We start from the raw sequence: 144,179 nt of genomic DNA, 5'->3' as shown, positions 1-144,179 counted from the left end.
CATTCAACAGAACATACAGATGCATAATTAAACAGTAATGTACAAGACCCATACTGTAGAAGCCCACACCATTAGAAAATATTCTTCTGTACCACACACTGGTTATCCAGTACGTTTTTGCATATTCCAGAGACAGAAACACCATCAGACCCCAATCATACAGTATAGAATCTATAGATGCTACTATCACTTCCATTTCAAGTCATACTTTTCCATCTTATCATAGTGGGACCAGCCTTAAAACACGCACGCACGCACGCACACACACACACACACACACACACACACACACACACACACACACACACACACACACACACACACACACACACACACACACACACACACACACACACTTCACACAAATGCACAGCGCAATCATAGAAATTGTTACGCAACTGTTAATAGCAAGTCTGCTGAAAGAGCTGGAACTTTACACAAATGTTAGACACACAGACAAGATTGAAAGTGATGTGAATTCATTGCAATTGCAGTGGCTTGCTCAGTGTCCAAGGAGTTAATGTCTCCGTCAGCCTCAAGCTACGCGGTCTTCTCTCTAAACAGACTGTAAAATGTTTTCACTAGTCCTTTAACAGTTGACTCACATTATGAATTATTTGAAGCCCTGGTGATGTAATTAGCGAAGGCATCGACTTCGTCATTGATCTGTCGTTCGTGATTATTTATGAGACGGTGATACATATGTGGCCAAACAAACATCCTAGTGTTCTAATTCCATCATGTTGCTGCATAATATGAGACCGGTCTAATGCAACATAACGTAAATTATGATGACACATACGCACGCACGCACGCACACACACACAGGCACGCACGCACACACGCACGCACGCACACACGCACACACACAGCTGTGTTTATGACAATGTCAATAGTTAATGATATCTGGGGAAATAAGAACCTCCTTCCTCTTTGCTGAGCTGTGATGCCGCCGGTCTGGAGATGAGATGACAATAAGGGTGACTGTGCCACAACACTCATGACTTTTTAATACAGTTTTCACATGGGGGCCCTAATCGGAATGATAAAGAGATGCCTTCTGCTTGTATAGATGTGACTCTGCCGCCAAGCACCCCACCCACCCTGCACCTCATCTCTATTACACTCTCTCCATCTTTTTATTTAGTTTTTATTCCTTGTTCCACAACATTCGACCCAAATAGATAGTAGATCTACTATTTTCACTATAGTTTTCTTTACATTTATGGACTCCTTTTTTAATTCAGTAAAATGTAGATTTTTGAAAAACAAAAAATTCGTAAGACAAAGTTTTGAAATCTTATATATAATATTTTTCAATTTACTTACGACCCATAAAAATCGCTCCACAACCCAAAACTGGGTCCTGACCCATGAAACGCTACTTTATTTAACCCTCTCTCTCTCTCTCTCTCTCTCCCTCTCTCAGGTACTGTGTATGATCACTGCTCCAGTGACTATGATCCTTACATCTCAGCAGGATGCCTCATTTGCCTTTGCCTCTCTGGCAATTGTCTTTTCTGCCTACATCACGCTCGTGGTCCTCTTTGTGCCCAAGGTACGCCTCGCTCTTTGTCTCTTTGTGAATGAACAGCTGCCTGCACTGAAAATAAACGCTAACCCCAACATCCATATTCTGGGGGAACATTCACCCACATTCTTTTGGCATAGACATTTGGTGTAGATAAAAAAACACTGTTCATTTTCAATACAGCAGATGCATAAGGCCGAGTATACAAAATAAATGTTGATGGTTATAATGCTTACAGCACACGAAACAATATGAAACCAAATGACATATTTAAAGGGATATTTCCTATATTAGGGAAATATCTCTTTTGGTTAATCATTCATTGACGAGACATTGTCCACAATGCAGCAGTGTTATGAATGTGAGTGAGCAGCACCTGAAGCTTGCACGTGCGTGTGCGTGCGTGTGTGTGTGCACGTGCGTGTATGTGCACGTGCGTGTATGAGAATGTATTTCAGTCCCACATTTCTGGACCCCCCCCCCCCCCCCCAATGTTCTGTTCGGTCTCGGAAAATGCTGAGTGGACTGCACCCCTGCCCTGTTCTTCAGTAATAAAAATAAAATAGTCGTCTAGACAAAGGCAGCCTCGACGACACAATGGTCACCCTCCCTTCGTATATTTTTGGACTTCCTCCTTTCACTGCTCTGTCTGATGCTTAAATTATACTTAGTTACATGTCGGTGACTTTGGCCAAAAATAAGCTATATCTACATTGAACGTTGGAGTCGGACGTTGTGAGCTTTAAATTCTACAAGCTTGCGACGCATCACGATCCAATGCATTGGGAGCTTATAGGTCACCTATTTTTGTCACGTTGACAGCGGTGCACAACTATTAGGCTTGAGTCCAGTTTATTGACTTCCTGTTACTGTGTTGGATCAGATGCGCCGACTGATCACCCGCGGAGAGTGGCAGTCAGAGCAACAGGACACCCTGAAGACTGGATCCTCCACCAACAACAACGACGAGGAGAAGTCCAGGCAGCTGGAGAGAGAGAACAGGGAACTGCAGAAGATCATTCAGGAGGTAAGTGCATACAGTGTTCACACATACACATACACGTGCACGTGCACTAAAACAAGTGCATGGACCTCATCCAAATGGAACTTTGCGTTTTCCCAGAAAGAGGAGAGGGTCTCGGCACTCCGCAACCAGCTGGCCGAGAGGCAAGCCCTGCGCAACCGCAGACGACCCTCGACGGGCCAGAATCAGAACCACAACACACCTCCGCCCTCATCCCAACCGGACCCCAAATCCATGCTTCCGCCGCCCGGATACCCCAATCCCAACACAGACAATCACACGCTCCCGCCCTCCTTCTCCAACTCGTCCAACGTCTACCAGGCAGACACCAAGATGACCCGCAACCACTGTCACAACAGTCAGATCCCCCTGCTGTATAAATAAAGCCAACCCCTGAGGGATGGAGGGGTGGGGTAGTGGGCGCAGCACATCACGCAGAAGGAACACAAACACAGGGGGACACTGTGACTAACTTATTTTTATTTTGTTTTTCGGTGATGAGCACAATGGCAATGTTTTCGTAAACGGCACGGAAGCACAAATACAATAGGCTAATAGGAGTGCTTTACACTTTGCAGCTATTGGGAGAATCACGCAGATAACACCCGCACTCACAGTTACTCACTGTGGTACAACCTACTTGTAAGGCACTGGTGACAGATGAAACAAGAGACGGGCACATCCCCAGCAGCCTTTTCAGAAGCCTATTAAATGGACAGATCTCTCGAGCAATCCTCTCCTTTGTTGTTATTCTGTTCTGTTGTAGAACCTTTATGTCCAGGCTTTTTAATAGGAGAACTTTATGTATGTGTTTGCTATCTATTACCGCCTTTTTCCTCTTTCAAGTTTGTCAACTAGAAAAGTACTATATTGTAATAGCAGTAATCTGTTTTGTAATGGATTTGTCGTTCACTTTGTTTGTTAACTTTTGGAGGGATTCAGTCGTGGAATCTGTTGAATTTACCAAGGGACATAGCAATGTACAATTCCTTGTTCCTCCCCCTGATGTTTCTATTCAAGTTAACTATTCTTTGAAGAGACACTAAATACGCAAAAAAAAGAATTCTGAATTCACTGAAGAGCGATAATGTGCATTATTCTATAGCCATAAAGAAAAGAGGTTAAGGAAGTGAGCAGGTGTGGATATCTGTTGTATGGACTGTATGTTTAAGTGCAACTTTGTATCTTATAAAATCCTTATACTGATACTGATGTACCAACTTTCAAGAATGAGACTCATTTGGTAGGATAAATGTATCATAACTTTATGTATTATACATTTTTGATAGTGTTTGCCAATGGAAAAATATTTTCCAAAACTGTTGATTTTCTTTTTCTTTTTTACACGGCTGTATATATAAAAGATAATACACAATTAATAATTACACATAATGATGGTCATTTCTTTTTTATGGATGATCTGCATTTTCTTTCCCACAAGACAATCTGGATATGTGTGTTCTGAAACACAGCCACAAGCAGTCACAACCACTGCAGTATATTTTTGGGTGTTTTGCCATTTTGTTTTTCATTTTGTATGATACTGTACAACTACAAAACAATATATCAAACAATGATATGTAAAGGAATCTGATGCTCCATATTTATTCAGCAGTTAATCTGAATGTACTATTTCATTCATTAGCCATTTTCGGATTTTAACAATGCTTAACAGCTTTATTGGCAGGTTAGACCTGACACCTTGGCAAATAAATTTAAAATACTATATTCTTCATGGTGCACTTTAACTGGACAAAATTATGTTTGACTTACTTGTTTTGTTGCTGTTGTGATGAATACACTTAAGCTCAGGGTATGGAGAAGTAAGACATAATGTAGTCTCAAGATATAGATGAATGAAATAGCTCATATTTATTAACTGTATAGTTCCTGGGACAGTGTAATATATGAATGCCAAGATCATTTAAGAAATGTTCTATAATCTTGCACATGTATGACAAATATAGCTGGATTTGAAAATATTTGTATTCACTCTTATCTAAAATTTTAAATGTTACTATGTTACAGATTATATGTCTGCAAATTATATGGATACTATGGTCAAATAAAACAATTGTTTTTCACTGGGTTACAGTATGTGTGTTTCATTATCATCTCATGGTAGCTGAAATGAGCATGGCTTATTGTCTCCACCAGGCTGAAGGCATGTTTTGCACTCCATCCGTCCGTGTGTGTGTGTGTGTGTGTGTGTGTGTGTGTGTGTGTGTGTGTGTGTCTGTGCATGCGTGCGTGCGTGCATGCGTGCGTGCATGTGTGAGTGATGACATGAACCTCTGCCCCAAATTTTCTGGAATGGCCTGTTATAGCGCCACCATCATTTTTTTTATATTACTCCTCCAGATTATTTTCCAAACATCCCGCAAATCGTTACACAGTATATCTATAGTTATGTGTTCAAGACAGATCTGTCCGATATTTCATATTCCATCCTAATTGGCTAACATTGGCTTTCAAAGTTTGCAGGATTGGCCCGTTTTGAACAAAAAGCCTCAAATCATGAATGCAGCGTGCAATTTAGGTGAAATCTTTCACAGACTTTCCTACTAGGCTGAGAAATATATCCCACCCTTTTCACATTGGCCTGTTATAGCGCCACCAACAGCTGAATTTTTGCAAAACACATTTTTGGAACAAAAAAATTGTAATTGCGGAAATTGCGGAAATGGCGGAAATGGAAATTGCGGAAATGCGGAAATGGAAATTGCGGAAATGGTGGAAATGGTGGAAATGGAAATTGCGGAAATTGCGGAAATGGAAATTGCGGAAATTGCGGAAATGGAATTTGCGGAAATTGCGGAAATTGCCCCGAGGGGTACTTTATCTAGTTTCATTTTTGGAAAAGTATGTCATTGATATAATTTTATATCATCATTGTTGTTGTTTTTTCTACATATCTTCCAAATATTTGTAACTTTAATACAGTATAATTTGGTACTATGCACCATTTTATGGGTTCACTACTTTTCCTATGTTGACATTTAAATATTTATACAATATTATAGCCCCAAAGCACTTGGATGTCAACCACTAGATGTCATCAATTGTTTATGTATTTTCTATTCCTAAAATATGCTCAGTCTCTCTATTCGTGAAACATAATTCCTCTGCAGTGTGATTTGCCAGAGCTCACTAACCTCCTAAATGAGATCATTAAAGGAATGTGTGAAATAGATTTGAACACAATAAAGCACCTGCATACAGAGCCATGGGAACATAATAACCGCATTAGCACGACAATAAGTGGATGTTTATCGGACAGACAAACCCATACAGTACAGTTTGCCTGATATCTCCTGTACTGTCGGTCAGAAACCTTGTATCTATATTTTTCAACTTTTGAGTTTTGTTTTGTACATGTATTACATGTATGTAAATATATGCTCTAAATCGTAGTACGTGTCACACAAAAAAAATGCTATAGTGAAAATAGCAACACGTCACTATCAGAGCTGTTTTTTACAAATTATATATATACAGTACTGTAGGCCTATAAAAAAGGAACGGTTTTGGACATGCAAGGTTTCCACGCGACAGTGACCGTTTGTATGATTTAGCATGTGACAATGTAAAAAAGCGCAGCTGCATGTAAGCACCTCATCCTCCCATCCACTTCCTTCCCTCCCCGTCATCTGCAGCACCTCCTCCTCCTCCTCTGCAGCTGACTGAAGATGAGGTATGCTGAACTGGAGGGAGGGGAAGGGCGAGGGTGAGGGAGGAGGGCGAAGGGAAGGATGGATGGAGGGAGGGGGCGTCATTGGGGAAAACCCGCTCTGGGTTGAGGCTTATGTGGGCCTCCACCTGACACAGCACTCACAAAGACACAAAAAGAAGGAAATTCCCCTCGTCCCGTCTGATCTCACAGAGGAAGTATTTGCTGGCTGCGGAGGCATTTCGTTGTGGCTTTGTCAAATAATAGGACAAACTTGCTTGCTGTAAAGTGCAGGCTGCTGTCTAGGCTTAGACAAAGTTGTTTGCCTATTCGACCGCAGATGTTTGTTTGGTGTCTTGGTGTTTGGCGCCTTGATGATTCAACTGTTTGTGTTGTAACATAACACTTAACAGACAATAAACCTAACCCAATAAACTTGAGCACATTTCTGCATTTTAATGAAAAATCAAGTTCATGTAGGCCTACACATAAAAATATATATAAATATCACTGTTTTTACCAAATTCTGATGACATAAATAAAGACAATAAATATAATACATGATGTTAAGTGGCAATACTATTGAGTAATACACAATAAATTACAAAAATCCATGAATCTGCACTCTCCAGTGAAGAGCTGTGTCAACACTTGGCTCAGAATGTTTACCCTACAATCTCTGGTCTATATAAAAATGTACAAAAGTGCATAAAATAGTCATAATATTCCAAACTGTTGCAGTTTAAAAAATATTTACATGAAAATAATCTCCATGGAGATCTTAAGACAACATGTCATCATGAAGATGACTAACGAGTTTTAACATAAAACATAGGGTAATGTAAATACCACAATATAGTTAGTAACAGCTGTTACTATTATAATCATTCCCTTAAGTTCCTACTCTCATGTGTTAAAGTGCAAACACACCAAAGAATGTTTTGCCTCCTTCAGACTCCAACTCTGCCAGCTGATTGGTCTCACTCCACAGTCTGTCTCCCTTGCGCAGCTGGAACACGGCACCGAGGTATATGGCATTGTACCAGCGCTCTCCAACTCTGTAGTTGTCCTCCTGAGAAGCACGCTGGCACGCTGACCTCACTGCGCTCATCAGAGAAACCTTGCTGCCCAAGGAGTCTGAGTAACGCCAGATTCTGTGGCTGAGTGGTGCGTTGTGCTTGCTCGCGCTCTCCTCGTCACTGCAGGAGACCCGGAAAGATGCCTGGGTGTAGACAAAGTAGAGACCGGATTGCGGGATAATGATTTTGTTGTCCTCCAGTCCGAATCCACCCTGAGCAAAACCCTGACCTTGATCCTTCCTCCACTCCACCTGTTTTTTTAATACATTGCTCTCATCATAGCTGCCTAGAAAGAAACAACAAAACAAGAACATGTTTAGACTTTGAAACATCTTGAGCTAGAACATCTTGAGCTAGCAGATAGTGTAATACAGAAGTGAGTAATCCACAGGTAGGCCATGCGGAAGTCAGGTATGTTTTAAAATGTCAGGCAGGCAATAAATAACTTGTGCGGTCACTTCCTCATGGCCAACCCACTTCTAAATGAGAAGCTGTGCTCAAAAAAGAGAGAGAAAGAGTTTGAGAGGCCGTGGAAAAACTAGACCATGGACTCATTGTTTGCAGAAAGATAAGTCAAGGTTGACTATGACTCACCCTCTAAATGGATGGCTGCTTTGGATCTGCTGCCAATTCTCCTCAAAGTGTGGTGGGGTTCTAAGGAAAGGGAAAAAAGATCAAATGATCCGTAAGGGCTCAAAATATCCCATGATGAATTCAATACTCGGCATTTGGGAAAGAGCAACAAGGCAAATCATTTACCTGTTGCAAAAGTTTCGTTCTGCTTTTGCTCCTGCCGTGCTTCTGATTGGCCAGGCCGCATCTGTGACAAAAGACAAATCAAAGGTACAAAAGTAAATTAGTATCAGTATAGCACCTCTCATTTTTACCCTGCCAGCTAGGTTACATCATTCTGAATTATGACAGAGAAAGAGAGACAGACAGACAGACAGACAGACAGACAGACAGACAGACAGACAGACAGACAGACAGACAGACAGACAGACAAGACAAGACAGACAGGTAAGTATTCCTTACCATTGTCTCTGGCCTTCCATTCCAGTACCAAGCAAACAACAGGGCTCCAGCTACACAAAGGGCTACAATGAGGATGGCCCAGCACACCTTACATTGCCACCCCAGGGATGACTTCTTCTCAACCACAACAACTGTTCTCTCACCAAGCCCAGTCTCCAAGTCTCCTGATGTCATTGTGTATGCCACCATGTTGCCTCTAGCTGCCACTGAGCTGTTACTGTCTGCTCTGTATAGAAACCCTCTGGCAGCTAAATATCTGGTGCAAACAGCCAGTATCTCCAAGTGCTTCCAGTGTGCAGTGACGATATGCCTATTGTGTTAAGTGAACTTCTGCCAGGGAGGCTGTAGTATTTATGCTGCGGCAGCTGCTTCTACAAAAGGGGAAACTCCAGTGATGTCACACTGTAAGTGGAGACAGTGCAGCAGGCAGTAGAGCGACCCATGGGCCACGGAGACACCGCTATGCTTTTGGGAGGGAAAGAGAGCGAACAGAAATCTGTTTTAGCAGGCTGCGGTATTAAATGGGAAGCGCAACATTTGAGGATGGGAAAGTGGTTAGTAGTTCCTAGTTTCAGCTTTTGAAAACAATAAATAAAAATGACATGGTGTAATTGGTACACGGGCACTCACATACACACACACACACACACACACACACACACACACGCGCAAACGCGCACACGCACACGCAAACGCACACACACGCACACACACACACACACACACACACACACACACACACACACTCATGAGTCATGACAAGTGAGTTTTTTCACCAGGGGAATGTTGTTTGTCACTGCTGTGGTTTACACCTTAATTGCTCTTTCCTTCACCAAACAATGTGTACCCAGGCAGTCCAGATGGTTAAGTCAACAAAGACTACTATACTGCAGTGCTGCTGTGACACCTGAATATCTTACAGCGGGATTCATATAAATGTCTAAAGAATACACGTCCTGAAGGGATTATTAAAGTGAGCAGTGCGATTCCATTTTGTCCCTTTTTCCAGAAATTGTCAAATATCCTTAAATAGCCAAGAGCTGTTCTGTCATATTGGTGTAGCTTAATTTGTTCTTATACAATTATTGATTACGTACCATTACTGTAATACCTTTTTGTTTTTTGTTAATGTTATGCTTGAATTTCATGAGATTGTAACGTTACAGGAAACCTAGAAAACACAAGTTTCATATGTTCAGTGCACAAACTGGCTAAGGTGCCAGGCACCCATTCATATTTTTAATATGCTTAAAGCGTAATAAGCAACTTGAGGCTGAACAGAGCACTTGTGAGTATAGCCTATAGTGAGTGGATCATCTATATTCCAGACATATTGAATGATTAATTACTATTATTAATTTTAATTTTTGGAGATTTTATTTTCAAAACTACTAGGCCTACTGTACATTTATATATTTGTTTACACTTACACACTTTTCAGAATGTCTAAAAATAGTGTGTCAGCGTTCCTTTCTGACTCAGTAATGGTCGGTGATGCAACCAAGTAAAAACCAAGCAGTTAAACTGGTCTCAATATCTTTTCCTTTGTGATGCTAGTCTCTGCTGTATCTTCCACTTTCTCATCTGACTGCTTGTGAATGTTTGGAAGAGGAAATGATATGCAGTCAGAAAATCACGTCAGAAAATGTCCACAACAGCAAGTTTTGTTTTCCTCATCGCTTTTAATTTCTCATTCAGTATCACTTTCTACTTTCTTTAGCCCCCACACAATCTTCACTCAGTTCACGCCTTCTAAATCATAACAGTTGCCTAAAAAAACATATTTATAAACAAACAAACTAAAATGCCACATATTCTGTGCCGGATTGAAAGGTATAATGACGTGGTGGTTTGACGTGACAAGTTTACTCCCAGCCAGGGAGCAAGCTTGTCTCGTCAAACCACGTGCGACTGCGAGCCGTGCGACAGCTGTCTCTCATGTGAATGGTGCCAAAGAAGACATCACTGATGTTACATCAGTGCAGCAACGCAACGGTGACTGTTACCATTGGGAGTTGTTTTTGTTGAGACATCTGTCTCACCTCTTGCTATTTCAGCTTTCTGAGCAACTGCTGTAAAACCTTGTTAACACTTGTTCAAACAATTATTCAGGATTACAGTTCAGCGAATTCCTTCCTGCATGCAAGTGCAATTTTGCAAACCACATGATGTTGCATTTTAGGAGTCATTGCCCACACCGGGCGTGCATGCAACGCAACAACACAACACACAGGCCAGGGATGAGGGCTTGTAGGCTACAGTACAGCAAGTACAGTACAGCAACACTCCAGACGGGTCTGATTTGTTGTTTGTTTTTAAGATCTTTTTTTTGCCATTATTGATAGGTTTAGCTTGACAGGACAGGGGGAGAGAGAAGGGGGGGGACTAGTTTTTAGTTTTCTGAATTTTGACAGATCAATGGACTAGCAAGTACTGTTGAGATATACCAATATATTGATCACCGAACTATATATGGCCATTTTTTTTCTGTGTTAACCCATTTAGACCGGGAATCCATTTTCGTAGTTCGTAGGCCTACCTTTCAATCCGAGAACCCTTTTTTGTAATAGCTGTTGCTACTTGCTATACGTATAAGCAACTGTACAACATCCACTCACTCCTTAGCTGAGAGTGGGTGGAGTGGAGAGGGGGATTCAGCACAACTAATCACTTCATTTAGTCGTGGGTGGGGCACGTGGGCCCGATCTGAGCCTAATTTGGCACACCTGTGGGTGGTAGCCCAGCATAGAGCGTTGCAGTCCCGCCCCTGATGAGGGCCCAGGAAATAATTCCCTGTTCATTTTCCCCATAGACTTGTTTTAATGCAGACTCGTAAAAATAACATAACACAAACTCATAATAATTGAATACCGTAAGTGTTGAAATAATCATTGGTTTGTGATCAGATTGACTGCTTAATGAACAGTAAAGACTTCAGGATTAGGTTAAACTTGGCTGTTAGCTTTGTCCGGAGCAGGCTAAATCCACAGCATTAGTTTCCATGGTAACTAGTGTGGCATGCTTTCATGAAACCAAATCAAGCCTCAACATACCAGGTTAACTGGTCAAATTAATCTGGCAAGATTAACCAGTTTTCATGAAACCGGTTAATCGCTGATCCAGGATATATTAAACCATGATATCTGTTAAATCCTGGTTTAATCTCTAATCCAAGTTTCTTGAAACAGGCCCCTGGATGGGCCTCCAGGGATCTAAAAAAAACAGTATCTTATCTTTTATTTTATTATCTATTATTAATTAAAATATGTTATGTGGGACGAAAGTGTTGGACAGATGCACAGACACTCACGGATACAGAAAATATCAGAGTATCTATTTACAGGGTCTAATCTCACCTAACACGTAATAATCATGTTAATGACGTTGGCTATGCATTATGTTTTAATATCACTTACCAATTACCTGCCATTTGATTTGATACTAAAGGTTTTGGAAATGTTTGACTATAGTGTGTTTGATTGTATCATTCTGACAAAAGCTGTATTTCCCCCTCTGTGACGAAAGCAGAGGTCATCTGTAATATGTAACTCAGCAACCTCCCACTGGATTCCACAGGGAGACAAATGGCCCTTTTCATTGTGCTGGGCAGCATTAAACTAATAAGATCGAAGTTGGGAAACTCAACCTCCGGGTTTTGAGACTTCATATCTAGGTGGCCTTTCCCACCCTGCATGTCCTGCTCACAATGCATTACCTTTAACACTCCATTTGCTGTAGAATATTAGTCCCTTCTCAAAGGATAGTTTGAGTGCTTTAAGAAACCCTTTTGTTCATTCCTGAATTTTCTCACGGATTAAATTGGTTCCATTTCAGGTACGGGGTCTGTGGTCTATCCATACCAAACCTCGGGTCCTTGACATTAAAAGGATTGAGAACCACTGATACAGGTGTGTAAAGGCTTATTTAAAACGTATGTTTTGTTTTCTCCAGAATGTGGTCATGGCACAGCAATTTCTTGTTGCCAATGATGAAAGATGAAGCTTGCTCTCTAGTATTTACATCATTATGCGTTATGATTTGTGTTATAGTTGATGTCATATCTCAGTTCCAGGAGAGGCCTGGGAAGGCTCTGGGGCACAAAATCAGGGGAGCATACTTTGGTCCGACATATCATTGGTTCGAAGGGGCATTGGTCCGACTCAGGTTAGGGTTGGGGGTTAGGTTTAGGTGTGCTGCCCCGTGCTCGTGGTTATGGTTAGGGTGAGGGTTTGGGGTAGGTAGTAGATCGGACCAATGGTATGTCGGACCATAGTAACCACAAAATCAGTGATTGTTGAGTGAGAGGGGAGTGTTTTTCATTAATTTGGCAATACATTTTACTACTTTTCCCACTAAGATTATATCAACATTTTCATACAACTCCACTTCTGCGCTCCCTCCACTGCATGGCTGTTGGTTGTTCCATTCTGATTCAAAACACTGGTGATGATGACCTACAAGGCGACCACATGCATGGCACCCTATCTGCACAGGGTCAGGCTGACCTGCTTACATCATCAAGAAATGGACATCGACTTAATCATTTGGCTACTGCAAGTCAATACTAATGGCACGCTACCCTCAGGATATGATGCAGCCCTATATACCCCTTCCCACTTAGATCAGCAAACACAATGTCTGTCCCTCCCTTCTCTACGACACCCTGGCCAACGCTTCAAACATCCTAGACTCTTCTCCCTCCTGGCTCCCAAGCTGTGGAATAAGACTTACTCCCCAAGTCTGAAAAGTCACCTAGGCATCCTAGTCTATACGATAGCACTCTTGTCTTTGCATCTGAACCTTATGCTAGTTATTTTATTTAGATACTGTAGATGTATTGTATGGTGTTTGCTTGTTCACATAGGCCTACTGCAGTGGAAATGAAGTGAGCAGCTTCCACTGAGTTCACATTGAGAGGACCTGTGCTGGTCAATTCATGTATGTGGGCTTCATTGTTAACCCATTCTGACCGGGCACCCATTTTGGTGTTGGCATCATGTTATGCTTTAGCTATTGAAAAATAGCAGATCTACAAGCTCATATCGCGCCACCGAGTGGCGCGATACGAGCTTATAGGTCTGCTATTTTTGAAAAATTCGAAGAACGACTGACATTTTTAGAATCTGATCTCAGGTCAGAATGGGTTAATCAGACCAGTGTGTGTCCCGTGGAAACCTCGTATGAATCTGATCTCAGGTCAGAATGGGTTAAGATGGTGAGACAATATGGCTCACTGCTAGTTGGTATGGAAGATGCTCTACACACCACCACAAGACACGGTGGTTAAAACAAAACAGCACATTGGAAGTCAGAACTGAGCTGCCAGTCTGGGACTTTTACACCCAGATGGTAGCAGAGTGAGTGCTGGCTTTTCAATCAGCATCAGTTACAAAGGTCAGGGGCAAGAGAATGAAAGAGTTGGCATGTACAGTATCTGCCTCCCGGGAGAGGTGGCCAGCTTATACACTAGCTAAGCTTCTTCAGGGGAATGAGAACCAGCGTGAATGTTTTTACAGCAATGTTAGGGACACTAAGACGGAACAAGCTGGTGAAGAAAGTTCTCTTGTCGCCTATGCTAAACTGGACGGTGGAATTGTTGGCAGAGATGAGAACTAGGAAGAAGCTGGCTTCCTCTCACCCCCTCCAGAATAAGATGGAGTGGTGGCCGGCTTAGCTCCATGGATAGTGGAAGTTTTATCTTCCCACACTTGGTCAGTGTTTCGTGCCAGTATAGCCCTGAGGCTTTTCAATAATGCTATGACTGCCAATGGTCGCTTTCCTCAGTCCAGCTAGGGACTAATTTCATTGTGTTTTGTGTTGCGCTGTTATTGTTATTTTTACTCTATTTTATGTCAATATTGTACATACACTTACATATAGGTACTGTATATGCGGTGGGCAAAGCCAGTTGTTGTTTTGTTTATGCAGTATAGGCTACAAGCTGGTGTTTGTAGCTTTTTTTACTTTCATTTTAGGACGTTTGTTTTTTGTTTTTTTATTAACCCGCCAATATAAAACATGTTGACAGCCCAACACAGGGCTTGTTCACGCTTCATTTAACACTTTATTCTTACCAGTCCTCCTCAGTTCTTTGGATGGGACAATCACATGATAAAATGGTAAACAATAACATCATGTCATACATCACATGTGGATAATGTATCCACATCAACCACAGCATACAAAGTGCAACAGGAGTTCAAATGAGTGGAATATTACTGTACTTCATTTGAAAATGACATTGTAATACTGGAAATACATCTCAACATGACTTGAAGTCAAGTGATTCACAGTTGAGGAACTGCTACCAGTGGCAATGATATGCCAAGCTCTTGGATCTTTTTCTCTATGTAACATCAGAGACATTCTAGGGCTACTTTCTCCCATGTTGGTATAAATTGGGGTCCTTTGATGTTTATGGATAGTTATCTGACTCTTTTCTTTATATTATCAATAGCCTGTTGTCCTTCTCTAGTGTTTCTGTTGCTATGGATGAAGGTATAGGTGGTAAATAGTTTTGGTAAACAAACATCACTTCCAATTTGTAGGCTGGAACTCAAGGATCCAGCCTTTAGATCTGAGTATGTCCCGGTGAGTAACTGGGTGAGTAAGGTACAAACAAGCAACATGAAGAGCAATTCCAATTGTCCCTCCAGGCCATGGGACATTGACATTTCACAAGTACATTGTCCATACTGGGCTTTAATTGATCCTCTATGGCTTTCTTTGACCCAGTCTTGTTTGTAAATAAACCATGCACATCTTCTATTTCTGTCCTATTTTCATGTTCTTCAGTCTAGTCCAGTGGGGTCAGACCTTCGAGTATCTAAGGGTCAGACTCATTAGTGACGGTAGAGCAAGCTCTTACACATGTGCGATGAAGATATGTCTAAAAAACACTTTGAACTTGAAACAAATAGTGCCATTGTTAGTATCCGATTATTTGTATGTAGTTATTCCCACCGTCTTATGTCATCGTTTCCAGTGACAGAGGGTCTGAATCACAAGTCAGACCCTTGGGATAGGAATTGTGAATATTTCATCATAATACAAGCACTTGACAGAAGGCAGGCGTAATGGCCTTGAGCCCTTTGAGATGCGCCTTATCAATTCATGCTTTGCGTGGCAAGTGTCAAATGATGTGCCGCATAGGTGTCAAAATGACAAAAATATGTCACAGAGGACCTTCGCAGAGGGTCGTTGCTCCTATGGAACAAATATAAATATGAATGGACACAGAGTGACGCTTCATAAAATGCTGCATACTCTGATTGGCTGGGAAGACAATATAGCTTAGTTACCACAGAGATGCACAAAACTACGTTCACTTCCTTGTTTACATCATGGAAAGCTGTCTGTGAGTAAAAAATCGTTGACATTGTGAGACAAGTAGTGTTAATGTCATCAGCTCAATTTTTTATTTGAGTACTTGTTGCTCAAATCATAAATTGACCTTTAGCGAGACAATAGCAGAGCGAGTGCCTGCAGCAAGCGGTGCTCCTACTGCACTGTCGACTCAGCGCCTTCCCAGTTGCATACTGATAGGGTGGAAATCCATTGTTCAAGTAGAAATTGCAAATAGTACTTGACAACAAGTCCATACATGTATTGGTCCAGAAACGTCGACATTCAAGATGGTTTGCAGAAATGCCAACATTGTTGTCCACCATTAAAACCACTAAAATAAATCCTGGAACATGATTGGATGACTCCAAATACTTTATTGTCACTTAGGTGCACTGTTACGCTATGTGAAAAACTTAACCTCGGAAGCTCCAATACAATTATAAAACAGGAACTAAACACTCATGTGACTGGATGACTCTGAACACTGCAATGAGTGCTATCCGTCACTCTTCTTTGTGTCAGCTGGTGGTCCAAAGTTGTGCCTGAGAAGTTACATAACTGCCAGATTAATTCATTAATTTGACTCATTATCTTGGATTGCACAATTAACACGATTAGGAGGTAAAAATGTATGGAACAATACAAAAAACTGCAGTTGTGCTGCAGGGTGATGATCTGAGGGTTGAAAACTATCTTAATGGCAACTGAGATGACATCCAATATACAGACATGGGGTGTATTTTCTAACAAAGCCCGATGACGAAAAGGCTCTCCCTGTGGGATGAGTGAGCATAAAGAGGAATTTATGATGTGTGTGAACAAGGTTGGCAGAAATCACTAGAAGCACCTGACTCGTAAATTTCTCAAAACATGAAATTGAAGCTTGTGGATTTAATGGTCTTGATGGTGTCCTTAAAGTGAACTGGATGTGTGAATAATGACAATCATGATGAATCTCATTCTTATTTGAAGTCAAATTTAATTGATTTATGGGACAATTTAATAGTTCTTGTTTTGAGTTGAACAACTTACCCATGGGACAAAACAATAAATAATACACAATGTTATGTTAACTTATTTACAGAGGGTGTTTTAAGCTTAAGCAGTCACCATCTGCTGGAGCTATGAGAGCAAAGTACAGATGTTTTGGTCCCACAGTTACTAATATTGTACCAAATGTGGTTTCCTGTCTTGTACTTGTTGGTGTTGCTAGTGCCTGCAAGATGTATAGCCTAATTAAATATAACTTGCAGTAAACTGCGGTTGTAGTTTTACACAGATTGGATGCATTGACCTTAGGCAATTGCATTCAGAAATTGCATTTTTATGTTAGCACTGTCAAGGTCTTGAAAATCATTGCAGATATTATTGTCACCAAACTCAAGGTCACAAGGTGCCAAACCAGGGCAATTTATCACAGTTTTATTTATTTATTTTATTTATTACAGTTTTACAATTTATTACAATTTATTAAATCACTTTTCTTCTCTTTTCTTTTTGCAGGAGAAAACCGTTTTGTACTATTTTGAACTGCAATGAACTGCAGTTCATTGTATATTTTATTTACTTTTGGAAATTAATTTACATAGTTACAAAATTCAGCATATAAAATATTCCATTTCCTAGCCAACCCCCCCCCCCCCCCCAGACCCTGATACAAAGGACTAAAAATGCATGATTTTCTTCTGACTATTAATATCTGTGCAACAATGACAAACGATGTTCATAATAACAACAATCTCCATTATACTTCAATTAGCACTCTCCAGAAAGTATACTCATTTGTATACTCGCATGAATCACAACTCATAAATTACCCATCAAATAACAGTGATAGGAATTCATAACCACCAGAAAAATAAGATTAATTTTTCACAATGCCTGCAAAACTCACACTTTTCCAGGAGGATATTCAGTTGGCATATATAACTGCAAATGCGGTTTCTTGTTCAACGTAGAAGAACAGTGCCTCTGCCTTTGTGGATTTAGATTTGATAGGCACCCCAATATGTATTTCCCGCATCAGATCGATACTTATTTGTGATACTTAACCTGACACTATCGCCATCTTCGAGCCTCACCATCTTGGCCATTGACACTGAGCCCTCTCCCTGACTAGAATAGACACCCTCGAACAGCTTCTTCTCGCTCTTGTGAATGCCATTTCCATAAAGAGTCACCGTTTTTTTCTGCTTGTTTTGATGTTCTTCCCGAGGCTCTGCATCAGTAAGAATCTTGAAGAAGGTGACATAAGCATAGAAGAAGTAAACGCCATCCTTTCTGCAATGGATGGAGTTGTTCTGGAGGATGAGGGAGTAGGGCTCGAAGGTGCCGACAACATCGGTCTGCCATGAGTGTCCATCGCCACCTGAGACAGGAGAAAAGCAGGTGATAAAGCAAACCTATAATTCAAAGTATATGACATTCATAAGTGATGTGACATTTATCATGAAAGCCTACTTAAGTTTACCACAGAAAGTAATAGTGAAAACGATTTAGGAATATATCTATCACTGACAAGCAATGGTCTACATACCTAAACCTAAAACAGGCTAAAGTAAATAATTCACTATTGGCTATATCTGCTAAATGTCTAAAGTGTTGGCAACAGAGGAAGGGATATCAAACCACTTGAAATGAACAGAACTGTAGAGAGAACTGTAAAGTATACTTACTCAAAGTTAGCTGGATGTAGGAGACTGGAGGACCTGGAACACAAACTCTGTTTTTATTCCTGCACTGATATCGTGTACAGTGGTTTCTCACGCTATCTTGCACTGACCAATGGACCCTTTCTTTTGTTTGGCTTTGCACTGTTGACTTTATTTGTCTCGTTTTTCCTATGAGGAGATGCAGTAATACACTTTATTATGACGCACTGATCGACTGTATCCTTGTTTGCACTGTTTATTATTTTTTATTATTATTATTTTATTGTTTCTTGATGCACCTTGCTATTTCCTTCTGCCTTGTTTCTTCTGTCTCTCTTCTGTATCTCTCATTCTTACTTGTATGTTGTAACCTTAACTGCTGTGCCGCCTCTGGGCGACTGAGTTCCCCCTGTGGGATAATGAAGGTATCTATCTCTCTAGCTACCTAATTTTGTAATAAGGTGGCCTAAGCTGCGGAATGCATTTGGTCACTCTCACTCTGCACACTGCTATGCCGCTGCTCCACTGTTCAGATTGCAAACATTGTTATACAATTACTGCTGCTCATTACCTTTCCAGCATTTCATCACCTCCACCTCTGATTCTAGATTTCCCCTGAGGGAAGTTCACTATTGTCCTGCCAAATTCAAACCCACATTAACCCTCACATTTGCTCAGTTGAGTTGTCTGACTGACATCTGTGTTGAGGTCTGGTGCTCGTAGACATGATAGTTATAGCTCACTCATTCATTAACTTTTTTATAGACTCAAGGGATTGTAAAGGGTTTTAAGAATAGAAATGTTGTACTTACCATCTGATTTAAAGTGTGCAACTGTGGCTGCAAACATGACAGCTTCAAGTTAGATTCTATAGTTAGTTCTTATCACGTTTCATTTAATATATTATTGGCAATACCATTCAAAAGCCTTTATTTAACCAATTTAATACAGGCAAAAAACAGATAACAGATTGTTTTCAACAATGGCATGATAAATGTAAACACTGGTATTTACGTACAGTGATTGGCTACATACCCAAAGTTGTGTCGTTTTCTGGTATATGTGTAGAGGAGCCATCCTTGAAAAATCAGTCAAAGCATCACTTTGGGATCATGATGGCCATTATCACCTTCTCTTTTCCCTCTAGTCTAGTCATCAGTGATGAGAGATCACTGTAAGCTAATTAGAAGACCTCAGCACCAGGAGGATGCTGCCACCTAGAGGCATTCAAATTAGATGAAATGTTCCCTGTCAGTGAGCAGCTTCTATCCATCCATTATAGTGAATTATAATTGCATATACCATTATATTTACCAGGGGTGAAGCATGTTGTAAATCAAATGTCAGACTATGCCATTTATCTTCATTATTATCATTTATTTTCTTTTTTTTTGTTGAATCATGTAAATGATTATGACAATATATTTGTTTGTGTATGCTTCGTGTGTAAGTAGGCTATGTCTGTCATGTGGCATTCAAGTCAATGTATGTCTGCCCCCCCTCCCTGTGATGTCATGTGACATGCATCATCATCATCATGATGAAGGGCACCGCTCACTTCACACTATTGTGTTTTTTTCTTCATGTATCAAGACTTAAACAGATAGGCCTAATTAAAATGATGTTACATAGAATAAGTAAAAATCACACTCGTGTGAAGTGAGGGGCGCTCTTATCGTCATACATCACATTCCATGCTCAGCCAATCAAATGATCACTATGGGGGGTACACAGACAAAGCTGGGGAAATGTAGTGAGCATGATAAATCTAGTGGACATCACTTCACTGGTTACAAACAGGTGAAAACATTAGACCATTAGATCACATTTTGACCATTAAGGATTTATACTTTGTCATATGATCGTCACTTTTCTTGATGAAAATGGCATGTCTGGCTTTCAGACATGATGTCATGTGGCATCATGTTGCAGTCAAGTCTATGGACTTTTTAGGTTTGCTTTAAGCATGCCCCCCGTGACATAAAAGCAAACAAAGGTGTCCCTCACTTCACAAGAGTGTGATTCTTTTCCAGTTCAGAACAATCACATGCCATAAATAGTTGTTTGTTGAAGTATAAATCTTCATAATAATAATAATAATAATGGATTTCATTTTTATAGCACTTTTCTACTCAAAACCTTACCTGCACCGATCTGAATAAACACATGCTAGATGTGCATATAGTTACCTTGTTGGTTGAGCTTAATTTACTTGAAGTGAGAACTGCAGCCATAGCCACCACAGCCACGGTGAGCATGCCACACCACAACCACAGCCACCGGTATCTAGAGGACCGTGACTTTCCCCCCATCCTGCAAACATAAACACACATATACTGCAGTCTGCAGACGTCTACTTCTGTACAATATTCACCTCTTCAGACCCTAGACTACCTCAGCCTCACATATTTCCACTACCATATTTTCACAGATATTTTCACTCTGATTTAGCAATTTATAAGTTGCTCTGGATATGACCATATTGAACAGTATAGTATATACTGTTCAAAAAGAGTATATTGATGTTCCAATAATAAGTGTATATACTATACAGTAGGTACAAAGGAAAGGGTGAGTTATAAATAAATAATATTATGTAATAAGACAACTTTGTCAATTGACTAATAAGGTATGACAAAGTCATTTCAGGATTGTTTAGGACATGTACTGTTGAATAACCGTATTCAATCAAGACAAACTGCAATATTGCATCCTTAGTGATATTATGCTCTTGAAAGTTTATTGTAAACGGCAAAGAACTATACTATACTATATGCATACTAATAACACCAATGAATTAATGTAGCGATTTTTCACACATTCTATACTACTACAACCAGTAAGTATGAACCTTAGACAAAATCATTATATTATATTATTGTTGTACATTTTGTTTTGTACATTTAATGTATAAAACAATGTACAACTATATATATTTATATATATATATAATATATTGTATTAACTAAATGTTAATACGGTAAACTTTAATGTGAATGAAAATCAAGTGAATCTAGTCTCAAGACTCAACTCACCTGGGTGTGTACTGTGTGGTGTTGTCACTGTCTAAATACATCTGGCTGCTGTGTGTTTTTGTGGGTCATAATGTACTTTGACAGGGTTTCCCTTTAACACAGGCTTATAATATTGATGAGATGGTTTTGATTGAGTCCTGGTTGGAAAGGGAAGAGGGAGGGAGGGGACAATGTAGGTTACTCCAAATATGATCTTCATAATAGCCAATAGTCATCCCACTGTGGTCACATAGAAACCACCTTGAGAATGTCAGCGAAACCTTTATTGGACTGATGAAACCAAAATGATGCAGTTTCGTAAACTAGGTACAGCATATGTTTTGTGTGAGCTACTGAGCTAGCAGGAGTGAAAGTCAATTTCTATTCCACTTTCACAGTCCATGGGACATCCCCATTCAACCAGCCTGTGCTTTCCTAGGCATCTTAAATGTCTCTCTCTCTCTCTCTCTCTCTCTCTCTCTCCTTAATGTTTTTATCTTTTGAGTGCTTGGATCGCCGCCTTTTCTTTAGTATTCCAGTCCCACTGATCTTTGTAGCACCAGCCGACTAGCATTTAAACTTTTATTCCATCTTCATCGAGCACCTGGTTGATTTTCTTTTTGTCGATGTACAAATAAATATTGAATATAAATAGGAATAAAATAAAGGTGTAAACAGAGCTGTGTTACATTAACACTTTGGGTAATAGGCCTACTATCTTGTGAAACTATAAAAAGATTGTGTATTTTCTGATAGATGGTTTTGGCTTGGTATAGACTTTTGAAAGCAGCAAGTAGCAGCTCTCTCTCTCTCTCTCTCTCTCTCTCTCTCTCTTCCCCACACACAGGCACACAAACGCATGCAACATGGAAGTGGGGACAAAAAGACATTGCAGATTAGGTGCTGTCCCCACTCAAAGCAACAAGAAACAAACAAGGCATTTTAGGGTACTTTTTCTTTTTCCTGCACCTTCCATATAGTTCAACTTCCCTAAAAGTACAAGTTGAACTATATGAAACTTATGAAAGGAGAAGTAGGCCTAGGCTTTCTGACATCTCTCATAATATCTCTTCAATAGTGCTGGTCTGCAGTGACAATCCCCCCCCCCGCACACACACACACACACACACACACACACACACACACACACACACACACACACACACACACACGCAGACACACACTTTTTACCTTTATACTTCCTTTATTGTGATCAGGACATTTAGCAGTGGCATCATGGGGATTCACCCTGTCTACCACTGAAATTATGTGGGGGATTCTGCCCCCCACAGAGCTCCCCCTCCCCTCTATATATGAAGACGACAGAAACTGCATATCATGACGTGGTTTCTGAGGTGGGAAAATTCACGTTTCAAAAGATTTTACAGTGGGTTACAGTGGGCCCGGACTACCCACACAAGATACACACACTTGTGCATTTCCCCTGTAAACTTGTGCACTTGCATTTTGCTATGTTCTGATAAAGTCAACCAAAGAACAAGATTCCTACACAGGATCTCCTCACTGGTCAATGATGAATTCTGTTCTGTTCTTTGGCTAAATAGAAATGTATATTTGTACATCTCTAAATGTTTTGATGAATTGAATAAGGTGGACCCTCTTGTAAACAAGTGTAATGCTTTTTATTGGGTCGTCCACTCACAGTTAACAGTTTTTGTATTGAGTTGTGCTTGAAATGTACTGTAATTCTGCAAACTATTAATAAATACTCCAATCAATCAACTATCTATGACAAGCAGTTTGTACATGAGACTCTTTGGTTTTTATGTTGCTCATACTGTAATCACCTACTCTAAGTCACTGGTGGCGGCTTCCCTGTTGTAAATGTTACATTTTGTCAAAGGATTGTAGCGTGAACCGCCATTGCTGTGTGCTTGCTGGAAGCAGTCTATACGGTTGACTTACCGGTAAGTCAATATTTGGGCAGTTAGTGAAACATGATGAAACTTACAGGTTGTACCTTTAACATCCTGAGTCAGCACATGACTGAATAATCACCTATAGTCCATAATAGTGTCATGTTGCGCTATGGTGTGCTAATAAACATCTCTAAATTAGCACCCAATACTCAGGGCTGACAAGTGTAGTGCTAGGGATATATAGGCAACCACCTACAGTAGGTTAGAAACACCACTGTCACTGTGCAAAGTGAAGATTGCCCAATCCATTTATTGACATACTGCAAATCTTCATTGGTTGGAGGCCAAACCAATCAAATTAAGCTTTCTGACAGAATTCCCTCTGGGTTAATGTCATGAACTGGAGTACTTCATGTACTGAAAGATTATCCATAACGTTCCTCAGTTTACACTGCCACTCAGTAACCGGTGTATGACATTTGAGAGTATTATAGGTTGTGACTGGCTGTGGCGACTGTGGCTCAAGAGGTAGAGCAGGTCGTCCAATGATCCATGGGTCGGCAGTTCGATTCCCGGCTCCTCCTGTCTACATGTCGAAGTGTCCTTGGCAAGACACTGAACCCCAAATCGCTCGCGATGTGCTGGTTGGTACGTTGGTACCTTCATACCTTGCATGGCTTCTGCTGCAATCGGTGTATGAATGTGTGTGTGAATGGGTGAATGTAATGCACAATCTATGTAAAGCGCCTTGGATAAAGGCGCTATATAAATGCACCATTTACCATTTGTATAGCCAAAGGCATAATATTGTGATCCTCCTCTGGGCTGGCTGCATGTCGGCTCGGACCATCAGCCATGTGCCATCAACAACCTGTCCTTACTGTAGGTCCAGAGGCCTTGAACCTACCCTGGCAGAACATCCTATCGGGTGCTTCTGACGATCTTGAATGAGCTCTTGCGGGCTCCTAGTTGCCTACTTTGCCCGTTCATACAATTTGGTCTTTTTGGACTAAAGGGTTCTGGAACAATGGGTTTCAGTTGGCCCTGATGTTTGGGCCACAGTGTCTTGGTTCAGCAAAGTACCCTTGAATGATATCATAAACACCGGCCTTTCCATCTGCTGTATATCGGCCTCTTTGAAACTGGCAACAGTATTGCTTCCCCACATAATGAAAAACTGTCTGGATAATGTAGGGGAGAGGAAGTAAACATGATGCAACAATTACCTCACAAGTTGCAATACCTACCCAACCAGGAACTTTCATCAGTTTAGGGACAAGGCCACTTGGCTATTGGCATTCTCGTTTTTATAAAACAATGATTCTAAGTCCACGGAAATAACGATTTATTTTATTTTAAAATGTCAGAATCTAAACAGAATATACTGGTGTATTGAAAGCATATAGAAAGTAAAGAGACAGGATAATAGGTAGTGTAGCATCAGAGCATATTATTTTTTGAGGAAAAAGGCCAAACTGAGGAGCCACTGCGGCCATGGTCTTCATGGCCTCCATGAAATTCCTGACAGATTTATGCCTTCTATTCACAGCACATAAAAATATGATGTTGATTTGACAGGAGACAACTGGAGTGGAAAATAATAAATGTTGAGATAATAAAGTAAACCAAACACTAGATAAACACTGTAGGCCTATATGACAATATGACATAGTTGAAGCTTAGCCTAATCATGAATAGAATACACCTGTTAGAGCCTGTTCATACTCCTATTTTACAGCTGTTTCGGCGCTGTAGGGCCGAAATGATTTCGGCTCGTCAGACATTTTTAGTAGCACTGAAGAGTCGACTTTAGGACGGTCCCCCCCCCGAAACTCAAATGACATCACATTGTAGGCTCTACAGAGCCGAACCGACTTTTATTCGGCTCTAAAATAGGAGTATGAATCCGCCCTTATAGGGCCGATTCATACTCGTATTTTAGAGCTGAAAAAAAGTTGGTTCGGGGCATGCACTGATGCACATGTGGAGCTTCCAAAAGACTGTGCATCCGTGTCAGGGACAGTCAACACAGACCTATTTCTCATTGCATTCGTACAGTTGAATTTATATTTACTTTGTGATCTAGTGTTGTTACCTGTTGACAGAGTACAGAGTGAATTGGAACACGAGTGAGGTCAATTGTGATGTTATAACTAAATTGACCCCAAGGTGTCAGCCAAGGCACATTAACACATTAATGTTAGATAAGCACAATACCACCTGACTGAAGATGAAAATATTTAATGCCACAGAATACTTTTTCATACATAGGCTACAGTCAATGAGGATGATGAATGTACAGTAGCTGATTTTCTTTATATCCAACAAAGCATGAACCAAGTGAACCATACTGTGTAAAAGAAAAGGGGGTAAAGAAGGGGGGGGAAAAAAGAAACATTTATGTTGGATGGTCATTGTGAAGAAGATATCATTAACTGTCGTTTAATTGAAAATGTTACACAGGATGTGTTTTAGGCTACCTGCCAAAATTGAGCTGTACAAATAACTCCTACACAAAAATATTCAAGTCGGCCAACAATCATTTACCACTTGTTCAAACACATTCACCACCATCCCACTGACTGGTGTATATTTGTCTACTGCAGTTTGGTGGAACATGCCTGCAGCAGAACAGCCGTTGTACACGTCACCCACCCACACATTAGCGTCCAAGTTGCATTATGTAGGCTATTGTAAGTAAAGTCTCACAGTAAGAGTCCATGTCAAGCCACAAATCTGCAGCTTTGGTTGCTCATCATCCCACACAGTGCATAACCCCTCTTACAGTAGGTGACAGAAACGTTAATGCATGAATCGCATAATAAACAACAATCCATGGATTCAGACAATTCAAAATGCATAAACAACAATTCATGGATTCAGACAATTCATCATTCAAAATATTATACCTCAGGTCTTCACATTTTTGGACACTATAATACAGTAGTTTGCTCAAGAACGTACTGTATAATGGTTTACATTGTGATAAGTACAAGTAATTACAAATATAGGACCAGCTTTGGAATATAATATTTCAGTATTTTAGAATATGTTTGACAGAATGTACTACCTGAATTTCTTTCACTGTTACAGAGAAGGAAGCTGCAGTAAACATTAGTGAAGAACTCCTTGTGGTGCGTTCCAGTGACCAGAAGGTGAAAAAGTGAAGTTCAAGGTAATGTACCACAAAACAGCAAAATCCTGCAATGCATTGTGGAGATGAGTGAGACTACATTGCAATTACCTTTAAGATGTCAATACAAATAATGACAAAGCAAAATATAGGATTAAAAAGAAGCATCAAAGTGAAAGAAACAAATTGTTACAAATACCTAAGTGGGTATAGATGTGAGTGTTGACGACACAACTACCTGCAAAACTCTGTAAATACAAATGTACAGTATAGCTTTCAACAAGACTGTTTTACAATCACAGATACACGGGCGCGCATGTACACACACACACACACACACACACACACACACACACACACACACACAAACCTTTTTGTTGAGGTAGCCTGAGGAACGCATCCATTCCAAGACAAGCTGATTCTCTTTGAAATGTTTTCACCACCTCAGGATCCACATCACTCTGACGAGCTACAGGGTCCACATTGTTCAATTCATCAAAACATTTAGAGACATACAAATAGACACTTCTATGTAGTTAAAGAACAGAACAGGAATTCATCAAATAGGAGAAATAGAGTCAAAGTATAATGAAGATGAATGACCAACCATATAGTAAAAATCTGCTGAGGGCATCTTCAGACTCCTTCTCAGTCCTTGGGGGCTCTATTTCCTGGAGAATGATGCACTGGGAGCAATTCAACCATTCCCCACTCCACACCAGGGTCCGCCGCAAAGGACTCCCTGGATCAACACCAACAAAGTGGAAATTGTGTGTGTGTTAGGTTACTATTATTCTCTCGACAGGAAAAGAGGGCGCTGTTTTTCCTTTGTTTTGCCAATGCGTTCCCAGATTGGGTTACTGATAATGCAGCTATTTTAGCTATTGTTAATTACCTTCCAGTTCCATGTCATCTCTCCCAGGATGAATATGATAAGTCCATGTGGCATTGTGACACTTATCTCCACTAAAAAAAAGGGGCAATGAAAAGGGGAACATTGAATATCAAAGTAGTTTAATAAACCAATATAAATTTACCAAAAAACTAGTTGGCTTCCACAAAATATGATTGCAAAATTAAATTTCTGAAAAGCAGCTTTCAAACATGGAGATTATAAAGTAAATCACATTGTAATTTATAAGAAGTCATGATGTACTTCTTTGGTCAAGGGTTGCACAGACATCCACAAATTTCAACGGGTGCAGGATCCAAAAGAATAACTAAGAAAGGAAAGACTACCTAACGAAGGCCCCTGAGGCCGAAACGTATTGTTTTCCGCTCTGTTGCTAATAAATTGTTTTGGGGGCTTTTAAAACGGTGTGTGGATCTCCTCTTTCCTTTCTTTATTATGTACTTGTACACACATAAAAACAGACAGCCCTACAATCTTAAATATTCACAATTTACTGTAGTTATAAGATTACCTGTTCAGACAATAGTTTACACAGATCTGCACACAAGCATAATATTGCTTTGGTTGTAAGAGGATCCTTCTGATCATCTTGTGAACTTCTCTGAAATTCTCTTTTCAAACATACTGGCATGCTGCATAATTGGTTCATTTCTATAGGAACAGTACAGGTCATAATTATCTCACATATGTATGGCTCCAGTTAGCAGCAGAGTGCGTTTGACTGACATCTCTTCTGCCATAAACACAGTACTGTCCATCGGCTTGAACATCTGGACATCAGCCTCTCTGTGACTGACCGCTGCTATAAAGTACCATTTCCCTGTATACTGAAGAGAAAAAGAAGAAAGAATAGAGGATATTGTAACTACTACTAATGAACTGCATTAAGGCCAGATAATCTAAATAGAAATGTGATTTTGCATCTTACCTTTTGAGTGGTTAAATTGCTGGCAGACAAACTGACTGGAGTGGAGCAGGACAGAGATTGTGATAATAAACCAATCGCATGGAAAATTAATGACAATGTTTCATTCAACATTATTGCAGTCAGAACCTATTGTCAATTATCCTTAATAGAATGTATCTGTTGTATCTGTCCTGACACTGTGACACATTCAATTAGTTTTGAGTAATATCCCAGGATGTCACTTTTAAAGAGGTTAGAGAGCTGACATACAGTAGGTAATCATTAACACAATTTCAAATGAACCCCATGTCCTTGAGGTTTGTTTATATGCAAGGACATAAAGTTCTCTTCATTATTGATTTCACTTCTTGAATAAAAACACGTTACAAACGTAATGTTTCTTCAATACAAAATACTGTTTGTTTGTTTGTTTGTTTGTACTGTTTCATTCTTTGTTTAATGTACAGTCTATGCTGCAACCCAATTTGCCCTTCAGGGACACTAAATAAACTTGAACCTTGATACTGAATAATTCAATATCAATAATAATTTACTAGTAGACATGGGTGACAATAATGAACAGTAGCAGTGTACAGGCACTAAGCTCTTTGAAACACGGCAACGTTAATCGATTGACATGGGTTTACTCTGTTTACATACTCAAGTTAGTCTGGCAATCATTAAAGGCAGTGTTAAAAAATGGCTAATATAAAGAAATATAATAAATAGCTCTATATTCCAATAGCAACCATTGCTATAATGTTTGTTCGGTATAATAAGTGGTCTCTTGGTCTTTAGTAAAGATACAATACAGTAATACACTCTCCAGTGAGGAGAAAACTGGTAAATGGAAGTGAAGAAACTGAAATATTATTGTATAAGTATAGTATTGAAGTATATATATTAAGTAATGAACCCTCTATAGTAATTACAATCAGAATATTTTTTAATTTGTACTTTGTGCCCACAGATCTCTATATTTGCCATTGACAATGAAAGGAGAAATTGGGTCAAACCACTCATATCATATTTGCCATTGATAATGAAAGGAGAAATTAGGTGAAATGTCTGCCAAATATGACATACATTTGTACGATGACAAGAGCGCCCCTCACTTCACACATTTTTTAAACAAATGATCTTGGATTTCTTCTGAAAATATACTTTTGTTTGCAAGAATGAACTTAAATATCCTATGTTGAAATTATACTACATTTTATACCATCATAAAATTCAGGGGCTTTAGGCCCCTTGTGATGTGTAGGAAAAAGGATGTTTTCTGCAAGGGTAGCAGAAAACATTCTGAGGGCTGTGCCAGGCTCTATGCTAAACAGCTACCAATGTTAGGGGTTAATTTCAGTATCACTGAATGCTGAAACATCCATAACGAGTAGTAAAGTTATGATAATAATCACCATGCAATGGATGCATCTCTTATTTCATTTAGGTAGACAGAATAAAGAGACAAAGTCTACATAGTGAATTAGATGTTTTTTTATTTTATATCTTCTAGGTGAGCAACAGGAAAGACTTGTATTGATGCTAAGTATTTAACCAGAACAGGCCTGAACAATTTAACTGCATATATATAAATATGCATGTTTAGACTTTAGACCATTCTACAGTGTGTTAGAACTGTAAACCAATTGCACAGGAGCTAGAAAGAGTGGGCACTGGGCCATCTAACAGCTGGTAGGGTGGCACAGGGTGGCACACAAGAGCGGCAAGCCAGACCATTTGGTCTATGGATCATCCTGAATACTTCATCAGAAGAGATGCAATAAAATAAAGTCAAATTATTCTTCTGTTATATCTATCCTACTGAACGTTTTGCCAGAGAAAGAAAGGCAGGGTAGGCTTAATTTGGCAAATATCATTCAGCAGGCTTGAAGGGGGATGAATTTACATGCGCCTCTGAAAAGTAATACCAAAAGTTCAGTGCACACTAATATAAGCCGATTAAGTGAATAGAATTCGATGTTGACCAGGTAATCTTCCTATGGTGGTGGTTCTGTTTCTTTAGCAGTCATTTATTAGAAGAGGCTTCTCTGGACATGTGTTGTAGGTTGTTCATTCCCCCTTCAGCACGGACACTAGATCTCCACTCTCCTTCAGTTCCTTCATTATGTCCAGTCCTCCAATCAGGTCTCCCTTCACATAGAGCTGAGGGAAGGTCGGCCAGTTGGAATATGTCTTGAGACCCTGACGCACCTCTTCATCTTGCAGAATATCAAACGTGTCGTATGGGACCCCTGTATTATTCAAAATCTCCAATGTCTGCCTGCTGAACCCACATTTCGCTTCTTCCTTGTTGCCTTTCATAAACAGCATAACTGACCCCTGGTTGATTAAGCTCTTCAAACGGTGTTCCAGGGTGACACTCTTGGGACATGTGTTCTCCAGTTCCCCGGACTCGGCCAGCTCTTTCACTATGTCAAGCCCGCCGACCAGCTCTCCATTGGCATAGAGCTGAGGGTAGGTGGGCCAGTTGGAGTAGGTCTTCAATGCCTGGCGAACCTCCTCGTCGGACAAGATGTCAAAGCTGCTGAACTGAATGTTGTGCTCTTTCAACAGCCCCACTATCTGCCGACTAAATCCGCAGCGAGGCTCCTGCGCGGAGCCCTTCATGAAGAGCATGCAAGGCGCCGCGTTGATCAGCTTCTTCAGGCGCTGGTCCATGTCGTCTGCGGGGGGGCCCTGGCCGCCGTCTTGCGGGCCCGACGACACGGCCAGCCGTTGGATCTTTTTGGTCAGCTCCGGAGCGTGTGCGCCGTCGAGGCGGTCGACCTTCTCTCCTGACTTGAACAGGAGGAACGTCGGGACCGACGCGATCTCATACTTCTCGGAGACCTCCGGCACGGCCTCGGCCTCCAGCTTGATGAAGGTGGTGTACGTGTGTTCCTTGGCCAGTTCCGCCATCACCTCGTTCATCTGCGCGCACTGAGGGGCCCATTCTGCCTGGAAATGAACCACGGTCAGACATTTTCCAGCTTTGGTTAGAAAGTCTTCAAACTGCTGCTGGGACTTCGCCTCCACGAGATTCGCCATTTTCCTCGAGCTCTTCGACCGCTTCCAGTGTTCTTCAAACGTCACGTCCGGGCTGTTACACAAATACATGTAGTTACAGGGAAATGGGCGACCCGTTGAAATATTTCACGACAGGGATCACTTAGTGCTTTTAAGCAACGGCAGAAAAAGACTAAAAATTTTAGAAATTAACTTAATTCTGATAAACATTACTGTTATAAATGTATTGTGAATATAAATATGACGTCAGTAGTCTATGACGTTTCTACGACGTATTACTCCAAATGTGGGCCAGATCCCAGCCCAGAGCATAAACAAATAAACAAACAAACAAAAAAAGTGAGTTTGTGCCATTGATCCGTCCAGTGGTTTGTGAGATTACGGACACCGAAGGCCACTACGGGCGCGTTCGGAAATAGCGCACTGACTGAGCCCACTGCGCAATGCAAACTAATATGCGAGTGCGCTCCGGTGTGGTATTTCCGAACGCGCCCTTACAGTCCAAACTAACAGCGATCTCTGGAGTCACACAATTCGATAGGTAACTAATTACGGAGTTGTAGCGCCAGAAAAAAACAACAACAGCACAAGCTCACAGACAGCGAGCTAAGTCTTTTCTAGCAAGTACTAGAGAACTCAGTACCAGAGACTTAATTTACATGCATGGCACTGGAGATAAATAGCCGCATACGTTAAATAAGTTGAAGAAAGATTGCTTGACTTTCAAGGTAACTTTAACAAACACACTGTAAACCACATGGACATAATGTCTTTCCAACTACTTTCATAATGTAGGGCAGCCTTCTTTACACTTCCGTTGTTACAAACCTCAGTGAGTGCACTGCTACTGCTAGCCGGGTGCTAACGGTAGCTGCCCGTTGTGAAATGTCCATATATTACACGTTGTGTTGTGGAGTGTCAATGGAAACTGACACTGTATCCCACACTGGAAGGTGTCGTGTATGCAGCTGTCGATATTTACTCAACGCATTATCATAGCTAGCTGCCAACTGTCTATACTTTTCATTACCTGACGCTAACGAACTGATTAGCTTCGATTTAGCAACTCCCTTGTTCGCATTATAGTAGGTAATTTCTTATCGTTTTATGCTCCCCTGCTGTGAAATGCACTCCGGTATATTTTGGTTTATTAATAAAGTTTGTGAAATTGCGTCGTAATACTCATTGACGTGTACGTTATAAGCCAACATATGGGCATGATGTGACTATTCTACATGGCAAACTATGCTGGCCAATGGCCATTTCATAAAATCCTGATTTCACCCTCATTTTATTACATTTTTGTTTTAGAATAGCATTCTACTTCGGGTTTTGGTTGGACTCTTTACTTTTTCCAAGTTATATGAGAGGCATAAGTAACTGGATATCACAATCTCCTGGTAAGGCCATAATTACTACTACCAGTGCAGGGGACAGTCACGGGTGTGATGTGGAGCTACATGTATTTCACCTTTTAATGCTTCCCTGATGACACAGATTTACCATGGAAGAACAAACTGGTGACATAGAAGTGACAGTCAAAACATTAGACTCTCAAAGCAGAAGCTACACCGTAGGTGGTCAGGTAAATATTCAATTCTCCTTGCCCTTATTATTGACATTTAGTTAGTTGTATGTTTTGTTTTCAATTAATTCAGTGTACTAGCAGTGAATGATTATGAAATAGCCTATCTACAAGCTCACAACGCCTGCCATTGTGACCTTGTAGATCAGCTATTTTCACTATTTTCTTTCCTCCACCATTGTACAACGAAGTATAATACAGGGTTAAGTGGTTAATCACAACCATACTAATCAAATTAGTCGATTATAAAAAAATCTATTCCTATTTATTTGTGTCAATCCAATCCGTTGATGTAAGACATTTTTTGTAAATTATTTATAAAATAACAATTTTTTATTTGAATCTACAAAAGCTAGCCTAAGTCTGTTATTGTTTCTAAATACCCGTTTTGATATATTTTCGATCAATTGCCCAGGCCTAATCCTAAAGTGAATTTTTGTTTTATCTGGCCTGCCTCAGTTGACAGTGAAAGAATTCAAGGAACACATCGCACCTTCAGTGGGGATTCCTGTGGATAAACAGAGGTTGATCTATCAGGGCAGAGTCTTACAAGATGAAAGGACCCTGACAGACTATAGTAAGTAATGCATTGAAAACAAAGCAGAACATGGTATTAGTATGCAGCACTGCCTGTTGGCAAATCTCTCTTACAATCATTCGTCTTTGATACTACTAGATAGTACTTGTCTTGGCATTAGGACTGTGCTTTCTGTTATAGACATGTTGAGCTGAATTATGTTATTAAAGCATCACAGAACCTGTGATGTATCGAGTGATAGTAGGACTTTTGACGTAAAGTGAGGGTAACGGATGCAGTGTGTCGTCGGGACTGGACTGTGTGTGTGTGTGTCAGCCACTGTTCTTTTGGGCACATGAACGAGGCACAGCGGAGACGGGAGCGCAAAATGATCCGAAGTTTACAATAGTAGCTACTCCCAGAGTCCCATTGTTCCCACAGTGGAGAATCATTTGGAGCCTTTCACAGCTTTTTTTTATTGCCAAACTCTGAAAGTTACAAGTTGGTTTATGGTACAGGATTGTCCCTACTAGTGCATCCATTGGCTTAGTTATTTCTCTGCTGTTCTTCCAGATGTGGCTGGAAAGGTGATTCACCTTGTGGAGCGGGCGCCGCCTCCACCTTCCCAGCCCGGGTCAGGGTCAGGAGGCAGCTCAGCTGACAGTGGAGCCTCCTCATCCAGCCAGGGGACCTCCCAAGTACATCCACATGACCGCAATGCCAACAGCTATGTCATGCTGGGCACCTTCAACCTCCCTGTTAATATCATGGATCCTCAGCAAATGCAGGTAGGGCTGTTGGGTTCATTGTATTTTTTTATGTGTTTCTAGAAAGTAGAAAATGCATTTCCAAACAGGTAAACTGGTGCAGGATCTTTTTATTTTATTTTTATTTTTTTTGGCTTTTCTGCCTTTATTGATAGTTTCAAGTGAAGAGTGACAAGAAAGAGGGAGGGAGAGACATGCAGCAAATGTCGTCATGAGCGGGACTCGGAACATGCAACACACTGTCAGGCCTATGCGCCTGGACCACTAGGCCGCGCCCCAGGACGGAGAATTAAGATTAAATTGAGATTGTTAGCATTGAGATTTTGATAAACAGCCGAAGCCTTGTGATGCACTGAAATGAAAATTCTTGTCTGAAACTGAAACCGAAAATAAGGAAACACTTGGCTGAATACCGAAATACAGAGAATGCATGTTGTTTTTTGCTGTTCTAGCTGAGAGCAGGTGATGAAAGATAGGCATATACTGTATAGTACTGTCTGGACAGTTATAATATATTTTTAAAGATCAGTAGAATATATTTTTAATATGTATATAGGTAGGTAACAGGTACTGTATGTCGGACAGTCCTAATATACACAATACACTACTCTGAACACACAAGGGACAAAGATATAAAGTTCGCGTGACAGAAGCAGAGATGAATAGGAACTAATGAACGAAGTTACCAGGTAGACAAACCTAACGGAAGGAGGAAGATAAATGGAGACGGAGAGATTTGGAAAGAAAGACAAGAAGTTTAGACATTTGCACCAGTAGCTTACTTATTGATCTGGTGTTTTTTACTGAGAGAGATTCCCTTTAGATAAACCTGAGTCGCAACCTCTTGTTTGTAGATCAGCTATATTCAGTGCACGACACAACATGTCGTATGACTAAATATAAATTCACATTGTCTATACAGCACCAGCCAGTCCCACATTCATATTGGGTGATTATATTATTGGCATTGCTATTGTTTATTTTCAGCCAAATTATTTTGGCTGTTCAATGTTCGGTCCATCTCTACTTACAATGATTGTTCAACATTAAGCACAGTGGGAACAAGCAGCTTAACAGTGTGTGGACTCCACCTTTTTCTTATATGTTCATGTACAGTATGTTACCTTGTGTCAGGAGACAGCCACAATTATAGAAGGAGCATGAAATATATGCTGTTATCTCCTCCATTCAGATGTCTGTTCAGCAGATGGTTTCAGGCATGGGAGACAATGCCAGGAACGCCAGAGTCACAACCAGCACTGGGGTAAGTGGCTGGGCCAGCTGCATATACAGAAACACCCACGTCCCATTAGCCACTTTGTTGTTGAGTATTATTTATTTTCATGTATTTCTCAGACTAACGGATCCATGAATGTACACATCGATGTGGACCAGTCAGTGCAGAGTGAGCCCAGACTGAGGCTGCTATTGGCAGAGAACCTGCTTAGAGACACAACTACCCTCATCCAGAGAATGGAGGTAAGAGCTCAAATGTTTCAAGAGTCAAGACTTACAACTGGTTCAAAAGCACATCAAGCCAACCTCTTAATACCTGTCAGGGAGCGGGCACGCGTATGTGTTAAAATGACCTTATTATGTGACATTTTCAGGGCCAGCCGAGTGATGCACCTGCCCAACCAGATTCAACTCCTGCTGCTCCTCCCCCGGGTCCCTCCTCCTCATCCACCAACTCCACTCCCTCTCCCTCTGCTCAGCCTATGGACACCTCCCCGCCTCCTTCCACTCCTCCTCCTCTCCCCACAGCTTCTGCCCAGCCCGAGGGACCAACCCCCCATGCTGGACCCAAGTAAGACACCCGTTTTCTCTCTCTTTTTTTTTTACGACTCAATGTTTATTCCTTTTTTTTCCTTCAAATTGTACACAGAAAAAAAGGAGATGCATGAACAATGTAAATACAAGAATCAGACATGCCAATAGACAACAAATGAAACAAAAACAAGACAAAAAGTAAATTCTATACAGTACAATTGTGACTGATTCTCCTTTAAATTAACTCCTTTCTTCATCCTATAGTCATCCCAGCCCAGCTGAGCTAGTTGAGATGCTGTCTGAGCTGAGGCGAGTGGAGGGGAGGCTACAGCCCTTTATCCAGAGAGCCCACACCATCATGGAGACAGCTACCACTGCTGAATACAATAATACAGTAAGCTTTATTCTACCATAGACTCATTCAACCAGTGAAAATTCCTGTTGCTAGTATATACCGTACATAGCAACATCTAAAATAAATGACACAGATGGTTTCCAAGGTATAACTACGTATAAGCTTTCCTGGTCTTAATGGCTTAAAAGGCAACTGCCCACATGTTTCGACCTCGGAAGGTCTTCGTTAGGGCGAAATTACTCATATACGGTATATGTATTATATAGAATATGTTTTAATTGCGATACAGTTAAATGGAAACTTAAAGTGTACTACGTCAGTTCCATTGATCCAAGCCGGAACACGATCAATTGATCGATCATTAAAATAAAAATGCTCTGAAAATGCATCCCAGGGGTCACGGTGGCACAGTTGGTAGTGCTGTCGCCTCACAGCTAGAAGGTCCTGGTTTTGATTCCCGCTCGGGACGCTGTGGGCGCTGGCGGCGTGTTTCCTCCTCCGCGTCATCAGTGCCCATACCCAAAGGCGGGGTTGGCGAAAGGGCCTTTCTGTGTGGAGTTTGCATGTTCTCCCCGTGTCCCCTAGGGTAGGTACCCTCACAAAAAACATGCAGTAATCCTGGTCACTAAACTGCCTCCCCCTGGCCAGCCGGGGCGCCTGATGGAGGGGAAAGGAACTGGTTGGAATAACGTGTTCCTTCCATGCGCTACGTCCAACCAGGGAAACTCCCCCCTGTCAGGTGTAAAGGATCAACTTGGACACTCAGGCATGAAGGAAGCATGAGTTCAAGTCCGTTGCTCTCCCCTTGACCCCTATATATGGGGACTAGGTTGGTGGAGGGTGTGTAGAGCCCAGGATCACATTAGATGATTGACACAGGGGTGAAAAATGGGTTACAAAATCGTGGGATAAAAAATATATTAACAAAAAAAACATGGATTTTAATGGGTTAAGCTGATAGGTGCTGTGTTAAGCCATCAGATGAGTGGGCTGCGAACACCTTCAAGATTTTCAAGTTGACCCTAATCCAAAGTTTAGAGGATTTTGAATTGAATTAATTTCACCATCAGTTGATGCTTCAAAACCATAATGAGTAAAGTCGCTGGACTAATTTGTATTCTTCAAACAGTTCTTATATTACATGATTTAAAAAAATATAGTCTATGGGATTTTGAATGGAAACATATCTTGTGGTATTTAACATCAGACTTCAGCACTATATTTTGCCCTTGCACTCCCTCAGGTCTGGTAATGCCAACATCCTGGACAGAGGCCTCTATCTGTATATCCATATATTTATAGTTGGGCATGAATGGGGTTTTCATCTTTGATATACTGTATCTTAGAAAGTCAATGAACCAGATTTCATATCCTAAACAGGAGAGAGAGGAGGACCAGCGCATTCTTAACCTGGTGGGGGAGTCACTCCGTCTTCTTGGAAATGCTCTGGTAGCCCTGAGTGACCTGCGCTGCAACCTACTGAGCCCAACCCCCCGCCATTTGCATGTGGTCCGGCCCATGTCCCACTATACTAACCCAGTCACTATGCCTGGATCTGTGCACCACCACCACATCCCACTGCATGTAAGTGAAATTCTTATGTAGGTATGGAAAACAATATTGTTGTACATCCACATGAGCACTAGAGCAGTGTTAATTTTGTTGACTAGTAAGACCAAAGGACTAAGATGTAGTTGACTAAAACTAGACTAAGACTAAACAATTTCAGATGACTAAATGGGACTAAAACTAAATGGCATATTCAAAAGACTAAGACTAAAGCAGAATTTTCTTTCAAAATGAATACTACATATGAGCTATATTTGCTGAGTGACATTCTCTGAACAATACCAACAGGTCAACCTGGGTGCCACAGTGACTATGGCACCCAATGGCAATGAGGGACAGGCACCGCCCGCTCAGCCAGCCAGCCAGTCGGAGCAGGCAGGTCAGGGACAGACCACTCCCCCACAGACTCCTTTGTCCAATCAGCAGGCTGGACAGGGACATGCTGGCCCCCGGGTCATCAGGATCAGCCACCAGACAGTACCGGTGGTCATGATGCAGATGAACGCGGACGGTGTGTTGTCCCATACCCGCCACTGATGGAATGCTCTACTACTTGCCCTGTGGTCTTTGCTATACCATATTACCATCACACTCACTCTGTGTTCTTTAATATATTGCTGCAAAATCTTGTTGAATTTGCAGTGATCCAAAGTGTGAAAATGGCTTAGAATTATTTTAAATCTTTTTGTTGTTGTTGAATGGTGGCTCTGTAATTCTGCATGTGGTACATTGCAGAGATTATTCATTACTGCTGAGAGGAGCTTACATTACACTTTTGTGTTTGTTGGCTTGCAGGCCCTGGTGCTAACCCTCCAACAGCGGGACAACAGGCCCCTCCCCCACCTCCTCTTGAGCCAACCCCAGAGTTCATGCGAAACGTCATGCAGCAGATCAACCAATATGCTGCTGCCATGGCGGTCACCTATGCCAATGCACCCGTTGGGGTGGGCCAACCTGGCCCACCCCAGCCCACCCCTCCTGGGTCCACCTCTACGGCCACCTCCTCCACTACCACCACTGGGCCCAACACTCCCACCACAACCCCTACCGCCCCACCACCACCTCCCTATACCAGCCCCCACACCGCCCCACCACCACCCCCCTATACCGGCCCGCAGCCTCAGGCCAGGGTGGTGTTCACTCGCCCGGCCTTTGCACCTGGCATGCCCCCTCCGGCCTTTGGAACCCGGGGAGCCACAATCAATTTGAGGGCTGCCATGCCAGGCCAGCAGCCAGGACAGGTGGGAATTATACTGTAATTATTTGTCATCTCCGCCAGGCTGGAGCGGCTGGGAATTGTGGCTCAGAAGAGCTTGCTTTTCTAGTTTTATGGCATGCACTCACTTCTGGTGGATGAAACTCAATATCAGTGTTTCAAATGCAAACAAACAATTCCCGTAAAACCATGCCCACTGCAGGGGTGTATTAAACAACTCAAAGAGCAGTTCATTACATAACATTATTACTTACAGAGTCGGTAGTCTTTTTGCTGGAATAACTTAATCCACTGTCTTTTTTCCACAGGCCTTCAACCCTGCTGCCCTCAACCAAATGATTAGTGGACTGGTTGGACAGCTTCTGGTGCCAGGTCAGATGGGTAAGCAAGTGCAATTGCAAGATTAGTGATCAGAGCAGCAATAACTCCGAAGAGATCATCACAAGTCATAATGAATATACCACTACTTTATAATTCTCCTTTATCTTCACAGCTGGACAAACAGTCACCTCCTCTCACACAACATCTTCATCGTCATCTTACTCATCATCTTACTCATCATCATCATCCTCGTCTTCCCCATCCTCCTTTTCTTTCTCGTCTTCCACCGGAGGTCCTCCACCCTCCTCAGATTCCACTGCTCCACCAGGCCAAGCTGAGGCTACACCCAACCAGCCTCAGCCCAACTCCCAGGGGTTGCCCCCAGAGCTCAGCCAGCTGCTCGGCTCACTGCTTGGAGGCACTGCTGCAGGAGGCATGGCGGGTATGGGGCCTGGCGGGGCTCCATCTATCACAGTCACCACATCTGGTGTTCCGGCCTTCATCCAGGGAGTGTCTGACTTTATGCAACAGGTCAGTGGTACATTGATAGGTGTGTAATCTGTACGACCCGCAGTGTTATTTTACACAGCTTGCATGTGGTGACCTTGTCAACAGGACACAGATGGGTCAGGAAAAATAAATGATCTTTCAACATGCAATTGCTTATGCGCTCAATACCAGCTCATACTAACTTTGGCATAAACTATTTCCATAACCACCTGTATACTTGTATGACAAACAAATAATGGCTGATCTACAAGCTCACAAAGCGTCACGATGTGACATGTTAACGCATATTTTTGACGTTTAGTTTTATATGTATGACATAGAGATGGCAGGTTGAAAGTGTTTAATGAAGAATTCTTCATATCCTTTTCACTTCCAGGCATCCGGGCCTGTCTTCTCCACTCCCCCTTCTGCCCCAGGCTCCACACCTGTACCCCCCACAGGAACCACCCCTGGTCCTAATGTCCCCACAGAGGCAGAGGCCCTCAACCCAGAGCTGTTTACAGGCATTGTTCGGGGCGTCCTCACTACCATGATGGGCTCACTGGGACAGGCCCAGAATGATACAGAGAGTATTGCCCAGTTCATGCAGAGGCTCTCACAAAACGCCAACATCTTTGTCAGCCCTGAGGATCCTGCTGGAGGACCTGGAGGTCAGAATGAATCAAATCTAATGTCCTTCATTTTGTTGCTCATCGGTCACTAGTTGTTTTCCTGTTCATTTTCTTTGTCTTTTAGTCTATCATGTTCATTGTTTAGAACCCTTTCCTTCCCACTCTGCTAATTTGCAACTGAAGACTTCCCCATTCTTGGTTTTCCCCTTTCCCAAATGTTAACCATGTGAAAATATTATGTAATCATCTGGTGGAGCATATCATGTCAATATGCATACAGTAATTATCTGCTTTTGCTAAAGTGACACTTTATTTCCACTTTACTCATATTGGGGGTATTATTGATATCTACGGTTCCCGTGCCTCTTCCCTCCCTCCTCAGGTTTCTTCAGTGAGCTGCTGACATTGGTGTGTCAGACGTTCACCATGTCAGACCTGGTGATGCTGCTCCATGGCCAGCACCAGCCCCTGGGCCGCATTCAGCCCCAGCTGGCCCAGTTCTTCACCCAGAACTACCTCGATGGCAGGGAGCCCACTGACCAGAACATAGCTGTCAGTACCACTGACTCTCCACCTAGTAGTGCTGTTCAATTGACTGAAAATATATCCAAAAGCAATATTTAGAAACAATATCCGACTTATAACCATATAATAGAAGCAAGTCTTTTTTTAATACTTTTTTCTTTTTGTTGACAAAAACAAATGTCTAATAGATCTACAAATAATGTGATTAACCACTTATGCCCTGTATTATACTTTGTTGTACAATGGTGGCATGCAAAAATAGTGTAAATGGCAATCTAGCTCACAATGCATCTGGATGCAACACGTGATTTTGCAGATCTGCTTTTTTATTGTCGTTTCTTAATAGTAATCGAGACAAACTTGGAAATATAGGACGTGATGTTGATTTGAAGTCATAAAGCCCAGCCCTGCCACCTATTGTACAAAACCCAGTTGAAACAACCCAGACCTGAGTTTTCTGAGAAAAATATTTAACTATGTTAGTGGTTCTCGAACCTATTCTGCCGAGACACCCAAAAAATGTATTTGGCCCCCATCTCAAATTATTTTGTTCCCAGAAGAAAGGATTTAAGTTCAAATTGTTTGCTTTAAAATATTATTAATTATTTTGCACACATTTTCATGTTTCAAAAATAGATCTACAAACGCGATATGACCTTGTATTTGTATATCTGCAATTGTTGAATGGCCATTAAAGTATAAAATCCTGCTTTTTAGCGCAAATCTAAAATGACACTGAGGCTTTCCCGGTCTTGGGTTAATATCAGACCTGACTCTGAGTTACTTTTTTCCTCCGTTGGATCTGTCCACCCAAACCTCATAAACCCCATCTCTATTTTTACACTTAGGATGCTGCTGACACACTGGTCAACGAACTGGAGGAGGACATCACTGAAAGCTTTGTAAGTCTCCTGCAATACCAAATCTGGATTTTGACTTCATCGTATGATGGAGTATGCATAAAAACCTGTGAAGGTGTGACATTTCACCGTACGTTCATCTTCTCTTATATCCATCAGAGAGAGTCTTCAGTCAGTGTTTTGGAGGGCGTTGATGTCACGCAGACCAACATGGCCTTTTTCAGACAGCAGCTGACACGCATCGCTACGCATATTTTACGCTGTACCGGTAAGCACTGGGCCCCTGTAGAAAACACTGGGTTGTCTCAATATGTACCAGTGAGTACTGGGCCCCTGTAGAAAACACTGGGTTGTCTCAATATGTACCAGTAAGCACTGGGCCCTTGTAGAAAACACTGGGTTGTCTCAATATGTAGGTATTGGATGGAGCCCGCACACCACAGGTATAAGAAAGACGTTCTTTATAGAAATACTGACAACAATCAGGTCATGTGAACATACACAAAAGTTTGTACTTTTATACTAAGGGAGTGCCCCCATTAACCAATCAAAACACCACATTTTGGTGCCCCTCCCATCACTGCAGGTGTGACACGTCAATCCTGAGTGAGTAGGACCCAGACATATTGATGTAAATATAGTCTGTTCTAGTGCACTAATTAAAAACATTTTAAAACAACATATATATCTATACTCATTTCACTGGTACATCAAATAAAGATCTCACACGTCCTATCTACTAGGTCTCTGGGCTTAATTTACATTTCCAATGTTATTCCTTTTGTTGTATTGTTTTCCTTTTGTAAGGTAAAACTCTAGCAACTAAACTGAAAAACAGGAAAATACTGATGTAAGAATAGATAAAGAACAATCAAGATAACAACCAAAGGAACTACATAAATAAACCAAAACTATATATAATACACACCAAAAGATATACATAAAACAACAACATATGCACCAGGTTGGATTTATTCAACGCAGGAGGCCACTTTTTAAAGCTTAGGACAGTATTTTTTTAACCATATTTTTTACTTTTTTCTTTAATTGGAGAAGCAGAGCTTCACTCCAAACAAACCAAAAAAGGTTTCTACAGAAAGTGTCTACCGGTAATTTCATCTTCCTGGTTTAGGCCCTTCGGCATCATGGTTTGATGAGTATGAATATGGTAACTTTCTCTTCTTAATAAAAGGTTATCAATGTTACCTCCCCTTCTTGGGGTTTTAACGTGTTCTATACCAATGTATCTCAGGGAGGAGACACTATGTTGTGCTTCAGCAAAGTGTAAGGCCACTGGACTGCGTTGATCCTTGGTGCGTATGTTGCTCCGGTGTTCAGCAATCCTGGTTTTGAGAGCCATGGTGGTCTATCCTACATAGGTCGAGACCACAGGGACATGATATTAGGTTGTGAACATTGTTTTGATTACAGGTAATGAACCCTCTAATTTTTATTTTCTTCCCTGTGTGAGGATGGTTATAGGTGGTGCACTTCGTAGTGAAATTGCACTGTGTGGAGGCTCCACATCTATAGTTCCCATCTGGGTCATCTAGAAAAGTACCTTTTCTTAGGGGAGGTAGATCTGATTTTACCAATACATTTCTCAAATTGGGAGGACGTTTGTATACCACCCTTGGGGGATCTTTGAATACCTAATAACATATGTACCAGTAAGTACTGGGCCCCTGTAGAAAACATTTTGTTGTCTCAATCTGTACCGGTAAACTCTGGACCCCAGTTTGGGCTTTGAAAAGAGTTCAGTTGGCAGTAGGGCTGGGCAATTAACTGAAAACATATTGAAAACGATTTCCGACTTATAACCGAATAATCGAGAAGCAAGGTTATTGTTTCAATATTCTTTTTTGTATATATTAATGATTTGACATGAAGAAATTCTTATTTTTTAAAGTATATTTTTATTGGATAGTAGAGTATGGTGACAGGAAATGGAGGGGGGGGGTGACACGCAGCGAAGGTTTATCGGGATCGGATGACCATATAAGGCAGCTTTAGGGAGTGATATTTGGTTCATCTTATTATCATTATTGCAGATATACTGTACATAAGGAACAACAAAACAAAAAAGTATACCGTAATGTGTTGTGAATGAGAACTAGACGAGGAACCATTATTATGGTAAGTTAATAATGGTTCATTTGTGTTTGTTTCACACAGATCAGTCGTTTGGGCTCCGGCTGCTGCAGATGTGCAACCAAGCTCTGTTTGAGTGTCTGGCCCTCAACCTGTACTGCCTGAGAGGAGACCAGGCTGCCCTCACTGCAGTCATCAACCACCGCATAGTCCGTACACTCTCAAACATACCCATTCTCACTCGTCTCTCACTTTATATATATATTATATATATATATACACAATTTATATTTCCATGTTGGGGGGGCGTCCGCTAGGTCGGGAGGTGACGGGGTGCATGGCCAAAAATGTTTGGGAACCGCTGCCCTAGTGTGTAAGGACCTTTCAGAATTGATAGTAGATTGATATCTTTTAAGTTCTCTTCTGTCAGTCAGCCTTTATTTGATGTCATCAATCAGGACCATATGTCACGTTCAGCAAATCAATTGGTTTATGCACCAACTTGTTGATAGATGTTTTGTGTTAGAGCTTGATGTCCTACTGCTGCCCTCTTGTCATTCCAGCGAAGGATGTCGAGTGACATGAGCCCCAGTCTGATTAACTGGATGACCAGCATGATGACCATGCGGCTGCAGGTCATCTTGGAGCACATCCCGATCACACAGGAGCAGATCCAGACATACATAGTCCCCACTCAGGTAACACACGCACACATTCAAAAGACACAGATTTGTTTCCCTATCTGTCTGTCTGTTGTATTCCTTTTATCTTAGATAATACTGTTCTGCTAAATGCAACAGAAACACCCACATAACATGCCACACTGTGAGAGGAAAAGCATACCGTTTACATTGTCCCATGGCAGCCACAGATCCTGTTACATTAGACAACTGGTCTGAAATGGCAAATAAATATTGCATGATCTCCTTTCACAGAGAGACCAGTCTTCTGCGAGTGATACACCAGAGCCTGAACGGGCACAAAGTGTAAAGGTAAGCACTGCGTTGTCGTCTACTGCCCTCGAACCTGTATTCAGTCGGTTAAATAAGTAGATAAGTAGCAACTTTAGATTATTCTTGGTGTCTTCATTTTGTTTTGGTTTCTTTGCCCCAGATGGAGGACAGCCGCTCTCCGGCTCCAGCCGCCACAGCCGAGGAGGCCATGTCATCACGGGAGTCATCGCGGGAAACGGCGTTGCCAGGAGACGTTGGGGCCTCGGGAGGAGCTGCGCCATTGGGCGGAGCCATGGCTGCAGCAGGGGCTGAGGGAGGGAGGGAGGAGTCTGTCAGAGACTCAGAGGCATGGACAGCTACTGTACCGCCTGTAAGAACCCGTAACTGCTCTTTGTTCATAATGTGTTTTTTTTCCAGATGTGACCATGCATGGACTGTCAGTCCAAAATGTACTTTCTGGTCTGATATGACCTGCCTCTGCTCTGAGCAACTGTAATAGAAGATGCTCAATCCATCTCAGTTGGGAGGGGCGTGCGTGCGCTGGCTTGCGTAGATGCACATAACACTTTGATTATTATTGCATCTAGTGGAGTTGTGTTTCACTGCTGATTGCTGAAAGTAAATGTACTAAAATGATCCCTGCTGAGCCCAGTGTTTATCATTTGCCTATGATTGTAGGAGTGGGTGCCCATTATCAGATGTGACCTGATCACCCAGAGGAAGATGAAGGCCCAGCCTCCGTTGTCTGATGCCTATTTGCAAGGCATGCCTGCCAAGCGAAGGAAGGTAACGTGTTGCATTGTTATGATTTGTGATGCTTTATGATCTGCTATATTTAAAGAATCAGGCATGATCGATGCCTGATGACGGTCTGAACGAACGAAACGTTGCTCAATATAATTCTGTAAGTGAAGACAGTGTGCAGGATTAATTTTTTTTCCTACTCCTCCCGAAACCTTTTTAACAACACAAGGCTTCACTTATTTTTCACTTACTTTTCAGATGGACGTCTGCTGCCAAATGCATATCAATTCAGTGGTCCTTGACATGAACATGTTTGAGAACCACTGCCCGTGTGTGTGTGTTTCAGACAGGACAGGGAAGTGGAGCCCTCCTCTCCCTCTCTGACGCAGTGAGTCAGGCAGCCAGGACAGCAGGAGTGAAACCCATTACTGAGCCTGACAGGCTGCAGGAGGAGCTAGAGGACCATGAGATCCAGGAGGCCTATGCAGAACAGGTATTATCATTCATCATTTGAATCAAGCTACTTTAAAACTGTAACTAGTTAAGCTACAGGTTACTTTTCATAATATCATCGCTGTTTTTTTTTCCTAATGTTTTTTTTTTTCACACACACACACACACACACACACACACCCACACACACACACTTGAAAAAATAAAATAAAATAAGAAGCGCTACGTGGGTCCTTTATATGTAGAGAAAACTGTAGCAAAGCACAAGAGTTCTTAAAAAGTTCTATACCTTGAGTCAATGTCACTGTGGAGATATAAGGTGGCGAACTTAAAAGAGGGTCCAAGGCGGCTCTGTCCAGTAAAATCCTTTATTTCATATTCAAAACAATGCTTAATGTAAGTCGCTCTGGATTAAGAGCGTCTGCTAAATACCTAAATTGTAAATTGTAAGGGTTAAAAACACGACCAACGCGTTTCGGCCAGGCCTGCATGGGCCTTCATCAGGGTCAACTGACAACACACACACTTGACTTTTAAGGTTATCAACTCAAATGATCGACATCTGCCATTTTGGAATGCCTCGATGATGTGCTGTCCGACGTAATCAGAGGACCAGACAGAGAGCCGTGATTCTTGTCTCGGTGAAATGCTAACTCGACGCGCCCATTTCCTTGTCTGGTCGTCTCGAATCGCTTAATAGTTTTTTTCAAAAATGGCAGATCTACACGCTCACAATATGTTGCATTGCCACGTATTGTGAGCTTGTGGGTCTGTTTGGCACTTTTGTGTAAGATGACAAAGTAGGCTATTCATTTACAAGAAACAGCAACGATATGTACTGTAACTTACTAAACTCTTTTTACTTACTTTTAGTAAGTAGCTAGCTACTTAATAAAAGTAGCTAGCTAAATGTGGTTTTGTACCTAATATTTTGCTAGCTAAATTGGGTTTTGTACATAATATTTTGCTAATGTGGATGATCTCGGGTCAATTCTGTCGGTAATAATAATGATTGCTTTGTCCCCTTAGGTTAAAGCAGATCTCAAGAAGCGAGTGAGGGACGATCCCAATTTCAGCTCTCAGCAGTTCCCCAATGCACACAAAGCCTTCTCATCAGACTCATAATGTTTTTATTGCACACTTGATAACTTAACAAATCTGACACTCATAATTAACCTGCAAGCACTCTACTTGACCCTGCTCTTTGTATTTCTGTTAATTACCATTTAATGCAGCTTCACTACCAAAATGTAATAATTGTGTTCAAAGTCTTTTGATCAATTTTCACCTTGAGATTAATTGCCTCTGGCTAATATGTGACTACTCTCCTAGTGCCTATTTATTGGTTTGTGTTCATTTCTTTATTTTAGTCCATCTCATAGCTGAGAATGAAATCATGCTCCTTAAATCATTTTCAAATACGTTTTCACTGAACCTGGTCATTTTTATTTCCTTCGGGATACATTTGTATTTGTAAAGTACATTGTATTTTCACGAACCATACTTATTTTGCTTCCTGTTCCTTGTCTTGCCCAGTTGCCCTGTTAATTAGCCTGGATGATCATTATTTGGCTCTTATTTTAGCCTTCATCTCTTGATACCTTTCATGTCGAGAGTATACTTACATGTAATAAAATGCTGTTTGGTACATTAATGTACAGTGGGCTTAATAAAAAATGTTGATATACACAGCATTATTCTACTTAATCATACAATCATAGTACATACAGCGGCAGTGGCTCAAGGGTAGAGTGGCCGGTAGAACAGCTGGATGGGAAATGTGAGGTTCCCAGTTCGATTCCGTGCTCCCCCAGAGTTGGTGTCGAAGTGTCCTTGAGCAAGACGCTGAACCCATAATTGCTCCCAATGTGCAGGTTGGTGGCGCCTTGCATGGTTTCCGCCGCCATCGGTGTAACAAAGTGTGTGCGAATGGGTGAATGTGTGCACAATCGCTTTGGATAAAAGCGCTATACCATATTATATTGGTTCAATGTACATTACTTTAACAAGGCTATATTAGAGGAGGAGAACAGTGTCGAACATCTTTCAGCAACAATCCAAAGCTTCTCAAGAAGGGTCATCAAGAGAAAAGCAGACGAATGGCCTTGCTTGAAGGCAAGACTGAGCATTGAAGCTATCAGTTGTGAAAACATTAGAAGTGAACAAACCGAATGTAAAAGGCTCAAGCAAGATGCAACATTTTCTGCTACCATAGCTAAACATGATTCGTCAGATGGAACAGCTCATAGATTGGCAGGAGCAGACAGAATATGGAGGTAATCAAAAAATAAATACATTTTAGCTTGTGTATGTTTGTTGTTTGCACAAATTGTAACATGTACGTACCGATGTACAAGATGAAATACAACTTGTTTCTATCAGATTTAAATATGTTTTTGCCTTAAACACTGATTGTGCTTTCCCAATACCTGTACTGTAGGTTCAACCTTAATGAATGAAGGGGTTCCCCTTGCACCACAGCAAAGTAAGAAGACAGACCTTCTGAAGTTCTTGGATAATCTGCACAACAGAGGGAAATGTGAGTATATAGATACCATTCTAAATGCCATTTTAGGTGAGGGAATTTCAAAGAAAGACATTCTGACAGTCATCCTGTCACTTTGTGATTCAGATGAACCACACCCAGATGGATTGCCTGTCAAATTTTACCAATATTTCTCACACCAACTCCTTGACTATCTTCAAATATTTTTCAACGAGCTCCTCAATACCAAAGCAGTCACTTTTAATTTCAGTGACTCATTATTGATTCTTCTGCATCTGTTGACCACAGTTACTGCAAAGGTCTGTTACAGCAAGTACAGGTGTTCAACTGTGACTATGAGATTTTGACATGGATTCTTGCTGAGAGATTGCACAGTGTTATAGATCTTCAAAACCCAGGCCAACATATCCCACATCATCATATTCAAGCTTGCATTGAAACTCTTGAGAAAGCTAAAGTCCACAGAAGTCCTATCCTAGCAGTTAGACTGAAATTAAATCCACAGACACCGAATGTGGCTTATTTGTTACAGAGGCTGCAGTATCACAAGATACCAGAAGGATTTCAAACTGTTCTGAAGCTATTATTAAATGGTCGTAGTAATGACTTTAATTAAAGTCATTAAGTAATGACTAGGAAAAGAGGTTTAAGAACTGGGTGTCGTCTTACTCTAATTTTAGTACAGATCTGCCTGCATTCCCTTACCCAAACCATTAATAGAGAGGAGACAGTTCAAAGTGGTGATAAGGTTAGGGACAGTGATAGGATGAGTCGAGAGCATTGATGGACTCTGATAAGGCTGTGTTTTTCATTCCAAATCAATGCCAAACTGTTGAGGCATTTGAGGAAGCACTCATGAGCTTTTTGGCCAATTCTGGCCTTGTGGTTGATCACAGATGTTCTGAAATCCTCTCTGTTGGGTTTTCAGAATCCTTAGTATATTCAAAGGTGTTTAAGCAGTTCAAAAATGTCTCTGATGGATTTTGGTGCCATGGTAACTTTATAGGCTAGAATCTAGAGCAGGGGTTCTCAACCGTTCAGGACCCTACCTCACACTTGATTTATAGTGCAATTTCAAAGTTTAAATAAAGCATACATTGGTTGCCTTTAATGGGTACCGGTATAATTATTAGGATGCTGATTCTGTGTCAATGTAGTTTAAAGGTTACAGAAAGATGTTTCTGAAATATTACAGCTGCCAGAGATGCTGCTTTCATGTTCATGACTGGATCAAATATGTTGGCTAAAGTAGAATAAATTCTGTTCAATAACGAAACATTATGCCAACATGACCAAATGCTTGGAATCTGACTGCGACACACACACACACACACACACACACACACACACACACACACACACACACACACACACACACACACACACACACACACACACACACACACACCAATTATAAAAGGACTACACCTAAATACACCATAATTGATGATCAAAAAATATATATTTCCATGCTCTAGGCCAGTCACATTTTTGCATATATGTTGGTGTCATCGATTGGCTAGTAAAGAAAGATTTCAAAACTTCTGCAGTGCTTTATTTGACAGAACAATTGAACATTGACCATACAATGCCATGCCTCCATGGCACTATTTTAACTAATCAAACGTGAGCAAAACAGAACACCGACTACATAACCTGAACGATTCATTACTCTGAGAGTAATACTCTTGTACACAGACCAGACAGACCAGATTAGCACTGTGTACATGTCATGACTCTAGGGTCTCAACCATCAGTCTCAACTTTGGTCTAGTTACTCTAGTACAGTACATCACAACAAAAAAGGAAAGCACCACCTTGTGGCACTATTTAGAATTGCAGTAATACCATTATTTATGACTGTTTTAAAGTACTAAAAACTAAAGGTCAGTGCCTTAAGGTTGTTTGATATCTAATGTTGATAGCTACTATGATGAAACCATTCATTTGTATATACATCTTTAAATGTAAAATTGAATAATCAAGATACTAAATAATAATCTCAAGTTATCGTTTTCAATGAATTGAGGACACCAATGGAAACAGGCCGAAAGGTTTTTCTGGTTTCATCCTTTTAGCAGACCTTGTATTGTACTGTACTTAGAACAACAAAACCATGAAATAAAGAAACTCAAACTTTATACAAGAGAGTGCAGATATTCCCTTTTTCTATTGTACTGTACTTCCCCGGAAACACAACCGGATTAGGCACTGCAAGGAACACTTGGCATAGATTTAAATGTTTAAATTAGGGATATTTACAAAAAGAAAAAAAAGTGCCACATGACATTTTATGGACAGTTAAATAAAAAATAAGCATAATAAGCAATGTAAAGAATTTAAACACATTTAACCAATTAAACTTGTTTAAACAGTGTTCCAGACTCAATGTCTTGAATATGCCTTGGTAAACAGGTCAGACCATCAGAGTCATTAGCTATTCAGGAATTTAAACAAAGTGTATTTCCTGGTTGCCATCCTGCTTGGGTAAAAAGGAATGTATCTTTGGCACCGACTGACTGGGTCCTGTGTCAAAACACTAGCTACTCTAATGGTTCAGAATCTTCTGATCCATAAAGCTACAGCTGATAATTCGAGATGTCAGGTGTCTCTAAAACTAGTACGCTCTTGAAAGTCCATGGTTGAGAGAAAGTTATCAGATTTAAGCAGTCTTAACCACTTCCTATTGTTATCCATTAGTCAATAAAAAATATGCAAGATGCTGTATGATTAGAAACCAATCATTCCAAATAAATCAACTACTGCTTGCATTTCTAAGTGATTGAGTCTATTACTGCATTACTGTAAAACCCTGAGTTAATTTAACTCTCGTTTACAAGATATTATGGTGTAGTTCAATGTTGTGGAAGCTGGGTTTGCATTTCTGACTTTAGACAACAGACAAAATGCAAGCACAGCTTTGAACGAGTCTCAGTCCAGAGCTGATCCTGAAACATGATCTTCTCTGCACTCTATTTGCATAAGGTGTGTGCGGGTAAGCATACAGCAATTCTCAACGTCAAGGCCATTCTGTGTCAATCCCAAACTATTTAACTGATAAAACAATTAACAGCACTTAAGACTTATATTAAAATGTGTATGAGTTAGATTTTAGAGAGTACAAAAATATCAATTACACAGAAATGCAAGATTTGGTTTATTAAGACCTTAGATGTCACAGAAAGGCCTCAGGATTCGAACGAGGATCCTTCATATTTCTGTATCTGTGAGTTAGCCAAACTCCCAGGATCTGAAACAATGTGTAGAGAATCCTTATGTTAGGAGGTTATGGAAATATCTCTGTATAACTACTAGCCCAAAAAAAAGATAAACTGATCATTCTAATTGACACCTTTTTGATCAACAGCTTACATGAGCACTAAAACCCAGTTTGCTTTGTCAACATGGCAGTTTACTCACCTCGGTAAAACTAAAGAAGAGCCCAACTCCGCCCACAAACTGTAAAACCGCCCCAGCATACTTCTCGATGGTTACTGAACAGGTGGCACAAGAGACAGCACTCTTGAGGAAACAAGTCTACAGAAGGAAATGAGGTTACAAATTCAGCCATTGTAAGCTTCTATGTGTTACTTGAGATTAAGTTGCTGATGACGACGACACAAAGAAATTATCAATTGGAAACTTACAGCAGCACATGTGCCATTATAGTCCACATGAGTAAAGCCACAGCAGTTAAGTGTCTTCTCCACATCTCCCTGGGTGCTCAATGATCTGTTCCATCCTGTCTCCAGGAGGAGGTCCTATCGGGTGTACAAAAATCAAAGAGGAAAGACCAAATAATTAAAAACACAAGGACTCATTTAAAAAGGGCTACTTCACAAATTTCTTTAACCTGAATCCTATCATTCTAATTGTGAGAGAGTTAGGAGTTAGGCTCAGTTTAGCGTACGCAACAAATGTCTGCTTTTGATTTTGTTCTGATTTTCACAACAGTTCAGGATGAAGAAGAATCTGCCAAGTAGCAAATGCAAAACAAATCATGGAAAGAAAACATTAGATTAGATTTTTTCTTTTTTCAATATCCCAAACTTTTCTTCAATTTATGTTGTAGATGGGTGTGTATACTATACACATCTGGGTTTAACCAAATAACTTACTGTATGTCATAAACAAAATGTATTTAAAGGGTTAGTTCAGATTTTTGGACTTAAAGGACAACTTTAGTTTTTTTCAACCACGGTTCATGTTTTAGGTTGTTATTAGAGAAAGTATAAGATGAGTGTTATTTTTTTTCATTTGCTGCTTTCTTTCGTTTTAGCGATTTTAGATATTTTTGACAGGGGGGCAGGGGCATTCGAACATGGGGCTAAATATGTATTTTTTATTTTTTTACAAAATGTTATAGCAATTTATTTTCTATTATTTACTATAGTCCTACTAGACCCAAGGAAATTACATCTGGCTGCAAAAGATCACTGAATGTGAAGGGGTGACAAACTGACCTGTTGAGCCATACAACAAATTATGCTAGTTTTGTGGATTTATTAATTTTTCATGCGTGGCCCCTAGATCCCCACCAAATGACCGGAACTACTTAATATTCACCAAAACCAGACCAGCACTTCCACCACGGGACTCAGGGAATCAATTAATACCTTTGCAACCACTATATTATGGGCAAATATTTTCTCCAAAGTCCAAAAATCTGAACTAACAGCCGAATATTCACAGCCCACCTGTGAACAAATATCTAAATCAGTCTATCCAAACACCCCCTGGAACTTGGAGTGTACCAATACATTAGTGGAAATTCACTTGAAATTCATACATTAATTGAGAATACATACATACCTGTTGTTCTTTATTGAGAGTCAGACAAGCGCAGGACACAGAAAACTGCACTACAAACACCATGAACAGGATAACCATGTACTAGGCTCATTTAAGGACAATAAAACAATAGGGTCAGAAGGTGAGAGTCATTATAGTACCCTATCAACTATCAAAATTCCTGTTGTACTGTGTTAGATACATCCTATATGAACACAGAATAACAAATAGGTGCATACCAAACAAGCTAAGGGGAGAAGTAGAGGTTTATTTTTGTATTCCAAGGACAAGGCAATTAAGCCCTATAATACAACAACTGCAATTCAAACTTCCTAAAACCTGACCTATTTCCTACTTACATTAGTTACATGTGAATAACTTAAGCAAATAATTTTGGTTATCAGACCTAAGTGAACTGTGCTGGCACAAAGTGTTCTTTAAAACTACTATACAAGGAGTAGTCTCTTGCTAAATAATAATAATAAAAAATACATATTATATTGCATTGTGCTTATTTAATGTGCTCCTACACAAACAACCTGGACAAACATGATGAAGGATACAAAAAAGAGCAGGACTTGGTGGTGATTCAGAGCACCACAGAGGCCCACAAAGGCGACCAAAAACAGGAAGGTGCCCACTCCAAGAATCCCTGCCACCACCCTAATGCTGGAGACCATACCGAACCATTTCCCCCACGCTGCCACTCCAATCAGCATCAGGCTCACCATCTGAGACAAAACAATGTGGGCGATGAAAGAAAGCCGATTAAAAATACTTTTAAATTGTTAAGAAAACACTCACGCGACAATTTATGTCAATACACCATATGGCTTACAGGCGCCGCTTAAGCAGTCTCACGCAGTCTCTATAAACATTTACCTTGCACTTTGCAGCAGGTAATATTTGATCAACTTAAAACTACAAAATCCGCATATGCTACGTCTGCGTCATACGATACCACACTATGTTCCAAACTGATCGAACAGAAGAACATCCGTTATTTTGTTCGTTTTCTCACCATTTCTACCCGCTTACATTTCAGATGATAGAACAATCAACAATGCCACACAATGGATAGTTTACTTACAACATATAATATGTTGAGAGCACACAGAGAAGTCCTGGTGCAAGTGTATCCACCACAAACCATAGTCGCTCGTTGGGATTGGGAACTAGTGGGAAGCCTCTTTTCCTCCAGCTGCTAGATGCTAGATGCACAGCCACACACACATCAGACAGAGTGCACATTGTGCGCAACAGGTGTAATCCATGGGGCATTGCCCGGAGGCGATGTTGCACGCTGATTGGACAGTTACCTCGAAGTGTCGCTTACGTCTCAGTACACTGTTTCTCAACGTTTGGTCCGGGGCCCAGCAGGGATCCAAATGGAAATCTTAATAATAATAATAATCATTATTATTATTATTATTATTATTATTATTATTGTTTTATTTTTTGGGAACCCCAATCTACTCTAGATCTCGGCCAGCCTAATATAAATACAACTTAACAACTATTTAATTATATAAACTGCAGTCTGCATCATACTGCACATTAAGTGCACATGCAGTGGGGGCTGTGGAAAAGCCCATAGCATTAGAGCCTGGTTTATGGGTTTAAACCATAGAGGTTTAAACTACTCGGTGCTCTGATCCGGTCAAGACTAAGAGCCCGCCTTTACCGTATCCGGTCATTTGCAGACACACGCACACGCACACATACGTTCAAGCATCGTTTTCGTATCCGCCCCAAGTCCAAGAAGCTGCCCAAGTCCAGGCCGGATCAGCAAACTTCAACGAGAATTGATCCCCGGTCGAATCAACTGAACTTTCTAGACTTCCGTGGAACGAACTAAACTTAAAATGAGAGGGGGGAGGGCTATTATGTGCACTGAAGTTTGAAATAGTGCTTAACTGTATTATTTAAGAATGTATCATATCTATATAACCAGCATTTTAATTCTTAACGTTGCAAGATGAGTCATATGGTTGATGACCGACATGTTTGAAGTCACTGGAATAAATATGTTACCCTCACCCCTTAAATGATGGTACAGACCGAACGAGTGCCTGCCTGCTGTGAGTGTGCTTGCTTCGAACATGAGCTTCTCTCTATCACAGTACACAACAAAACACATTTAACACTTAATTTGGAGTGCTTATTTTCTTTCGCGCTGTCATAGTCTCCTAGGCTGCACGTAGAGTTATATCCACAATGTCTGCTCCAAAGAAGGGAGACTTATCCGTCTCCGAAAAGGAATTGTTTCAGGTCATTACTGCAGGTAAGCCTCTTTTGCTAATGCTAGTAGCTGCTAAGATCTAATAAGAAACTAGCTAGCCCCATCTGTGAGTCAGTGCCCCCACCCCCTAGCCTTGGATCAAGACTATAGACGTATTTTGTGGTTCCATATGGGGCTAGTACTAGTAGACATGTCAAAATCAAACACATCTATGATAGTCTTGATCCATGGCTAGCTAAAAGCCAATGTTGAACAACCCATCTGTGTATATTTCAATATAGTTCATTAACTTCACTCCTTTGGTAAGCATGTACCACTGTCAGATTGCTGTCAATCATGAATGTATGCATGATGCTAGCCGCAATTTGCAACTCTTTTTTATAATGGGATGAATCTAGAGTTGCAATATCCTCTATTGACTCCCTACTCATCCAAATTGCTTTTGCCATCTGCTTGTGTTAAACTCGCCAACATTGCAGCTGTAGAGAAAGCTTGAATTATCCTCTTTAAATCTGCCAAGCGTTTGTTTAATAAAAACCCACCGTAGACATGTTTAATATGAGCTACTTTATGTCAAGAAATTGACAGGTGAAGTGCTACTGCCTCATGCATTATGTGCAAATCCGTTCGACAAGTGCTTCCAAACTCCAACAAAAAGAATCACCTGCACAGACTTTCTTGACAGAAAGTAGCTCATAACATGTCTACGGTGGATTTTTATGAAACAAAACAGATTGAAAGAGGATAATTCAAGCTTGGCCCAGAGCTGCAATGTTGGTGAGTTTAACGTCGTTTAATACAATCAGATCGCAAAAGCTAATTGGATGAATGGAGGGTATTGCAACTCTAGATTCATATCCCATTTAAAAAAATATATAGTTGCAAATTGCGGTTAGCATGATGCAACAATATATATTGTTTTTCTCAGGGAATGTTCAAGAGGCCTCAAGACTCCTGGGCTGTAAAGATGTCAGAGTCAACTGCTTGGATGAGGTAAAAGGTTCTAGATTTATAGACATTAGGCTACAGCAAGTTTGTCACCTCTTACATAGTATTGCCCACACTTTGGTAGCCCGCCTGTCTGATTCTTATTTTTGTGTGCATTTAATGCAGTCTGGTGGTGATGTTGCAATGTTTTTATAATGATGATAACAAGCAGCAGCAGCTTTGTGTGACAAAAAGAGTAAGTAGCCAAGAGACTGAAGGGCTTTAGAGGAGGGCCTTTTGTGTTGGGTCTTTGTTAGCCTGTCAAAATCAGGTGTTAACTGAACCATGTAAATGTGTTTATTCTTTCACTAGTCTGACATTTGAACATTTCTCAGCATTTTGTTTGCATGTTCCAATTTTCCATAAGTTCCATGTAAGCATAATACATTCTGTGAGCCTGTGCATTTAACGTACACAGTTTAATGACAGCTATTTGGTCTCCTCCGCAGTATGGAATGACGCCTCTCATGCATGCTGCCTATAAGGGAAAGGCAGACATGTGTAAACTGCTCCTGCAACATGGAGCTGATGTGAACTGTAATGAACACGAGCATGGATACACAGCGCTGATGTTCGCTGGCCTATCAGGTACTGGTTCAGATGCCGTCCCTCAAATAAGAAAGTGTATAGATTGGGGGTGTGTGTGTGTTGTAACTTCCCTGCCTTTCTGTGCCTTCAGGGAAAACTGACATCACGTGGATGATGTTGGATGCGGGGGCAGAGACTGACGTGGTGAACTCGGTTGGGAGGACTGCTGCTCAGATGGCTGCTTTTGTAGGTATGATTGATTGATTGATTATTTTATTTACAGGTCCTGCACACAAAGTGCCCAACCCTCATTATATTAAACTATAAGACTGTTAAGACACCATTTTAAGCTTACCGGTATTCATATAATACATTCAATCACAGCCCAGAATTATACAGTGTTATGTCTTCTAACCCAAGCTTGACAAATCAAATCTGCCACAACAAAAGCTCCTTTAACAAAATAAACATATCTCAAATTTCGCATAATCCTTCTAACTCAAGGAATTACTACAAATGACAAACTCTTATGCTTTCTTTAAACAAAAAGTGAACCTCATTTTCAAGTTCAGAGTCAAACGGTATTCCTCTGGAGTGGCATTACATTTTCCAGTCTCCAGTGCTAATGGTAATGTTCCTGACCGTATTGGTGCTCAGAGTTGTTTTTTGTTTAATTATGAACATGAACATCTCCGTTTTGATCAAAAACCTTAATCTGGGAAAATAATCTGAGATATAAGGGTTTTAAGAATTGAAGAGAATATGCCCTTTCTCATTCTTTCTCACCTAGTTTTATGCATGTCTTTATGCGTGTCTTAACTCTGTTCTCTCTCTTCAGGGCAGCACGACTGTGTTACAGTGATCAACAACTTCTTCTCTCGGGCAAGACTAGACTATTACACCAAGCCCCAAGGGCTGGAGAAAGAGCCCAAGCTGCCTCCCAAGCTGGCTGGGCCCCTCCACAAGATCATCATGAACACCAACCTCAACCCTGTGAAGGTAAGACAAATGTCCCATCTAAAGCTGCATGCAGCTGTCGCACACTTCTACGGAGTGGTTTGCGCACAAGAAATATCCGCAGCGCAATAAATAACAGAGTTGTGTATTGTGTCACTCGCTCACTGGCACACAAACACGTCCTGCACAATTCCCGCCAGCTTAATTTATGAATTAAGATCCAAAACACCACGACCGGAACAGGATGTTGATATAATTGTGTGTGTGTGTGTGTGTGTGTGTGTGTGTGTGTGTGTGTGTGTGTGTGTGTGTGTGTGTGTGTGTGTGTGTGTGTGTGTGTGTGTGTGTGTGTGTGTGTGTGTGTGTGTGTGTGTGTGTGTGTGTGTGTGTGTGTGTGTGTGTGTGTGTGTGTGTGTGTGTGTTTTGTCGGATTAGGTGTGGAATTAATAGCTAATAAAAAGGTCATGATTGTTAAGGGCTTGATTTCATTCTTATCTGTGCGGTACCACTTGCAACAAATTATATCAAGCCTAGGCATTATTTGGTGGTCCAGAGACAATTTCTTCTTCTTTTTTTTTAAGAACCACTAATTATTCCTATCCCACATTGTCTTAAGGCTCATACATAGTCTGGATTTTCGGTGGTTAGGTGACCAACGAACTACAACATGACGTCACGAGCCGCGGTGAAGAGCAAACCACCGCCACCGCTCCAGCCCTTCTCTCTGTTTTTACCCACCACCGCTCAACGTTATTTCAGTGGTCACCTCACCACCGAAAATCCAGACTATGAATGTGCACTGTTCCGTTTAAGAAAATACAAAATCTTCACTTTGCTACATTACGAAATGCATGGTCAGGGACCACATGTCAAGGTGGTTGCATTGTACAAGTGAGATTTGTTTATTTTTGGAACACGGTTCATAATCTTCATATTATGTGACACGTCACACGATGCTAGGCTTAAGATGACCCTATGGTATTTTCCCCTGGCTCACAGGGAAAACTGAGTGACGCCAGGACTTTGATACTCTATAATAGGGCCTGCCCCGTGACGATGTTTCTCCTTTTCTTCCTCATACCTTTTGATACTTAATCGCTTCCTTCTATTGCTCTGCATCCAACCGCTAAAAAATAGCATGGCATCTTCATCAGGTTATCTGACAGTAATCTGGCATTGATATAGGTATTTATTTTATTCATATTTATATTTTTCAGCAATACAAGTTTTTACAATAAAGAAATATAGGCCTGTAAACTACTACAAATATGTAGTTGTATCATGATTCATGATAGTAATTAACTGAAACTACTTGTAAAACAAAATTAAGAATTTGTCATAATCTAACGCTAAGGGGTTGTACAGGTGGTGCCAAGGTGGTTACATTGTACTGATCAGATTTGTTTATTTTTGGAACACAGTTCATAATCTTCATATATGACACGTCACATGAGGACCCTATGGTATTTTAACAGAGAAAAATACATCTGTGAGACTGTGACCCAGGGGAAAACGGAGTGACGCTAGGTCTTTGCAGTCTCCGGATCTGCAAGAATCCCCTACTCACAATAGTCACCAAACACGTTTATCTGCATTTATTAGAGAACCTGATATAACCTCCAGCTAATAAACAGTATATCATAGTGTAGAGCGCCGAAGTGCTGACGTCACTCACTCGTCCCCTTGATTCCCCTGGTTCACGGAAGTAATTTCTCTATTATGGAGAATAACGTGGGATCATCTTAAAATCGTTTCATATAAGTGTTGTGGTCCAAAAATAAACAAGCTGTCTCTGTGTTATTGTCAGGGAGGTGTCTCTGTATCGTTTGCGACCGTCTGTCTGTTTCTAGCGGAAATGTAACTAATTCAGTAGCAGTAACAAGTCAGTTGATTCTTCATATCCATGAGAGTGCATCGGCCTGGATGATTTGTTTATTTTTTAACACAGCTTATATGAAGCAATGCAAATAAAAAGTACATGAACCTGTGGATTTGTGCCCTCTACCGTTATTGACGTCAGACTTCGGTGCTCTATATGTTTTTACATTATGGCACTGTAGGAGGCTAGCCTTCTAGAAGGAGGTCTGTGTGTGTCTGTCTGGAGCTATTCTCGTGTTTTTTAAAATATTCAATATATATCGGTATAGCATTTACTGTTATTTGGCTCTGATCTCTCCTTCTCCAATCTAGATGGTGTTGCTAGTGAAGGAGAACCCAGTGCTGGCAGAGATTGAGGCTCTGGAGAAGTGTCGGCGAGTGATGGAGCTCATCTGTGAGAAGTGTGTCAAACAGCAGGACATGAATGAGGTGCTGGCCTTGAAGATGCACGTCATCAGCTGCGTGCTGGGAAAATGCTCCTCCTTCCTCAAGGACCGTGAAGACAAGCTGGATGGCCTCATTAAGAGGTAGAACATGTGTGTGTGTGTGTGTGTTTGACACGGAACACTGTTGTATTATTGTGTATTCGTTATCACATTAACTTCGACTAGTGCATTTATATAGCGCCTTTTATCCTAAGCGCTTTGCATTGCATTTATCCATTCGCACACACATTCACACACCGATGGTGGAGGAAACCATGCAAGGCAATGAAGGCACCTGCCTGCTCATCGGGAGCAGTTGGGGCTTCAGCGTCTTGCTCATGGATACTTTGAGACTCAGGAGATCGAACAGGGAACCTTCCACTCTGAGCCACTGAGCTGACTTCTACACGGTTAATTGTAATTATTATTTTGTTCTAACAACACAACACAAGATCATTCTAAAATGCAGCCTTCTTATTTCTTACGTCACAGTTTGTTGAAGGGCCGAGAGATTGACGGCTTTCCAGTGTTCCAGGAGAAGTTTGTCAGAGAGTGCATCCGCAAATTCCCCTACTCTGATGCCACTCTACTACAGCAGCTGGTGCGGAGTATTGCCCCTGTGGAGATTGTGAGTTTATATATTTCTTTGTGATTATGATATATTTTTCTTCTTTCATAGAAATTCAATTACCATTTGGGTCCTAGATTTATTCTTCTGAGACACACAGGTGTTGCTACTGTTTAAGACTGATTTTTCTGTCCTTGCAGGGTAATGACCCCACAGCTATCTCAGTCCTGACCCAGGCTATCACAGGCCAGGTGGGCTTCATGGACTCAGAGTTCTGCACTACATGTGGTGAAAAGGGGGCTGAGAAGAGGTGCTCTGTCTGTAAAATGGTATGTCTCAAACACGTACTACTGTAGCAATGCTATGTCTGCTCTCATACATTTAGCATATTTCTGTATGGTGGCTACAAACGCCAGAGAGGCAAAACGCTATTGGAGCACTCCATGGAATGCACACATTGGACACCCTTTTTCTGAATTAGAAATTAGAAAAACGAACCGAAACCCACACAGTCTTTACTTGTAGCCAAGAATCCTTCCTGACGCACCAAAGATATAAGCTCACAACACGTGCTGCATGTAACTAACTCTTTTTGTTTGTCTCCACTCTCCAGGTGATCTACTGTGACCAATCTTGCCAGAAAATGCACTGGTTCACCCATAAGAAGGTCTGCAAGGCGCTCCTGGAGCAGAAACTGAAGCAAGAGGCAGAATCGGCAAAGCTCAGAGAACAGCTAGGTATATTAGGTCTTTGTCACCTTTATAGTTGACAAAAGCTGAGCATAACTGGTTAGTTGGTAGTTATTCATGTTCGGATAATCATTGAACCACATCTAAATGTATTACACCTAAAGGGCGAGGTTGCATGCACACATCCGCCTGGGTGACGTCAGACTGTTGCTCAACATGCTCCATTCTTGATGTCATGTGATGTCACGTGCCCGACCAACACACGCACTGACAGGAAATGCACGATTCCATAGTTAACTGCGACCTTTGGTCACAACCATCCATGTTAATTTGATTTTACAGTCTTGATCGTGAAAATTGCCAAATATGATATTTGTCTGCTACACGGTCTGTTTAACTTAAAGTTACTTAATTGGCTTAAATGTAAACATTTTATCAGATTTTAATTTATTTTGTCATTGTCAAGTTCTTCTGTATCAGTGTCAAAGGTTTTGATCTCCTGTAAAACCTCAACCTAACCTAAACCTACAGTAAAACTCCCTTTCTACTTATGTCATGTAAATAATAGAGTGAAAATGAAAGGGTAATGGTTTGACTGTCTTTTCATGGCTGTTCTGTTCATTTATGTTTATTCACTCATTTGTTCGTTCAGAAGAAAGCCAAGCGGTGCAAGCGGCCACAGAATCCATCCAGGACTTATCGGTGGATCCCCAAATCAAGGACTCCTCAGACCTCCAGCCCCCAGCAGAGGAGACCCACAGCCCTGCTGCAATCCCAGCCTCTGACAACGCATAAAAGAAAACACTGTGGCCAATTCTCAACTTTCATTCCTTCAAAGTCGTATAAAGGCCAACTGTCCATGAGACTAAGATCCTCACTGTGACACAGTATAATGGGTAAGGAAAAAGAACCCACACACTCCTGGAATAGTCCAGTGGGAAAGTCCTGACATTGTCACCAAAGTAAAATGAAACAAAAACACTAATGCACAGATTTAAGGGTTTGAACCATGTGTCAACTTGTATTTTTTTAATATATATACATATATATATTGTATATATATATATTTCATTAATATATATATATATATACGTTTGTTTTTGTACGTGAAAGATCTGTAGACCAATTGTGTGTATGTATAATTGTGTGTATGTATTTGGAAGAAGTTCAGGGGACGTGTGTTCTGATGAATTATAGTAATATTTACTTCTTCACATCCTTGAAGTGTAATTCTGCCTTAAGAAACCCAACCATTCATTGTGTAGTAGTTCGTAAAGAAGCTGTTTGGGTAGGTGTATATTATATACTGTATAGGTTTGCTTTGCCATAGAATTATCAATACTTTTATCTTATGACAGCAACCTTGTCGTAGAATTTGAATGTCTGAAAGGCCTGGTGTGAATGGGCAGAGAATATTTGAGGTAAAATTACCAATAGCTGAGGATGAGTTCTGGCACAACTTGGCACACCCAGTTGCAAGATTCATGAAATTAGTTATTGTGCAGGAAATTGTTTTCAATGATTTCCACCACACTTAGTACCACACAACTTCATTTGTAAGATCAGACCCAACACGTTTCGGCATGTGGCCTTCATCATTCTGATCTTCTCAATAAAAGGTGGAGAAACCAACCCTTCACCTTTAGATTGTATTTAGGTTGAAGTTTCCAGGTATGTTACAGAACTTGTGTTTTCAGTAGTCCGTACTATTAAATAAAGACCAAACTCCTTTCTTTTGGAGTAATAGTTAATACTGTTTCACTCAAATTGGACTTCTTTAATGTTATGTTTTATTGTATTTGTTTATTTAGATGGTACACCGTATATTGGCTATTGATCAATGCATAGCAATTTAGCAATGATACTCACTTTTATCTACAGTCCCCACAAAAATAGTGATGTTCAGGGTCGAGTGACATTCTTTCAGGTACAGTAACTTGCTTGCTGACAGATGTTCTTAGGGAACAGTTATCTGAAATTCAATACCAATGAAAATTTGAGCATTGTTTTCACATGTAGCTTTCTGTATGCCAATTTATCGTTTTACTCGATTATTCAAGCAGCTAGTCAAGTCAGCCAGGAGAAAGACATTTTATTCCAATCATCCAGAATTTACTTTGTGCACTGCCAGTGGTCTTGGACAGTTGCACCAAGCTCTACAAATATAGAAAACTATCCCTAAATTGGAAATGAATGCATCAAGACTTGAATTTCTAATCACTTCTGCCAAAGGTCACAAGCTAGGCGAGTAGGCGAGGACACAATGATGCTCTCCAAATATCTGGAAGGCCCTAAAGAAGTTCTAAAGATCAGACCTTGATGTGGTTAGTTTACACTTTACAGTAGCCTACATTACAATTTTGTTGAAGGGAAGTGGAGAGAAGGAGTAAAGACCGAAGAGAGAGATTATTTTAATAGTAGGTTAAATGTTATGGGCTTTGGTTGATTGAATCCTTTATTAGACAAATGTAAACGGTACAGTCAACACTTGGTCTAAAAGGATAGCACCAAAAAAGTCCTTGCGGTCTTGTTTCCATTTGGTCCTGTTCATGTCAGGTTTCAATCAATGACATGACTGTGATTGATTTGATTTACCAATACACTGCCTTGACTTTCACTGAATGTAAAGTTCAGTCAAGCAGCAGCTGAGACTGACCCATAAATCAACAATATAATATATATCCACAAGGGGGCACACTTTCACTAGAATTCATGGCTTAATGGCTAACCACTGCCAAAAGTTATTGTGCTGCTTTTGAGTTGCACATATTTAGTCAATGTAGCTTTTTCATAGAATACAAAACAATCAAATCATATCGTATTTCATCATATTGTAGGTATTTTATCATATTTTGACACAATTATACTGTAATTCTGCTCTGATGCATTTGCATTTTGATTTTAGCGCCTCAATAATTTAAAGATAATTGAATGTGCTTTTTAAAAAATAGGCCTATTTATAAGTTACAGATTAATTTAACCCAGAGGAGCAGCCACTATGAGAGACACATGACCTGCATTGTCTGCATCACACTGGCTTCTTTTCCTAATTTTGTGCAACCATGACCTTTCTTTCTTGGCTTTGTTCCAGGTGTTATGCATTCCTGTTGTGCCTAGTATCCTCTCGCCCCACCCCACTATTACAACATGTGGGTACTTCCTGAGTATGTGTACACACTCCTGCCATGCTGCTTGTCAATATGCTATTAACTCATGACCCCTTCATTTCCCATAGGGGTTAGACTCGGCTCCTGTGTGACTGTCCCTCGGTCTGTAGGACAAGAGGAACTAGATCAGCTTTCTTTTTTTTTCATAATAGGAGCACAACCGTCTCATATTTACTTTTCTGCATTCATTTATGAGGAAACTCACTATCGATGACAAAGGTGTCAATGTGTTGAAAGTCTTTTTGGAAGTATTGACTCTTTTTCTATTCTTTGCATCCCTTTCCCATTGTTTTCTTTCATTTTCTTTTCTTTTCCTTTCTTTGTGTTTCTTGTTGAAACAGGGATACCTTTCCTGAACACCTTCAAGAACAACGGAATAACAACAAATACTGCTGTATTGAAGGATAACCAATCTATTATCTCCCGTTAATTTATTTTATTTACACAGAAAATGGATAGACAAATCTTTACATTGTCACGTATATCTACCACAGAGAGAGACCAGTTCAAATGTGCTCATATGATAATAGCACTGTGGGAGGCGTAATGATCACATATCATATTTCATTCACATGTTCGACAATTAGTGTCTATATAGGACGCCTCTTTTCAAATCAGTAAGACAAGCTTGGATTGAATGTTACCCACAAAAGTAATTATATATCTACTTATTTTGTACAGAAGAGACAAAGACTCCAGTTAGTCTGGGCACATTTTAGACACACATTTTAGACAGAGATTGAGAGGTATGGAGAGAGAGAATGATAGAGAAAGACAGCAATTTATACACAAACCATATCACCTTTCAGTCTTGAATTTGGCAAGTAGCTGGAAAAGGCAAGTCAGAACGTGGTGAATAGCAAATGAGAAAACAAACAGGTCTGTTCTGAGGGCAAAATACACTTTGTGAGGAATACGCTGTGATGTGTACATCGTACACGAATGTATAGGCTTATATAGCCGTTTCATCTATAGACAAGATTTGGGTATTTGCAACTTTTAATTTGCTTCATGTATTTAAGTGTTGCTGTGTAACGATTGGGGGATGTATAGAAGAGGCAGCCTCTGATGCTTGGAGAAGCTGTGTTTAAAAATAAATATTAGTCTACTGCAAGGGCAGACTTTTTGCCCTAATTTATAGATCCACTTCTTGTAAAAAGTGAGTGACAACATTGTGCTACAAAGTATAAAATTATGATCACAGCATTAACTCCCAAGTGAATGTGTGTAACTGGATGAACATGATGCTGGACATTGAAAAAAGAAAGGAAGAAAGAAAAAGATGGATGACCAGATAGCCTCTCTGTGATAAACGTTCATGTGGACAACAGATGAATTGATTCCGTTGCTGCTGACAGAAGTCTCCAGAGCTCCATGATCCTGAGGAGAGAACAAAACAAGATGGACAATCAAAAAGCACAATAGACTTGAGCCCCAGCATCCACATTCAGGGGGGAACACTAGCCAAAAATAGCAGTGAGCTTATACATCTGCTATTTTTGGCAAAGAGATTTGGAGTAGACAGTTCAGGGCTTAAAGTTCTCAGTCCTGGGGACTGATTTCAGTCCTGAGGATCTCATAGGGGTCATTTAATGAGATCAGTGCAGATTTGCAAAAAAACATTTTCAGTCTTGGGATTGTTTTTGGCTTTAAGCCCTAAGACTGACAAAAGTATATAGAGCCAAGCCAACTATGGTCCAGTTTAATGCGTAGTTTCTGCTCAACATGGAATCTGATCCCAGAACATAGGAAGGTGTGGTGTGAGGAGGTCCCTGAGGAGGTTCTCCACCTGAACACTTTTAATTAATATCAACAACAGCAGGAGTCACTAAAAGCCTGTCAAATTCAAAGGAAAAGAGGGAACGCTGTTTTTCCCTTTCTTTTTTGGCGATGGGTTCTCAGATTGCTAAAAGCTACATTTTATTAAGCGGACTCAGCAGAGCAATCATATTCTCTTAAAACATGGTGATCAGAGCTATCACTCTGATCTCAGCCTCAAAGAATGTATAGCTTTTACATAATTATGTTGTAACGTATTATTATAATGTATTTAAACAAAAATAATAGGAATCTGGTTTATCACATCTGAACTAGGCTACATTAAACCAATATCTAGGATTGTGCTGTTTGGATTTAGAGTATTTACATAATATAGTTTTTTCCTTTCTTTTTTTATGGAGAATTGATACCTAAATTGTATTTCTATTCAATTAAAAAATCTTCTATTTTCTGTTTACAATACAAATGCTGCTCACTTTTGCACCAGAATCCCAGTGTTAAAAAAAGGAACAATAAAATCTGCATCCAGACTTTGTATGGAGTTGCCTACTTAAGGTGAAAGAGGAAAGAAGGTGGAATGTATTAAATTGGTATAAAAACAAAAAAACTAATATATATAGGCAATAATCTAGGCCTAATCTTATCATCCATAATGGATATGTAAAGCATCGTTCTCACTTAATCGTCTTTCAAGAAGCTGGTGATAATGTGTAATTAATCAAGACACTTAATCCCATCATCGGTGAGTGATTGATTGACCCCCCCACCCCTCCTCCCCCCGACATCAGAAGAAGAGGGTGAGGATGGTTTCCAGAGTTCAAGTCGTGGGCGGGATATCCAGCCAGTAAACGGCCAACCAGTCAGCCACCAACCAGTGCCTAGATCTCCACTGGGTGCACCTGAGCAGCTGCCAGAACGAGAGGCGGACTTGCTATATAAGCAACAGGCTAAGATATCCCATGCAGTTCAGTTTTGCACACGACATCGGTGTAAAAGTTACCTGATTGATAACCGGACGTCGCACCCAATATCCTCAGAACCGACCATGCACTTGAACGCATTCGAGTCCTGCAATGTCTTATTTGTGTTTTCCATTCTTCTGAGGAGTTGCCAAGCCTTCAAGAATGATGCTACGGAGATCCTCTACTCACACGTGAGCGCACCGGTGCAGGATGCTCCGAGCAACGTTTCACTCAACCGTGCAAGGAACGGTGGGAGAGGACTCAATACTGCGCAGGACAGAGCTGGTGAGCGCAACATGATATCCCATTCATGTTTTAAAATAGGAAGCTTGATGATTTTACTCCATCGCACGGCACGAAGCCTGGTGTCCCTTTGACAGTTGACAAAAAATAATTGTGAGACGTAGACGTTGATTGGTAAGCGACACCGTCGTACGGAGTAGGCTATATAGTAGAGTAGCTCGAGCAGAGTATATTTGCCTTTGCTGTAGTCAGATGGACAGTGATGGTTGATTGAATTGTCTGATGGTGATTTTAGAATGAGTGAAAACAGCGTACATTCAGACTGAGGAATTAGGCAATTTTGAAACAAAGTTAGCATATTATGCTCAATAGCTGTCCATATAGCCTACCATTTGAAACATATAGTTGTAAGTAACACAGGAATAGCTGCCGATTTCATAATTTAATAATCTGGGCGAATTAATTACTTTTGTCCATGAAATTATTAAACCAACAAAAACCATTAGGCTACATGACAGTTAAGTGAGATGAGGACATGAAAGTGAAAGCTTGATCCACAGGTGTGTAGGAATGCACACCTTCCTGACAGTGGCAGCCGGCTTCCATAGGGCAGGGATGAGTGTCTCAGAGAGGCAAAAGCCGGTATTTGAGGAACCCTCATGTGTCAGTGCCGTAAATTGAGGTATGCTCAATGACTGCTCTATATGCACAAGAAGCATGCGGTTGCAGCGTTGTTTGACTTGAGCTCTCTCCTCTCTCAGTATATGAGCACGAAGGAAAGAAAAGAGAGCTTCTCCCTGCCATGTTCATTCATCAAACACTCTCTGTCATAGAGAGAGGGGGGGGCAATGTCACCAAAGTGTATGGCACAGTGTGAATGGACACAGGTTTGGATTACAGTGCTATAGGAGGGGGTGAGAGTTGTAGCCTGCAGCAGAACAATGCTGATAGTATTACCGGTTGCTCAGATATAATCCCATAAAGCCCTGCTCCATTGACAAAGTTTGGAATGCCAAAGGCTTTCCTCTCGTGCAGAGGAAACACACAATTTCCTCAACAAGTGAGTTATATAGTAGGTTGCTAATGTGGGTCAGAAACTTTAAAAGATGCCATCATGATTTAGATGAGTTGTGTGCAATATGTATACAAATAAATGCTCTTTAATACTACCACAGTCAAAATTGAAAGAGTCACAAATGTGCCATGCTGGAAATTGGTTCCATAACATCCATATAATTCAATAGGTATATATTGTAAGATACATTGCTATAGTTTCTCATCATTTCCTATGTGTTCTTCCAGCAGAGCGGGAGCAAATCGGATGCAGAGAACTGAGGTCCACGAAGTACATCTCTGATGGCCAGTGTACCAGCATCAACCCCATAAAGGAGCTGGTGTGTGCTGGCGAGTGCCTTCCTGCTCAGATGCTTCCTAACTGGATCGGTGGTGGCTATGGCAGAAAGTTCTGGAATCGACGGAACAGCCAAGATTGGCGGTGTGTCAATGACAAGACACGCACCCAGCGCATCCAGCTGCAGTGCCAGGATGGCAGCTCGAGAACGTACAAAATCACTGTGGTCACTTCCTGCAAGTGCAAGAGATACTCAAGACAGCACAATGAATCGGGCAACAAGTTTGAGGAGCCTGTCCTGTCCCAGCCCCAGATTCTCCACAGGCACAAGTCTAAAAGCAAGAGAAGGCTGGGAAAAAACAGGCTTAATGAGAACTGGCATGAAGCTGAACCCTGAGATCTTGATGAGATCAATGTCAGAATTATTTTAATTACCATGCATAGTGACTGTACACAGGAATTATCATTCTTGGTGACATTGGTGCAGAGACAGAGACTGAGAACTTGCAGAGACTGCAGTCACATTATGCTAGCGACTCTAGCTGTGGATTATCTCTCAATGTGACTGGAACTTGATTCACAGGCAGCTTGTGCCTTGCTATACAGCGGAGAAGCCAAAAGGACATTCTGAGGATATGTCCAGCTGTTCACACTGCTTATGGCCTATAAGTTGTGCTGTGTCAACAACAATGAAGTTATAGTTTTTATACAAATATCAAGCCACACTACTTGTCCAATATAATGTAGCCAGTGTTAACTTCCTTAAATTCTATATCATACAGAATGTAATTTATAGCTTCTTGTATAGGCATACCATGGCATGAAAAGAAACAGCTAAAACAACAAAATATGTAAATACCTGTATATATCCTATCAAATTGTTAATTGTCTTATGAAGTACGATTATGTGTATAAGATTTTACTATATAAGATGTATGATGTAATATATTTCTTATGGCAACATTTTATAAGCTGTGTTGAATGTTTAAATGTCAACATAATGGCATAAACAAAGTGCTAATGTTGTAATGTATTCATATGAAATAAAATCATCTTATTACATTTATTGTTGATACTGGCTGTCAGACTTTATCACTGAGGCATAGACACAGGAAATTACAGCTTTTGAAACTATTTTTCATTCAGAGCCAAATTTTGATTGAGCCCATATACTGTACAGGTGTATTGTGTGCGTGCGCCCGTGTGCGTGCGTAAGCAAGCCTGTTTTCTCTCTCTCTCACAGGGAGACAGCTCATAGATATTATAAAATATAGGGACAGCTACAGAAACTTGAGTGCGATCGCGCGAGAAGCGTTACCACGTGTAGCAGCTGTTGACATGCACTATCCTGATTGACTCCGCCCAGAATCCCAGATTTCAGCGACAGCTCTGACTTCAAAACCTCTGTGCCGTTTAAAACGAATGGATTGGCATCATTGGCCAGTGGCCATGCACGAAGATAGTGGTGACATTGATAGGCCTAAGCCAGGGCTTTTCTCAGACTATACGGCCGGGTTGTGCAGTCGTAAGGTGGGGGAATGCTGCATAGATTTCTCGGTCGCCGTGGTGCTTCCAGCCGGTGGCAGCGGGGAGAGAACAGGGCTAGCGACACCAAAACAGTTCTGCACGCTTCTCAATAGGCCGCTTATCAGCTACACTATTCAAGCCTTCGAAAGGTAGGCTAGCATTCATCAATGTTTATTCCGCTACATTGTATGTGTATGTAAACATATCACTCATCAACAGACGCCCCCGGTAAAGCTGGTGATACAGTACTGACTATAAAATACCATACCATTCACATTTCCCCGGCCTTGTTGGCTAGCTTTTGTCGCACTGGTCCAACCATACTGCCAGAAAACAAATAAACAGTTTAGCGTTGCCCGCCTATTGGGTGCTCTTCTTTAGGCACATTCACGTTAAACGGTGAATTGGTTTGATTGATTGAAAATGTTCAAATGGGTACATTTCAACGAAAGTACAGGTCAATACAAAATACGAGGATAAAACCAAAACAAGTACTACAACTTGTTTACATCAGGGTCATCCATTTTCAATTAATCAGAACCCTCTCTATAAACATGTATGATGTAACTGTTAACTCAGTTATGCCACGTAATTGCGATAATAAATAGTTGGAAGTCACTACTAATAATATAAAAATAGGCAACATCCTCATGACTACCATTTGATTGATTGAATATATATACTTTATTAGTCAGAAATGTAAACCGCATAAGGTAGGCTACAGTCAGACATACTGTATAAATTTATAATACCACCAGCTGTAAGAGTTATTTAGAAAGAAATAGATACATTTGTCTGTCTGTCTGTCTGTCTGTCTGTCTGTCTGTATACTAAACAGGGGGGTCTGCTCTCTGCATAAGCCTACTATTTCACCATTGCACCACTGGAATTATCACATTATAGAGGGTATGCGCATGCATAAAGTGAATGGCAAATCGAGTGGCAAAGTTAATTTAACATTGTTTAACGTTGTTTAATGCAATCAGATAGATAGGACTTTTCCTTGTGGATGTATGGGCTATACTTTTCTGGCCACTCAGTAGGCGTTGCTTCATAACTTCCGGGTTTGATGATGATGTCACGCACATACCCTCTATTACATTGCTGAGGTAGTTGAATGCACTGTATCTCTCTGACAGGGTGCCATGGATCAAAAGCATTGTTGTAGTGGTTGCCAAAGAAAGCATGGCTCTGATGATGGACATCGTACAGCGCTTTCAACACAGGAAGATCAGAGTCGTGCAAGGCGGTTCTACTCGCCACAGGTCCATATTCAGTGGTATCCATGCCCTCAGTGAGAGCGAGAATGGAATGGCTCCTCTCAAACCAAAGGTGGTTATCATTCATGATGCTGTACGGCCATTTGTGGAGGAGGACTTTCTCTGCAAGATAGCCATGGCTGCCAAAGAACAAGGGGTGGGTCTAATCTGCATGTTTGCATTTCAGTCTTTTTAACTTGTGAACTCAGAGCTGCAACTGACTATAGGGTAAAATAAGGAAATATTGTTAAAAATGCTAAAGGCTGTTAATGCTGACAAGATGAGCTGGTATATGCAGACAGTCATCTTGAATTTTACCCAGCAGTCAAACCATAGCTTGACCTTTCATTTTATTTGGAGAAAATACAAGCATTCACATTTTATTTTTATTTGATTAAAATGTATCATCACATTCCAGCCAATCGCTCACTTTTCTGTCCCTGCTTTTTGAGGGGCGCTAGCCTCTCCTATGTCCAGCTTTGAGGGTTTACTTTGTGCACACACAAACATTGTGTTAACACAAACATTGAATGCCATTGACTTGAATGACCAGCTTTTGAGTGTTTGTGTAAACACAAACAAGGTGAGGACGCAAATTGTGATGGGCCGGAATGAAATAATGTATGATGATAAGAGCGCCCCTCACTTCACACAGCTGTGATTTTATCCTCACATTCTGTGCTTAGCCAATCACTTTTGGTGTCCTCACATCGCTATGGGGTACACACAAACACACAAAGCTGGGCATACAGTCGGAGGGGCTGGCGCCCCTCAAAAAATCAATTAATGTAGATCTATTTTCAATATAAAAAGTGTGTGAAGTGATGGGTGCTCTTGTCATCGTACATCATGCCGTAATATAGACACTATGCCTATTTGCTGACGTAAAATTCTCCATTCATTGTCAATGGGAATTTAATGTTTGTTTAAGACGAAGTTTGTGGACGTTAATCCAAAGCTGGATGTATAGAGGGGCTAGCGAGTGGCGACCCTCAAAAATTTGGTGAAACCCCGACAAGCAAAAAGGGAAAAAGTTTATTTTTTCTTTATTTTTTTTATTGAATGGGTTCCCAGATTGAGTGACATGTGACGATGATGATTATAATTTATAACAAGAAGGTCAAAGTAAGCTTAAAGTCCTAGATCACTATTCACTACATACAAGCAAGGTCAAAGTCACAGCAGTCAGATCTGCTTTCTGCAGTATGTGGAAAGCCTGAGAGTTATTTTCCAAGTACATTGAGATCCAGTCTAGAGCCTGCCTACTCCTACTTATCCCTCAGTGTTATTGTTCCCCCAAATGATGACTCCAGGAGCCTAGTCTTAGCCTGGCATTGTTGGCCAGCCAGACTGATCACATACTGTAGGTTCACAAAAACGTTTGTGAACCCACCCAGTCCCACATGATCACTGATCAGTCTGGCCAGGCGGGGCAGCTTAGTCATTATAATGGACATAACAAAAACATATTCCAAGAAGTGCTTGATTGTCAGAATAATTATGCCGTGGCACAAACTGGAATTGTTTTTATTGTTTTATTTTTCCAAGTAGGCAAGCTCTAAACCGGATATGCAACATAGCAAAAGCGAATCAGTCCCAGTCTAGTCAGACAATAGACAAAACAAATGTTCCTTGCAGCTCTGATGATAAAGTAACTTTATATTGGCTGTTGCATCCGAGTGACATATCCATTGCTCCCAAAGGTTGCTTTTAATCCATGGAAGATAGATGGAAGGCGTTTTGGAAGGTCTCATATCTGCCCCCCGAAGAAGACACTCACAGATTAGTTTAACAATGATTCATAGGCTGAACCCCACTAAAATATGTGAGAAAATATTGAATGCATGGCTAGAAGGTTGCGAGTAAAACCATGGCTCTTGACAAGCGGCAAACATTTATGGTGTGTCTTTGAGGCCCTCCCTATGAGTGCGCCTGTGTGTGTGATGTGTAACAAACTCACAGCACCGCGTCTGGTCTTCATTATCTTGCAGTATTCCCCATCCATGATAGAATGGCCTTCTCCACTAAAGAGCAGCAGATTAATTTAGATTTGAACAACACAGTTGAACACGCAGAGCACAGTGTTTGCTTTCTTTTCATTTTGTGAGCCACTTTCCCCACACCACCTCACTGGCTGTGTTTACATTTGGCCACGCAAAAGATGACTTCTCTAGCCCATTGATGCCTGAGGCCAAATCTGGGAACGCCTTCTAGGGCCTGACCTAAGGTTTCTGAAAACCTTCAAATTCTGATGATTTCTTTTTTAAATAGTTATGTTGCTACATGTATAGCAATAGCTGATGAGACACAGAGAGCACGGCCGGCATCAAGGGTAGAACAACGTATACGTTACACCAGGCGTCAATGGGCTAGTCATGTGCCATGGTCGGATGAAAATATTAATACACACAATGTGTTTGTTAAGAATTTCCAAGCTGTTATCTATCAATCTGGCTGCATAGGTATCTCACTCCATCCATCATCAGTAATAGTTTTGAAAGACAGAAAATTACTACACCTAATTTGTCCTTATTTTCACAAGGCAGCGGGAGCTATCCGACCTCTTGTGTCAACGGTGATAGCCTCTACATCGGAAGGATACCTGGACCACTCCCTGGAGAGAGGAAAGTACCGGGCCAGTGAGATGCCCCAAGGATTCCTATATGACATCATCTATCAGGCCTATCAAAGGGTACAGTATACTTTTGAATCCCTTTTGGTGGTGGTACCCTTCAGGATGGGAACCCCCTTTGGGGTTCTTGTTGTCAATATAGCATATTGCAGCGTTACATTTTTGTAAGTTTTGAATAAATATTCAAAGTTTTTCAGAAAACGGCCTCGGTCCTAAATGGGTCTTTTCTTTGTTGTGATCATGGCTACTGGACTCCTTACCTCACTGTCATGCATAATCACAGTAAAGAATGTTCTCATGTGTTTTAATGTTTCTAATGCTTGTGTTCCGTCTGAAAAATATTTTTCAAGGTTAGAATTAAAATAATGACAAAGCCACAATGATGGTTTACCAGATTCCTGGTTACCACCTGGTTACCACACAGTTGTCTTTGACTATTTAATAATTGGTATATAGTTTGGGTAATTAAGTAAGCTTAATTTAAACAGACACCACACCCAGTGAATATGTACTAAGGTACATATTCACTGGGTGTGGTGTCTGTTTAAATTTGTATAATTTTATTTCTTAAGCCTACACACAATTTCACTTTTAGCTTTAACCCATTTTGACCTGGGGACGATTCTATAAATCTCTTCTACATCCTGACAGTTTTCTGAAAAAGCCATGTTTCTATGTCAGTCGTTCTTCGATTTTTTCAAAAATAGCAGACCTACAAGCTCGTATAGCGCGCCACTCGCTGGCGCGCTATGAGCTTGTAGATCTGCTATTTTTCAATAGCTAAATCATAACGCTAACACCAAAAGGGGTTCCCGTCCAGAATGGGTTAATAAACTATTCTGACAGAAGTGATGCATGAAATCCACCACGTTGCCATTTTTGGAATATTGGCACTGCTATGTGAAGAGCCTTCCCGAATATTTTGGACATTACTCTTTAAAAATGTTTAACGTTGGAACGGTTTATTGAACACTTGGTTCCTATAGTCGATACCGCAACATTGATACCATGACAGCAAAGTGATCTTCACTTACTGACGGGGAGAAAGAAAACAGAGTACCTAGGCTAATACTACAGTATGTACAATTCGAGCACCATTCCTGCGGGTTTGTAGTGCTAACGCTCGGTGTCATATAATTACTTTAAAAGGTCTCTCCAATCGTATGAAATGACAGATGGATTGAGATTTATGCTTGGAAAATAATGGTGCCGCACACTGTCCCTATGACAAAGGACTCTATGGTTCTCATACATCACAGTTCTTCATTGTTCAGCAGATGTGCCAGAACCTGCAGGGTTTCACGCTGAAGAGTTTGCGGTATGGGTGCTATCATTTTCACTATGCCTCGATTATGTCTGGGAAAGAAATATCACATTAATATACTTTGGCACACTGTAGAAGGTTTGTCTGCTGAACAAAAGTGAGCAAAATCTTAACTCGGTAAAGAACATGGACCTTATGGTGAAATGGAGACAATTTAACATGGATACCTGGACAATTGAAAACCAACTGCAGAATCTTGCCCAATGTTTTTTTTCTTAAGTGCTTTGCTGCTTCAGCCTTGACTCGAAGGTGGTGAAAATTGATGCAAATATTTTGGTTTTGGCATGGGCATTTTCAGAAAATGAGCTCAAATTAATTCTGCATTTGTTGTCAAGATAAGTCAAGAGTCAGTAGTTGTAGGGGCCACTGCTGAGAAGGTTACAGGTACGGTCGCCCCAATTCCATCTCGCCCCAGCTTTTTTCCGCCGACCTCACGCCGACAGCTCGGTGTGGCGATTCTTGTATTCTTTATTTTGTTTTTTACTGAGAATAAGGTTAGAAATAAGTTTAGGTTCAGGCATAGTTTTACTGGGGTTAAGTTTAGGAATAGGGTTAGGTTTAGGCATAGTTTTACTGAGGTTAAGGTTAGGAATAAGGTTAGGTTTAACCGTTTAAGCATCATTTACGTCGATTACTTTAGGAATACCAGGCCGCGCTGTTCCGCCGGCTGTACGCCCGGGGCGAGTTGGTAAAGGGGCGAGTTGTTTTGTATTCGCTGAGAACATGCCCCCCCCCCCTCCACCCCATTACTTCTCCCCTCTTCAATCTGTCAAAATGTGGAAAGTGTACGGTGTCTACTGTCTGTCAGGTTAGGACTGTAGGACATGTTCATGAGAAACCTGCAGATCTGCACCTATGCAGCTTGACATCCATTGAGTCTGGTTAGAGTTTAGGTCTGAAAAGACAAAGGAGAAGACACTTAATCCAGTCCCAGTGAGCGCTTTTGTAAGAGGAGAAAATACTTAAGGTTAAATTACCACAGGAGGAATACCATATATCTTCCATAATTTGTCTTGCCCATGTCATGGTCCCTGAAAAAAGAAAATGCCCCCACTCTTTTTAGCCCAATAAAATATTACCCTATATCTAATCCTTCAGGTAGTGTGATTTGCCTTTGTAGTTCTGACTGCATCTTAAACCCGGTTTATGAGCTCATCGCCTCAATCCAAATGTCCATGTGATCTTTTAAATAAGGGCAATCTGACTCCGGGCAAGTTTTTCTCCATCTCCCTGGTGTAAACCCTCTTTTAATAAACTGTTCACATTCAGCAGTTTCCTCGCCTAATGCCATTTTATTTGTCCTTTCCAATACAACATTTAGGAAATTTAGTGAAACTGTGTGGATGTGATTCTTATTGTCAATGTCTCTTGTCTCCTGTCCTCTAGTGCAATGAATCAGACTTTGAGTTTGGCACTGAGTGCCTCCATCTGGCTTTGCAATACTGTGGCACCAATGCCAAGCTCATCGAGGGCCCAGCAGCGCTATGGAAGGTGAGCTAGCCTGTAGCCCCGTTTTGGGGACAGGGTATTTGGTGACATTGTCCTAGCACAGCTGTATGCTCATTATTGGTTACAGGAACAAAGAAAGCTCACATGTCAGAAGTTATGAGTGAGCGCTGAAGAGCACAAACCCATGTGTTTAAAGTTGTATCAAGACTTGTTTTTGTTTTGTTTTCATTAGTTGGAACGCACATGTATCGATTATGTCTGGGAAAGAAGAAATAACACATTAAAATACTTTGGCAAACTGTAGAAAGTTGGTCTGCTGAACAAAAGTGAGCTAAATCTTAAGTTACTGGTTTATCATACAGGAACAAAGAAAGCTCACATGTCAGAAGTTATGAGTGACAGCTGAAGAGCACAAACCCATGTGTTTAAAGTTTATCAAGACTTGTTTTGGTTTTGTTTTATTGGTTTGAAAGCACATGTATTGTAGTGTTCTGTACACTATGTCCGAACTAAGTGTAATGTTAAACCAAGCTGATTTGTCCTCTAGGTGACCTACAAACGAGATCTGGCTGCTGCAGAGTCCATTATCAAAGGTATGTTCCTTTATACATTTACCATTACATCACACTACAGTGTCTATACAGTATATAGTTGCAGACATGAAGTACATGCCTACATGAATGAAGGCTAGTGCGTCTCAGAAAGGTTAAATGGTCAGAAATGAGCAATGTGAGAATCTTTGGAGAATTCTTTTCTCTTTTGAGACACTGGGGTTAGAATTTAGTTGAATAGACTACAGTGAACCTATAGATGTCTGATCTGATGATTGTGTTTCAAGGAAGCCTGCTTTGTAGTATTGTTTAAGTTGGTTAGAATGAGATGGGCGTATGAGGTCTATGAATGCTACTTTGAACAAGTTGGGACAAGACAGACTGCACAGTTAGAGAAATGCACATAAACACAGTCCTGTATTTTACCTCTGTGAGCACCTGGACACAAAATTACCTACTTGATGATGACATGAAGTGCACAATGATTATGCCCAGAGTTTGTTTGGTGAATGAATTCATTGTCTGTCTTGAATACATGGCAAAGAAATTCTTAAGTTTTCACCCAAAGTATATAATAATGTCCTTTACTTACTGAGCACCTAAAGCCCTTTAATTCTAAACTTGTCAGAGTGCTTTGGGTTTCACTTTTGGTACTACACGTGAAACCTATATTCTTCCACTATGGTGTATGCATGTTTGCGCACCCACGCACATGCATTTCTTAATATCGGTCTTGCCATTTGCACAAATTAATCACAGTCGTGTCTGTGCCCAATGAATGGTCCTGTTGTTGATATGATAATTAACATGGCTTCCTAATGGCATGCTAATGGTTTGCAGCCAACCGTTCATCTCCATCGTTTCTTTCCTTCAGAGTCTCTGTCCCGGTTGGCCTGTGTTATCACAGGTGGGTCTGCGCAGGCTACAACTCTGGCCAATGCACTGCACAAGACTTTGGGAGCTTTGGACATGGTAGGTAGCATGACGACCACAATGATTGTGATGATGACTGTGATGATGTTATGTCCATTATATTGATGATAATGATGATGACAAGATTGCTAAAAGCTTCTCATGAGTTCACCATATGTGCCCGGCATCCCCCTGTCTTCGATTCTCCACCTCCGATCTCCTGCAGCGAAATACTGTGTTAATTTAACTCTTGAGAGTGTAAAAATTGACCAATAAGGGTCTCGGACTCGGAGTTAAATTAACTTTGAGGATTTCACTGTGCATGTGCACCACTTGGGTGGCCTGGTGGTGAGACATGCTATCTGTGGTCGGACCTCTACTGGAGCCTGTCTGGCACATCCATGCACTCTTCCTTCTCTTAGCTTCAATGCTCCTCCCTTGCTTCTTCCACTCCCCCTCAACCTTCACCTCTCACTCCCCTGCATGAGAGGGGAAGCAGATGGCACTCATCTGTGCTGTGCCATGGGAATTCCCTTGATTAATTGCGTGTTTAGTGATGACTGTCCCCCACCCCAAGCCTCTTCTCCACAGCTCAGTCAGAGATGATGAGCTCCCATTTTCCCATACTGTCCAAAATAATCTACACCTTTAGCATGCATAATATTTCAACAGTATGGAGAATAAACCATGTTATTAAAAATAACAATAATAGTTGTTTTAAAGATATTTTTGGGCCTTTTTCTGCCTATATTGATAGATGAACAGGACATGGGGAAAGCAATGGTATATCTATTCTACGTCTGAGCATAGACATGGAAACGCCCCGTCTGCCTCTGATTGGCCTACCGACACTGCCCCATAGTCTCACGAGACTGTCCTAGACGCGAGGTTACTCCGTTGTGGGAAACAATACAGTAAGTACAAGAGAATGGCAGCTTGGCACTCGCGACAGTAGTAACTTTTATTTTTGTAGAAGAGGCAAACTAATATTGTTTATGCTGTTTGCTTTGATTGATTGATTGATTGATTGATTGAACATGTACGTTTGGGTATGTTCTAATTGAAGTGTTAGTGTTGATTATCGTGTATTAATCTAATTATTGTAAACTAATACTATTATACTAAAAAAAGGATGGAATGAAGACCTTTTTGCAGTACAATAATGTTTCAAGTTTACACATGTATAAAGAATATTAGTTTGCCTCTTCTACAAAAATAAAAGTTACTGTTACGCGTGCCAAGCTGTCATTCTCTTGTATTGTATCATACTTGTATTATTTATTTACCAAGGAGTAACCTCGCATCAGACATCGGAGGAAACCCTGGTAAGGCTGGCAGTCGGTATATGCCATAGACTGTCAGCCTGGATTACCAGCCTAGGTGCCCAGACATCTACGCCAGCCCGAGGGCCAAGCCATGTTATTTAACAGGCCTATTAAAACCCCAGGGGGGTCCAGGGGTAAAATCTGCAACATCGGAGTTGGAACCGGAGACCAATTGGGTCTCCATTGACCCGCTGAGCACTGTACAGCCGCTGCCCCTGCCGGCGGGGCAATGGGGCTCAAGAGGTTAATCCTGTAGCGTCTCCGTGTTGCATTCCGTTGACGGGCTTCACTCTGATTCCAAGTGGTAAATGGTCTACATTTCTATACCGCCTTTATACAAAGAGCTTCATAATGTGCAGCCACTCGATGTATGTGTATAATGTGTTTCCTAAAGTAATATGTAATCCTAATGTAAAGATACTCCCCGGGTGTAGCTGTTGACAGAAGGTGGGGCACGATGGGTGGCAAAGCACGCCAGATGATGTTTCCATGTTTCGCTACAAATGGAACATCTCATCCTCCTTTCAACCCGCTCCAAGTCCTTCATCAGCAGCAGGGTGTCATACATACGGATCTTGCTGTCTCAATACTGGAGACGGATTGGTGTCCGTTGGCGGCCTCCTTGGAAGCCGCTGATTGGAACCATTCCCGCCCTGTGCTCAGGTGGCTGTCGGGGTCGTGGTTCCCGGTGTGCACGTGTCTGGGCCCAGTTACATCCTTTTCAGTGGTTTGGGGAAGCGGGAGGAAGGGAGGGGAGATGAAAGGCGAGTGGAAGAAGCGGAAGATGAGGAATTAGCTTTGTCCCCGTGCCATTAAATGAATCCAATACAGGTGGGATAAGCGAGGTAGGGCTGCCCAAGCTGAGTGGAATGGTTTGAATACAGTGTTGTGTGTGTGTATATGCAGGTGGGGGATTTGACTGTGTGTGTCCGTGCGTGTACGTGTGTATATATAAATATTAGGCGATTGTTTCAGCAGGATGTGACCTGAGTATGGAAACTGAAGCAACAAAACAAGGTTTGGACTTTTAGGGCTGCATACATACTTGAAAATATGTATCATATAGAACCCCTGGTCTGCAAATTAAAATAGAATACAAATGAAATATATTTTACTGACAAAGACATAATAGGGAAAATTCTGTGTAGCATGAGTTTAATCCCTGTTGATATTGTTATCGCTGCGTTGTCCCAAAAATAATTACAATGTGATTACTTTGGCAATATCAAATCCTAATGTCTGTGTGTTCAGCATTGAGGTCTGGATGAGCAAGTGGATGAGTTTGTCAGTGATAGGCATGTTTTCACAATGTGACACTATCCTACCCTTACTTTGGCCCAGTAACAATGATGCATTCTGGCTGCAGTGTATTTTGAACAAAGGCAAAACTGGGGACGAGTGCATGCTTTATGAACACATAAAGACATGCACAGAGGAAGGGAGGATTTGATAACGACTGGCCAAATAGCCTCCTCTTCAAGCCCTGCCTTGTCATTAATCCTTTGAGCTTGATGTATGATAGCAATCACATATTATGTCCAGATGAAAGGGAATCCTCAAACACATGTATCTGGTTACATAGTTTTTTTAACGATTAACCTCAGCCTATAAGAGGATCTGTCATTTGGACAGCCGGCAAGACATATTGTTGAATGGCAACCAGGCCAGGAAGCTGATGTTTTTGTCCAACAGCCACGGTGGCTGATCTTCCAGATTCCATGACCTGCCAAAGTAGAGTATATGAACGTAACTGTCACTCAACATTCACCAGCATTTGACTGGTAGTTGGTGTTTCTTTACCACCCTGATGGCAACTAAATTGATTAATTCGTCCAGTGGTTGTCATTGTGGGGTCCGGGGAGTTCCCCAGCTAAATTAGTTAATATAGCTTCAGAATTTGTTCACTTGACATGAAAATGTTTGAGAACCACTCAACTAGTCAGTCTACTTAAATATTGAATCTCATACAGACAGAGTTGCACATGATTGAACACATTTGAATCTGACCCATGGCTGTCACATACCATCACCTCTTTGCTGTGCTGTCCCTTTTCACCCTACAGTATCTGCTATGTCAAAAAACATAATCAAATGTAAAAGATATTTTTCTTGTTCTTCCTATTTAAATATTTTTTAACCCCACAGTTCTGAATTAGAACCACTCCAAGTCATACAGGGCATACTCGGATATAATCTCTGCCTTCCTTTTTCTGAAAGCTAAACGCATTTAGAATTCATAATAGTATGATTATATCCCTGTGCTGAATACTGAAAGATTGTTTCTTTTCGGTTCCGAGAGCCAGTCAGTCCTTGAGCTTCTATGTCGTCTTGGCTCCCCAGGCCGTACCTAAATTTAAATAAACAGTCCCACTCTGGGATTTCATGCCCAACCTGGTTTAGATCACGTCAACATTTTTAAATCTTGTAAATCGACAATTTGGACAGAAATGTTTTTCTCTCTTGAAGCCATAGGCATTTATCTTTCAAGACCAATTAACCCCCCACATATGTTTTCTATAACCATTTCATATTTCCAATTTCCTTTGTTATTTTAATGGCTAAAACAAACTGTATGTTAATGTCAAACTCAGACGGTAGATGTTTGTTTCTGTGTTTATGTCCTGTGTGTGTGAAATGTTAGTACTGTGGGGTAATTACAGGCAAAACAACAAAGACAGACATGAAATGGACATGGCGTGCTATCCAGTTGCCTGGCGTTACAGTATGTATGCCAGGGCACAATCTGAATGGAAAAATTACGAGCTAAAGTGTCCTCATCTTGGAAGCAAAGAAAGCTTTTACAATCTTTGGCTGCATGCTGATCTTTGACTCAATTTGCAGTATAATGAAATTTTACTTGGCTTGTGTAGGATTTCTGTTAACAGCTTCTGCATACTCTTGGACTTTCTTTTGCCAGTTCAGAAGTATAAAGATTTCACAAAATCAATTTTTTAGTCATTTGTTCACAGTTCTAACAACCCCCCTCCCCTCCTCCCCTGCTATGAGTCTCTGATATGTATTTAGATTTCCCTCTAATCAGAAATTGATTTATGACGGGAAAGCAGGTGGGTCTGCTTCTGCGTTAAATGATTGAATACGTGAGAGAAACAAAATGCAGAGGGCCGTTGACCCTAAAGCCCAGAAGTCATACAACAATAAAGCGTTGAACACACCAGAGGACTTTTAAGATTGTGAAAGAACTTGACGTCACACATTTATTCACTGACTTTCAGAGTTTACAGTTGTTGACAAGCACACTCCATCATAGAGGTGCACACAACATGAGGATTGATTGACCTTCACAAACTACAGGATCACATTCAAATTTGTCCATATTCCAGTTGTAAAATGTAATCGTGTGGGCTCTGACTGGTCCAAGGCTCCAATGGAACTAGGCTACAGATTTTAATCCTAAACCACTGACTGCACACTACAAGATAACGTGTACCAACTGTCCATGGTGATCTCCCTTATTTTGTGCATTCTTGAATTGTCAGCCATGTCAGTCATCATGGCTCAGGGTTATAAAATGGTTAAATCTTAAATCTTCATGCATGTTCATAGCATAAGATTAATTAGGTCGAGGCTGCACACTGGATCATGCTCCCAGTCCCAAGTTAATTTGATGTATTTCCACCAAGGTGACGTTTTGAGCATCTTAGCTCTTCCTCAGAGCTAATTTTAACAGGTTTCTGCGATTTTACGATACCGCATTCAGATTCACTTTATTTGTCACTTTAGATGCACAGGTTAGCTTCATACATGTGAAAAACTTAAGCTTGGAAGCTTCAGTACAACCAAGTGACATGCTGTGCCACTCCGTTATTTATGTGGATCCATACAGGAGGCTGTGAACTGCAGAATATGTGCCAAGAAAGTCCAGCTTTTAACATATGAATGCTCCACTTTACAGCAGCTGGATGTTATCCCAGACATGGCAGGAGAGAACATCAGGCATCCGTCAAACCATTGGAACTTCATTCAAATTTCTGTGAGTTTTGAATTTAAGGACACATTTCTCTGAAGTGACATGTTTTCCTCAAGATCTGTATGTAGACATTAAGTTTATAGTGGGCTTTTTCTGCCCCAGTTCTTATTTTTATTTTATTGCGTATACCTCCCTTCCTTTTGATCTATGCAGGTGGGCTGTCATTCCATATCTCAGGTGAAGGCCGTAGTGAGATCTTTGGAGGAGATGAATCGAGCCCTCCTCTACCCAGTGGTTGTCATTTGGGTGAGTTCACACGAGGATAGGTACAGCATGGCATCTAAGTAGGTCTGCGACTATCGCTAGCCATTATTCTATCGATTTTTTTTTATCGAATAATTGAAAAGTCTAAGTGTATTATTTTATCTTTTGTGTCAATAAATTGATGTAACACAATTCTAATGGATCTTTTATAAGTTGTAGTCAACAAAACTAAGCCTGATTAACCCATTAAAACATGTGTGTGCACGTGTGTGTGTGTGTGTGTGTGTGTGTGTGTGCATGCGGCCGCCAACACTGTTGGGATTGGGGTGCACCTCAAATCGCTGTGAATGTAGAACAGAGTCTAGGCTATTCTACACTCTACATTCACGCCATGGCGAATTGGATTGAAACGGATCCCAATTCCAGCAGCGTGCATGCACACACACACACACACACACACACACACACACACACACACACACACACAGAGAGAGAGAAACGACATAAGGAAGGAGAACTAACTGACCCGCCCCTCGTCTTCTAAGTCTGTTCAACAGACAATATGGATTTTAGAATGTAATAATTACAACGCATGCATGTCTATTTTTAAAGTTGAAGGGTTTAATATATATATATATTTAAAGCTCGGATCCTCACGGGTCCTTTCGGGTAACTGCATTTCAGAAGCCCAGAACGAGACCCACTGCAATTTGGAATGGATCCGACCCTGCCCGAGGGACAAGTCAATATTTTGGGCCCGAAACGGTTCGGTTCTCGGTTCGGCTCTCGGGTATTTGGTTCCGGGAGGACCCGTGCTACCCTAGGGACGGGCTCATGCGGACAATGTTGAGCATACCTCACTATCATTTCCCACACTTTGAATGAACTTTCTTTACATGTTTATGAATACAGACATCTGGCACAAGACAGATCCAATTTCCTTGAGGTACATGCACTGACTACACAGTCAGTCAACCTTTATTTTCCGCTCGTAAAAACGTCACCTATAGTCCACCTCGGGTCCCTTGAGGAGCTTAGTTGCTACTTAGAAACCCTATGCCTCCCATGGGACCACCACAGCTCAGCCACACTAAAGCCAAATTATGCTTTGTCGTATATTGCTTGCCAAAAGGAACAGATTTTCATGCCCAAAAAAGTGACACATTTGCTGAGCCGCACGGCAGCAGGGAGCTTGCAGAAGGACAACTAAAACAACCCGGTTAACCACATGAACCTAGCATCCCTATTCTTGTCACTTGCGCGAACATTCTATTTTCACCAAAGAGATATGGCGTAGGGGAAAACGGAGCAGACCTACAGTACTATAGCCCCAGTCAAGTATATAAGTGGTTGTATTTTTCTTTTCTTTCTTTGGTGTCTTTTGGGGGCTTTTTTTGAGCCTTTGTTGACAGTTCCAGTACTGTAGAGAGACTGTAAACATAGTGAGAGAGCAGGGGTGTGACATGCAGCAAATGGTCTGGCTGGCCGAGAATCAAACGCATGTGGTATGGGACAACGGCGTAATCATTCAGGTATCGGGGTCTGGTCGCCCCAAGAGGGTTTAAGTAGTTAAATCAAACCAAAATAAACATTTTCATAGGACCAATATTTAAAATTAAATATGACCTCGTCACCTACTGTGTTTTGTGACTGCCAAAATGATGCTGGGCAATAGGCAAAATAAGCCTTGCAATCGCAGAAAATGTCTTGTAGCATGACTAGATAAAACCCCTGACTTGATCTGTTTTAGCTATGCTAGATTTTCATTAAAGCCCAGAAAGCACAAGCACACACAGACACACACACGGGCTGGGGCTGGGGCTGAGGGTTCAGGTCACATTTGGAAAGGATTGACTCCCTGCCACATGAGAACAAAAGCATGTGTTGCATGTCTTGATTTCTCACAACCCTCACTGTAAGACTTCTTCAACAGGTTGAGGGACTTAGCTATCAGTACAAGCTGGGGGCCGTGAGAATGAGCAGACATGAAAAATCTGGAAATCCTTCAATTTCCACGGTGAAAATAAAGTATCAAAAGACTTGGGTGGCATCAGGTACCCCACTTGATTATTTATCATACATGGTAAAATTCTCAGTGTTATTTTATATACTTGTAACTCTCACAGTTGCAAATATTATCTCAGAGTTAAATGAACACTGATGATTCTACTGTGTACTTGGGCTGAGTCAGCAGTCTGGTCTATGGTCTCATGGGGCTAATCAGTAGAAAGAGTTTCGAGAAGGTGTCAGAGCAGGTGACTGTCTCCAGAGGTCAGGCAAGCAGGGTTATGGCTGACAGGCCACCAGTGTAAATCTCGGACTGACTTGAGGTATTCACTGTGCTGCAGAGAAAGTGAAGGAGAAACGGTATCCCTGACCCCTCACTTATTACCATAAGAAAACACTTAACCTCAAACCTTCAGTAGATCAGATCAGTGGTTAACAGTAGAAGGAATTGGTTTCACTGGGAAGCTTAGGTCTGGATATGTTTAGGTCTGGATATGTCTATATAATAAAGTGAACTAGTTTGTTGCTGTAAAACAAGACTGGGTCATAACTGTGGATTCCATGTGGATCTTGAACTTCATGTGACCAGCCTGTCATCAGTCATCCGTGACGTATCTATGAAGTGCGACTTCGTAATTGGGCAGGGTTTTAGCTTTCAGTCCCATCCTCCAATCACCATTGACTTGCAGTTTAATAAATAAAGTTAAATATTTCAAAATGTATATACAGTGTATACATTTTGAAATATGTAACTGTATTTTTACTACTACTGTACTAGTACTAGTACTGGCAGGTAACTACACACTTCTACCAAAGTTTCATTTTTGCTTTAAAGTACTTATTATTCTTATGCATGACGAGTTCTTGGGAACACAAGTGAACTGAATTTAACTTTGAGATAAGCAACACATGATGTAATGATTCTATTGAATAATGCATCTTCATATTGTCATGCCAGCTGCCAACGACATGCCAACGAATTGCACTGAATTAATCCATTTAAGCCACTATTATGTAAAAGAGTTCAGCAGTGGATGCTCTTAATCCTAGTGAGTGTGAGTCACTGGGCTCGCTTTTTAATTCAGAAATGTCTACAAAAATAAACCTCAGAGGCCCTGAAAATGTATAGTACAGCCGAATGAGTGTAATTGCAGTCTTTTACCCGGACCGCATCAGCCAAACGATATTTACCCTCACACAGCGACTTCCTAAATCTTCTCTGATTAGTACCTTAAATAAACAGGCCTATTGAGTTGCAACGATTTTAAGCAGCCACTTGAACAATGAATGAGCAGCAATTACTCCAACACTGCATAATCATTCTCATTGTAAGAGATCCCCATTATTGGTGAGCGTCATCTGATTGGGTGCGTGCGGTGTGTTTTGATAGGTGCTTTTGGATAATTCTGATGACTCGTCAGTCAGCGAGAGGACGGTAGAGCCAGCAGCGATCATGGAACTGGCCTCAGCAGCCAAGATCCAAAACCTTCTCCTCTATGGTATCCAGCTGCATCACTCAAAGGTAAGCCCCTCCCTGCCTTTTGCCAATATATTTCTTAAACCAATTTGATGTTTCCCTGGAATGTACGTTTGATACAAGCCAAACAAAACAGAACAGAACAGGAAATGTCTTTTATGTCTCTTGTGCCAAAGCCTTGTCACATATTTTGGCTTCAGGCAATGTTGTTGACTTTTATCACCCATGTTTGTGTGCGTGCGTGCGTGTCTCGTGCACGCATGAATGTTTGCCATGTGATGAGGGTGTATCAACTTCTTCTACTATTAAGTGTTTCTCGCTATTGTTTAAAACAAATAAAGGGGGGATGAATGGTCACTAGAAGGGCATTAGTTTATAAAGCCATTTAATTCCACGCCCACAAATTGTTTCAACTTCCAAGTGTAGGCCCAAACCACATGGATGGTTAAGTTTGTGTCATGGGAACCTTCTGCAGGGTGTTTGAGGCCTAGACTGCCAAATCTATGCTGGAATTGTCACGGATGATGTGCTTGACCTGAAATCCTTCAGCATCCTTGAATGTTCAGCAATTACTAGATTATATAATGTGGAATAATTCATCATGCTCAATAGAAGATGTCTGGATGCATGCTACTATTAAGACAGTCAAATCACTGATCTGTTGAGATGAATGTTGTTGGTGTAAGTAAGATACATCACTCATGATTTATTTGGATGTGTCTGGATCGTTGTGTCAAAGGAATGTCCCTGGCTGGCGGTGACCCCATCACTTCACAAATCAGTTCATCAGTTAACACTTAACTGCCAAAGGCAACGAATGGTTTCTACAGAGTAAAATACTCTGTGTTAATGGACCCTTGACCACGAGGGTCCATTTCGTTACAGTTTTACAATCTCAGGAATTAATTCATAAAGAATGGATTCAGGCCGCTGATGGCATCATAAATTGCACATCACTTGCACCTGCTATCTGCCTCGTCTCAAAGGCTTATTCATGAAAATTATTGCACTAATGATATAACACAACCATAAAGGTTTGCAGCTGAGTGCAATTTGTCCTGGTTCTGTGTCTGATTGCAATTATCCATGTAGCAAAATATAAATGGTGGCTTTGCACTGCACTATTTATTTGTGTGCTGATGCATCTTTGACTGTCACTGAGGACTTTGTGGAGCTGGTGCCGTGCCGAGGCATGTAGGCCTAGAAAAAAACCTGCCAATGGGCAATGCCAAAGCATAATTATGGATTTGATTTGAAGCAAACTGTCAGCTGAGTTTAAAAGTGTGATACAGTGATTAACTTCTACATACAGCTGCAGAGGCCAAAAATAATCACTACAGAATAAATAATAAATGGGGAGCATTAACAAACAGAGAAGGCCTAAAAATTCGACAATTCACAAAAGATTTCATATGAAAGTGTAACATTTCCACAAACTTAGCGATTAGCGACATTCATTTATATTGTCAGAATGTGTTCTTTGGTAAATGGAAACATTTGGGAAGGTATTACGCTGATGTGGCTTCTACTTAGGGTTGTTTTATTAGGTGTGTGTGTGTGTGTGCAGTTGTGCGTGTGTAGCCTGCTTGCGTGTGTTTGTGCAGTTGTGCGTGTGCGTGCAGCTGGTAAAATATGACTGTCATTTTGGGCTTGTTTATTTTCTCCACTGCACAGAACCATATACAGTATGTACAAAAAACACATTTCATTAACTCCCAGCTCGCTCAAATCTGGAACATTCAAAGTGCTGTGTAATCTGTAAAGTTTGTTCTTTCATTTGGTATATAGATCGCGAGTGTACTGACTCTATGAAACGGTATCAAGCGAAAACGATAGTTCGGAAAATCAGATTAATGAAACTGAACTCGCACTGAACTATGGCGAAATCACATTGGAAATGACACCCATCTAGCCTTTAATTGCCTTTCATTTGGTTGACACAAGTATCAGCTACGTGTTACTGATTATGGGGAATTTTACATTATTTTAATCCATATTTGCTGGGTGATGAGGTGATGAAACTGAACGACGGAATCGCGCACTATGGGCTGTATTTTGCGTGTCTTAAGTACCAGGTCTTATTCCCTAACTTGAGTAAACTAAAGATTTGGAGGCGTGATCAATGCCATTTGGCTATTCTGAGTGGCCAAAGAGTATTGATCATGCCTCCAGCTCGTAGCACGCCACTCGGTGGCGCGCTATGAGCTTGTATATCTGCTATTTTTCAATAGCTAAATTATAACATAATGTTTAAAACACCAAAAGGGGTTCCCGCCTAAAATGGGTTAATATTTGCGGGTAAGGCATGGCATACGTTAGAGCCCTAGGGGTCAAAATGTTACGCATTTTACCTTAAGTGATGTGTGAATGGCACCAGATATACACTATTTGCTTGGCAGCACAGTTGGGAGTCCATTGGATCCTTTTGCAGTCGCTTTGAAAATGACCCATGTCATGTCATTGTTGGCGAAAATCTTTTAGATCATCTATTTTTGCTATTGTTTTTAGATAGGGCTCAAGTGGTCAAATCAACACCTGGTTTGTTTGATACACTCAGAGGTTTCTATGTTTGAGGGGCCCTCCTATATACAGGTTTAATGTTCGTTTTTCCAAACATTAAAAACGCCATTGACAATGGACAGAGTTTAATGTTTGTTTTGTTCTCGATCTTGTAAGATGATAAGAGCGCCCCTGACTTCACACGGGTGTCATTGTTTTTAGGCCCATCTGCCTACATTTATACCAGCTGTCCTGCAAGAGTAAAACAAATTATTCGTTCTAGAACATTTTAGAGTAGAACCAAATTGACTGCCTCTTATCCGAATAGTTACCAGCCCATTCCTTTAAAAATCACACCCGTGTGAAGTGAGGGGCGCTGATATATCAAACTCATGTTGATTAGGTGATGTAATGGTGAAACAAACGGTGCCAACACAAATATAAAATTGTCTTTATTGTTGATGGCATTTAATGTTTGTGTTAGGGACAAGATGACGTACATTTTCCCTTCATTGTCAATGGTGTTTTTAAAACAAACTAGCGCCCCTCAAAAATGGAGCCCAACATATTTTTTCCAAAGAGTTCCTCTTGGGATGGACACAGAGGACACAGTTTTCAATAGTTAAGCAAGTATTAATCATGCAGTAAAACTTGGGGACTTTGTCTGCGACTTTGTCTTAGTACCAGAGGTCTGCGTGGAAAAGAAAATGATGAACTGAAGACAATCATAACAGTGGTCAGTGGACTTGGACTTGATGTCCAACATGTCATCTAATTAAAATGATGTACCTCATATTTTAGATGGTGAGGCATGCAAGACACCGCTGGTTCGCATGTGAGTCTGATTGTGCTGCCGATCGGATGTTGGTCTCTGTCTTCAATAACGAGCATGCCAGAGCTTTCTTCTGAATTATGGATACTAATGTTGTTAATTAGTCATCCTGCCGCAACTCTTATGAGAGAAAGGGGGAAGGGAGTGGACAGAGATTATGTGTTTCACCATGATAAAATGCTTATTGTTATGAGATAGTGGAACAGCAGAATAAGGCCTCGCATAAATCACTCTGTTAGGTTTTGTTATAATGAGGATAATTCTTCCCAGATGGCTTCCCTCATACAGTACATGTCAAGGCTGTTGCCAACACTTCCTTTGTCAAGATATATATATATATATATCCACAATTTAAATTTGATGTTTCTTTTGTAATAAAAATAATAATAAAAAAAATACAAAATTGGTCCATTACAGAGGATGTGTAAGGTTTGCTGAATGGTTCTGGCAAATAATTATTATATTATAATCTATTATTAACTAGAACTGCACTCTGCCGAGTGCATACTTGCTTGTTGCACACTAGTAGGCCATAAATGGCCTACTAGTGCGCAAGCAGAGCGCGCAAGTACTTTCGACCGCTGGAAAGTATCACATCTCAGTATCTCTGTGAAGGAACGTTTGAAATGTATAATCATTACGTGTAACTATTTGCTACCTAACTACTTTTTTACAGAAAAATGAATCATTGATATGTGATGAAAAAAAAAGTAGATTTACAAATTACAAATCACATTACAAGAGTATGTAGTTGTAATTTGATTAGCAGTATACTGTGGTTACTTGGTTCCAAAAAGTGAAGCCAAGTTTTTTTCAACCGTAAGTCTGTGCCTGGTTTGCTGGGACCAGTTACAACATTACGTCATCGTTGAGAACTGGGACCAGAGTACATGGTGTGTATATGTATGACTAGCTCTCAGTGATGACGTAAGAGATATGGTCATCTGTGTAGTCTGGTCCCAGCAGACCAGGCACAGATTTACAAATTACAAATCACATTACAACTACATACAGAGTATGTAGTTGTAATTTGATTAGCAGTATACTGTGGTTACTTGGTTCCAAAAAGTGAAGCCAAGTTTTTTTCAACCGTAGGTTTGTGCCTGGTTTGCTGGGACCAGTTACAACATTACGTCATCGTTGTGAACTGGGACCAGAGTACATGGTGTGTATATGACGTAATGTTGTAACTTGTAACTTGTAACTAGTCCCAGCAAACCAGGCACAGACTGTATGTAGTTGTTCTAGTTACAACTACATACAGAGTATGTAGTTGTAATTTGATTAGCAGTATACTGTGGTTACTTGGTTCCAAAAAGTGAAGACAAGTTTTCTTCAACGGTAAATCTGTGCCTGGTTTGCTGGGACTAGTTACAACATTACGTCATCCTTGAGAGAGTACATGGTGTGCATATGACGTAATGTTGTAACTTGTAACTTGTAACTTGTAACATTACGTCATATACACACCATGTACTCTCTCAAGGATGACGTAATGTTGTAACTAGTCCCAGCAAACCAGGCACAGACTGTATGTAGTTGTTCTAGTTACAACTACATACAGAGTATGTAGTTGTAATTTGATTAGCAGTATACTGTGGTTACTTGGTTCCAAAAAGTGAAGACAAGTTTTCTTCAACGGTAAATCTGTGCCTGGTTTGCTGGGACTAGTTACAACATTACGTCATCCTTGAGAGAGTACATGGTGTGTATATGACGTAATGTTGTAACTTGTAACTTGTAACTTGTAACATTACGTCATATACACACCATGTACTCTCTCAAGGATGACGTAATGTTGTAACTAGTCCCAGCAAACCAGGCACAGATTTACCGTTGAAGAAAACTTGGCTTCACTTCGAAGAGACCAAGCGAAACGATTACTTGCGCGCTCTGCTTGCGCAAGTAACTACATACAGAGTATGTAGTTGTAATTTGATTAGCAGTATACTGTGGTTACTTGGTTCCAAAAAGTGAAGACAAGTTTTCTTCAACGGTAAATCTGTGCCTGGTTTGCTGGGACTAGTTACAACATTACGTCATCCTTGAGAGAGTACATGGTGTGTATATGACGTAATGTTGTAACTTGTAACTTGTAACTTGTAACATTACGTCATATACACACCATGTACTCTCTCAAGGATGACGTAATGTTGTAACTAGTCCCAGCAAACCAGGCACAGATTTACCGTTGAAGAAAACTTGGCTTCACTTCGAAGAGACCAAGCGAAACGATTACTTGCGCGCTCTGCTTGCGCAAGTAATAACAATATTGATTATTGCGACAGTAGTTTCGCAGATTACTATGGAAACCTGCAAATCCTGTCAGTCTGTCCATCACGCCACCATATATGGCCGTCAGTCCGTCACGCCTCGTGACACATCATGCCACCATACGTATATGGCTGCCAGTCCATCACACCTCGTGACACACTCCATATATGGCCATCTCCATATACCGGTATAAAGATCACGACACTGACCTCATCAAACCCTGGATAGGCATACATGGAGAAGACTGGATCTGCATATATGGAGCCGGCCAGCAACCTTAAATCTGACCTCAAACCCTTAAATCTCCATATATGGAGCTGACCTGTTCTGACCACCCATATGTTGATCCCTCCCAACCCAACCCGTCCTTCCTCTTCGATGTCTCCCTTTTGACCTGTCCATTCAAACTCTAGACGGACCCGATCCAAAGTTATTAGTGCAGCAGTGCAAACCTGTACACTCAAGACACACTCCATATATGGCCAGTACAGAATTAATTCCATATGTTGATCTGACCCCCCATGCCAAAGTGCCAGCGTTCGCCCAGCAGTCTGCCGTCACCCAGGCCGGATGTGTGCACGCTCGGGGCGTCTTACTGGTTTCTTGATTAATTTCCTATATACCACTTGGCCACCAATGCCTTATTTTTGGCCAATGGTTCTGTAATTAACCCTTGTGTAATGGCGTGATAGAAAATAAGGGAATGTAGATGAGGGAAGGATGCAACAGCTGCTTGAAATGCCAAGTATAACAATTACCTTATTGCGATTCATAATATCACAATGTGTTGTTATTTTCAACTTGGCCAACTCTACCACCCATCCCCTTTGGAGAATATAGCACGTATACACAAATGTATTGACAGAAATTGCACAGGACAGATTTATGCAAAGCCTATTAACTGACATATACAAATAAATCACTGCTAATAGTAATGACCGGTACCAATGGTCGAAATGAAAAATGTACGGCCAAAACAGGCAATATAGTTAATCATTTTATCCAGATATATTGAACTTATATGAACGTAGATCCGCACATTTCTTTGTTGTTAATTTCTCCCAGCTGTTTTTACAGATGAATGGAAACTATTTCAACGATTTTTCAACATAATTGCTGTAAGCTCAAATAATTGCGATCAGGTGATTATGTAATAATTGTGACGGGCCTAAATGCAAGTTTACAACTCGGACATCTCCAAGCTGGCTTCATTTAGTTATTAATGAAAGTGTCTATGCAGCATATGTGAGTGTGCAGCTGTGCATCTCAGGACACAGGCTGTAACATCCATGGCAGGATGTTATTGTTTGTAACTTGGTTAGTAGTAGGTAGACTGATACATTGTGGTTGCACAGTGGTCAGAAACTCTGGGTTGTTGTTGTTGTTTGTTTGCTGTTCCCTGCAAACAAAACCAAAATTTTCCTGTTTTGATGTCTCAAAACATCTCATAATTCCCCAGGGAGCCAAACACAGACATACAAATCTTTTTGTTATAATGTCGTGCATTGTTTTCTGTTAACAAGGAGTTTCACTGCGGTCCACCATTTATATAAATGTTTTTGTTGCGCCTTCTTCAGATTGATAAGTTTAAACAATGTGGCCATTATGGCCACTGTTTCATTGATTTGTAAAGCTTTATGTGACATTAATGTACATTGAAGATGAAATGAACTTATGGAACATGAAAGTCTGAGAGCATCCATTATGATATTATGGGAATTTGATTAAATCATTTTCTTAAGAACTGTCATCACTAATGCATTAGAGATCTCTGTTGGATGTAACAAATTGAACAGACATTGTGTAAATCCCCAAGACAGTCTGACAGACCACTTTCTATGGAGCAGTTCCAGTCAGTTCAGCAGTTCAGTCAGTTCCAGTCTAAGAAAAGCTCTCGTCATCCTGTTTAATACCTAACCAACACTGACTTTGCTGATGACATCGCACTTATCAGTCAATCATTGGAATACGCTCAGGCTCTACGGCAACCTTGTCCCCGTGTTTCTTCACTGGTCCGATTCAGAAGAGCGCAGTTTGCCGGCCACTGCTACAGAGCTGATAATGAGGTTATATCTTCCCTTCTTCTCTGGAGTCCTGCCTCAGGGCGGACCAGAGGTAGAAAGCTGTCGTTCCCTGATGTCATCGCTAGGTACACATGCTTCAGTAGGCAGGAACTGGGGGTGGCAATGAAGGACTGGCGCTTCAGTAGGCAGGAACTGGGGGTGGCAATGAAGGACCGGGAAGTCTGGCGTAGCATTATGGTATCTATGATCTCGACTGCGGTCGAAAAATGATGATGATGATCCAGTCTGCACATCTTGATGACATCATTAGCCATTCTTGTCTCTTTGGTTTAAGGAATTTTTCACATTCCATAACTGACTGATGTCACAGAAATATCACATAGAATTCCTAAGCCTTATTGTATGGATTTTTAAGACTGGAGTGAGTTGTGTTTTATAATTTTGATATGTTAAAAGGCTTTGAACCAATTGTTCACACCTACCGGCCTCATCTGTTGACATATAACTTTAGCAGATCTATAGAGAATTATTGTCTCTTGTCTCTGCCAATCAGAATGGCACATTTGCACTAAGTGGTCAATTGTTTTCTCCAGTGCTGTGTGTATGCATGTGCGTGCGTGTGTGGAGCAGTTTTACTTAAAACTATCTGATGCACCAGTTTTAGGTTTAGCGTGTCTATCCTGAGGTTGGGTTCAATCATACCAAAGACTACACAAAATGGTACCCAATGCCTCCCTGCTTGGCGGCCTGCGAGAGTCCGACCGATAGGTGCTGTCCAGACGAGGACGTATTCTGCGTTACCCGCACAAGTATTTAGCCGATCTGGGGACTTAACCGGTTCTTTTTTAAACCGGCTCCCAGAGTGGCAGACTTCGGAGACACTACTTTGTCGTCTCCGTGTGTACAGCGAATGCCGCATATTTGCTGAAATGGTGAGGCCATAGTCGGTGACGCCTCGGTGACGCCTCGCCCCCTCCAAACTAACCTCACGTCACCAGGCTTTACACCTCCTGTATCGCAGCTATTTTATATTTGCACACATCTATAAATCTCTTCTAGGCGATCTGCAGCCCGTGAGCTTGTAGATGAGCTATTTTCAGAGAACAGATATAAATTATGGTGATTACCAATCTGTAAAGACAAGAAAGAAACAGATGATCTTGATGATTGTTACTAAATGTTGTAGTGTAGGAATAGATTAGTTTATAGGCTATAAAGATGGGCGGCACGCAGCCACCGCTGTCCGTCCCTCTCAGGCAGGTCTCTCCTGCGCAGTGCACAGCAGCATGGACCTCGTCAAATTGCTTCATCTTCTTGGGTGGAAATTAAACATTCTAAAGGTGTTATCCATGCTTCAACTTGCTCTCTAAATTATATTCTTTGCAAGCAAGCAGCCAAAATGTCACGGCAAAGCCTTTGTGTAACTTCAAACCGGCTTTGCATTGAGAGACCCCAGGTACGATACACACATCGTTTACTGTCCATATTCCTCTATGAACGGCCTGTTTTCACTGTTTCTAATTCCTCTTTTTTTATACTTTTGTATAGTAGCCTGTAGGCCTATGTGCAATTTATCTTGTTAACTTGCTGCAGAGTAGGCTAAATGTTTAACACTGTACAGGCAGCAGGTGATATCAATCTATTAATGAGCATTTATCTGACATTCAGCTGTGTTGTGCACCGAATATATTCAATCTCATGAATTCACAATGCATCATGCCGCCCCTCGTTGTGAGCTTTAAGATCTGCAAACTATGAATCTCATGCTTATGTATACTTCCGGCAGAAGAGGGTAGTTCTAAGAATATTAGTAGGCCTATGTAATGTCATTAAAGTTCTAATGATTTGTAATGAAAAGAAAGAAAAACATCAGCTACAGTTGATTATGCCCAGTAGCCTACTGAATGATTATGCCACAATGCCACATAATGCATTTTACAGGCAGTGCATAATAGCATACACTACTACAGCTTTCTCTGGGTGTCCGGAGCTCTCATCTGGACTACATGCATAATTAACAGAACAGCAATGTTGGACACTGAAAACGTTAATGCCGGCTTCAAACTTGAAGGAGTAACAGCCCGAGCCGCGCCTCGTGTGGCGGGGGCCTCAGTCTGTCAGGGAAATTCACCTCGCCCCTGCTGGAAAGGCAGTCGGCATCAAAGGATAGATGGATAATTTATTGATCCCCAAGGGCAAAATCAGGTGATCCCATAACTCATACAGTCATACAGTAAGGTTAAAAATGCAACACAAAAAGGGGGGGCACGGGTTAAAAGAATATATAAAAATATATATTATGAATAAGCATAAAAAAATAATTTAAGGGATTTAGTCCCTGCGACATACTAGTCATGTCCAGATGGCGTATACTTACTTCATGGCCCAGGGATGTACACGTGACACAAACGGAAGATAGGCTGCTTACCTATGGCCCTGGGCCATAGGTAAACAAGTATCCGATAGGATTCTTGTTTTATTCAGTTTCCCCCAGCAGCAAACAGCAGTGCGGACTTTTAGCGCCCAGAGGCCTTCCTCTGTTCGGGTGCGTGCACTTCATACTGTAGTCGACTGTGTTCTCTACGTGTGTTTGTCCTTGTACATTGTAACGTTTACTGTGTGGGTGGGCTAGTTCCACTCCATAGTCCATACACCATAGCCTTGCGGACATTATATCCTATAGCCTGGAAGGACAGTGCATGCACACATTTTTTTAAATAACATAACTGTCATTGATGCATTGGAAAGATGTTAGTGATGTGTCTTCCTTGTATGACTGGCAGCATGCGCAAACAGCTTGGAGTATTTTATTTTAACAGACACGCACACAAGGGTGAAAGCATAAGCTCCATCCCTGGCCTTCAGCGTGGCTGAAATAACAATTTCTAATAGTATTTTCTTTTCTTTCATGTTTTTTTTTTCCTTTGCCAGTTACGGAAAGTAATGGAAAGTCATTTTTGTTGTAGGAACACTGTCATGTGATCTAAATACACTCTCGAGTGCCATAATAACCTTGTCTCTTGTAGTGAACTTATTAGATTTTTCCATTGACATCTGTGTGTGTAACTTCTGCCAAGATCAGAATCCTCATTCTCAGGACACATTCTCAGGACATTCACCTATTCTCTGCAACTGAAGTTTTTCCGTTCCATCAAGAAACATGACTTCCAAGAGTCTGTGATGACATGAAGGGTAAAAAAAAGAAATCATTATGATGTCTGCCTTTGCTCTCCAGTCACTTTTGTTAAGATGACTTGACAGTACAATGTGATGTGTATATTCACAGTGAAAAGCTTTGTTATTGCAGAGACTCTGACTGACTGGGGATCTTATCGGGATTGAAATAATCTTGGAGCAAGTACAAATACTACTACCATTACTACAGGAAACATATTTTTACTACAGGAAACCTTTTTTTTAAATGCCAATGTATGTACTGTAATGCTCTACACGCAATAAGACAATTAACATTAAATAGAAAACAAATGTATATGAAATAGTTTTGTATACTTTGTATCCTTTGGTCAGTGTCTGAGGATGTTCAGCTACATTCACGTTATAACAGGATATAATCTCTTAAATGTAATTCTCTTTAGATCCAATTTCCAATTCCAGAATTAATATTTCATTCACCCTTCTACAAAAGATAAAACATGCTTTTTTTATTTGCATCGGAAGATACAATAAAGCGATAGGATTTTTCAAATTTCGAATTTCGAATTGGTTGATTGAATACGTTTAACAGATTGCAAAGAGTACTGTGGTACAATTATACAATGATGCAAAAGTGATAACAGAAACAGCCCTGAGGGCTTGTTTCCATTGTGGTCCTATGTATTCAATTCATCAAGACACAGCAGATTCTTTTTTAAAGAATGAGGTAACTGAAAATTACTGAAATAGAACAGTTAAAAACACTAACTCATTCCTTTCTAAATTATTTCAAATTCTTTTCATCTGGTTCTGGTCACAACCATAAGGGAGGACCTAAAAGAACAACATGGGCGATCCTATAATCACTTCCATTATGTATCACCATCACACTAGTGGAGTAGAAGACCCACCCAGTGCTGTTGAAACGATTCATTCTATGGAATGCTGTGTTAATTCTGCGCAACATGAAGACACAATTTGGCTGATTAAAAGTGTCTCTGATACACACATGGTTTTGAAAGCTAAAATCTTAGTATGTATTTTACTTCCACTTTAAAAATCCATTGTATGTATATACATCCCCCCCCCCCTGTATTATTTCAAGTGAAGCTTAATGAAAATTAAAATTTCTACATCAAAGGTTTTATGCGCACATGAAATTGTGTCATCTGGAGTGAAGTAAGGAAAATGGTCCACCTCATTGATCTTTAGCAATTCCTTGTTGGACTAAAAAGTTGTTCTTCTCAAATGAGCCATGACTGCGGTTGCATGTAATTCACAGCAACACCCATCAACAGTTGAGGTGCCGCACACACAGCTTGAGTGTTTACTTAAGTTACAGAGACAGAGCAGAGTAAATTGCAGTCACGGACAATGATCGGCAGCCTTTTGTGAGACGATCTGTGATTAAAATGCATTCTCCAAATGTGGTGGTCTTTCACAGATGCCCACGGTCCGACCGCCAGTGTTGTACAGTAACTATTTGAAAACCACACACCCAGTGTGTAATGTCTGGTGATGATGAGAGAGTGTGTGGACAGTGTTCTCATATGAGGAGCTGACATGATGACCTGTGTGAGCGCGGTGATGGTATTCACTATCAATGACTTGTGCTGCGATAGGAAGTGTCACCGGATCCCCCGCCTTCCCCCACGGTACCCTTGCATATCGCTCTGGCGACTTGTCAGCCAGTGAAAGGAGGCTTGTCACTGTGATATATGGGTGTTGTAATCCCTGCAGTGAGAGCCCTGATGTTTACCCAACCCTGTGTTTCCTCCAGAGAGCCCAGACCAGGAATTCTACACCTGAGAAGAGATTAGCCAGTCGGGAAGAAAAGAGAGAGAGAGAAAAGGAGAGGGCTCTATAGGTCTATTCTCTTCTAGCTGTTTAGATCTAGCTCCAGGTGAAACTGTACACGACCTCGTGAAGCTCTTGCTGTGACATCCATGGAGATGCACCCTGGCTGAGGTGGAGGGAGATCAGAGTTGACTGCCGCCTGTGGTTTAAGAACACTCCAAACTTTTCTCAATCTAGCGATTACCCTCCACCGAGGCCCTGGTATTAGTTTCTGTGATATGATTGGAGTACTATGTTGACAGGCCAACTTGTAGATGTGACGCATTATCTCCGCTAAGAGAAAATGATCGCTTGTTTTGCTCACTGGATTTGATTGCTACAAATGCAACTTCTCTATTTAAATTATATTCCTCGGTTTCCTCCTGTTCTGTCCAATTCACACGTCAAGGTACATTTTAGTTGGGACAACCTTGAGGTTGTGGTGGGGCACAGATAAGATAAGCAAATAAAAACATAGCCAAAACCAACCCTAATGACTTCAGACGTGGTGTCAGCCTATCTTGACTAGATCCACTGCACTTAGATTTACGATACCAATATCCACCCTCCACAATTCACACAGTATTTTCCTGTTATCTGCCTAATGATTCCCCTTTGATCTCAAATCGTTGTCTTCAAACTTGATTATTTAAGATTATGCTGGAAAGAGGCACTGAGGTAACCGGCGTTCTCTTGGTGGAGTCTCTTGACATCTCCATACAGACAGAAGCACAGGAATTGGCCTCCCTCCTTAGTGATGTATTTGTAGGGTGTTAAGGTCAGAGCCTTGGGAGAGACTCGCACTGCCACAACATGTGCAGGATATCAAGCTTGATCTTACGCGCCTAGAGTGCGCCAGATGTGGTGTCGGTATGTGTGAAACTCAACCGCTGGAGCTTGGCTCGAAGACTTAACGCATACCAAAGCAGTGTGTTTACTCAGCTTTGATTTCTTAGATTAAAAAGACCAGCAAGAGCGCTCATCGGGCTGATATGACTTGACTTACACCCAATTGAAAAATGACATACGGGGAGGCAACTGTTACAAACAAGAGGATGTATTCGTATAAAGAGGTTTAATGTGATCCAGATCCATGCAATTAGTTTGTAAACACTCAATCACACAAAATAACGTCAAAGCGTATGTATGCGTATGTGTGTTTGTTTTACCACTTGGATTTGAGTTGTCTGTGACCACCCACAGTAGTCGTGGTTTGAGTTTCCACCTTTTGAGCTATGTTGTTGGGGAGCACAGCACTGCAGGGATTACTTTTTTAGTTTACAGGCTTCATCAAGGACTGTTTTTGTAGTGTTCACCTTTCAGCTCTGCCATGCTTTCGTTTGCAGGGGACCTCTCTGTACGCATGCTTGTTTTAGGGTTGTGGGTAATCCCTGTGGAATGGCACACCATGCCATGCGTAGTACTAGAGTGGGAAATCAACACAAGCTTGTTTGGCGATCCCGTTCTGTAAAAAGAAAAAAATTGAATATGAGTAAAAGAAAAGTAAGTAAAAAATATATAAAAAGGTTCTCCTCCCTGATGGACCCAATTGAAAGTGCAGTGATTAGAAGATTAGAATGTCATAAACAAGCAGGTTAAAACTGGTCCTGTGTAGTTCATGTCTTCAAATGTATTGCACACTTCTGGTGTGTTTTCGCGAAGCACCACGTGAAAATGATTTCCGCAACTCCTGCAATCCTCTCTTATTCTCACACTACATCCGTCGGGCCACACGGCCGGCATACTCCTTTAATGTTTAGTCTGCTGTGAGTCGTTATTTTGACAGCAGCATAAAAACAGTGTTTCACCCTATGTTTGCATGTTTGGCTCACGGGAGACATGCCAGTGAATACACTCTCCTGCTTGTGTTAAGAATGGAAGTGAGGGTACTAATCCATGACCAGGATGTGTGCAGTTCAAATCCAGGGTGTGTCACGGCTGGTGGGTGTCTCTGTGGGAATATTCCTGTACCTGCACCGATTGCACCTGACCTTAGAAGCCCTGTGATACAGAGTCGGACCGTATTTTGTTTACTTGATTAATGTGATGTAGAGTGATAAGCGAGGCATTACTTATTACGTATTTATAGCATGTTTGGATGTGGGGCTGCTTCACTTCATGTGGGGTACAGTATATCCATGTGAAAAAATTCCATCCCATGCCTTAACGCCTTCATAACTCCATAACCGAAGCTCCATTGTTCTGGTTTAGTGTTTAGAAATATGTCTGTCGGTGGGACCAATTCAAACAAAGCCATCACTCACCAGAGCTAATTGAGATAGCGCAGTATTCGTACTGAAAGGACCTGTGGAAATACAGGCTCCCTCTATTTTCTTTGCCAATTTCTGTGTCCCTTTCTTACAAGTTTGCCTTTTCTAAAGAGGCGAGACAGAAGACACACATTATGCTTTAACCAACAAACGTTTTTGTTAGTCCAGGAGAAGCCCCTAGACAGGATATTTTGGAAAGTTGTGTTGAAAGCTTTTCTCAATGTACCATGACCGGATTATGTGGCAGTAGTTGTGTCGATGGGGTCTGAAAAGCACTTATCAATACGCGTTCATGTATGCGTGTCTGTTTTTCCACGGCTGGAAAGTCTGAGAAGAGTCACACACACAAAAGTGGGGTGGGATTGTAAAGCACCAATACGTTTTCATTTTTCCTACATTTACAATCCTTTTCAAATGAAGTGTGAGACAGATTGAAAATGACAAGGATATCTAAAATACAGACGTTCAGGCAGCGACACTGAATACTTCCACACTAGTCAATAAAAACGATTCCCTGAAGACACTTCTTCCAAAAGACGTAGGAAATTTCGGGTTTTGTCACTGTCATCTCATCATCAATTTTCATCTTCTTATGCTACACTCTCATACAGGATCCATCCTTGTATTCTTTTGTATTTATTGCTGAGGTTTTGTTAAGATCAAAGGTATGCTCTTGGAGAAGGCAATTTAGTCTTAAAGCTTAGTAATATGAACGTGAAAATGGCCTCTTCCTACAGTATGTGCAAGTGTTCTCATTCTCCTCATGCATGTGACATCTCCACTCTACATTTTGCAACTTATCATCCACTACTAATCCAGAGCAGGGTTTCGGTGGCTAGCAAAGTTTGGTCAGGTGAGCAGTAGCCTCTGGTCAGTAGGTCTCTGACCCTCCCGCCTCTGTGCCCTTTTAGGTTTCTCAACCAGCAGTTTGCCCTGTCCTTTGGAAGAGGCTCCATGGTGTTGGGTTTGGCGCTCTAACCAGGCCCTTGCTTAGACCGGCCAGTAATTGGACCTGCTACCCCCTTCTCTCTTCTCAGTTAAGCCCCCTAGCTACTGCCTGTCTACATCGAGACACTACGGGAGCGAGGGCGGCAGGACCACAATACCCACTCTGGGGACACGCTGTCAGAAACCCTGAAATTCAATCCTCTCTCAAACCAAAGCACATCGTGTTTTTAAGGCCTATTGTATCACTGGTCTTGTATTGCACAGGTCATCTGGGGAGAACGTTCTGAAAGATTGCTTCACTGTTTTCAGCGTAGCCGAATCAATAAAAGTGAGATGTTGCATAAATAAAAGTTAATTTTAGGTGGTGGTCTCTCTCGTCTATAACAGAGAATGCTGCATGGCTGTCATGCCAGTAATGCTACTGCCCTCAAGTGGTGTATGCTATGTGGCGATCATTGGTACTGTAGTACACTCATATCCCAAACATTTGTCAGAGCCTGAGAGGGATAAAATACAGTGACAATAAGCCATTTGGATGATGAAAGGTGGTGATAAAAATGTCCAACGTTCTTGGCCACTTTGGTTATGGTAGCTGGTGTGATTCTAACAACTCTTTCCAGTGTTCATGGTGTGGGCACTAAGCCAAGATTTTCCATGAGTTGTTTTTCACTCAGGAACCCAGTGCCCTTGGCACTTCATGAAGGGAACAGAAGTGGAAGCCCTCAGTAGCAGCAGTCCTCTGGGGCTCTGGATCTAGGGAGAATGACAGAGGCGTGCAAATTGTCACTGTTAAAACTCCTAATTGCCTGAATTCTTTAGCTTCAAAGCAGGCCCTTCTTGTGTGGCAGTGGAGTTGGTACAAGCTGCTTTTAGATGGAAAGGTTGATTGCATCTGTGGCATTTAAGAGTAGATTTAGTTTTGGGATTGCTTATTGTGTGGTCTGCTGATGCTTTATTCCTTGCTACCCTCTCCTCTGTGTTTCAAAGACCTGTCGCCTTACAGCTTGTCAAAATCCTCCCTTCAAAAAGTATGCAAAAATAGAACCTAATGATTGAAGTTCCATTCCGTAAACGCAGAAGTTTGGAATAACAAGCCTGTGCGCATTGGCTGCATGTGTGTGTGTGTGTGTGTGTGTGTGTGTGTGTGTGTGTGTGTGTGTGTGTGACGGCATGCATGTGGAAGTGATTGAGCGCATATTCCTTCGACTGATTTTATGATATGATTGTTTATGTATTTTGTTAGTTCTACGTCAATGCAAGATATTAGATTAAGGACCACATACCCAGTGCGCTCAAGCTGCTTTCTGTCCAATGGCATTTGTCCCTTTACAGTTCAGACATTATTGTTGTTGCTGACAGATCCTGTATTTGAAAAGTTAAATTTGACAAGACAAACCATATCAATGCCATATAGGCGACTGGATGGATTGAATGTGTTGGTAATCGATGTAGCAGAGGCTTTTTCTGTCAGCGGAAAAAAGTGTCACATTTCCGAATGTAAATGTGCTGCGCTCCCATTTTACTGTGGCATACATTACTGGTGACAGTCCTTCCACTAATGTGAATAAATGATGATACGTTTGGCCGGGGAAATCCTTTAAGTGAGGATTTGTGGCAGTTCATCATTCTGAAGTGGAAAGTGAGCTCCCCTCATGTCTAATAATGGCAAAATAAAACGGTGAGTGAATCTCGTAAAATTGACCCGTTTCCCCTCGTGCCCTCCTACTGAGTTAGAGTGCACTTAAAGCTTTTTTGGCACAGAAGAGATTTCTGTGTTTTGGCGCTACACTCGTGTAGAGCAATTTCTGGCCGTGTGGACAGGTGAATAATAACAACCAGCTTTCATTCTAAAACCTCAAATAATAATTATATTTTTGATTTCATCCAATGCCTCTGTCCACTGCCATACACAGCTACGTCTGTCTCAGTTGAATTCTCCCTCGCTGTTTACACCGTCTCTCTGGAAAAGAGACAGTGGAAAACCGTCTCGGCCCTGGAGGACTTCTTATAGACTTGACTCGGATTGGGGCTCTTGAGACGTAAATCCCTCCACTCTGTGTGTGTGTGTGTGTGTGTGTGTGTGTGTGTGTGTGTGTGTGTGTGTGTGTGTGTGTGTGTGTGTGTGTGTGTGTGTGTGTGTGTGTGTGCGTGTGCGCCTCTTGATGCATTAGTGTGGACTGCATTCATTTGCTCAAGCATACACAAGTATAGCCTATGTGTATTAATATTTACGTACGTGCATGCATGTCAACATGCGCTTGCGTGTGTCCCCACATGCCTTGCCTTCCTGTGCGTGTTTGCCTGCCCATGACAATGAGCCAGAGCGCTCCTCATTATTAAAGTGCTTTATGCTTTCTGGATGGTCCCCTGCTGAAAGGGGAGATGTGGATGTGAGTGGAGTGCCACCTCTGCCAATGGTGGAGGGGCCCTGCGGTAGAGGCCGGGTCGAGAGAGACGTACCTGACCTGTCATGTCTGTCAAGAACATCCACTTAGCTGGCTGAATTGTGGCTCATGGCTGTGCAGCGATTATTGGGGTCCCTATTTCCTCGCACTTGAGTCAGATAGATTTCAGCCTGAAAGCAGTTAGATATGCAAATGAGCCAGGTCCATGGGCTTTGTTGTTTAAGTAATTCTATATCCTTTTGCCTTGTTTTTTTCCTTTATCGCCACACATTTGAAGACTCTGAGTGACAGTTGTGACTACTTAAAGCTGCGCTGAGAGTCAATAAACAGCTCAAATTGTATATGTGTTCCAGTGAGCAAGCAACTACTTGATTCAATAATATCCTTGTATGAAGTATGAACCACATTTCAATCTCACACGAATCGCACACATGAATCACACATCTGGAGTGGAAATAATTCACATCTATGATTTAGACAAGCTTAAAACTTTGATCATCCTTGGTGATCTTGTGATTGTTAGCCTTCTTTTCTTTTCTTTTTTCTTTTTTACATTTGTGTATGTGAACACACGTGTGTGTGTGTGTGTGTGTGTGTGTGTGTGTGTGTGTGTGTGTGTCTTTTCCCATAACTAAACCCATAACAAAACAGAGCTCTATGATAGAGTCATTAGCTGTGGGTTGATGGTTGTAGCTGTCTCCAATAAGCCCACGGTTCACACGACTTTCCCATGGTCCCCATGGGTGGTACTGGACTGTTGATCGTCTTAGTTACGTTCATTATCCCCACAGCGCATGTTGCATCCACACATGTAACATTTTAATACCCTCCGTGTGAAGACCTGATTGCCTTTAGATAACAGTCAACGGTATGCTTTGATCTGATTGCTTATGATGCACGCCGTGAAAAGAGGCAACCAGATTGACCAGAATGCTTTGATTCCTTACTAAAAGCTCCCGACTGTACCCCATCACTCAAGAACCTACGTGTGTTCCTTTAAGGGGGGTGGGGTGGTGTGTGTGTGGGGGGGGGGGAGGCGATGTTTGCGATGTGCCATATTCTGCTGACTGCTTACAGATGTATTGGCCCATCACCTCATAGCCCAGTACCAGTAATTAAGCTAAAGAACAATGACTTGGGTACATCTAAAAGAAAAACAGAAAATAACCACATTTTCTTCTTTTGGTTTGATTCTTCAAATGTCTGGCCAGTTGAAAATCACAAAAAACATATTAAAAAAAAAGTACAGGAAATGCTGACACGGAACATTTCTGGAGTCCATTCAAAACTATCATATTTTGATTCCATCATGGCTTTCTTTTCTTTCTCTCTCCCTGTGTTGCTTTAATCAATGAGGGGCCGGAGTCACTGATCTGTCCTCCAGCGCGTTCGCCTCGGATCCCCTCTCAGTCGGTGTGGAAAATCTGTGTCATCTGACTCCGTCTCCACTGGTTCTGATTAGTGAGGAGTGCTCCAGGAGTACTGGATTGTGGGTCTCTAGCTCACATTATCCATGGTCGGACCCCGATTCCAATCCACGCTGGTCGCTCTCACACCTCGTCTTTTTCACAATCCAACCAGTTGCCCGACTTGTCTGCTAGGAGTTTGCTGATAAAGTCTGGTTAGAGAACCCAAAAAGTGAGTGTCGGAGGGGATTGGATTCCTTATGATGATATAGTCAGACCTGATCCTATTAGACCTTGCTTAAAGTGTTGACACATGAGTGTAACGGCTGGGGTACGTGAAATGCAGAACTAACGGTATGCTAAACAGTTTGTTCCATTGCACAAACCAAAATCTCTTCCAGACTTTTTTTCTTTTTAACTTGGATATGTATTTTTTCAATAATACAAGACATTTTAATATTTGGAGCCATGAAACTCCCCTTTTTCCTTTCCTTTTCCATGCTTGTTTCAACATCAAAAGCTTTGTCAAAGCCTTATTAAAATCTACTTATGAAAAAGACCAGGTAAAGCATTAAACATAAATCTATATGCCGAACTCCTCTGGTGGTTAAAACAAAGTCAGCACCACAATGTCTTTGAAAGACGGAATGTGGGTCATTCTGAGGCCTCATCAAGTAACTAAATCAAAGTAAGGAGTCGTCGCAGCCTAAGGAGTGAACTTAGAGGAGTGAAAACCATTAAAAGAGTATTGTGCAGGACGTTACGGCATAAAACAAATCACAAAAGCAAAACAACCACAACAGTAGAGTTTGCTTTTAAAAAACCAAAGAGACTGAGCAAATGAGAAAGTGCGTGGTCTCCTTAAGGCTTTATGTGTGGTTTTCGCGTATATCTGTCTAATATCATGCACCATAAACTGCAAAGAATGCAGGGTCTTTTGTAGCTCGCAAGATTAACAGGACCTGCAATTCAGCAGCATAGATAAGAAAAAAACTGAAAGTGCTCCGGTTTAACTACATTGTTGTTCCTCCACTTTCTAAAAGAATTGCTTCCGCCTGTTCACTTAAAGCATCCATAGAATAACATTCCGAGTATGTGATTCTTACTTATTAAATTTGATCAGAGTGCATTGTGTTAAAAATGAGAGCTGCTTCAATTTAATAGGCAGAAATAATGATACAAAAACAACACGGTTGCATGAGAGAAAGTTTGAGTAGTGAACTGTAAGGCAGTCTTATAGAGACCACAAGCCCACTCATTAAACCCACTCAGAAAAGGCAAGACAGGGACATTGTGTGTGATGTCACCTCTGATACGCTGTGAGCTTTCCTTTGTGTAATACTGATACTGATGTGCCTGATTTATACTTTGCACGTTGGTCTCGCACGCAGAAAATGGCAGAAATTACAAGCAAAAATTTGTAGACCTAACTGCCACGTCTACTGTACATTACACTGTATACATACGTTACGTATATGAGCATGTCACAACTAAAAAACGTTGAATTATTGAATTTGGGCTTTTCCCCCCTCTCCTTTCCTCTTGCTCTTTCTTTCCTGCCCCCTCCCCTCTCTCAGGAGGCTGATTGCTGGGAGCGGTCAGTGGGGAGGGTTACTGAAATCATATCGGCTTTGATCCGGGATAGAAGCACTGCCCTGGTTGGACAGCTGCTACAAGCATGAGGAGAACCAGCACACGTCCACAAAAGCCCCTGATGTCCACTCCAGTCCAGACCCACTGCTGGCTGGACCATTCCTAGGGCTGGGCGATATGGATAAAATAAATATATATATTTTACTAAATACCTCAATATTGTAGTAATAGTGTCGATTATATTGCATTGTGTCAATAATATCCATTTTCTTTCAAAATAAAATAAGAAGTATAGCCGAGCTACAAGCTCACATCGTGTCAGGTTGTGAGCTTGCACATCTGGTATTTCTGTTATTTTCGACAACTGCAAAAACCGTAAATATCACGATATTATGACATGCAAAATCCCAGATTATATCATGCCCAATGCCATATCATATGTTAGTAGATAAAGGCTCTGGCTGATTTTTGCTTGTGCTCTCTGGGCGCTTTGGCACCGACCACCACTATTCGGTCCTCAAACCAAAGCTGTGCGAAGCCTGACATTTACAGTAATTGATAAAAGCAGTGTACTTATATTGGCTCGTGGTGGAGCCAAGTTGCCAACTGATGTCACTATCTGTTGAACTTCATAGGGAGTGACATCACCTGGCACTAATGCCAGCCAATCGCAGAGCACCAGTTCAATAACCCTGCTCTTTTTTCTTCTTCTTTTTTCTTCTTCTTTCCTTCTGTCTTTAAAGTTTGTGCTTAATGACCCCCTAGGGCTAAATGTGTAGTTTGTTTTTCAGTTCAGGTTAAAAACTACAGAATGGTTAAAAAGTGGAAGGCTGCATAAGGCTTGACCTTATTGTAAACTGTGATTGTAAGCAATGCAGCTGCAGTTAATACAATTAATAATAGTACCTGCACCCTACAGGCCAAGTTAACTATTATCAGAGTGCAAGAATAACACTGAGGCTCCACGTCAACGCAGGGAATGTTTACTTTTTAATTAATGAAGGGTGCTCCACTGCCGACGTTGCGTTGCATTCAATGGCTGTAATTCGTCCCGGTTACTTTTTTGATGCTGTCAGAACGCACCGCGACGCAACACAGTCAGTGGAGCTTCGACGTAAGATAAGTGTTTATATGTCAATTGTCAATACATCTTCATGGTCATGACCTGACAGAAGATGTATTGAAATGAAAGAAAATGCTTTTATTGTCTGAGATACTCCAGTGCCATTTTAGCCTTTTGCTATGCGTGTCTTGCTCCTGAGACCAGCCTGAGCCTGGTTTGGGGCACACCTTTGTTGCAGTATTGTTATTATTTTTTATTATTGACTTGACTGAATTCACAACCCATTTTCAGCATGCCAGTGTGTCTAGTTTGGAGCACCTTTACAACACTGTATGTATTAATGTGTTTTAACATAGGCTTACTGAATGTTTTGTTGTTCCAAACTAGACCTAGTGAAATACAAAAAATGGCACCTTCTGTGATATTAGCATATTATTAGCACCATATAAACAACTCATTTTAAAGACAATAAAATGACAGTAAAGTTATGCTTCTCCATCTCTTATAACTTTTGCATGAGTCGTGTTCTATTTGAATAATAATAATAATAATAACCCAGATCATACACACCTGTAGCCGGAGAAGGAGAGACAAAACGGATCCCCTTACAGCCAGCACTTCTCTTGTCTCCCTGTGAATCTGCACTGTATGTACATCGTGTTAAACTCTGAGTATACACATGTAACTAAATGGACCTCTGTGTCCATTTGGTTACATTTGTTACAAATGGGTAAATTAACACTGAGGATTTTACTGTAGACTACTCTATATACTGTATATCCCAGGCTGAAAACAGTGCCAATCACCCTTTGTCATAAAGAGCAAATTTCAGTGTTAAAGGGGGGGGGGGGGGGGGGAATCATAAAACATCAGGCCTATATTTATATCGGAGACCTCACACATCACTGTAGTCTTCAGAAGGAGCTTAGGATAAAAGACTCCTGTTTCCTCTAGTAAAGTAGGTCTAATATGAGGAGGCCCTGAGGCATTTTCTTTACTCTTGTGTTATAGGCTGATGATATAGGTGAGAGAGTACCTTAGGTCACTGCTGGTCCTCAAATCTTTTCATTTCTTAACTTCCATAACTCTGTTACAAACCTGTAAGGGTCCATTTGGAACCCCCTCAAAGACCCCTGTGGGTCCATGAACTCCCTCTTTGAGAACCACTAAAGTTCATCAATGACGCAGAAATATTCAGTTTAAATATAGCCTGCATTGACATTCTAATGCAACGCAATAGATACTGTATATGACCTAGCTTTGGGTGACGACCCACGAGTGTGTGCACCACTGCTTTGGGCGATAGTGTGTGTGCTGCTATTGTGTCGAATGTTTTGAAGCAACCCAAAGTGTCAAATAAACAGAGAGCCTACGTAGGTCATTAGAGGTGATCAGGGCTTATTCCACTTCTTAGCTGTGTGTGTGTGTGTGCACGTGTGTGCACGCTGTCCTCCGGATACTGTGGACTGTATGTCACAGGAGGTGAGGAGGAGTGATGAAAAAGCCACATACATCAAAGCATCTTTTTAGTTGTTGATCACCAAACATTCCAGTGTGTGCGGCACACATCCCCTGTTGCTTTGTGTTCACTTCTCTCACACTTCCAGGGCATCTCCAGTTTCCTGCATCTTAACATCCTCCACAAAATGAGTGGAATTCCATGTGTTGATAGAGGCCTGCCTCGGGGTTGACAACCTCTACTTTATTGTTCGGAAGGGATGAGAGGTGATTCTTTAAATAGATTTTTGAAATGTATTTGTGTGATAATTTAGGCATGTCTCCTTACATGGCTTGTCTCCTTACATGGCTTGTAGTTGTAGGGGTTACGAATGTTTGATTTTGACATCTTAAATGTGCTTGATCCATTGACTACTTAATCTCACTTGACTTAGACCTGAGTTTGCTCTGCACATGGACTGCTTTCTCCAAATCTCTTGGCAAAAATAGCCGAACTACAAGCTCACAACGTGTCGAAACATGATGCATTGTGAGATTGTCGATCTACTATTGTTGGCTAATTCTCCACAGAATATGGTAACTGGGGTTTGAGTGGTAAATGATGTGATAGAATAGAAATCATATTTAAAGTCGATCTGTCCAAGGAGTTGGTTAGGTTATGATGTTATGTAGGTGTATGGGGACACCTGCTGGACAGCATGGCCATGAAGTCTTCTACTTAGTTCGATTGTATTGGCATTCTATCTCCAGTAGAGGGCTGTATTGAGCCTTCCTCGAGACAGCACACTACACAAAATGCTTCATCATATTTGGGGTGAAAATGTTTACCCAATACCACAGAACTGGTGGCTATAGTGTCATTACAAATTAACATCTCTTTGACTTAGTATCTAGCACAATTATAGTACAAATCTATTTGTACGCATGTATCTATTATAATACCCCATCCTGGAGGCCCATCCTGTCCTAATAGTGGAGTTGGTTTTGTTCTAACTTCTAAGCCACAGGCCAGGTTTGTTTAGCACCACCAGTGGTACTGAAGGTTGACAGGGAGAACCAACTTGGATACCACAGTATGGCTGTCTGCAGGTCTGCCATTCCCAGACAGCACGTCGTCACCCTGGCCAGCCAACCACAGAGCTCTGATTATGGCCTTGATGCTGTTTTGCCCCTGAGCCATACTGTGTTATGTGTACTGTGTGTGCATGCCTTACCAAAGCTTTAAGTGTCGTGACTCGTGTGTATGTGATGTCTGCACAATGTCCATTCGTGCCCCCAAAGATACGTCTATCTGCCTACCCTAAACTTGGATCACCACGTTTGGGTTCACTGGGGCCAAAATGGTCCCCAAGTCTCAAGCACAAAGGAAAGAATGCCTCGCACACCAATAGACAATCCACAATAAACACTTCCTGGATACTTTAAAACAAACATAGAAAGGGGTCAGAAGAGCATACAAAGCATAGCACAGAATATAACGTCCAGCCAGGATGCTGGATTATGTGGAGTACCAAGTACAATAGTGTTGGACAAGAATGCTGGAGGCAAGGTGTTTAGCAATTTGACCTAATGAAGTCATTCTGAACCTGGAGAATATGGTATCCACATGAAAAAGTTTCACGGTGATGTTTACTGTTAGGCCTTGTGTACAGTTACATAAGAGTAACATCTTATTTATTTTATTTATGTTTGGTTCCTCAGACATAGCAGTAGTGCAGAAGAATGATTTAATTATACTACTATGTTGTATTGGGGTGCACACGCAGATCCGACACACCAGTAGTATGTCGGAAACTAAAGCCTGTACCCATTGTAGGCCTGGTTTGTTTTGGTTACAGCCTGTCTTGTTATGGTTCAGCTTGTACTTGAAGCAGCTAGTACAGTATTGTTTGATCCCTGTGCTCCTTGGCAGATCTACCGTACCACCAACCTGAGTGTTATTGAATACTTCTCCCCATGACCATGATATCATGTAGGCAGGCTACATCACCATCTACAATACTGTCTCGACTCCTATTGCCTCATCAATTCACTGAAAAATAAATAATAATTTAAAAAAGCAAATGTATCAAGAAGAATAAAAAGTAGTATAAAGAGAACAGTTTTGACTGCTTACTGTAGGGATTTGGGGGGGAGCAACATACTGTTATAATGTCACATTTTAATTAGAGCTGCAGCTGTTACAGTAATCTAACGATTTTAACACAGTTTTTATCTTGAGGTGAAAGGAACATGAGTGCTTATGATGTGTGAATGGAAATGTTAGCTTATCATATAAACACAGTCATTGACTGTCTTCCATACAAGGGTTACTATGATATGAAAACCTGCATCTCCCGTCCGTCAGTAAGTCACCCACGTAACCATATGTTAATCTGACCTCATCAAACCGCATGTACACTCAAGACACCCTCCATATATGGCCAGTACAGAATTCATTCCATATGTTGATCTGAACCCCCATGCCAAAGCGCCAGTGCTCGTCAGCAGTCTGCCGTCACCCAGGCGGATGCGTGCACGCGACCTCTGTCGCTTCTCGCCTGCAGGACGTCTTACTGGTTTGTAATATATTCAATAGTATATATATATATATATATATATATATATATATATATTTAATTGAATATACACAGACATACACATCCTGTATGTTTGTATGTCTTTAAATATAGCAACAAAGTACAGTAATACATGGACTATTAAGTCCAGTTGGGCTGCAGCAGTTAACCAGACTAATCAAAGTCTATTAATCCTATAATGATGCTATGAGGTTGTTGATCCACATTCCCAGATAGCATAAAGCCAGTCAATTGTTTGTGTTCGCTGGTGCGCCCACATGTAATGCACATTAACACACTTGATGCACAATTGTATTGGCTTGATGTGTCCACAGCCCTATGAGAAGCAGTTAGTTATAAATGCTCATCCAGGCTCAGAAAGAATTGGAGAAAATGATGATGATGATGTACGATGATTAGAGTGCCCCTTACTTCACACCGGTGTGATTTTTAATAATTAATTTGCCTGATTATTTTGCCCTAGAGTGATCTGTTTTGTTTTATATCTGTCTTTTTATATTATGTACTGTTTTCTTTAATATGGACCCACAGGTCTGAAATTATAATAATAATAATAATAATTATTATTATTATTATTATTATATAAGAATTTATTCAGTTAACCAAAACGTAATCGTGTCTTGAAGAAAATGGTAATCGATAGAATAATGGCTAAGAAAACAATCTATAAGTGCAACCCTAATGTTAATGTCACATTAATGGCTTGAGGGTTTCACTTTGCCATTTTAAGTGAACTGTGTTTCTATGTATATCATCTTACTTAATTCAAGCTCTGTCTTCTGGTAGCTATTAAAGAGACTGGTGAGGAAGGTTTTCTGCTCTGCACATCTGTCTTGATGGTAAGAGTGAATACTGTTACTGTACTTGTGATTGAAATTGGTTAGGATTTTATGGACACTCGTGTGGGAGCCGTCTGTCTGCTTGTCAGCATTAGACAAGTCATCAATGACCTTTTCTCCCGTGTGGAGTAATCTGTTGATTTAGGCAGCATTCCCGGGCCATACCACACGGACGCAACCTGGCAGAATACCTTCTATTGTATTTTCTATTGTGTGGTCCCCCCTGCTAACCCACATGTGTCTCTCGTCCCCTGAACCTGACCACTTGTGCTGGCCAAATGCATTCCACATTTTCTCCCCTCCTGTGCTGTCATTGGTCTGCACACATGAGGCTATCCTTATAAATGGGACACAGCAGGACGTGGACTCTTGAGCTGACAGCCTGGCCAGAAACAGCTTGCTGGAAATGGAGACTCCATCACTCAGTCAGTCGAGCAGCCATCCAGTCAGTCAGTCAGTCAGTGTGTGGCTTCATATGACATAATGCCTGATTCTGGTTCAACCCAGTACCCATAGTGTCCAGAGTGAATAGGGCCGGGGGGCCCATCGTGGTGCTGTGGTGAGCCACAATTGTGCGGTGAGCAACCCTCTTATAAGTGGCAAGTTCTGAAGAGTTGCCTTTGTTTACTGTGGCTGCATCACGGTTTTGTTCAGCAGAATGAAATCAAGTCAAATGTATTCATGAAACGCTTTTTAGCAAAGTAAGTCACAAAGTGCGTTATAGATTGATGTCTTGTCCACATGCATCATCATTGTGCGGAAGTGCACGTTTTATTAAGAACACATTTGGCAGTGGGAAGGAGAGTAGAGCAAGAGGACTGGAAAGAAAACTACTTTAAATGTACGAACGTGCACCTGTTCACCTGTACCAGGTTGTCAGTTTGAACCGCTAGCTAGCCTATGCATTGTAGTCAGTTTGTGTTAGTAAGGTAAAAGCATGCCTAAAATGAAAGAGGAAATGAGGAATAATTAAGTGTAGAAATGCAAAGGGGGGTCCAGCTGGTGTTGGACTAAATCAGTCACCCACCACCACTTAGGGTTAGGATTCCCGGCAGTGATGCCTCCGGCTTGGCTGGGTGCTCCGATAAACACAGTGTTGGTAGACGGTAGGACACGGAAGCCGGCAGGACACTGTGTCCTTGTCACTGCTGCACTAGTGATTTCAACTGATTGATCAGGGTGCCTGTTCAGCAGGGAACGGAGCTGAGGAAGATACTGTCTGTGACCCTCCATATTACACTCTCCTGGAGTCCTGGGGAAATTCACATAAAAAATAAGTGGCTGTCAACTCTGTGTGTATCAGTGGAGGTACAGTATGTGGTTGTATACACACTCTGACAGGTACCAGTCAGTGTACACATGGGGGGTAATTGGCATCTGTGATTTTAGACTCTACAAGCTGGAAAGGGCAAGATTTTGCCATGAAAAAACTAACAAAAAACTATTTGCAGTAATGCCACTGTATACTGTATGCCAATATCAAATCTGTGCGAACTTGAACTACTTGGCCGTCTTTTTTATGCACACTCGATTACATTTATTTAAATAATTTTGTTCATTAGTATTGTAACAGAGCAGGATCCCCCCTTGAAATAGCAAGTTATCCTACTCAATCAGCTGTTGCCCTGCCCAGCTGTTAGACAACTAGCAATTCCAGCGTAGTCCCTCTGGGTTAAAATATGAACAGCAACAGCTGATGGGGGGGCAGCCCCTTCCTGGTAATGGCAACGAAAACCATAAAGCGTGTGCAACATCTGACAGTATTTCCTGATAAGATCTTGAGGAATTGTTTTCATGTTGTATTGTTTTTCTTAACAATACATGGCGTCCCTGTAGGGTATGGGAACGTAACAGTTAATGCATGACAGAGTGACACTAACATGGGGTCTAATTCCCTGTGAATATCTGACATCATGTTGAGGTTGGCGTTGGCGGAATATTTCACTATGTGAAAAGTATTTTGTATTTATGGATGTAAATTGGCACTGATCAGTCCAGTGGTTTGTGAGATTACCCACAGACACGAACACTCTTCTAGAGTAGATGCACTGTAAATGGCATAGTATTTTGAAAAATAATATGGTGATACTCAGCATTGACAAACAGTGCCCTTGTGGGCATGTTGACTAGTGTAGTTATGGTCTGTTTCCTTTGGACAAATATCGATCTTTATAATGCTTCACATATCAAGTACAGTTGTTTTTTTTACACGCATAGATTATGAAGTAAGACCCCATTTGAACACATGAGTTTCTCATTGACACTTCACTTAATCAGGCACTTGCTTGTTGTTCAAACTGTTTATTTGTGTTTATTTTGTTTGGAATTATTGCTTTGTATTTTTGGGAGAGTGTAGAGAGAGACCGGAAGTGATGGTAGGGAGGGAAAGATGAGCAACACATGGCTTGGGCTGGAATTGAACCGGAGATGTGGTAACCATATTGTTGGCGTGCTTACCATTCACCCACCCATGTACTGTCAAACAGACAGACGTTTGTTCATGGCTGGAGGTGGTGCGGTATCGTGGTGTCATGCACTTAGTGGCATGAGCTGTGATTGGTCTACTTTTGTAGATATTATATACACATACAGACATCTTGTAAAAAATTACACCAACCAGCACATTTCTTGTGCATGCTGATAGTTGGCCCAGGAAGTAAATCCCTGAATATTTTATTACCTTTAGAACCTTCATTTTACACTGAAAGTCAAAGAGGGTCAGGTCAGACTGGTCTGAAACTTAGCCTCAATAAGTAAACGACTGATGTCATAGTACTGACGTTATAGTACTGACATAACATTTCACATTATATTTGTTTAATTTCACGTATGTTTAATTCATGTTAAAATGTCATAGTAAGTTTTCCATCAAATACAGAGGTAGGCCTACTATACGACAAATACTCTACTGGGCAACACATATTTCTCTTAATGCATATAATAATAATAATAATTATTCTCTCTGCTCGTCCCTGTTTTGCTTGGTTTCTCAGTTTTTTTTACAAAATAATGTAAATCCTCTTGTGCCAACTTTGGCATAAAATCCATTTTCTATAATCATGTCGTAGATAATTATTATTTAATTATAATTATTAATTATTAATTAATTATTTCAATTTATATTATATTGTAATCATGTTATTTTTAAATTACAGTTATATGTACTGTACGTTGTTACCTTGCAAATTCTTTTGTATTGTTTTTAAATTGTGATAAATCAAATCAAATGTCATATTATCAAACATCTGAAAAACGGAGTCAATCTTGGCTAAACTACACTACAACGTTGATTCCTCTTCAAGATAAAAGCACTTGAAAGGAACTATGGTTGTTTTCATCCTTCTTAACATCTTGCTCAGCTAATTGCAGTACAAATAAGCCAAATTACCGATGCTCACATGTGGTTCTTTTTTTATACACCTTTAGTTTTCAACATTGCGGTGGTAAGGACCAAACACACGATTGATGTAAAAAACACGGCCATTTATGGAAAATCTGTCCCTTTCCCGTACATTTTGACCACATATACTGAACTGTACATGATATCTCGGTAAATATGTATCAAACTCATTATGCGTAAACATCCGTATCCGTAAATTTCAACCACATATACATAAACGTAGACTCCACGTTTATTGTACAGACAGTATATGTGGTCAAAATTGTGTCGACAACTTACTGACCTCCACTTAAGCAAGAAACAAATATACTGTTGCACTCACGGAAAACAATAAACAGACAATAGACCATCTGGTTAGCCCTGGGGTGAAGTTCCTACCCTTGTAGAGACTGGCATCTCCACAGTGCCTCTGGCTTGGCCTGGCACTCCAATAAACTCAATTGGCCATGTTGGCGGGTGGCACGCCAGATAGGGAGGGCGACCTCAGTCGCTGCACTATAGTGACTCCTACAGGTTGGTCAGCAGGGCATACAACTGGAAGGGGTCATGCAATAGCCAGGGGTCATGAGGGGTCATCACGTATGTCCAAATGTGTCCGTGGCAAGACTTGGCCTCTTTCTATAGTTTTTGCACAACATTGTGATAATCTTATTTTGGTGCTTCAGTAGGCAGGAACTGGGGGTGGCAATGAAGGACCGGGAAGTCTGGCGTATAGCATTGTGGAATCCATGATCTCGACCGCGGTCGAAAAATGATGATGATTTTGATCATAAGACCTAATTGCTGAATGTCAGTCTTTACAATTTACATTATGTATGACACATTAGGAGTCCACTAGGACCCCCATAACTCTGAGTGTACAAATGGAACAATTTGTACTTGGAACAATTTGTATCAAAAATGTGTTCCAAATGGACCCGTTGGTTCTGGTCATTTAGGGCTCTTGTGTGTTTGTGTACTAATTTTGTATGTCCGTGGCAGAATGTCCACCACAAGCCAGCATGGCATGTTCCTCCTCATATATTACACCCTCCTGGTGACACTGCCCTGTGCTGTGCACAACATGAGAGTATTTATAAGAGAAGACACAAGGACAAAGACAATCAGTAGAGTATATAGTACTTGAATGAAAAATTCGGGATAGTAGTCAAATGAAGAGGAACGGCAGGGCAGAGTGTGAGACTCAGTTTCAGCTTCAATAGAGAACACACACACACACACACACACACACACACACAGCATCAGCAGTTACAATCCGTGTGTACATCACGTGCCAACCAGTGATGTGTAATCGTGAATTTAGTAATGGTGTCAAATTAAGCCCAACAATTATCTATAATTACCATGGTGGGTTGGTCCTATCGCTCATCAACACTGATTATTTGTGTTCGGACAGGCTGGGTGCTATGGGGGTTTCATCTTAGGTGGGGAATGGAGAAAATGACTCATACTGTATGCTGTGTGCAGCGTGAGCATGCCTATTCTCTAAATGTCTGCTCTGCAAGTTTGTGTGTATCAATATATCCAATGATGCCACAATGGGCTGCATAAAATAATGATGTATGTGCAACCTGTAAGAAGCAAATGACAGTGATCATCATCACAGAAAACTCAACAGTCATGAATTATTACAAAAACATATCTAGGGAAAAATTGATGTAATAATTAACATAGAGCTGAGGGCGATTTTAAAAGGGCCTTCTAAAACCTTCAAATTCTCATTGATTGATAGATTTTTCTTTTATATATAATTATGTTGTGACATGTATAGCAACAATGAGACACAGAGGTAGCGATTTTAAAAACGCCTTCTAAATACTGAACTAAGTTTTCTGAAATGTTTCAAGTATTAATTAAAAAATTACAAAAAGGTTATGCTGCTAATATACTGTACTGCACATAGCAACAAGAACCTCAAAAGTGGTTCCCATCCTGAAGGTGTAAAACACCAAAAGGGATTCCCGCATAAAATGCTTCACTGGAAAGATTGATTTGGATCATTATAACTAAAAACCTGAATATTCTTGGGATAGATAGGTGCTTTGGAGGGTGTGTTTGCATGTGTGCATGCATACGTGCGTGACAGCGTGTGTGTGAGAGCGAAAGGGGGTTTAGTTGGAAGCAGCTGTGGATTTGGCTGCATGCCTGTAAGAGCTCCTTACTGACAGCCAGTGTTTCGATTTGTAAAAAAGAAATAATAATAAAAAACAGAGGGGTGGACATTGTCTTAAGCACTTGAGCCCTATATACTTCATCGTACGACAAATAGCAAAAATAGACCATCTACAAATTCACAAATTCTGTCAAATTTTGACATTTGCCTAAACAGCGCTCGAGACCTTGACTCTCCTTCATGAGACTGTATCCACCTTCGCTATTTTCATTGCTCCTCTGGTGCCAGTCAATCACGCTGAGAGCAAACATGTGAGCATTATGCCACGCATCCACACAAGCACCTGTAAACGCAACCATGGACATACAGTACACATGCAGGCATGCAAACACGCTTACACACGGTGCTTACTTTATGCACAATAAATGCAGACATGACCCAAGTGCACTTTTATCGCAGAAATAGAATGAAAATACAACAAGCACACATGCGTGCGTGGCTCATGTGCGCGCACACACACACACACACACACACACAGCGAGATGAATACACAATGCAGATGAATTCCCCAGATGATCCCATTATCATTTATCCTCCATTCAGGACAACCTTCACGGGGCCTGAGCTATGGACCTGTGCTCCCACTGGACCACGTTGAAGGATTGTATCCATTTTCTCTACAGCAAAACCTCAAACACAACAACAGTTAAGTTAGTCATCACGGTCTGCCATAACAACTTGATTTGTGTCATAGTTGGAGCAACACACGCACACGCACAAACGCGCGCGCGCGCACACACACACACACACACACACACACACACACACACACACACACACACACACACAGCACCACACTGTGCAGGGAGCATACTGTTGCTGTTTGACAGAAACCTTGTATCTCCATATATGAACTTTTTATTATTTATTATATTTTATTATTACATCTGTGAACCCTGTACTAAGAAGAAGTAAAAACATACCCGGTTTCCACCGGACAGCGACAATACCCTTCGACGGCCGACTCATCAGTTGGACAAGGAGAAATCTCTCTGGGTTTGGGAGATCCCTGGATCTTTCTGAAATGATTTATGAGGCCAAATCACTCATAGCGCTCACTTCCTGTCAGTGAAATCTCCAGACGTCCTCCTCTGTTTTATACTGTCACGTCCCATCTAGATGGCTGGCTGTGGAATTTAGTGTGCGGCTGGATCAAGTCTTGTCCACACATGTGTTTCACTGCGGGAAGTTCTGTGCCATCTGAACTCTTCATTTAGTCTTTAACCACGGCTTTTTCAAGGGTTTTTATGTTGCATTGCCTCTCCAATTGCCTGGTCATCTCTCTTGGTCGTCTGTGACTTGAACCGGTTTGCACTGAAATGTCTTTCATGCTGCACTGGTCAAACTCTTCAACTGGAATTTAGTTGGCCCAGTCTTCCCTTGATGAAGCCTTTCCTGATGCCACAGTGATATTTTACTGCCTACTGGTCAGACAACAGAAGATCTTGCAATTTCACTTGCGCGAGAGTTTTGCAGTAAAAAAAGGGAATAGAACAGAGAGTGGGAGTGAGGCCAGTAGTATTTCTGTGACTCCAGTATATGTATGCATCCTGAATGAAAGGTCCCGTTCTCTTTTCTAAATAGCAAATTAAGTTGAGGCCTCTGAGTAGTGCCATGCTCGGGTGAGATTTATTGATCTGCAACAGCCCCTGGGCTCCTAATTGGCTGTCTTGGAGCTGACCCGACCCATGATGGTTCTCTCAGCTGCCACCCCCTCAAAATGGCTTCCCAGCCACAACGCTGCGGTGTGTTAGGTTTGCCCAGCACTTTTCATAGTGCTCGGCCGTAAATCCTCCCTTTCTCTTTCCTACAATCTCCCTCTCCCTTGCCTCTTAACGTCTCCATTACCCAAGTCGTTTTGTCAGCACACCATTGGGCGTAACAGAATACCATGCTAACCGACATTTAGGTCATTTCCTCATCTTACGACCAGATATTACAGTGCCGCGAAGGTAGCCAGGGTTGCCAGTTTGGAGTGCTGGGTTGCCAGATTGGGGACCCGGCTAATCTAATTAGAGAGTGAAGGAAAGAGGCCCACGAGGCCCGCGGGATTGGGGCCACGATGGAGCCAGGAGTGGTTCCCCCTTCTTAAAAAGTCAGCGCCGCAAAATACAATGTGGTAATGTCTGAGGACCTAATTCTTCCGGAGGAGGGAGAGAACAGGGCTCTGTCCTGCAGGCGGCCACATCCCTTGCTCTGACTTCAGAGAGAGAGACGAGGGGGTTGTGGGCAAGAAAGAGAGCCTGGGCATGATTTATGTCCTGCTGTGTAGACACAGAAATAAATCCAGCAGTGTTGTGCAGAGAGTGAAGCTGGACGTACTGTACGTACATCCTGGAAAGCACAGGGTCAATTCTGAACAGGCTCTTTTGAAAAAAATACAAATAAAAAAATCCCAAATGAGCTATAGGCCTATTCTCCCTCCAAAGCCAATGGTTTTGTTTTATGTCATCAAGCCTTTTTATGATTAGTTCCCGTTCTTTAAAAAGGGTGTGTGTGTGTGTGTGTGTGTGTGTGTGTGTGTGTGTGTGTGTGTGTGTGTGTGTGTGTGTGTGTGTGTGTGTGTGTGTGTGTGTGTGTGGGGGGGGGGTCTCTGTCTAAGTACTGTATATGATATATTAGGTTCTGTCTTTGGAGTTGAACCCTGGGCTCTCTGAGTTGATAATGAGGTCTGCTGCAGTCGTGAATGCTTTGATAGTAGTGTATGGGAGGCCTCATTAAAAAAGCACTACTAATTTGACGCGTAGGAGTTATTGCACTTATCACCCCACACCACACACAAGGGATCTGTCTCTTAGCAGTTTGGTGTCTGCTGTTGAACACATTTTTGCACGCAGACACGAACAGACGCACGCACGGACACAGAAATACTGGCGGGGACACACACACACACACACACACACACACACACACACACACACACAGACCTCCAGGTGGCCAAGAGCTGTGCATATATTTCACACACTTCATGCTACGATCAATTTCACCTTGCATGCGTCCTGTTAAGTGTGCAACTTTTACAAGGGCTAGAGATCAATTTCAGACCCCCATGAGAAATCCCAACTTCTTTCCATCTCTACAGAGTGAACCTGATGTTGACCAGTAAAACGATCAGTGGGTGTTTTTAGGTGTGAACTTTTGTACCCACTGGGAACGCAAATGTTCAAACACACAGAACTATATAATATACACATGATGATGAATATGATTGTGAAAATGTCTTGCCATATTGTAGAAACCAACTGTTCAACATAGTAAATGAACAGAAATAATTTTACTGGCAAATGAAAGCAGATGAAACAGTGAAAAAAAGCGCAGGTGAAGGGCTACCTTGCTCTGTCTTCTCTGGGTGACATGTAATTCTGAGGCAGGCCTTCCCTCTTGTCTCTTTACAATTTCTCCTTGTTCGACTAATTGGGATTCGTTGTGATTAAAGCCGCCAGATGCTCTGGCGAGCATTGTAAAAAAAGAGGGAAAAAAGGACCAAACCCATAAACTCACAGCTCTGTTTCTCCCGACAGCTCTTTCTTGTGGAGAGCCCCAGGAATGTCAGCCATCTTACCATCAGCACAAGACGCCACAAATACTCGATTTTAAAATGTGTTTACAGTGAAACGTCCCACTAATGTGGTACAGATTTATTACCTATTTACTCTCCGGCTTGGCTCAGGCATTTGTTAGTCCAATTTCTGATCACTTTGACTACCTCATGCCAGACCGCGGCATGTAAACACACCACATGCAAGCTGGATAAGAGGAATGTATGTGTTAGTGTTTGTGTGGGTGTGAGACTGAGACTGTGAATCTGTGTATTTATGCCAGTGTGCATGTCCGTGTATTTGTATGTGTTTTCTTGCCTTCAAATACAGTATGTGTTCTGTTTCATGCTCTCTCTGTGTGTGTGTGTGTGTGTGTGTGTGTGTGTGTGTGTGTGTGTGTGTGTGTGTGTGTGTGTGTGTGTGTGTGTGTGTGTGTGTGTGTGTGTGTGTGTGTGTGTGTGTGTGATTATCACATTGTAATCAGCCTCCAATGAAAGGTCAATCAGGTGTAAGGTAAACATGGCAAAGTTGTCTAATACTGTACACTTCATTAAGAATGAAAATGGAGATGTCTGCTCTGCCTGATCACTGCTTGGCAGAAAAGGCACTGTAGTATTTACACCAGTCGTGAGAAATATCTCCAATCTTACATCAGGCCATTGAATGTCAAATTAATATATGTCTAGTATATACTGTATGTGTGTAGATTGACACGTATAGTCTCCTGTACATATCTTGCACAAGCCCTAGATTGCAGTATGAGGGCCTGTTCTACTTGTACATTTCCTGTATCACTAAGTTCTCAGGTCTTGACTGTAGTATACCTATGCCACCAAGACATTCCTAAGCATTTATTGTACTTGGCACATGAGATGATTCTGATTCTGATGAGGTTTATTTATCGAAGAGAGAGAGGAAAATGGCATCATGATGAGCATCAGTACCGCCACTGCTGTGAGTCAGAATGAGCAATGGGGTGGTTTGCGCTTAATTGTTTGTGTGCTTTCTCCTCTAATTGAAAGTGGTTCCATGTTAGTGAAATATGTTACAGGTCAGGAGAGTCGGCATAATAAATGCTTTGTCTGATGGACGTTGAAAAAACAAGAGTTACCACAGGGAGTTTCAGTATAAAGAGTTCTGATTTGTATTCACAGAGTGTGCAAAATACAACTTTAAACAGAGTCCAGTGTTTATTTGTTCAGCAGTTTAGTTGGATTGTATTTTTCATACATTCACAATAAAAACAAAACACATTAAAACATCAAAAGATGATTATTTATATGTGGTCTACACCAAACAGTACCAGGAAATGTTATACACGCTGCAAAATAAAAAATGATAAATAAGGAGGTTCACATCAAAAATGAAATACAGCCACATGAAAGGTAGATTGAGGTCTAGTCGATTGGGGTCGTAAAAGTTTCGGTTATATTGTTTAACCTAATTGCCTTGTTTGTCAATGGTTATTATTACCAAACTTCTCATAACTTAATAACTTAATCTTAAATTAATTCATATTCCGACTGACAAGATTAGAATAAAACCTGCATTTATAGCCTACTTGTTTTATACGTGGCCTGATTTTCGGAATCTTATAAGAATATCGACTTATTAGAACTTTTGAATATCATTAATTATGGCCTTCTATGAACGGTGATCATTTGTGCATCAGAGATCAGCAAGATCCAAAAGTAGGATATTTTCTTCTAAATGGACATCTCCAAAAATACAGGTCTATATTTCAAACTAGTCCTGTATGAGCATTTTGTCAGTGTGAAGATGCAATGTTTTTTCTTGTGAGAAACGTTTTTTAAGATCCAAGTGGCTGTCTACCGCATTGTTTCCTGAGTGGGGTTGTTCTGTCTCCCCCACGCTGAAAACCTCCCTATTGTTTCCTGCTGAATGACTAACGGTGCCAAAGTAACTGTCACATCACTGGCCTTTCCAAACCTTCACACCTCGTTTGGTTCTTTGTATCTTTACTCTTAAATCCATAAATCGTGTCTTGGTTGTTGTGTTTCTTTCCCCAGTAGTCACATCTTGTGTTATATTTTGCACATTTGCAATTTGTTACATCACTTTTGCTTCTAAGCTGCAGCATGAACTTGTTACTGTAGGTCGGCTGCCCTATACTCCTGAGATAATCTTTGAGAAGTTAAAGTGATATGCTCTTTGCCTCCTCCCAGCACTTGGAAGGAATATTGAGTCATCTGGTAACCTACAGAGATACATACTGTACGGTATACCCTATGGTATTATATATAACTTACTCTGATCTTTCGCAAGAAGTGAGAACAAAAGTGTTGAAGAGGCTATCGCAATGATCCCCTCAACCTCTGGGGTGATACTCTGTTGTACGTCAGTGTCGTGTGCCGAAAATAGCAGATCTAGAAGTTCACAATACAGCGAAGCAATTGTGGCCTGGTAAATCTCTGCTATTTTTTTGACACGCAACAATGTCATATGATATGACAAAGTATAAATCAGGCTTTAATATGTACTGTAGCTTCATAATTTACATTTACATCACTGCATTGTCTGTTCCTGTGTGCTGCTGTTTCTATGGGGTCATGGGTGGATTGTAGCCTTCCAGCAGGAAGTCCCACCTCCTCCGCCTCTTCTTCTGCTTTAACGAAGCCCCTGGGAGGTTTCGGAAAGCCCTGGAACTAAATGCTGTCCGTCCCATCCAAGCCCCCACCTCCTCTTCCATTCCGCCGGTCTTGGACCAAACCCTACATCCTGCACACACCACACTGTCACCATGACTACTACTACTACATACAGGACAGCATAGGGTCCCCTTTAAAGGCAAATATGATTTCAACAGATGTCAATGTGAGCTTCCCTCACACATCATATTTCAGCCATCCATGAAAAAAATATAGACGGTAATGTTTTGTATTTCATTTAGTTGCATACCGAACGACTCATCCATTATCAATCAGTCCTGCACAACACAGCAGCTATCTTTTTGGTGCCACCAATACATGAAAACACAGGAAATCGGCACAGGTTTAGGTCATCGTTCAAAACAACCCATCCTAACCCCGTCCTCATAAAAGGGGGATTTCTTGCACCCAGTACAGCGTGCCTTTTGTATCCTCCTATTGTTCTGGCCATGCGTCATGTCCATGCTCTGGACGCTTCAGCTGAAGCCAGATACGGGTCTTCTCCTGACGGAGACACGGGATTGTTCTGGACCATGGTAGGGGAAATGCTTGGGAACTCCTCTTCCCAGCGTGAGAGTAGACCGAGCGCACAACAGCTCCCCGGAGGCCCAGCCAGTGACCTTGCTGAGTGAAAAATATGCAGAGGTCAATGGGTTTCTATTGGGCAAGAGCTAAATCTGACTGACACTACGCAGCAATAAACTTTGACTCTGGAGCTGTTCTGAGATGCAACTATTTGTAGAGGGATAAATATCAGAGGACTTATATTAGAATTTCAACAAACTCTTCAAACAATGAAATACAATATGAATAAAAAATCTGTCATGGTATTAGTTTTACTCTGATCTGTCTGATCCATAATATGATATGATTCTCTTAAAGTATCAGTTATGACACGTTTAATCATACAGTTAAACGTACATCAAATTAATACATACATATTAAGTCTCCCATTCATCTCCTGAATGTTTGAATGAGACAGCAGACTATCCTGACCCGCCATACCTCAGAGGTCAATCTTGTACAACATCAGCCATAGCTGGGTCAGTGGGGGATCAAAACCGGTATTGCTATAGTTGTATGTCATGTATGTACAGTACTTGTATACCATACCCATACCCCCTTTCAACACCCACCAGCAGAGGTCAGCGTTCTCCTGCATACTTCAGTGACCTGTGAGAGGGGAGATTCAGCCTTGGGGCCTTGACTCATGGTGTAGAGTAGAGAAAGCTTCACTGACAAGAGACAGCAAAGAATCCAGTCTCAGTAGAACAGGCTGCCCTGAGACCTGACTGCTTGGGCCACAGTGTCATTTGCAGCTTGGGAAAAGTTCATGCATCCATGGATATGAGTTTTATTAGTCCCAGTGTGATTGCAGCTGCAGGTCACTTTTTCAAGAAGCTCCTGCAGTCAAGAAAGCAGTGTCAAACAAAAGACAGTTACAGAAAAAGTCCAGGCAGTGACTATAAAAGGTATAACTTCCAAAACAAGTGTTATGTTGTCATTGAACAGCTATGGCGCTACAGCATGACCGTTGCTCAAGATCAAACCAATGTTGCAGAGTCTGAATTGAGTGTTAATGAGCTTCACCAGCTCCAACCCACTGACTTAACGTTAGTCATGAGTGCCTATCTGAGAAAAGAGGCTGGTTGGACACACAGCAACTATAGGGAATCAACCCTCTGGGAATCATCCAGAAAACCCCCAGGAACCTAAAGAGAGAAGGAAGCCGTTAAATCATAAAAGGTTGACTTCACTCTTTAGAATTATTAGGCTTATTGAAACAGCATGTTTAGGCAGGACCATCAGAGAGATGCTGAAGTGATGCAATATGGTCAGAGTTCTTCCAGCACTGTTGGACGAAACCCTGACTTGTGGGCGTTTGAAACAAATTGCATTGTGAAACAGGAGGCATAGCATGGGTTGGGGGGGCTGGGGTGGGGTGCTGAGGCAATCGAAAAAATAAAAGCACTAATGGTCCCATTCACAGATTGGGGAGTGCAGGAGTCTGGAGCCGCTCAACGCCTGGCATCCATTCACACATGAGACCCTTGAAGGCAGCAAAGTGTGTGAGGGGGGTAAAATGGAGGAGGACATTTACAAATTTAGTCTGGGAGGAAACGGGCTTAGCGCTATTGGGTAATGTGCATGGCTGGCTGGAGCCGGGGCCTTTTGGTTTTGGTGGTTGCACCAGGTCCAGAATTAAATGAAGGTTTTAGTGGGGGACCCTGGGCTGTTTGAGGTGTGGTCTGCCTTGGTGCTAGGTCCTGTACAATATCACACACGTCTACCCAGGCTCCAGTGCCTCCAAGCTAAAGGCAGAGGGGAACCATCACGCTATCCACAAGGCAGCCCCAACCACCCCCATTATAGATGATGATCTCACTCTGGCTGTCTTTGGCCATTAAAGCGACAGAAATGGCCACCTAAGAGCTGAACCGGTACCGTTTTCTCAGTGACTTGCATTACATTATGAATGTATACTGCAAGTCACTGGATCAAAATTTAGACATTTTTCTTTTAAATGTTATAATTCAAAGCAGGAAATATTAATGCCCCTGAATCCAGCTATAAGATTTCTAAAACAAAACCAAAGACATAGATGGATATAAAATGATGTAGCCTATATAAATTGTATTGTACCTTTTTTACAGTATGCTGCTATGTCAACACGAAATATGAAAGCAAGCCAGACGTTTTCTCATACATTTTTTATATTAAATAAATGTATATCATTTTCCACTTCATTTAATGTAACAAGTGGTTCATGTATTCTCTTTCAAACTAAATTAACCAATAAACATTATATATATTCGATATTTCTAACTGCCTTTATGTTCTTATGTAGTAGTGTTGTTATGTTCAGTAATTTGGCCTAACAACAGGACAACGCAGCTGAGTCTACATTTACTAAGACTACATCATTCATATCTTCAACATCCCACTAACGTCTGTATAGACAGTCTTGGTCTGACAACTGTTATGAATCTGTAGCAGAAGTTAGAAGTGTAAAAAGCAGTGATGAGTGCCTCTCTACCAGAGCCTGACGTGCATGCTGTCAGCACATGCTCATCTTATCTCATTTCAGTATATAACTTTGCACCGGGACACCACCAGGCAAGTGTGTAAATCGTCTGTGAATGTGTAATAATCGTCAATAGTAATATAATAATAGTCAAAAGTAACTATCATTTTAATGGTTGTCAAACTGTATTTTATTTATAAGCTACACCAAATGAAACATGAATTACTTTTGCAGCTGTTACAAGAATTAACAGCATAACTCATTTCCTGAATGATTTATTTCCAAAAGAGATTTATAGACAATCATTATCAATTGTATTAAACAAAGAAAGATTATTTAACAGATAAGACACCCATTCGGGAAATATATCTGTGTTTAATATCCATTTCTCAAATTTCCAATTTTATCCTAGGATGCCTATTTTGAATATTATCATTCAAAAGTGATTTAACAAGAGTTGAATTACTGTTCTAAAACATGAAATAAATGCCTTTTTGATGACATGCTTTATATTTTTAGAGGTGCACAACATGTAATGTACTCTAAAACCTTTCCATATTAGCTGAGGAATAAAATCATATAAAAGTTTAATGACGATCATACACACATTGAGTCTTTTTAAATATCCAAATTATATTATAGACTAGAGGGTTAGATCAAGGGGTTTTGAGTAAAACATATAACATTTTTGAGGCAATAAAATTCTTGCAAAAAGAGGCGGGCAGTATGGACTTTAACGTATTAAAATGTTTGAATACTTTTTCATACTTTAGCCTGGGGATCATTAAATTCTGATAGTCAGTTCTGCTTTTAGAACTCTTATTGTTGTCATCTCTACTTCACTATAAGTATGTCAAACACTTTTAATACCACAGCTTTCCACAAGTATTTCATTTTTTACTGTCATTTTGTTTAGAGGGGTGCTGAGAAACCCTGTGACATATTCCAGTGCTGAGGCCACTCTGATTTCAAATATTATCTTTCACCTTTGAAATGTATTTTTCAACTGTTTTAACGTTTGTTTTAATCATTTAGGATGATACTTAATGAAAATGATGCGATTATATAATGTGCTCACAAATGTCCAACAATCCAATGTTAAGTAAAAGTGTGCAGTTTATAGGTATACTGTAACAAATATTAGACACATTTTAATTAAGTACAGCAAAATACAAATGTATCCTTAAATTACCTTTACTTTAATAGGACATAGATTATTAAACTGGATTTAGAGCCATTAAAATATAGCTAATTAATTCACATTGGCTTTAATAATGTATGTCTATTGCACAAAGGACACTTCTGCAATAAGTATACATTTATTCAGGGACGGAGAGAAGAGTAAATCACTGCCACCCAACAAGCTGCATTTTGACATTTTGAGGCCCCAGTAGGACATGAAACTCACACTACATGACCACTGTACTGTAAATGCAGTTCAAGTAGTGCACAGCAAATTCCGGAGTGTTAATTTAACTCTGAGTGTTTATAAATGGACAGAGTGAAATCATCACCGGTGATTTTCACAGTGCACAGTGGTAAAATCCTCAGTGTTCATTTATCCATTTGTAACTCTGAGAGTGCACAAATGTACCCAAACAGACCCCGTTTGTGCACTCTCCACATTTTGTGCACTCTCTGAGCTAGCGGTACTTCTGCCACAGTCGATCCGCGTGATACGCCCGCAGGCCTCCCCATCATCTCCCTCCCCGGGCCGACATGTATGACTGACAGCCACAGGTTTAGCAGCAGGTATCAAGAGCACCGCTATCTGTCTATTCTGGAGGAACGAGCTGTCCTGTCCTCACGGGGTCCGGTCATGGATCACCACACCCACATCACATCAACGTATGAATCCATACCCTGACCCTGCAGCCTCTGTTCCCCCCATCGCTCGGTTCCAAATCAGGGGACAAAAGTTTCACTCACTCCCAAACCATCTTCTCTTGCCTCTTCTATCTCCTTCTATCCCTTTTTGTACGCACGCACACACAGACGCACGCACACACACACACACACACACACGCACGCATGCATGCACGCACGCACGCACGCACGCACGCACGCACGCACGCACGCACGCACAGACACACACAGACACACACACACACACACGCACACGCACACACAGACTCACTCACTCACTCACTGGTAGATATTGCCTCATAGCCATACGGCAAGAGTGCACAAGGGGCAAAGAGAAGGATTCACTGAGACGCCCTCGCCACAGGGCATCACAGCTGAGAGAATCATGCCAGGATATTGGAACCACATGTGCATTAATACCAAGTCAAGGCCGGAGCCAATGCAGTTTTCACTAACCTGCTATAATAGCCTTAATTTGTAACGTAAACAGCAGCGTCCTGACACTCACTTACCTAAGGAGCCTTTAGCCGGGTGCTGCCTCCCTCCACTCCCTTCCGAGGGTATGACTGGGAGAGTGATAGCACCACAGTTAGAGCCTGCCTCGGCTGTGCTATCTGCTAAAGTCATTTTCTCTCAAAGAGGAATTAATTTCCTTTCTCAGGCAGGCCGTGTACAGTATATGTGGCACAGCCTGTCTGCGTAGCTGGAGTCAAATCCGCTGCTGTGTGGAGCTGTGACCCATTAATCTGCAGCACACGTCATGGGAAAAGTCTGATACAAACAACAGAAAAGTTGATTTAAAATATGTTTTTAATAAAATCATTTATTTTTGTATTCATTTTATATTATTATTCTGTTCATTTAACTCGGACAGTGTGCAAATGTAACCAATGGACATTTGTGTACTGTACACTCTCAGAATTGCAAATTGATAAATAAACAATGACGCTTTTCATTTTCTTTTTTGTTTGTTCATGTAACATAATAAAGCTTCAATATTAGATTATACACTGCAGTACTGGGTTGGGTTACATGGGAGGTTTTCCTTGACGCCGTTTTCAAATGCTTGTGTGTGTGTGTGTGTGTGTGTGTGTGTGTGTGTGTGTGTGTGTGTGTGTGTGTGTGTGTGTGTGTGTGTGTGTGTGTTGGAAATTAGAGCATCTAGACTTGAATCTTTGTCATCATTTGACACATATTGGAGGCGGTCCACTGACACTGAATGTGTGATTGACCTTGTGTAATACCTACATCACACGCACACGCACGCACACACACACACACACACACACACACACACACGCACGCACACACAATTATTTACACAGTATGTATGTTAATTAAGAGACATAATCTAAAATAGTTCTCCTGACACACACGCACACGCACACACACACACACACACACACACACACACACACACACACACACACACAATTATTTACACAGTATGTATGTTAATTAAGAGACGACAGAATCTTAAATAGTTCTCCTGACACACACGCACACACACACACACACACACACACACACACACACACACACACACACACACACACACACACACACACAATTATTTACACAGTATGTATGTTAATTAAGAGACAGAATCTTAAATAGTTCTCCTGACCTGTTGAGTGTGGTGAGTCACCCTTAGTTGTTTATAAATGTATACAAAGTTATTGAGGACTAAGTATGGAGATATTAATTAAATATGGATTTAGGCTTATTTTGAGTTTGTGATTTGTTCATGCTTGTGATTGTTTGTGAACATCATTGTCAAAAGGTCTCAATACAATGTCAAACGAGAAAGATATTTTTTAATAGAATGTCATACTTTGCAATGCACTTCCAGGATGCGTTATTTAAAGAGCTGAATGAAGTTCCATAAATAATTAATAAAATAATAAGTTACGAATATTTGTGTAGTTTTCGTTGTCCCAGTTAACATTCTGAAGTCATTAATTTGGTATGACAAAAATAACGTACTGTATATTAAGGTGGTGAAGAGAAAGTGCTCTTCAGTGCACAGGATGCACAGGCTGACAGGTTTCCACTTGAAGGGGAGTGGTAAGAAGAGGGAGCCATTAGAAGTGGGTGGAAGCAGCAAATGTGCTAGGAAACCGCCACAACACAAACATTACAGAGAGGGGTCAACATCAACAAAAGTAGGGTGACATCCCAGAGTTAACCCATGACACCTAGCCCCCTATCTCATGCCTGCTCACATCCCAGACCCCGTGAACCATTTAGGGGCTGTTTTCTTAGGGGGGGTGGGGGTGGAAAGAAGGCCACTGGAGGTCAGATCCAAGTCCAAAATAAATTGCCGTCTTTCCTGAGGCTCAGCCATTTTAATAGTGCAGATTTATTGTGCTGTGCTTTTTGGAGGGCGATCATATGTATGTGGTCAGTGGCGCGTATGCAGTCTGTGACCCAGCCTCCCTCTCACATTACACCCTATTTATAACTTTCCCCCGACCGGCTCCCCTTCGTTCTGCACTTCGTAGGAACTACCTTCTTCTCCCAGCCTCGAGCTCCAGTCCCCTACTCTTCCTGACATCCGAGAGGCTCTCCCAGCGCAGCTTACCCAGGGCTCACTGTTTATCCTGTGCAGCCTGGCAACTGGCCGCATGCTCCGGATTACCATAGGACCCACCTTTCAACACACACTTAAGTTTTTTGTGTGCTTCCAATCTCAATTTATTTTTTTATTATTTTTGTACAAAGAGGAAAGGTTTTTGCACTAACTAGTTGAGGAAAGAGACAAGCATTGTGGATATCTATGTGCTTTCATTTGCATTTTTAATACTTTTTTATTTTTTTAAATTCTGATTGATTTATAACTTTAGCCTGTTGACCTTCCCTTTTCACTTTTCCTGGAGTGCCTTGTGTTTGCATGTGATGGATCACACACTTTTCGGTTGCCTGCGCAACCCCCATGCCCCAGCACAGGCCTTGCACCCGGCTTTCACCCAGTCTCCCCTGACTCTGCACGGACGCTCGGACCACGTCTCCTACCCTGACTTGGCCGTTTCCTCCTCCCCCGCCACATCCTCTCCGTCGCCTTGTATCATCTCTGGCTACCCCGGTGACGATGGCCTGTTCTCTGGACAGCACCATCACCCCCATCATCGCGGCCACCTGCCCTCCCAGCAGCATCTTCATCCGCCTCAGCACCAGGCCCCATGGCACATTCCGCAGATGCCCTCGCCTGGCAGCACAGGCTCCCGCCACAACCTGTGCCACCCTCACACTCATGCTCACTCTCACTCCGCCCAGGACGGTGGTCCCACAACCCCAGACCTAGGTTCCCCAGGTGGGCCCAGCATGTGTGCCAGTACCCCCAGCCTGGGGGGTGGAAGCACCCCCACGGGGGCCTCTTGTATTCCTGTAGACTTTGGCAGACAGACGCTGTCGCCAGTCGAGGCGGAGAAAAGGAACGGAAAGAGGAAGAGTGACAGCTCAGGTAAATAAGGACAAAAACATAAGAGAGCGACTGAGTGACTATTTTATTTTTAGTTGCGCAAAAACTATGTGACGGGGCTAGATGCGGTCAAATAAGAAAGACTGGTTGTACTTTTAAGTAGCCTATTAAAATTAAATTTAGACTACATCAATAGACGTTCATAATGTTATAATAAGAATATGTCAATAGACGTTCATGAAGTTCAGATTCATAATGTTATATTCTGAGTGAAACCAGGAACCAAATTGACAACATATTTCTGTTATGACCCGTGTTGTATTATCCTTATATAAACGTTATCACAACAACATCCACTTTTTAAGGGATCCGGAGCAGATCACAGGAGATACATTACTTTATTCATATATTGCTTTAAAGTTTAAATATTTCAGTGACACATACCAACAGTGGAGGTTCACACTGCTTTGACAGGACAACATGGCAGAATGTTGCCTTAAAAGCAGTTTGTACGTGTTGGTTGACATGAACAGAAGCAGTTGCACTTGGTTCACTATACCCTGGAGCAAAACGCTATGCTACAGCTCTGTGGCAGGCACTGGTATGTTTTGTTTAAAAATCACATCTGGTTCATTTCTACACATTTCAGAGAGCAGAAAATGAGGCACACTGTAAAGAATTAATGTCACGGATTGTAAAAGACTACACCGGCGCCTAGTGTGACATTAAACACCCAGAAAGATTTGGGGCTTTTCATGCTATGCGCAGTGATTTATTTAAGGATTTGTCTCACTCATGCATTCTCAATAAATCATTATATGCTCTGTTCAAATAAACCCCTCGGAAAATAACATTATGCAAAGTTTAACACATGATCAAGAGATAGTGCAAATGCTTATTCATGGAGATCAAATTGATCAGTGTACTGATGAAGTTCATTTCAACATAATCAGTTAAATTTACATTTACATTACATTCTCCATAATCCATACATTTTACGGTAGTCACGGTAAGCATGTCTTTCTTTCATTCAAACAACCAGTTGTCGGTTTTTATACAAGTAGTGTTCATATGTAATGTAGGCTACTATACAGGATATTATAATGTATATTATAGCATATACTGTATATTATATATACTATTCAGTATATTATAATGTATATTATTGTTATGCTATTACCGCATGTATTTTATAAATCAAGTACTGTGCTGGCTACAGGTGTCTTGACCCATTTCCTAAGGGTTATAAAAACAAAATGAAATTTCCTGTACTGTACACTACCTACTATACTGTAAATATAATGAATTAATTTTTATTTTAGTGTCATGCCACCTCGTGGCCCATCCCTCATGGGATTATATGACACCTTTTCATACAGTTACAATTATTCAGATATATAAACATGAACTAAAATTGTATTTCTGAAAATAATATTCTAATTCTATCCATTGTCAATTCAACTAGATCAAATGACAAATCCTTATATATTAAATACCCTTTGTAAGGAAAATCTGCATTCAACACAACTTCCTGATAATCAGTGCAACATTTAAAAACCACATTCACCACAATAATCAATCACGGCATGACAATCTGCTATGGTTGGGGGCGCGGGAGATTTTTCATGGCAACACGATACGAAAATGAGTGATCGGTTTTCTGGAAAGTGTGCCAGCCGTACTGTCCGTCTTGTTTGCAGAATGTAGGCCCTCGCTATGGGGATTGAACCTGAGCTCTTTTTAAAAGCCTTGCTGTATACTGTACGTCACCTGGTCTTGGCTGTGTCTACACAGCACTTCACCACTGACTGATATTTCCTTATACGATTAGTATTCATTCAGGATGCACATAGCCACATCACAGACATCTCCATAGCATGCTCTTTCATAGTCTGGTCACTCAGACGTGACTTTACAGGACCCCAGGGACATGTAAATAACATTTCAGAGATTCTTTCTTGAGCGATAGAGTGTATGATGATTCTGGGTACATTATTCTTTATTTTGTAGAATAATTTCAGTTTGAACACATTTTGGGTTTAGCAGGTAGTGTGTAGACAGCATTTTACACATTTCAGCTACTTTTACAGTATTTTTGTGGTTGCTAGGTAGGCTATTGAAAAATGAAGGAGTCAAGGCACAGTATATATCTTAAATTAATGGCCTTAATGATATTACTTGACAGAGCTTTTCCTGCACTTCATTTCTAATTCTAATTCTAGTACATTTTTGCTAAGCCTCCTGTCAAGACGCATCACATTGCTGTAGTCCATTTGATTAACAAATTCAACACACCAACCTCTATTTCCTTTTCCCCTTTGTCAAGTCGTTTGGAATGTAACCCCTGGCCCCCAAACCCCATTTCACTAATAACAATAGTTATTGCATGCTCTCATATGTGCCATGCTTTCTCTTAATGCGAACACCAATCATGCTGATTATTGAGACTATTTAGCTTTCTAGCACAATCAGCTGTCTAAATATCATACCCCTGCTAGTTTAATAAGATAGGCCATTTGGTTTCACCATCTGGCTCGGAAACTCTGAAAGCCAGGTGAAACTTAAAGTTACATATCAAAACAATAACTCATTTTAGTCAAATAATTAGGATCCCACTTTTGGAGTTAAGCTGCATGGCTTAATATTGTTGTTATTGCTAAATGGGGTTGGCCACCTTTGGCATTTGGGTGTTTTGTTTCTGTGGAACTTGTTAAATATCAGTAGGCCATCTGAAGACAGCATGGGTGTACAGGTCCTCTTTACTGAGCTGCAAGCAGCTCTTTAAGGGAGTGGCCATTCTTTATAAGTTACAAGAATATTCTGTGTGGAACAATAAAAAGAAGCTTGAACTCTTCTTTTGTTGAGGCAGACACTTCTTTTGTACAGCAATAAAAAGGAGTGAGCAGAAATGGATGAGTCATTCAGTATTCAGACAGTTTTGTTTTTTCAGTCATTTTTTTTTTTTACTTCAATGCATGAATAAAAATAGGAAAATTGCCCAAATCTTCTATATCTTCTATACAGCAAGCTTAAAGCTGAGCCAAGCTCTAAGCCAAGCTCTGTTCATTTGGGAACCCTAAATTAAATACCCTGTCTGAGTGCATGTTTTTTCTCCTATTATTCCTCCTTTTTAGTGGAGAGATGAAAGTTACAGAGGAGACCTAATTGCTGTGGTGTAGTGGCTGCGTCGTAAAGCCTGCCACTCGTTTTAAACTCTGGGGCGGCTGGTCATGAGCAGCTGGCTGTGTTATTCTTTTATTCTTCTTACACAATGTCTGTGTTTACCAGAGAGAGAGTAAATACATCTGAGTGCCTGTTTCAATCAGCCCAGCTCCGGGCCAGAATGCCATTTGGACCGCTCTGCTGAAATTACAGGGAAGACGGTGTGAGGTCAAGGGGAAGCTGGACACTGACTGTGGGTCAAGGTCAAGCAATAAGCCGCTTAATTTCAAGGGTTCTCTTTTTGGGGATTCCTGCAGTAGCTTAGGCATCGCTGCATCATTCATCCTTCATTCTAACTACCCGATGTTTTATAGCCACTACATAATTCTTTTCCGCACTGCAAGAAAAGAATGCATGCATAATACTGTGTGTGCGTGCGTGTGTGTGTGTGTGTGTGTGTGTGTGTGTGTGTGTGTGTGTGTTTACTGTATGTATATGCTGCAACAGAAGACTCTCAATGCAAAAATAAATAAGGATTTTTCACTAAACAAAGTAGACATATACATTTATAATGAGAGATTTTACATAAAGAAAATAATCAAGTTTCTTGTGACGTGACTGGGTCTGACACAGCTTGTGAAATTGGCTCTGAACCCAAGGCCTATTTACAGTTTGGCCTTAAACAGGCCTGGTGGATTAACACACACTACAGAACATGGCCGCAGATGAATTAGCATGCAATCACGACTGCCTTCAAATACAATGTGTAACTGAAGCATGTCCAACAGAGAAACCACAAGGCCTGCTCACAATAGCAACGTTTTGGAAACCAAATTAACAATACGTGTTTTCTTGGGAAAGACCGCGGAAAAACAAAAACAAAATGTATTTTTCGGAAGTGAGAATGATGTGTTCTTCTTATTACATTTATATATATATATATATATATATATATATATATATATATATATATATATATTAAATGTAATATAAAAATACATTTTGTACATGTGTAGCCTACTTCTACAGTATATTGCTTAAGAATACAGTGCAGTACAAATTACCTTGTTCATTTAATATGTATAATTTAAGTTGCATGCTTTCATTAGCAATCTATCCTTTCCTACAGCATGCTATTTATGAGTTTTATTGACTTTATTGACTCAAGATGTTTTTAGAGACATTTGCCTGCAATTTTCTAATTGTTTGCCGAAATTCCGGAAATTGCGGAAATTGAAAATGGCGGAAATTGAAAATTGCGGAAATTGCGGAAATTGGAAATTGCGGAAATTGAAAATTGCGGAAATTAGAAATTGCGGAAATTGGAAATTGCGGAATTTTTTTTTTTTTTTTAAAAACACTCCGCAATTTGCTAATGTTTCCCATCCTCCGCAATTTGCTAATGTTTCCTATCCTTTCCGGTAAATACAACACATTGAGTAGGGCACTGCAGGGAGTTGAACCCCGTTCCGGTAAACCAGAAGTCCGACACCAGTGCCTTAGTTTTTGTGTTGTTCATTTACAGGTCCAGGTGTGCATACGCATGTGCGCCTGTGTGTGTGTAGGTGCACGCTTCAATATAACCCATCGTTTTTTTTCATTTTTTCATTTTTTTCAAATCCTCAAAAATGATGAAAAACGGCGTGCTATTGTATGCCGTACGATATGGGCTATAGCCCTTGGTCCAAAATGATGAGAAACGAGGATAACCTTTTTTTTCATGTATCCCCTATCCCTTACATGGGCTACTGGCCACATGTGGCCCCCACCTAGCTTCTTAATTTTGATCTCAAAGTGCACCAGATTGAAGCATTTTCATGGCAAATTTACATTTTTTTCTGGACCCCGGGTAGGCTTGCGCCCCCCCGGACCCCCCCCCGGCGTGGCAAAGCAGGAGGGGGGGGCCTCAGAAAAATATGTTGCCTAGGGCCTCAAAAGGCCTAGAACCGGCACTGTTGTTATCAATTATTGAATAGAGGGTTGCAGTGCTGTCACTTGTGTTGCTGTTTTCAATACCTAAAATAAAATCGATCCAAGAGAAAGAAAACTGTGAATTGTGTGAGTTGGCAGCTTGTTAGCCATATAATAAGGAGACGCTTATAAATGCTGAAGTAAATAAACGGAGAAAACATATTTTACACATCCTGCAGAGCTGTTTTGTTCCATATTAAAATGTTGGGGGTAGCAGCAGATTCCATTAAGACTAAGACAAATTAACTCCATGTTGGAAAATCTATGAGCCAGCCTATTGTGAGAGTGCAGCTGCCAGAGTCAGACACATGTGCAGCCGCCTATGGGTCCTTCCAGCCGCGTAATATACGCCTGAACAATAAAGTCTGATTGGAGCTTTCCATTGTTTCTCTTACCTGATGTTTTCCCGTCCTCAACTTAACTTGCACCTGCCACACTACACTCATTTAATCATTATTTTCCTTGCTTATAAATCTCCCCTGACTGGAAAAATAAATGTGTGGTGTTTGATTTCAGAGTCCCAGGATGGGAATTACAAATCAGATGTGAGCAAGCCCAGGAAGGAGAGGACGGCCTTCACTAAGGAGCAGATCCGAGAGCTGGAGGCAGAGTTTGCCCACCACAACTACCTGACCAGGTTAAGGCGCTACGAGATAGCCGTCAACCTCGACCTTACCGAGCGACAGGTATGTTGCCAACCATTGTAACTGCTTTTCCATTGGGTTCACACATCATCAGGCCCCTATTAGCACATTAATGCCATGTTATGAAAACAGAGGGGGCCTCAAGACGAAGAAGAGGCTGTTCAGCCTGCTACTGTTTTTGTTACTTTGGTGCATGTGCTACAGTATTATGCACCAGCCATGTCTGAGTGAAGGGAGCAAGGGACTATTATATTCCAGTTGTTCCTGTCTATTCCCCCTATTTTTCTGGCAGGCCACGGTGAAGTCAGAGAGAGGGGTTGAAGGAAATGCTGTCTAGCAAGTCACTTCCTCTCCTCTCTAGTCCTGCCTTTAGACATTAGTCTGAATGTGGGAAGACTGTTGTACAAGCAGGCAAAGGCATGCAGTACAAATAATATGAGACAAATTATGCGGGAAGGAAACACCCTGCAGTGTGTTATCCTGACAAGTCATACTTAGTTGACCCGTGATAGATTGTAGTGAGATCGAGATCCTGTATGGATTCAATATGAAGAAAAGACAAGTTAAAGAGTAACATTAGCATTGGATTTCAGTTGTTACTTCAGTAACTCAATAACTGTTTTCCCCTGGGAGAGTTTAGACTTCTAATTTGTTTTAGCTCAGAGGTTGAATTATGTTTGTCAAGGCCCTATAAGTCCCATGCAATCTGAGTATCTCATTTCACACTGGAATCAAAAGAAGTAACACTTACGCAACAAGTTAAGTAGATGTTATGAAGAACCAAACAGATCGAATTAGCTAATGAACCTAGATGAACCTTCAGACTCTAATACAAGTCTCAACTTACGGAACTCAAATAGACCACTATTTTATTCTTCGTCTCAAATTCAGTCACTGTAATGATTACTCACAGGAATTTTAACTGTACAATTTGCCTCAAACTTTGTGCATAATACCAACATACATTTACATTTAGTTTGAAGTATTAATATTCCTGCTGATTCCTGCATAAGTAGACATAATGCTGTGAAATCTCTTTCAATGCTTTTACACAGTGAAATCCAGAGTGTTAACTGGATTTTGCTCTATACTCCCTGAATACATGGGAGTGAAAAGGCAATGCTTGCGGATGTATTTTAAGGTTAGTCTACTTGGAGTAGTGATATTTGGGAACCTGGGTGGTCATGTTTTGGACTTCATTGCTCAACAAGCAAGTGAAAAATGACAGTGATATATCTCCACAACGGAAGTCTCCTACAGTACTATATACTGTAATGCATTAGGAGCCACATGTGTCAGGACTGGAGGTGGTCAAAGGTTAAGTTTAGACACAAGAGTTGAGCTTATGCAAGTGTCTTTTGCACCTGTCACCAAGACCCTGAGTGCCATAGGTTATCTTTCTGGATAAGGGCTTTACCAGTGTCCGTGGTTTTGAATCGTGCCGTTGCTCAAGTCCCCCTCTGTCCTCCAACCCTTAAAAAAGCCCCCACTCATGTCATAAAGATGAGGTGATATCCAGCATGGCGCACGTTGCTGATGTTTAAGACAAACGTTTGTGCTGCCAACTGACTTCCTGACCATGTGACCTGTGGGGCCCCTCGGAATGACATTCCCCAAAAATAAACCCCACACGACATGAGGGGAGCGAGCCCCCTCCCTTAAGCGCAGTGTCAACACTCGGGGAAGCACGGCCTCACTACGTGTAAACCGTTTTAAGCAACAGCTTAATCATCAATCTGAGAGACGTAAATACGGTTTAAGTTGTCAAGTCAGGAAAAAAGAGGTAGATGCCAAACAGCAGGTGGAACATCACATCAACACATAATTGCTGCTGTAGAAATAGCTGCCAAACATTTACAGTAGCTAGCTAGCTATTGAGTGTATCTGTTTACTTGGGTTGTCCAAATATCGAAAGATGTGAAAAGCCATTGTGTCTACTTTCCCATTCAGACCTGTGTTTGACCACTTCATTTATGTCCATTTGACCCCCTAGGTCAAGGTGTGGTTTCAAAACAGGAGGATGAAGTGGAAGCGAGTGAAAGGAGGCCAGCAGGGGGCAGTAGCACGAGAGAAGGAACTGGTGAATGTGAAAAAGGGAACATTGCTGCCATCCGAGTTCTCTGGCATGTCTGCCCTTCACCACTCCACAGACTCCTTAGCCAATGAGGACAGTCATGACAGCGACCAGAGTTCTGAGCATGCTCACTTATAATGCACGGACAACTGGCCACACCTTCACAAAGTAGGCCTTTCCTCTGCCTCAGGAACGTCCTTAAAAGGATTGCTATTTGCTGATTTGCCATCGTCATTAAGAGTACAGCGATGCTAAATAAATGTACAAATGTACAAAGGGATGATGTGTGATACTTGATGTAATAATGTCCAGAACATGGGCAGGCAAAAAGTAAATTTCATGAACAAAGTAGAATGTTGAAACTTAAACACTGCAAAGTGGAAAATAGCAATAAAGGGTTATTTTACAAATGACAGAAACATGAATGTTAGACTGTAATTCTAGTTTACATACATGTATTGAATATATCATTTTTGATTAAATTCAAATTTGGTCAAAACATTTTGAACATTCCATGTTGTGTGTCTTTGAGAAGGATGCAGCAGCAGGTTGATTTGCACTGTTAAACATCAGCTGTATGTAATGTAAATGACCATGTAATTGAGTTACTGATCAAATCAAGTGCCAGGAAAGTGAAATTCTGCCTACAGTACCTAATATATTCTGTAAATAATCCTCCGTATTGTCTTACCTTAACAATAACTTCTATATCAAAACTATTCAACTCACTCGACAATAAACAATCGCGGTTCTTTAGTTAACACTTTTCTGCCTGAAGATTATATTTTATAAACACACACCTCGAGTTAATCATTCATGTAGATCTATTAAAAGTGACCCTGCGGTACATTTAATTCGTGATGATTGCATAACTTCTCCATGTAACCCCACCCCGTCTACTGTATCTGTCCATATGAATCCATGGTAATGTGTCCACATAACGTGAACTGAGGCTGAAATGAATTATTCATTACAGAGAGTGTAGAAAGCTGTCGAAGGGGATGCATGCTAAACTCGCCTCCCTTCAGGCAGAGTCAGGACGTTCTGCCAAGTCTCCATATCCACAAGAGAACCTGCAATGGATCATATTCTATTACAAAATCCAGTTGAAAATAATTTCACGGTTTGATCACGTCTCTCACCACATTGTGAGTGTGCATTCTAATTAGCAGAGAAGGTGCTTTACAATGTGATTCTTTTTCCTTCAAAAAGGTTGGCCTATAAACTGTAGGCTCTCCGCATTTTGGCCTATGCTGAGAAATAATCCTCC

General features: G+C 41.2%; 9 protein-coding genes and 1 long non-coding RNA gene across 15 annotated transcripts in view; 6 read left to right on the top strand and 4 right to left on the bottom strand.

Moving 5' to 3' along the window:
- The window catches only part of gabbr1a (gamma-aminobutyric acid (GABA) B receptor, 1a), a gene marked incomplete at its 5' end in the record, with an annotated part of 52,720 nt that extends 48,178 nt beyond the window's left edge, over positions 1-4,542 (top strand). For both annotated transcript variants that reach the window (XM_080767731.1, XM_080767732.1), the window contains 3 exons: positions 1,430-1,558; positions 2,415-2,558; positions 2,655-4,542. In XM_080767731.1, the coding sequence (XP_080623857.1) occupies positions 1,430-1,558; positions 2,415-2,558; positions 2,655-2,939 (558 nt within the window). In that variant the 3' untranslated portion in view covers positions 2,940-4,542. The remainder of the gene's footprint in view (positions 1-1,429; positions 1,559-2,414; positions 2,559-2,654) is intronic.
- A 2,167-nt stretch (positions 4,543-6,709) lies between these two features.
- On the bottom strand, positions 6,710-8,569 carry tnfb (tumor necrosis factor b (TNF superfamily, member 2)). The gene is made up of 4 exons (XM_080768045.1): positions 8,340-8,569; positions 8,064-8,124; positions 7,899-7,958; positions 6,710-7,590 (listed from the first exon to the last, which is right to left on the bottom strand). Exons 1-4 carry the CDS (start codon positions 8,526-8,528, stop codon positions 7,139-7,141), a joined length of 762 nt encoding a protein of 253 aa, XP_080624171.1. The 5' UTR covers positions 8,529-8,569; the 3' UTR covers positions 6,710-7,138.
- Positions 8,570-29,144: 20,575 nt separating this feature from the next.
- glrx3 (glutaredoxin 3) lies at positions 29,145-31,325 on the bottom strand. Its single transcript, XM_080767363.1, has one exon. It carries the CDS (start codon positions 31,299-31,301, stop codon positions 30,255-30,257), a length of 1,047 nt encoding a protein of 348 aa, XP_080623489.1. The 5' UTR covers positions 31,302-31,325; the 3' UTR covers positions 29,145-30,254.
- A 370-nt stretch (positions 31,326-31,695) lies between these two features.
- Positions 31,696-47,743, top strand: bag6 (BCL2 associated athanogene 6). 3 transcript variants are annotated; one of them, XM_080767172.1, is made up of 24 exons: positions 31,696-31,939; positions 32,709-32,796; positions 33,256-33,373; positions 33,887-34,101; positions 35,273-35,344; positions 35,437-35,559; positions 35,691-35,887; positions 36,115-36,244; positions 37,586-37,789; positions 38,063-38,153; positions 38,570-39,015; positions 39,299-39,371; positions 39,484-39,842; positions 40,198-40,471; positions 40,815-40,984; positions 41,806-41,859; positions 41,977-42,085; positions 43,993-44,117; positions 44,472-44,606; positions 44,844-44,900; positions 45,022-45,231; positions 45,540-45,647; positions 45,952-46,098; positions 47,088-47,743. In XM_080767172.1, exons 2-24 carry the CDS (start codon positions 32,716-32,718, stop codon positions 47,181-47,183), a joined length of 3,594 nt encoding a protein of 1,197 aa, XP_080623298.1. In that variant the 5' UTR covers positions 31,696-31,939; positions 32,709-32,715; the 3' UTR covers positions 47,184-47,743. The 3 variants fall into 3 exon arrangements, with proteins under 3 accessions (XP_080623298.1, XP_080623299.1, XP_080623297.1); XM_080767173.1 differs by having other exon boundaries at positions 38,063-38,285; positions 39,622-39,842; XM_080767171.1 differs by having other exon boundaries at positions 31,697-31,939; positions 38,063-38,285.
- A 3,636-nt stretch (positions 47,744-51,379) lies between these two features.
- tspan13a (tetraspanin 13a) lies at positions 51,380-54,583 on the bottom strand. Its single transcript, XM_080767123.1, has 6 exons — positions 54,446-54,583; positions 53,919-54,086; positions 53,377-53,457; positions 52,212-52,325; positions 51,985-52,101; positions 51,380-51,814 (listed from the first exon to the last, which is right to left on the bottom strand). The coding sequence occupies exons 1-6, from the start codon at positions 54,506-54,508 to the stop codon at positions 51,740-51,742; spliced, it is 618 nt and encodes a 205-aa protein (XP_080623249.1). The 5' UTR covers positions 54,509-54,583; the 3' UTR covers positions 51,380-51,739.
- Positions 54,584-55,435: 852 nt separating this feature from the next.
- Positions 55,436-63,380, top strand: ankmy2a (ankyrin repeat and MYND domain containing 2a). 2 transcript variants are annotated; one of them, XM_080767576.1, is made up of 10 exons: positions 55,436-55,639; positions 56,526-56,590; positions 57,034-57,172; positions 57,264-57,362; positions 57,951-58,111; positions 60,260-60,474; positions 60,865-61,000; positions 61,141-61,269; positions 61,554-61,677; positions 62,285-63,380. In XM_080767576.1, the coding sequence occupies exons 1-10, from the start codon at positions 55,573-55,575 to the stop codon at positions 62,422-62,424; spliced, it is 1,275 nt and encodes a 424-aa protein (XP_080623702.1). In that variant the 5' UTR covers positions 55,436-55,572; the 3' UTR covers positions 62,425-63,380. The 2 variants fall into 2 exon arrangements, with proteins under 2 accessions (XP_080623702.1, XP_080623701.1); XM_080767575.1 differs by having other exon boundaries at positions 62,282-63,380.
- Positions 63,381-67,507: 4,127 nt separating this feature from the next.
- On the top strand, positions 67,508-70,193 carry sostdc1a (sclerostin domain containing 1a). 2 transcript variants are annotated; one of them, XM_080768033.1, is made up of 2 exons: positions 67,508-67,822; positions 69,083-70,193. In XM_080768033.1, exons 1-2 carry the CDS (start codon positions 67,621-67,623, stop codon positions 69,526-69,528), a joined length of 648 nt encoding a protein of 215 aa, XP_080624159.1. In that variant the 5' UTR covers positions 67,508-67,620; the 3' UTR covers positions 69,529-70,193. The 2 variants fall into 2 exon arrangements, with proteins under 2 accessions (XP_080624159.1, XP_080624160.1); XM_080768034.1 differs by having other exon boundaries at positions 67,510-67,822; positions 69,086-70,193.
- A 307-nt stretch (positions 70,194-70,500) lies between these two features.
- On the top strand, positions 70,501-110,553 carry crppa (CDP-L-ribitol pyrophosphorylase A). Its single transcript, XM_080767953.1, has 10 exons — positions 70,501-70,807; positions 71,798-72,074; positions 74,460-74,609; positions 77,260-77,364; positions 77,870-77,915; positions 78,748-78,845; positions 84,024-84,101; positions 84,252-84,344; positions 87,700-87,831; positions 109,011-110,553. The coding sequence occupies exons 1-10, from the start codon at positions 70,554-70,556 to the stop codon at positions 109,113-109,115; spliced, it is 1,338 nt and encodes a 445-aa protein (XP_080624079.1). The 5' UTR covers positions 70,501-70,553; the 3' UTR covers positions 109,116-110,553.
- Positions 110,554-125,264: 14,711 nt separating this feature from the next.
- Positions 125,265-132,300, bottom strand: LOC308318412. The gene is made up of 3 exons (XR_013964358.1): positions 132,150-132,300; positions 127,883-128,150; positions 125,265-127,370 (listed from the first exon to the last, which is right to left on the bottom strand). It is a non-coding gene; the product is annotated as an uncharacterized lncRNA (long non-coding RNA).
- Positions 132,301-134,142: 1,842 nt separating this feature from the next.
- Positions 134,143-143,758, top strand: meox2a (mesenchyme homeobox 2a). The gene is made up of 3 exons (XM_080768866.1): positions 134,143-135,100; positions 140,708-140,877; positions 142,829-143,758. The coding sequence occupies exons 1-3, from the start codon at positions 134,536-134,538 to the stop codon at positions 143,045-143,047; spliced, it is 954 nt and encodes a 317-aa protein (XP_080624992.1). The 5' UTR covers positions 134,143-134,535; the 3' UTR covers positions 143,048-143,758.
- The last annotated feature ends 421 nt before the right edge of the window (positions 143,759-144,179 follow it).

The sequence above is a fragment of the Protomyctophum bolini genome (genome assembly GCF_963924005.1).
Source record: "Protomyctophum bolini genome assembly, chromosome: 7".
NCBI classification, from domain to species: Eukaryota; Metazoa; Chordata; class Actinopteri; order Myctophiformes; family Myctophidae; genus Protomyctophum; species Protomyctophum bolini.
The sequence above is the reverse complement of the archived record's forward strand: the minus strand, read 5'-3'. Positions and strand labels throughout refer to the sequence as shown.

Excerpts from the sequence above, each read along its gene's own strand:
- bag6 (XM_080767171.1), top strand. The coding sequence starts at position 32,716 with ATGGAAGAACAAACTGGTGACATAGAAGTGACAGTCAAAACATTAGAC. Across the intron at positions 39,016-39,298 it reads CAGGCCAGCAGCCAGGACAG|GCCTTCAACCCTGCTGCCCT; the intron begins GTGGGAATTATA and ends TTTTTTCCACAG. Across the intron at positions 41,860-41,976 it reads AGGACATCACTGAAAGCTTT|AGAGAGTCTTCAGTCAGTGT; the intron begins GTAAGTCTCCTG and ends TATATCCATCAG.
- glrx3 (XM_080767363.1), bottom strand. The coding sequence starts at position 31,301 with ATGTATTTGTGTAACAGCCCGGACGTGACGTTTGAAGAACACTGGAAG.
- tspan13a (XM_080767123.1), bottom strand. The coding sequence starts at position 54,508 with ATGGTTTGTGGTGGATACACTTGCACCAGGACTTCTCTGTGTGCTCTC. Across the intron at positions 54,087-54,445 it reads CTCTCAACATATTATATGTT|ATGGTGAGCCTGATGCTGAT; the intron begins GTAAGTAAACTA and ends GTTTTGTCTCAG. Across the intron at positions 53,458-53,918 it reads ACCAAGTCCTGCTCTTTTTT|TACATGGTTATCCTGTTCAT; the intron begins GTATCCTTCATC and ends AAATGAGCCTAG.
- crppa (XM_080767953.1), top strand. The coding sequence starts at position 70,554 with ATGGATTGGCATCATTGGCCAGTGGCCATGCACGAAGATAGTGGTGAC. Across the intron at positions 72,075-74,459 it reads TGGCTGCCAAAGAACAAGGG|GCAGCGGGAGCTATCCGACC; the intron begins GTGGGTCTAATC and ends TATTTTCACAAG. Across the intron at positions 87,832-109,010 it reads TCCAGCTGCATCACTCAAAG|GAGGCTGATTGCTGGGAGCG; the intron begins GTAAGCCCCTCC and ends CCCCTCTCTCAG.
- meox2a (XM_080768866.1), top strand. The coding sequence starts at position 134,536 with ATGGATCACACACTTTTCGGTTGCCTGCGCAACCCCCATGCCCCAGCA. Across the intron at positions 135,101-140,707 it reads GAGGAAGAGTGACAGCTCAG|AGTCCCAGGATGGGAATTAC; the intron begins GTAAATAAGGAC and ends GTTTGATTTCAG. Across the intron at positions 140,878-142,828 it reads TCGACCTTACCGAGCGACAG|GTCAAGGTGTGGTTTCAAAA; the intron begins GTATGTTGCCAA and ends TTGACCCCCTAG.
- ankmy2a (XM_080767575.1), top strand. The coding sequence starts at position 55,573 with ATGTCTGCTCCAAAGAAGGGAGACTTATCCGTCTCCGAAAAGGAATTG. Across the intron at positions 61,001-61,140 it reads GTATTGCCCCTGTGGAGATT|GGTAATGACCCCACAGCTAT; the intron begins GTGAGTTTATAT and ends CTGTCCTTGCAG. Across the intron at positions 61,270-61,553 it reads GGTGCTCTGTCTGTAAAATG|GTGATCTACTGTGACCAATC; the intron begins GTATGTCTCAAA and ends TCCACTCTCCAG.
- tnfb (XM_080768045.1), bottom strand. The coding sequence starts at position 8,528 with ATGGTGGCATACACAATGACATCAGGAGACTTGGAGACTGGGCTTGGT. Across the intron at positions 7,959-8,063 it reads GAACGAAACTTTTGCAACAG|AACCCCACCACACTTTGAGG; the intron begins GTAAATGATTTG and ends CCCTTTCCTTAG. Across the intron at positions 7,591-7,898 it reads AGCAGCCATCCATTTAGAGG|GCAGCTATGATGAGAGCAAT; the intron begins GTGAGTCATAGT and ends GTTTCTTTCTAG.
- sostdc1a (XM_080768033.1), top strand. The coding sequence starts at position 67,621 with ATGCACTTGAACGCATTCGAGTCCTGCAATGTCTTATTTGTGTTTTCC. Across the intron at positions 67,823-69,082 it reads TACTGCGCAGGACAGAGCTG|CAGAGCGGGAGCAAATCGGA; the intron begins GTGAGCGCAACA and ends GTGTTCTTCCAG.